This window comes from Orcinus orca, chromosome 20 (assembly GCF_937001465.1).
Source record: "Orcinus orca chromosome 20, mOrcOrc1.1, whole genome shotgun sequence".
NCBI classification, from domain to species: domain Eukaryota; kingdom Metazoa; phylum Chordata; class Mammalia; order Artiodactyla; family Delphinidae; genus Orcinus; species Orcinus orca.
The window spans coordinates 31,720,029-31,864,207 of NC_064578.1; the positions used below are offsets into that span (position 1 = coordinate 31,720,029).

General features: G+C 40.4%; 1 protein-coding gene across 2 annotated transcripts; it reads left to right on the forward strand.

Moving 5' to 3' along the window:
- The first annotated feature begins 8,544 nt into the window (after positions 1–8,544).
- TOX3 (TOX high mobility group box family member 3) lies at positions 8,545–115,679 on the forward strand. Of its 2 annotated transcripts, none has more exons than XM_033418937.2 (7): positions 8,545–8,977; positions 83,484–83,549; positions 87,839–88,093; positions 103,314–103,583; positions 107,666–107,893; positions 109,517–109,597; positions 113,714–115,679. In XM_033418937.2, exons 1-7 carry the CDS (start codon positions 8,891–8,893, stop codon positions 114,440–114,442), a joined length of 1,716 nt encoding a protein of 571 aa, XP_033274828.2. In that variant the 5' UTR covers positions 8,545–8,890; the 3' UTR covers positions 114,443–115,679. The 2 variants fall into 2 exon arrangements, with proteins under 2 accessions (XP_033274828.2, XP_049559306.1); XM_049703349.1 differs by having other exon boundaries at positions 87,842–88,093.
- The last annotated feature ends 28,500 nt before the right edge of the window (positions 115,680–144,179 follow it).

Genomic DNA, 144,179 nt, shown 5'->3' on the forward strand with positions numbered 1-144,179 from the left:
CCTACAACTTCCCAGCGTCTTATCTTACCAAGTTCTTCAATATTCACTCACTGCTCTGGCTAAACAATCTTAACTTGCTGCCTGAGACATTTGATAAGTCTCTTTAAAACTCTTCCCTTGTCACTGATTGCATTTTCTCAAAATATTGGGGGCCCCTCCGTATCAGACTATTCCCTATGGGAGTACCGTACTTTCTGTCTCGTTGACATCAGGCTTGGCCATCTGACTATCTGACTTGCTTTGACCAGTAAAAAGTGACTGGAAGTGATGTGAGCAGGAGCTTCGACAGGCGTAGCATGCTTCCACTACCTCTTTTTTCTCTGCCACAAGACCAGATACAAGCTTCTGTGTCAGCTTTGGCCCTGAAGTGAAAATGTGGCTGCTGGTAGACAAAAATGTGGGTGAGAAACAGTCTTTTGTAGTGGTTATCCACTAAGATATTAGGGGTTATTTGTTACTGGAGCATCATCTATCCAAGAGATGGCTGACACAACCCCATGTCCCCACCACACACATGAGCTCTTCTTTTTAATGACTGTGTGTTCAAAAGCTCCCTCCCCAGGACACTTTTTCCTCCCTCTTGCCTCCCCCCAAAGCTTCCTGCTTTCAAATGTTTTCTCCATGAAGCTTCCCCTGATGATCCTGATCTCAAACAATCTCTCCCTTCTCTAAGCAACACCCCAACATGTTATCTGCAATCATATCTGTGAATAAACGTTTGTTGGCTACATTAGGGAGGGAATGCTTCTCCTCTGACCCTGATGACAATATTTGATCACTGGGACTTCCCTGGCAGTCCAGTGGTTAAGACTCCACGCTTCCACTGCAAGGGGCACAGATTTGATCCCTGGTCGGGGAATTAAGATCCCACATGCCATTGCACAGCATGGCCAAAAAAAAGTAAGAAAAAAATTTTTTCATCATTATAATACTTTCCCTGTGTCTTATAATCTTCACTGTGTGAACAGGGATCACACTTGTTTCCATTTCTGGAAATTTAGCACCAGGTATGTAGAAAGGCATAGTAAAAATCTGAACAATAAATGATGTGAGTTTCAGTTCTGGGTAAGATGGAGTAATAACGTTCTAGCCTATCTCTCCCACTAAGCGCAGCTACTTGGTACTTCAAGCTCACGGTGGGAAATCATTTGGTGATGTTCCTAGATTAAGAGAGTCTTTCAGTTAAACAAGAGCTGACATGTGGCTCTGGACAGCGGAATGGGTTTCTTTAGACCAGTTAAATGCAAAAACTTCCTGAAGCTCTTTTCCCTGGGACTGAGCATTGGCTAGTCCCACAGATGTTAGCCAGAAAGTTGGACCATTTATGGCTATAATTTTTTTGTTGCTTTGTGGGTATGTGAGAAAACAAAAAGGGGTTGTAGGGCTCTCTCTGGATATATGAAGGTAGCATCCCCAGTGAAAGGTGCTGAACCACCCCTTGGGGTCAAAAAAGAAAAAAGGGGGAGGAAGGATGGCCTATAATACTTGGGGTAGTGTCTGCATGGTGATCTGTATAGCTTGTGAAACTGGCTTCATTTTATAGTGAAAAAGATATTTGAGGAACAGTAGAGAATCCTTAAAAAAATGAGTTATTTGCTCCTGGGGAAAAATAAAACAGTTAAAGGCATAGTAGCACTGGACAGATAGAGCAATAAATAAGCAATATGAGGTGAAAAATTAAATTTGGATTTTATGATTTAAGGTCTAGAAGAATCCAAGACACTCATGGGATGTGTTGTAGGTGAACGAGGGAAGGAACTAAAAGCAGGAAGGAAGGCAGTAGGTGGTGGCAGAGGCCAGCCTTAGGACTAGCTACCCAAGGTAGGAGGGTGTCATTTTTACTAGAGATTCTGCTTCAAGACGTTTCAAGCAGGCATCAGTTCTGAAGAGGCTTCATTTCCTGCCTGCCCTGGGTTTCTGGGGTGTGGGCTGAGGTAAGTGGAAGAAGGGAAAGGCGGTGCTATTTCACTGAACAACTCTAGGGGACACCATCCACACTGCATTTATGTAACAGAAGGAAGTTGCACTCTCCTTTCCCACTGAGAGTCGTAAAAGGAGGAAACATGATGTTTTCCCTGAACCACTTGCCAAGCCCATCTTTCTATTTGATTTCTATTATATACGTAACCGTTTTTCAGTTCTCAGAGTCCTGGTTCGAAACTTTTAATATTTTCCTTTTCTTCAACATGCTGTTGACACAGGACACACTGAGTAGATGAAACAAAACGATTTCACCTGCTCACCTTAAACAGAAAAGCTCTTTTGCTAACTAGCTTCGCTTCTTTAAACATGTTTTATTTTTAAAACAAAACAAAAGGCAAATCCTGTAATCTAACTTGTAAAACATTTAATATTTTGGATATATGGCTTTCATGACCATCCAAAAGTCAGCCTAGCTGGACAATGGGAGCTGCCGGACTATTGTTCATTGGCCACAAAGCCATGAGGTGGCTCTTTCTCCCAGGTCAAGAGGTCAAGCTCCAGGGCATTAATTTTGCTGAGTTTCTTTGTTATAAATAACAAACAAGGTCATTTATTTTCATTTTCTTGTTTCTAACTCCATGCATCTACTCCCCAGGATGAACTCCATAAACAGGTGGCTGGAATGCTGAGGAGAAAGCTTGAAACAGTTCCAGAAAAGAGGGCATGTCCCACTCTGGTGAAACGGTTTGATGAGTTAGAGATTTCGTTACTGCAGGATACGCACCTGCACTATTACTTGAAAAGCAAACACTCGTCTGTTTGGCACGCACAGATCTATGTAAATTAGGGGAGGTTATTTTGCTGCTAGTCCTTGGCTGTTCTGTGATCAAAATGCAATGGTTTCCCAATTCGTAAGAAACAGAATCTTTATTAGACTCAGTTCTTTTCTCGGTTTTTTTTTTTTTACCATTTTATTGCTCTATGGTTATTAAAAATAACATGTCCTATAAATTAAACCTAGAAACATGGGTGCTCATCAAAGAAAGGATGTCATCAGAGGCTCCAACTATGGGAGCTATTTATGTACAATGGTATATAGATCTGTCATGGAAGGAGTTAATTAATATCTGTCTGATGATTTTTCTCTCCTTAAGGCCCCAATAGCTGTCCTTTGGTGAAGAATTAAAAAATGTACTGACCCCCACCCATCGCTACGAGAGTTCTGGGTCCTCAGCTTTCATTGTTCAGCCAGTGGGCTTTGTGGGCAACACTGCAGGGCCCCTCTTGCTGGAAATCCTCTGAGCTTCCTGATTTCCACTCCTGCATAAACCTCCTCCCCCATCACTGCCTTTGTCTCTTTGGGGAAAAGAAACCTTTTTCACTGGAGCAAAATAAAAACTACCCAGTATTTGTTTCTGGAGTGTAATTATAAACTTCATTGTACATTCTTCCTGGCTTTGATGCTTATCTTGAAGAGTTCAGTGAAAATAAATTGTTTTTATGAAAGCAGAGAAACCATTCGATAAACACGCTGTCTCTGAAAATTGTTCCTGCAAAAGAGGTCATTCTTTCACTTTAGAAGAAATAGAATACATTTCAGAAAACAGGCAGGACAACAGTTTAGGATTTCTGTGAACACAGGATATATTTTTTTAAGGCAGGGTGTAAACACACTGAAAATTGCACACCTCCTGATTGTGTGGAGTGTATTGGTTTTTAAAATAGCTTTATTGAAGAGCTACTTAGGTCGCAAGCAAATACTTGCTACATTTCCGGGAATGAGTTCTCAGCTCAGTACTTTTTTTGCTACTAAGGTTTTGGGGGTTACCATTCTATAATTACTATATATCTGTCAGAACCTATGGGTGTATCTATTCTTAGTTAAAGTCATACTCAGCTGGGAAAATGATTTGTTTTCTAGAGCTCTTCTTGTGCCTGGTAGCACAGAAACCAATATGGCCAAACTTGGTTGTAATACGAGAAACAACCTCATATACATAACAATATATTTATTACCATGAATGAAAAGTTTGCTTATTTTTTTCCCCATTTGCTCATGTGTCTGTATTTCTTGACCTAAGTAAAACTATAAAAATAATTCACATTTCCAGACCAGAAAAGTTTGGATTCACTGAAAACTGAAACTAACAATGACAGTGCTTGGGGATTATTTTCACACTATAATTCCTGTGTGAAACTCTCTCCTGGTGATTAGTTTTCAAGCCTGCGCTGGAGACGTGTAATGAGGGCCCCAAGGTCAGAATGCTTCCTCTATACCATGTGTACATTCACTATTGTGAGAGCCTTGGTAGGTCCTGACTTGATTTTATCTGCATGTGATTTAGACTATGAACGTGAAGAGTTGATTCTCGGCATGAAACTCTCTTAAATTTCATGGAGATGAGTTAATACAGACACTAAGAACCCATGCTAGATAGAAATGCTATGCTTTATGACATGAAGCCCAATTCAGATATAAAACCAAGTATAAGACATTTTATGAATATAATACATTAGCTGTTATTATGGGAAAAGAAAAGAAACTTGAGTAGCTCTGGCCCTGCTCATTTCCACTTGGAGCTGCTGTTAATTTGGCTGCATTACATATTGCAAACAAGGATTATAATATTTGGGTAGAACGTTTCATGACCAAAACTCAAGAAAATTAAACTGTATGTAATGTTTAATACAATCCTCATCTCAACTGAGGAAGCAGAACACAGGTTAAATTACTGTTCATAGATCCCTAAAAGTGGGAGTCTCAGATCTTTAGTTATAAAACGCAGCAAGTTTAAATGCAGTCCTCATGGGGACTTTCTTGCTTAATTTTGGAGCCAGATAAAGTAGAGAAATAAAGTTTTTGAGTTCTGTCAAGATGTAAAAATGGTGTTCCTATTATGTAAAGTTTGTGTATTTCCGCCCCCCCCCCCCATTTTTTAGAGATTCTTGGACGACACCAACTATCCAGTTACAAACATCAAGCTAATAAGACAGACGTTTTGGACCCAAATCATATAAAAACCTTACAGGAATTTTCTTATGCCCAGAAGTTGTATTTTGGGTTCAGAACTGATTCTTGTACTGCCCTCTTCTAAATCAATGACCGTTAGCACCGTGCAGCATAAATTCAAAGCATATTTAAGATATGTTCTTGGAGGTTTCTTCAAATTCAAGGCTAAAATAGTACAAAGGAAGCCTTTGTCTGTGGCATTTCAGAAACAAAACGCTGACAGCCTGAAAAAGGTGACACTCTTACGATGACAAATAGCATGACAGTTACAACTGCATTAAATTTTTAAAAGCATCATTCTAAGTTTTTAATGGATGGGCTTCAAATCCACTGGCACCCTTAAAATTGGGGGGCATTCTGAATGCAATGGTTAATTAGAACAGCTCTAAATGAAACAACATATAATTCTAGTTTTAATGTATACAAAAGATCTAAAACAGCAGGGTGCAAAAGGCTCTCTTCTCCCAACCCTCAGGTAGTTTGTTCTTCTCCAAATCAGAAGTGTTGGGCTCACTCTTTTCAAATCTTACCTTGACCCGGTTCCCTGGGAGGGATATTCCACTACAAAAACATCCGTCTTTCTTCCCTCCCTCTCTCTCCCTCCCCCCCACCCCTGTTCTTCCTTCTCACTTTCCTTTCTTAAATGAATATTTATTTATTGCAAACCACCTAAGTACCAAGCGTGGTCCAAGGTTCTTGGGATACAGCAGTGATCCTGCTTGGGCTCTTGAGCAGAGTGTCTGGCCCCCTTCCTGGAGCTTTCTTTTACAAATACCATGATGCAAATTTGCTTGTCAGATTGTTTCTCCCCATAGCAGCAGTAGCCATGTCATGACGGGATCTCCAGGTACCTGGATGGGACAGGGCATGTGTACCTGCATGCGGGTGACTATGTATGTGTGTGTGTGTGTGTGTGTGTGTGTGTGTGTGTGTGTAGGAGTGTGATGGGTCCAATTCTCCTTTGAGGGCTTCCATGTGTGTCACTTTGGGCTCCTCTTTATCATTCACAAGTGCCTAAAACAGTGTCCAGCACAGAGGAAGCATGCAAAAAGTATCTGTTGAGTGCACGGAGACCGACTGTGGGCAAAATCACGTGGTCAGTATGCAGCCTTCCCAAATGACTGTTTCTGTTCTAGTGATTTTTTTCATTCAAAGTGCCTCAACATATGTATCTTCAGACTCATCAGTTTCTTTTTTCCTCTCTCCTTAATCAAGATCTACACTCAGAACTTTCGCTTACATTACTTCCTAAATCATCATCATCTTAAAATATTGACTGACCGAATATTGTTTCCTTCCCCAAGACATTTGCATTGTGACAGGGAGGGGGGTTTTAAGAGCAAGCCTTTCCCACAACAATGGCCGGGAGGTGGTATCCCTAGCAGCGGGCATTTCAGCCTCCTGGGAGCCTCCTGGGAGAAGGCTGTCCCCTCAGTTTCTAGTCTCCACAGCTCAACGTTCAGTGCCACGCAGGCGCCCACATGCAATTCCCCATCTCGCAGCTAGTGGGGTTTCCAGTGCGAATATTTGTATTCCTGATCCTCGAGGTCTGATTACAACTTCAGGTTCAGTCTCTATGTAACTTTGATTATACTTTGCTTCATCCTCTGTAATCAAGCTCAGATTGCTCCAGATGCACGACAGAATGAGCAGAAGGTGAGGAATGTGAGTGTGCAAAGAAAAACTCCGCTTCCCAGCCTTTTGGGGGCTCCTTTTAACAACTATCTGGAAAAAAAATATAATTTCTTTTTTGGTACCTCAGATCAGCAGGCTGCTCCTCGCCTGTGGCCAGATGCTGCACTCCACGCCATTGTTAAATACTAATAGTGAAACTTAAAAGATGTACTCTTGCGAGACAACAGGTGGCCACTGCAACCTCCAGCTCTGATTGGTGGAAAGGCCACAGGCGCCCAGTGGCCCGGAGAAAGGGCCTCCACTTCTGCGTTTCAAGAACCTGCTCAATGGGGTGTTGTCCTGATAATATCTCAGCTCACTGCCAATTTGTGCAACCCGCTGGGCCATTAGGGAGCGCCGCTGGGTTGTCAACGTTAAATGGAGACTCGGGAGAGGAGACCAAAGCTTTTTCAGGAGGGGGGGATTGGAGTCAACCCAGCGACAACGTAAGCAGTTGTTCCTTTCCTGAATACACACCGCTCTCTCACGCAGTCTCCAAACACCCGACTCTGCTAAGAGAAGAGCAAATACACAAACTTTCGCCTAATTGAAGTTTATTTTTCCTGCTTGGTTCCAGAACGATAATATTGGGCAAAGGTACATACACAAGGTGTCACCAAGCCAGGGTGCCTATTTTGGAGAACAGACGAAATGAAGAGAAAGTCCTGTGATGCTTGTCTGAAAAACTTCAGGCCGTGGGCCAGCAAAGTGTGATCAGGGACGAAAGTGTGAGTGAGTGTCAGCTAAAATATTTGTAAATTTCTCCCTTCCTGTTAAAGTAGTTACCAGACAACCATATTGGGGAGGGGGGCAAATCTCACAGCCTCTCCTTAACGTTCTCATCTGGTAGCAAATCCCTTCCCTTCGCCAAGGCTGAGGGCCAAACTGTCAGATGAACCCAAAGCAAGGGGGGGGGGGAGATGTAGCTTAAAGAAAGAGAAAGAAATCAAGAGGGGGGTGGGTGAGTGCACTGTGAAGAAGTTAATCACCCAGAACCTTTTAGGAAAATAGGGACATTTTCTCTCAGAGAGCGGTGAGTGATCCGCCTAGATCCAGTTACTCAAATGCCTTTCGAATACAAACAAGAGCAAAGAAAATACGAAGAGAAGCGACTTGAGGCTTAACCCGGGGAGCTTCAAGTCTGCCTACCTGTGAAAGGTCAGGCCCCCATACCCCTCCTGGAAAACACCACAGGTGTACACGGGGCTCCCAGCTCCCGGCTCTTCGGAGGCAATCGTGCAGATTACCTGCTGGGTTAGGTGCCTCCAAGAAGGGGACACTCGTGGGGGAAGGCGGAGTGGGGTAGAGGGATCGGAGGACCCACGAGGAAGGAATGGGGACGAGGAGTGGAAACCGAGGGAAAGAGGAGTGGTGGGAAGGGAGCGGACGGCGCGTGGATGCTGCTGGCAGGAGCCGGGGGCCCAGGGCAGCGGTGGTCCGAAAGGGGGCGGGGGTCCACACCGGGCACGGGACTGGCCGAAGCGGCCGAGGGAAGGAGGGGAGCGAGGAGCGCTCCGAGGCAGCGGGGACAAAGAGGACCGGAGAGGGAAGGGGGGCGCGGTGGGAAGAAGAGGGGCCCCGGAGAGGGGGAGGCCGCGGCGCGGGCGACGGGGCGGTCGAGGGCTGCGCGAGGCGCGGGGTGAGCCGCGAGGGGCCCCGCGGGGCAGGGGCCGGCGGGGCGGGGTCCGCGCGCCCGGAGGCGGTCCGGGCCGAGAGCGCACCGGCGGGGCGGGCGGCGCGCCAGCTGCCCGCGGTGGGAGGGGCGGAGCGGCGGCGGCGCGGGGAGGGGACCGGCGGCGGAGGGAGGCAGGAGGGGGAGAAGGAGGGGAGGGGCTGGGCCCCTTGTCTCCGCGGCTCCTCTCCTCAGTCCGCCCGGGGAGGAGGAGGAGGAGCGGGGCCAGCCGCCGCCGCCGCCGCCGTCGTCGTCCCAGCCTCGCCCCGCGCACCTGAACTCGCCGCGCCGCCCCGGGCCCCCGCGCCGCGCCCCGCGCCCCGGGCGCCCGGCCGGTGCGCAGCGCTGCCTTGGTGCCCCGGCGGGGCGCGTCCCCCGGGCCGCCTCCCGCTCTCTCGCGGCTCGCGTGGCCGCGCCTTTGTGTGCGGCGGCCGCGGCTCCCGGGCTCCTCTGGCTCCCGGTCGCGGCGCCCCTCCGGCCCAAGTCCCGCGCGCCGCCCCCGGACAACCCCGGCTGGGCGCCCCCGACGGTGGATCTAGCGGCTTCGAGGAGGCGGGCACCGGTCCCGGCGAGCCCCAGTCCCGGCCCCCGGCCCCGGGCCCGGCTCCGGCATGGATGTGAGATTCTACCCCGCGGCGGCCGGGGACCCCGCCGGCCTGGACTTCGCGCAGTGCCTGGGGTACTACGGCTACAGCAAGGTGACCGGGCCGGGCCAGGGCCGGGGGGCGGCGGGTCGGGGGCCACCTCCCCATCCCGGGCGCGCCCCGCGGTCCAGATCTCCGCCTGCTTCACTTTTCTCTCCCCTCTCCGCTCCTTTCCCTTTGCGCCTTCGTTTCTGTCCAACTCTCCCGCTCTACTCTTTCTGCCCCCTTCCCACCCCCCTTTTTGTCCCTCAGCCGGCGCTCCCCTCTCTCCTCCGCCTCTCCTCCCACTGTCTCCCCCCCCCCCAACCTGGCCGACGCTCTTTGGCTGCCCCAAAGAAGAGCAGCCCAAGAACTGCAAGGGGGGACTCGCGTGTGATTCTTTGTTGTTGTTATTAGTAAACACGATCGCAGTTCCCCTGAGTTTGCGGGGGGAAGGGGGCAACGCAGGAGTCCCCCATCTCGTGGTCTGATGACTTCGCCGCCCCCCTCCCAGCCCATGTCACCTCCCCCACGCCCCCGAGAGCTGGGCCCAGGGCCGCTTAGCGAAGGAAAGGAACTAACTTTTGAGCGTGCCCTGGATGGGGTCTTCGAAGAGGGGAGCCGCGAAGTGGTGGGACTCCCGCAGGTGGCCTTTCCTGCCCTCTCGCTAGGGCGCTCTGGACCATGCAATGGAGGTGCCCGCCCCTCCCTGGTTAGCACTAGTGGCTTCTTATCTTTCATTTTTGGGGGAGGGGTAAGTTTGGCATTTCGGGGAGATCAGGGTTAGAGACCTCCACACCACGCCCTGGGTCACCCCACCTCCTTCACCTCCCCCTGTTCCAACTTCGAGGACCCAGCGTTTCAGGTGGCCAAAGGTGGATCTCAGAAGGGCAGCTGGCCGCAGCTCGGAGCGGCGAGTCGGTGCGAGAACCGCGGCCCTTGGGCCAGCGCAGCGCGTACTCCGGTTCTCAATCCTTTCCTGAAGCCCCCAAGGCCAAGCTTTAGAGGAAACATCACCCCGAGGGCGATATTCAGAGAAAGAGCTGTGCTCTGGCTGGCCTGTGCCTTTTGAATGTGGTTTTTCTTTCTCCTTCCCCCCTGCCCCTCCCTCCTCCCCTCCTTTTTCTTTCAAATCGCAGTTTGTTTATGATTGCTTGGATAACAGAGGAGGAAATAAGGAGCCTGCAGAAAGAAAGGTGCTATACAAAACTAATGAATACATAGCAGGAAGAGGAGGATTTGTATCTAAGAGTGAGGAACAGTTTGCTGTGCCCCGTGGCTGATGGAGGCTCGTGTTCCTTTCTGTTTGTTTATACTCCGTTCCCAACTCCAGTGCTGAAGTTTGTGAAACACCATTAGGGTCTCTCTTCCTCACCCCTCTGCCCTGTGTCATCATCACCCAGCTCTGCGCCTGGCACGGAGGGGCCTCCCAACAAGTATAGAAGGAAGGGACATCATTCAGTGTGTTTTAACCCTTTGGTGATGGTGGGCGTTCATGCTCTCAAAATTCCTAGAGTGATAACATTAAGCATTGAAAGAGAAGCAAGAAAAGGCCTATCCCTGTAGCCAGAGTTCAGGTTTAGTTTCAGGCCTCTGATTTTGGATTTACTCAAGTTATTAAATGCTTTCAAAAGTCTCCCATGTATGCTCAGTTAGGGACTTAGGCGGCCTAATTAAGTATGTAGTGTTTCTGAGAATCCACCTAATTGTTCCAGTGGGGTATTATTTATCTCCTTACAACTTAGCCTTGTGTATTCAAGCCTTGTATAGCTGGGCATGCTCTTATTTTTGGAAGCCATTACCTTGCCTAATGTAACTACTTCTTTCTCTGATTTAAGATCAGCAACACTCGAATGACACCAAAATAGAAACCTTTTGTACTAATCCAGTCACTGCAATGCGTGGCAAATCTCTCTGTTCACTAGGATCCCAAGGGTACTTCAAGGGACCAGAGGAAATTGTGGGTGTTTTGTGTGTGTCTCTTTTTATTTTTTGAGAAAGGCTGTTTCGAGTCAATTTAAACTCAGAACATTTACTTCTGGGAGCGCCTAGAAAGCTTGCAAACAGACAATATTTATTGAGATGCTTGTTCAGTTTCAGGAGTGAGGATGCAAGATGGATTGCTGTCATATTTTCCTAATGCAGCGATTCGCCTGAAATGACTCGGTTTCTTAGTTATTCAGCAATCTGTCGTCTTAAGTGCTCTGTGTACCCAACTTATGAAAGTCAGTGCTTAATATTGGTAGAAATCAGATTGTACTTATTTTAAAGGATGTTTGCATTTCATTCCTTGCAGATAAAAATACAATAATCTTTAAATTGAGCCACGATACTGTATTTTCCTACTCTTAATGTCAGAAGTGAAAAACCCAACTTTACTCCCCGTAATTTTTCCTTATGGGGAGAATGCAGTAGAAGAAGAAGTATTAACTTCATGGGTATAAAACAGCAAGTGCTAGTTAAAGGTTTATAGCATTTCATTTCATAGCTAACTTGTGTGTCTGAAGTGACGTTATTCAATAGATTTATACTGAAAATGTAAAAACCAGCGTACAAAGACATGCATGTATCTTATTTGAAAACACCTGTAATCATTAATCTTTTAAGACTTAACTTTTGATCATGTGCGTTATCTTTCCGGATGGGAAGTGATGGCTTTCAAAGAAAGTCTGTTTCTGCCCTTTCTTGTTTTAACGACCATCTGGGAAACTTTAGAAGAAATACAGAACCCTCCGCTCCAGGCTTAACAAGGGAAAAGTTAGCGCTTATCGTTAAATTTATTTACAAACCGTGAATAATAGGGTTTCATTCATTTCTCTCTTTAACAAATGACCCGAGTCCTTTGTATAACTTATATGCATGTGTATTATCTTCACATTCTGTGAGTATATGGATCCTTTTTAAATGTCAGCGCTCATGAAAGTGTGTACTCTGTCTATGGAGAATGGATGAAAGAGTTTTGAGGGTTCAAAAGTCATTGCAAGTAGGAGAATAACTTCAAATAAAATATAGCCAGGATCATTAAAATCAGTTAATAATTCATGAACCAGCCACTGATGTATAAACTCAAAGTCATCTCTATTTCCTCAGGGCTAATTTCCATTTTAATTTCAAGTGGAAAATCTACTGTTTGAACATTTCTTTTTCTGATGCAGCTAACAAATTAAACTAACACCTATATCTTTTTTTTTAAAAAAAGCTTTATGTTATTCAAGTGAATTAGTGACCCATTGTCTATATATCTGGAACTTTTCTTTCCCTGGGTTCAATTTGTCTTCACCAGTAAGAAGCTAATATGCAACGTATCAATCGGCATGTAGTGGTCAGAAGCCTGCTCTCCTCACCCACCCGCCCCCAAATACACTGTTACGTTTAATGTGGGTGTAAGCCAGGTACAATCACGCATTGGGTTAATAATGAATTTGGACTAAACTCTAGTTACTAGCTTTTCTGCATATTCTTAGGGCTTCCCCACCCCCTTTCAAAATACGGCTATTGACGTCTTACCCTATGTAGAATAGTCCTATGCTGTTGTAACTCCATCTGGCCCAAACATTGCTTCCTAATTATTATATGTGTTATTGATCACTCTGCTTAATTAAGATGTTCTGATGTGAGCACTTTCCCTCCACCTCATGGGCCTCTACCTTGGCTAGCCTGAAGAATAAGAGGACCTGAAGGGTGGTTTGTCATTGGTCTACCTTATTGGAGCCCATGGTTCAAGTTGAGAACATATTGAGAGGGAAGGGGGATTTGATTGAAACTCTCCTTAAGTTGATATCTTGCACTAGCATGAGAACTCATGGTTTTATTTCTAGGGTCTGGAGTATGGGGGTGTTGACTTTTGAGAGCAGATTGAGAGATTTCCATGTCAGGTGTTTAACCAAGATGTGGAAACCACATTGTGAAAGAAATGAAAGGTTCTTCTAGGGACCTTAGAGCAAGGGTCATAAACTCTGTCTGTAGGGACAGCCAGTTAACCTTCGTGAAGCTAGAGGTTGTGGTCAAGTGGAGAACATGCCCCATTTAAAGGGGGAGCCTTGCTCAGCATTAGTAGATTGTTGCCATGCCAACATTTGACCCAGTATCTCCACATTCTGCAATTCTTTTTTTTCAAGAAAATGATAATCTGGGTTTTTATGGGAAGTATCCTGAATTTTAAGTATTGGCTGCAAATTAACAAATACGTGAAATCATTATGTGGGACCCTCAAAGCATGCCTGTGTACTGCTCCTTTGCAACTTTTGTCTTAACAAACTCATATGCAGATGAGGATTCGAAAATCATTTTTAAATACATCATTTCTAGTTTACGTTCGACTCTGGGCAGTTCTACTACCGTGTTCGACTATGTGGATAATTCAGTTGAGTGAGTGGAGGAGGTATAATTTAACCACTTTCAGTGTAGTTCTAATCTAATAATTTGGATTCTATCATTCGTTAGTTTTATGGTCTCAAACCAATGGAATAGTCATTCTAGGTCAGAAGCTGGCAGACTGCAGCCCACAGGTCATGGTCTGCAAGTTAAGGTTGGTTTTTGCGTTTTTCAACTGTTGAAAGAATTCAAAAGAAGAAGAATATTTCGTGACTGCGAAAACTACATGAAATTGACTTTTGTGTCCATAAATAAACTTTGATTGGAACACAGCCCCACTCATTTGTTTACATCTTGTTGGGGCTGCTTTCATGCCACAGTGGCGGAGTTGAGTCATTGTGACAGAGACTGCATGGCTTGCAAAGCCTAAAACATTTATTATTTATAGAAAAAGGTTGCCAACCCCTGTTCTAGATGATCAGTCCACTGATGGTACCGTGATCTTCCTTTGTTCCAAGCCAAGACAGTAGAAAGAAAATCAAGATGGCCTAACTGGAAAGATGACTCTCTCAGAGAATGTTTCTGGAAATGCTTCTAGAACGGTGGGGTCTCAGCCCTGGCTTCAGCCATGGTCGGGTAGGAGGAGGCTTGTAGAAGATACTCAAGCTCAGCCTTACCCCAGACTCGTTCAGTAAGAATCTCTGGGGATGGGATCCAGGCAGCAGTGTGTTTAAAAGCTCCCCAGGTGATTCCAACACGCAGCTCTGGTTGGAAACTTTGTTTTAGGCTGAGGATCCTGAAGTGAGCAATGTCCAGGGGCAGTAAAACTGGGTACGAAGTTTGTGATTGCTATAAAGAAGACAAGACCTAGGACAGAATGGTTGGTTCCTGGTCGGCACTCAGGGCCTTTTGAGGCCCTTGGCAGTTCCTAAGCCCTATTGATTTGGGCTCCCCTCCACATCCTGCATTTAATACAATATGACATGATACCATATCTGAGTTGATGTTGATTAGGTGGCTTATGTTTGTATTTTGTAGGCATTTAATTGAGCATCTATTAGTTTTAATTTTGTAGCGTGTGTGTGTGCGTGCACGCACGCTTACTTCCGTGCTGTGTGGCCAATTACTTTTTTCTACATTTTAAACATTTCTGTAGGCTCCTGAGAAGCTTATAGTTCTAGGTGTCCAGTCTATGGTGACTACTGGATAAAGCAGTCCTGCTGACACAAGCTTGAGGTCCAGAAACTCCCCATTTTTCCACGTCAACCAGTGGAATATTGATGAGAACCATGTGCTCAGTGAAGCCTAATATACAGTTAGCCAAAGAATGTTAAATTTAGTCATTTCAGGTGAAGTCAATGGTTGTACGTGGCCACAGCCTTCAAAGTACGTGTGGTTATTTCAAGAACTGTCTACTCCAGGTCACAAACTGTCAGGGAGACACTGAATCCACTTGAGGACTTGTTTTGTTTACTTTGCACCAGTATTTAAAAAAATAAATTAGTTGTCTGTTTCTAAAAATCTTTGCATATAAATCTGGATTTCCAGTTTTTCTTTCATCGTAAATACTGGACCTGTACCCTGGCGTGGCATCGTCTGCTAGTTGCCCTGATTCAGATGGCTGTGTACTCCACAGTTCACCGTGGTCCTCTCCACTCCCTCCACCTCACACTTCGCCTTCTGTATACCTCTCAGGTAGGTCCCAGGAGGCTTCGAGTTTGAAAACTTTGATTAGAAAGAGATGAAATTAAGCGAGCATCAAATGATGCTCAGACCTAGTGAAATGAGGTCACTGTCATCAGAGAAATACAGACCCAGTGTTCCTTGCGGTATGTAGGATAGTAGATGAAATGGAAAAGAGTAATTTGTGATCATATTATAGAGCCGTGCTCCTCAAACTTGAGCATACACGAGTAATACCCAGAGTGCTTTCTGTAACACAGACCATTGGACTTTACCTCTAGAGTTTTTGCATCATAGGTCTGGGGTGGGGCTCTCAGGTGATGATGTCATACTGTGAGTAGCATGGCACAGAGGGCCTTCAGTGGTAAGGGAAGTAGTTTGTTCTTTGTAAGTTTATCAGCTAGAATGCGTTGGGCTGCAGGTAACAGAATAAACAACAAACAGTGCATAAACCCTAAAGACATTTGTTTACTAGTAAGTCTTTAGGTGGGCCATTTCAGGCTGTTTTGGATGGTTCAATCATGTCTTCAAGGACCCCCTTTACTTTTCTCTTTATTCCGCCATCCTTGGAATTTCAACATTCTCCTCATGGTCACAGGTTGGCTGCTGTAGCTCTAGGCGTCACATCCTCACACGATAGTGTGCGAAATGAGAAGCAGGGCAGTGGTGTGGGTGGCAGTGGTAGTAAAGGAGCGCTTTCTCTTTCTACACATCTCTTATTAAGAAAGAATAGCTTTCTTGGAAACAGTTCCACTAGACTCTTTCATCTTACTGTTCAGAAACGGATCACATGCCCACCCTAGGACAGTCATTGGCAAAGAAGAAGGGGACTGCTGTGATCAGCACAGACCAATCCCATGTCATCCCCTGGGGCTGGACACTTGTCACATGAGCATAATTGATGTTACGCTCTGTTAGCAAGGAAGGAGGCTGTTGGAAGGACACCCGTGTCTGCTGCTGAGCACGTTTGAAGAATTTTGAGTGGGCTAGCGTGTGGTAGGGGTTGAATTTTGTGAAGATGAATCTGACTTTTTGACTAGATTAGCGTGGGGCCCGACAGGAGGTGGCGGTCAGCGGGGACCAGGGAGGACGCCACTAGCCAGTCGAGATAAAGGTGTGAGAAAGATTTGAACTAAGGAGATGTGAATATGGACGTGAAGGAGAGGAGGGCACCGAACAGAGCACCTCTGTAGCTTAGGAAGGAGAAAGAGGAAGCGGAGACGACTCAGGGTGTTTGAACTGGGGACCTGAATGAATGTTAAGACTTCGAACAGAAGCAGAGAGGCCAGAGGAGAAGCTGGGGTTGAAGGAAAGATAACACTGATATGGGATATTTGGGTGGAACATTCCCACAGAGATGTCAAGTAGGTGCCCTGGAACCTACCCGTGCCTTGGAACTCGGAGAGCTCAGGGTTGGAGAACCAAAGTCGGGGGCTTCCTGTAAGTGATAAAGCGCTGGAAACAGAAGTCACTTCTCTAAGAGTAAGGAGACGGGGTGGCAAGGACGCATCCTTGGTCTTGAGGGTAGGCTGGTGCGGTGTTTGGTAATCCAACTTCCCAGTTAGGGAGGCAGTATTTTAGGACGTAACACGTGAAACTCCGAAAATTTGGAAATCTTACTGTACCATGACAAGGATGGTATAAAAAAGGAGTGTGTGTGTGTGTGTGTGTGTGTGTGTGTGTGTGTGTGTGATGATATATCTTTTCTAGCTTAACAGTTATTTGGAAAGAAACAGTCTTAAATGGCTATCATCAAGTGGGAATAATGCAAAATTTGCAATACCATACTTTACAACCACGTCAGCCGTTTATGAATTAAAACATTTCATGTGTTTTTCTTTGTGTAAGAGATGCAACTTCAAACTGGATTTTGTGACATGTTCATGATGTCATAAGTATCTTGGGGAATCTGTTTTGAGTGTGGTTAATAAGGAAGGACAGGATTTCTGCTAAGTATGCTTATAAATTCAGTGTATTTTAAAGGTGGATTCAGCACTCTTTTTAAAAAACCCTATTAAAATAAAAGGAGTAGAAGCTTTTATTCAAGGTCTGCATGAGATTCTGACAGGTTTTATCTTCTCTCTTTGTAGTAGGTCATTTTATTTTCTTTGTTTCCTAGGTTTGTATCCTAATCCCTTCCTTTGGGAGGCCATGTTCTTTTAGATATGTTCCACTCTTGTATAAAACACATTAGCCATTGGAAAATGTCCCTTCTTGTATGACTAACATTCTATCTTTAATCTTAATTTAATTTTACTTTGTTTATAAAAGAATACTTGTCATGTCTTGATAATCCATAAATTAAAGAAATTGGCCAACATCAAGAAGTGTTTGGATTTCACTCTAAATACATATTTGAATGATATAGATTCGTTCTTTTGGAGGAGATAGATTTTAAGGTGGGCCCTTCTATTCCATATCTTGCGAGTTTAATGTGACCTTTTCTACACTGACTATAAATTGTATATATAGAAGAATTATATTAAATATTGTAATGGAAGTGAGTTTTCAAAATATTTTAAATTGATGTAGTGTAACTGTACTATAATGTGAGATTTTTCCAGCAATTTCTACAGCTAATTTATAATGAGCAAGGGATTTTGGTGTGCTGCAGAATAACAAAATTTTTCCACTTTCTTTTAAAAAATCTTCTAGATATAGGAAGGAGAAGTCTCAAATGCTGACCTGACTAGAACACTTTTGTGAAATATGTATGTTTGGTTGGAAGTTGGTTTTTCTCGGAAAAAGGATGAGTTAAATTTAGAACTATTGAGTACTCATAAAGCGTACTAGTAGACTGTTTTGCTACTCCTTTATGCCTGTCTCCAGGGAGAAACTCAACTCATTATTTGGCTTACTCAAAAAATTCTAACAACAATGTTTAATGGAGAAGTGGTTAAACTGTTGTATAAGTAAAAATTCTTTGGACTCCAAGTGGGGAAAAGTCCTCAAAATGAGTTAAATAGAAAAGGGGTTGTAAGTTTTGCTTCAGGCATAGCTGGATCCAGGTGTTACAAAGGGATGCTGTCAAGACTCCTTTATATTAGTTCTGTTTTCATCTGTTCAGCTTCTCTCTCAGTCAGGTTATACTTGGGGGGTGGGAAGATGTTCAGTAGCAGCTCCAGGTCACACCTGCACAGCTCAGCTTCCCCAAGAAGGGGAGATTCTCTTCCCTGCTTGTTTCTGTACCTCCTCTGCACTGAGTCTCATTGGACAGACTTGGGTCACGTGCCCAGGCCCAACATCACATACCCATCTCAGGATCAGGGGTGCATACTGGCAGCCCCATGGAAACCACATAGGCCAAGAGTCGGGAGCAATGGATCCTCAGAGAGAGAGCAAAACGCTGATGTCACAGCAAAGGGAAGTGGGCATGAGGTAGTTAAAAAAAAAAAAAAGTCCATTTAAACTGCTAAATGAAGTGAGACTTGACAATTTTTGAGGATTTGAGTTGTCCATGTTTCTTATTCTTTGTGGAAACCAGAAATAGCCTGTGCTTATTTAATGCAAATGTCATCATTGTTATTTGCCAAGCATTTATTAGGAATGCACTTCTTGTGAGGGGCTGACATTAGATGTGGTCTGCCTTCAAGAGACCTCTAGTTTGGTAGGAGAGCAGGTGTGCATATGTGAGTGTTCATGAAATTCGTGTGTGTGTGTGTGTGTGTGAATATGTGTACATAGGGAGGTGTTCTAGGCAGAAGCCAATGGTTGGTTTGGTGAAAGTGTTCCAGAAATGGTCAAGGAAGGGGAAACTTCAATGTAGGCAAAGAAGGGCCTGTTAGTTAGGGTTCACCTGCAAGTAACAGAAAAAAAAACTTGAGGGAATTCCCTGGTGGTCCAGTGGTTAGGGCTCCGCACTCTCCCTGCCGAGGGCCCGGGTTCCATCCCTGCTTGGGGAACTGAAATCCCACAAGCTGTGCAGTGCGGCCAAATAAAAACAAAACAAAACAAAAAAACCCCCAAACAAACAGTAACACCCCCCAAACCACTTGAGAAGCAGTGGCTTAAATGAGATAGATTTTCTCTTGTCCCTAATGAAGACCAGAGGTAAGTAGTTCTGGGCTGTTAGGCGGGCTTCATAGACATCTGGGACCCAAGCTGTCTCTAACTTTCATGTGGCCCTTGTCCTTACGGTCCGAGGTAGCACGCCAGTCATCATGGTGGTCCAGCCGGCAGGAAGGAAATGTGGTCGAGGGAGGTCTCCAGAGGCTGCCCCGGGACACCTGCTTCTTTTTCACTGGCCAGAACTGAGACACGTGGCCACACCTGTGGCTGCCAGGTTGCGGCTGGCCACGTGCCCAGGGGACACTCAGTTACTGCAGAAACAGGGGTGAGTGCCTATGAGTGAGTGATGGGTGAGGTCCAAGGAACCCTTCTGGGTATCTCCAAGTTGGAGATTTTGTGAACAAACCGTAATATTGTATTTTGCTAAACTTCGTTCAATATTTTCGGTTTTATTTGCTCCTGGAGGGTCCTCTTTTGGTGAAAGAGATACACTGTGCTATCTTTTCAATCCTTTCTTCAGCTTTGGGGTTTTGTTTTGGGCATGCTTAAAATACCCGATGATTGATCTGTGTCTTTGTAGGAACTGCAAATCCGATGTCCGAATATTAATTCATTACCTATATTTTAGGCCCAAATTTTTCTTCTTTTCAAAATACCTCTTGAATTTTTACACTGCCATTTCTCAGGTCCTAACTCTGGGTAATAGAGTTTTGCGCACAAGTCAGTCTTCAGTTGCGTTTCTTTAAAACTAGATTGTTTTTCAACTGATGGGTTTCCTTTTTGATCAAACCCAGCTTACCTGTGACTCATCGTATCCACACATTCACCAAATCTTCTTCCCCAGAAACCTGCAGTTCTTTACGCCCTTTCTCCTCACTTAACCCTCTGGCCCCCTTCTTTTACCCTTGACCATGCAACCTCGACGGCAAAGACACGGCAGCTTCCTCAGCCCCCTCTCCTTTTGCTGTGTAGGCTGTGTCAGCCCTTGGTCAGCCTCATTTCTCAACTTTAGGGTAACTGAACACTGTGTCCGTTTTCCTTTCTAAAAACGAAAGCTCTCTGAGTGTGCTTGGGTCCTTCTGTTTATCTCTTTATTCTCTTGGACATTCTCCAAATGGAGAGTCCAAGTCGCCTCCACTCTTTTTAAGTCACAGTCAGACCAGCTCTCCCCTCACTCTTAGGAGGGAACTCACATCTTTCGCTTCATGAGGAACGTTGATATTATCTGCTAGGAATTGCTCATGTGTCATCCTCACTCGTGTAGGAACCGCTTCTCTCTTTTATCCAGACCCAGAGGAGAGCAGTTTCTACTCTTTGGGAGAAATTCCCCCAACAGCGTCATTCCCTTTCTGATTGTTGAATACTGGTTCTGCGGACAGCTCCCATCTTTCCCGTCTTAGTCCTTTTTCTACTTTCAGATGTGCCCAGATGTCCTCTGACCTCCACTACAGATTTTCCAATCTACAGTTTGTTGAGGGCCACCTCACTTGTCACAGCTTTGGCTGTCTCCTCATTCTATCCACATTATAGTACATGTCATGGTTTTGTTTAAGTCACTTTTTTCCCTTACATAAATTAATGTGAAATGAAGACCATCTCAAATGGAAAACCCTATCACTCCCCAGACATAGAAGAAAATCCTAAAGATAAATACCAGGGGAGTAAACAGTATTCTGGAGAGCTCACTGGAGACCTTGCTGGCCTCAGGCTCTGCTCTCTGTTTGTTGAAAAGGGGGATTTGCAAGTGTTAGGGAGGTGTGGAAGATGTGTTAGCACCAGACTGAGACTCTGGCTTTGATTTTATCTGGAGGCTTGAAAGGAGTTCAAAACAGAATGACTTTCTCAAGATGTAATTAAACATTCTTTCTTCCTTGTCTCTGGACCTCGCAGAGCAGTGCTTCTATGAGGGATATGCATGCGGGTCAGCTGGGGGTCAGGATAAAATGCGGATCAGCGGGTCTGGGTGGGCCGGAAGGTTGGCATCGCTAACCCATTCCCAGGTGATGCTGTTGCTGTTGGTCCTGGCTATGCTGGTAGTTGTGAGTCCTAGAGAAAGGACCATCCACATCGACTCTTCTGTCTGACTCTGTGGACCCCCTTTTTAACATCTCTCTGAGCAATGGCGCAAGCAAGAAGTCTCTCCCTGGGCTTCCATGTCTTTCCCACTCAGGCCCACCTCAACACCCCGCAGTCTGCTTCTGTTCCTCCTTGCATTACTGACACTACCTTTTTCCTCTTCTCCTGTGAGCTCTGCCTTGCCGGATCAAACTTCATTCATTCCTGCAAGAATGTGAAGTGCCTACTTAAACTAGATCCTGCTCTGAGCCCTGGGGCTATGCTTTTCTGATGACTATCCTTCTGTGTCCTGTGATCTCCCATGTCTCTGGTTCCCAAATATTGTATTGACATATTTGGGTACTCCTGCTCTGTTGTCTTGTCTGCAGCTTTCCCTCCTCTTCCCAGGCGATGGGAATGTCCTCCCAAAGCTTGGCTTCTTGCTCTTTTGCCCCTGTATTATTTTCACTTTGTATGTGGATCTTGCTTTCTGCCTTTAGCTGTTCCCTCTCTGATGTTGTTTGTATCGGCTATCTATTGCTGCGTAACAAAGTAAACCTTGTGGCTTAAAACAGAAAACATGTTTTACTTGTGATTCTGCAAGTCAGTAATTTAGTCTGGGCCCAGTGGGGCAGTTATTCTCATCTTGGCTGGATTCTCTAATGTGTTTGTGGGCAGTGGCAGGTTGGCTGTGAGGCTCTGTTTCTGGAGATTGGCTGACTGTCCACTGGGGCCCCTTGCTTCTCCTGCACATACGTGTAGTCTCTCCCCTCCAGCACGCCAAGATGTACACAAGTGCCTGCATGGTAGTAGCATTCTGATAAGTGCAGAGGGCCCTTGAGCTCAGGCTCAGAAATTCTGTTCCTTCTACCACGTTCTACTGCCCAAAGCCAGATTCAAGGGGAGGGGAGGTAGATTCCATTTCTTGAAAGGAGCTGCTGCAAAATCACATGACAAAGGGCCGTGGATACAGAGAGGTGGAAGAACTGGGGCCTTTTTCGCAGTCTTCCCCAAGGCCTCAAAGCTTCATCTCTGGCTTGATCTACATTTCTCATCCCCTATATGGCAGCTCTCTATAGGATATCACCACTTCCCTGCCTGCCATCAGTTTAAATCAAACATAAGCCATATGGCAACCTGCATCCCTCTGCCCCAGAGCTCCCCTTCAAGTTTTTACCACTTCTCTCAATGCCCTCGTCATTTTCGGATACAAAATATTAACTGTGATTACTTGGCCCCTTTCATTCTCTTAAGGCAATAGCTCTTCATGCCGTCTTCATTTTTCTTCTCATGACCTCTTTTGCGTCTGTCTTCTTTCTTTCCACTGCCAGTGTCCTAGCCAAGGCCTCAGCCATAGCCACAAGCTCCTCCCTGACTCTCTGTGTTTTCTAAATTTCTCCCGCCTGCAATCAAATCTGCGCTCCACTTCAGTTTGATCCCTCAAAAGGGTATTAGTCTAAGCATCATTCTCCCTCTAAAAGCACTTCCAGTGGCTCGTCTTTGTTTATACCAGTGCTTTCGCAGATTTGCCACCTCCTTTTGGCCGTATCTACTTACCACCAGTATTATTTATTAAAAATGTTTTTACATTGACTCACTTTTTAACTTATATCACTGTTGCGTAAGGGAACCTTGTATTGCTGGCAACATGTAAAAATTACCCATACAATAAATGCAAAACTATTAAAATTTAAAAAATGTATGTATATATCAACTAAATTAATCCAGTATGCATAATAGATATGGGATAATAGATAGGCATAATAGATATGGCCTACAAGATAAATTGCTTTGTCCTCAACTTGACATTGAAGACCCTCCATATCTAGTATCAAAGTTAACCACATTAAGCAAAAACAAAATGCCTTAGAAAAAGATTGTTGAATTTTATTAAACACTAGAGTTCTGCTCAGGGTCATTTCAGTGGTTATAGATCAGCACCACAAAGTAGGATTGCCTGTCTTAATATTTTCGTGCATTGCTTAGACATATCAGTTGTTTTGAAAATATTAATTTGAAATAGCTCTTTTTGCTGGCCCTCAAAGCCCAGTTGTTCACAGTAGATAACTTTCTTGGTAGCATAATAGCCTTGCTCTGTCTGAATTAATAATGTTTCAAATACTGTTTCCAATTCTGGCTTTGGTTTAACAGGTTTTTAACTGCCAGTGGGCTAAATTTCATACTACACATTCCCTTTTTTTATGGCTTGTCTTAATCCTAGATTCCTAGGAAACACTGTAGTTGTGATATATACCATTTTGATCATCTGAATATCTCTTCATGGTTAGACACTTTGAAAACACTGGCACTCGAGCAGGTGCAAGATGGCAGGTTGTAGTTGGCATCCATCCCGCTTCCCTACGATTCTTGAGCCTGTGTGTTTATTAAGGTGAAACTTGTGGAAGTTCAGGGCAGAAACCAAGTGAAGGAAAACCAAGTCAGGCTAAAGAATTCTGATAGACTAATACGAAAAGTAAGAAGAGTGACAAAAGAAGACAAGAAGGGTGACAATAGTTGAGAGTGATCGAGAAGATTCTTATCTAGAAAGAGAGACAAAAAACAGTGTCCAGATGTGGAGAGGAAAAAGAAAAGGGTATTTTTTTTTTTAAAGAGGCCAGTTCAACCCTAAGTTAACAGATAACTTTTGGACAATAGACAATACCTCATTGCTTGACTACTAAAATTTCCCAGCGTAGCATAACCCATATATGAGAATTTAACTTTCTGGGAAATTTTTTTCTGATGATGTTGTTTGGCCATCATACTTGATGGTTGATGCAGAATTCTTGTCCTTTAGTTTCTTATCAGAAATGATGGTCCTTTCTTTAAAAAAAATTATTTATTTATTTTTGGCTGTGTTGGGTCTTTGTTGCTGTGCACAGGCTTTTCTCTAGTTGCGTCGAGCAGGGGCTACTCTTCGTTGTGGTGCGCAAGCTTCTCATTCCGGTGGCTTCTCTTGTTGGGGAGCATGGGCTCTGGTCACGCAGGCTTCAGTAGTTATGGTGCGCAGGCTCAGTAGTTGTGGCTCCCAGTCTCTAGAGCTCAGGCTCAGTAGTTGTGGCGCATGGGCTTAGTTGCTACACGGACTGTGGGATCCTCCCGGACCAGGGATTGAACCCGTGTCCCCTGCATTGGCAGGCAGATTCTTAACCACTGTGCCACCAGGGAAGTCCCTTAAATCTGGTGCTCAGTCCCTATTAAAAACTGTTTTAAGAAATAATATATTTATGGAGAATGGCCTGAAGAAGATGCAGTGCATCCATTCATCCAGATAACCTAACTTAAAGTGAGGCTTCTGCCAGCCTGAGAGCTGAATGCTTAGGACGACACACTGTTGTAGACCCCAGTCCACATTTGCCTTCACTGGGTATCTCTCAGGTGTCGATTACACACTCCTAGGACTTCGCATTGAGCGGAATTATGAATAATAGTTTCATGAACATCCTTTTTTTGGGGTTCTGTTTAATTATAGTCCATTACATATTCATAGTGTCTTTTTTTTTTTAGGATGACTTACCAGAGGATCTTTTTAGGTTACTGTATCAGGAAGAGCTGGAAAAAACATCACTTGGTTTTATCTAATGGGTATTATTAATCTTGTTATTCTCATTTCTTTGCATTGGCTGTCAGGAAGCTTGGAGTCCAGCATGAAACTTATGTAGTAATTATCCAGAAGAATAGGATGTGCATTCCTGAGTGCTAGTCGCCTTGGCTTTATTATTTTAATTTTTTTTTGCCTTGATTCTTAGAAATATTACCTCTCTCTTTAGAATCAATTGTACTTTTAAAAGTCACCCAGGGGCTTCCCTGGTGGCACAGTGGTTGAGAGTCCGCCTGCCGATACAGGGGACACGGGTTCGTGCTCCGGTCTGGGAGGATCCCACGTGCCGCGGAGCGGCTGGGCCCGTGAGCCATAGCCTCTGAGCCTGCGCATCCGGAGCCTGTGCTCCGCAACGCGAGAGGCCACAACAGTGAGAGGCCCGAGTACCGCAAAAAAAAACCAAAAAACAAATAAAAGTCACCCAATTCTTTTGTGGAGAAAAGCAACTTATGAATAAATACTTAAAATACTTCTAAGTACAATGAGCATGTTTGCATAGTGTCAAGAATACTTTGAGTATCTTTCTACAAGAGAAATTTCCACTTAGGAAATTAAAGTCTACTGGTTGTGTCAATATTGTAAAAATAAAAAACAAACGTATCCCTTCCCCTTTTGGTCTTTTTACAAGGACGAGTATAACTCTCAATTTATAGCGCTTGCCAGAGTTCCTCTCCTTTAGGATATTTCCCCCAGAGTTAGGGAATCTATTGAAATGATGAAAACAGGGAAATTGGGATAGCCCCTGAGCCTTCAAATCAGTGTTTGAGCTCTCTTATCATTCAAAAAGTACTAATTCCTAAATGTTCACATCCTGCCATCATTAGCATCTATCTTAATTGAGTAGATGTAGTTTTAATTTTACCTGAAGACTGTTAAGATTACCCCAGCATTGGGGGTCCGTTGGACCAGTTGTCAAGTGGAGACTGGTCCACACGTGCATCCTAGGATCCGCGAATTGGCTCCCTAGGGGTTGGAAAGCATTTCTGCGCACACCCAGGGCATTTGATCTTTGAGAAAGCCCTGCTGTCTTGGCTCAGGGAAGCCTTCCTGATGCCACGTGAGCCCTGCCCAAATTAAGAGAAGCAGTTAACCTCTCATAAAACCAGCCACCCGCTTAGATTGCTTTAAAGTGACTCATGGCAATGCAGATGTACTTTACCATTGTCTTGGTGCCACTGTTTTGTTTAATCAGCTTCCTGAAAAGTGGGAAACTTTATTTTGGTAACTTTGGAAAGCAGCCTGACTCATTCCTCCTTAGGTTGTTTATCTAAGGTTGGCCCAAGAGGTCTAATGGATTTTAATGACTCCAAATATCGAGCAGTTGGCAGGCTGGCAGGGTGTGTGGGCAGAGGCCAGGTTTGAGCCACTTTCCACCACGTATGGGCTCTGTGATCTCCAGCTCGCTCCTGAGCCTTTCAGTGTCCGCATCTCTAAAATGGGGATTCTACTCTGCTGGGTGGTGGATAGACACTGGTGAACGAAACAGAGAAAATCCTGCCCCGTAGCACTAACATTTTAGAGGCTTATAAACCCAGCTGCTCTGTGGGTCAGTGTGTGCAATAAATAAGCTTACTTTGTAGAGAATAATGGTAGACCATCTATAACATAGGGTTGTTGTAAATACTGACTAACTGTCTATATACTAAGCACTTCATTAATATTACATATTATCATCGTTATTATTCTAGGATATTATTTTTAGCCGAACATCAGGTAAATTTCTTAAGATACGGATAGATTGTGGAACATAGACGGTGGGGAAAGACTCTTGCCCCAGAATATCCCGACATATGAACAGAACTATTTGGAGGACTTTACACCTTAAACATTTATATGTGGACCCTCTGTTCTTCGCTTAATATATAACTAGGTCAGGGTTTCTCAACCTCAGCACTATTGATGTTTGGGGTCAGATAATTCTTTGTTTTGGGGCTTTTTGTGCATTTTTGGATGTTTAGCAGCAAACCTGGCCTCTACCCACTAGATGCCTGTAGCACCTCCAGTAAAACAACCAAAACCATCTCATTGCCGAATATCCTTTGGGGGGCAAAATCGCCCCTGGTTGGGAACCACTGAGCTAGAGGAATATTTTGGAAAACTCTGTGGCTTTGTCATTTAGAAAGTGCTAACTGGGATGAATCATTCCTTCGTTACAAAGGGCATTTATCTAAATATAGGGCAGTTATTTCTCTAGGGCCTGATGGAGCTAAAAGGATGCTCCCTCACTGTGTGTGCCTCGGAATAGCTAAGAAGGCCAGTGTCCATCTGGGGGGGAGTCACCAGGGAAGGAAGTCCCTGGACCAGGTAAAAGAATCAACACTTGTCTTGACATCTGGCAACTGTTTTCTTTCTTTTTCCTTCTCTCTCTTTTGTTTGGGGCTCTCTCTGGGTTACTAGAAATAACTTTTGAATTTGCAAAGCTGTGTGATATAGCAGATTGAGAAGAGAAGGTCTGTGTTCACTAGAGGGAATAATTGGAATAAGTGTTCATGAACTTGGGACTTGGCTCAATTAGGGTTCACCTGTGTCTCTAGATACTTGAAGTAAGTCAGTCACAAAGCTATTTGGAGTGAATTGTTAAAACACCACCAATGACTGGTTCTGTGCAGTGATTGCATGAAATAACAGATAGGATCTGGGTGTCAGGGTTATTTCTCTTTCTCGTCCCATTTCTTCTAACTTGGGGGGCACACTCCAGTTGATTATTTCATATATTTGGTCATTTCCAGTCTACCTGCTAGTTGTTATTATTATTTTTTAGTCTTGAGCCACGTGAACCCCAAGCTCAGAAGTCTTTTCTTCATTCTTCCCTCAGATATTTTGCAGTGGCTACTCTGTACGGTATGGCGCGCATAGACGCTTAAGAAATAGCGTCGGCCTTCTAAACTGTGAGCTCCTGAGAGCAGTGACCATGTCTGTCTTATTGGATGCTCTGTCCTCAGAACCCAGCACTGTGTCTGGTGTACAGAAAAATCTCCAGTCATAACTAGTTGGGAGGTTTTTTTGCTAATAGTCGGTGGCCATTTGCTTAAAGTTTTTATAGGCTGATTACTTTACACATTCCTTAAACTGACAGGATGTCTTAAGGAACCCGTAGCAATGTGTTTAAAAGAACGAATGTTTTGTGGTGGTCCAGCGTTTCGCAAGCAATAAATCGCAAAGCCTACCTGGCTGATCCTTCCCAGAGCAGTTGTCACCATGACCCTCCCCTCTCCACCATGCTTGGAATTCCCAAAGGAAAGGGGGAGCGCTGCAGACAACAATGTCCCCTCTCTTGCCCTGATCAGGAGGGTTTTATTGTCAGGAAATCCCCCTTTTCAGGGACTTCATTGTCTGCATCCTCGAACCAGCCCTCCCTCAACCGCAGCTCCACCCCCATCCCCTACCAGCCAACGAGTTCAAGGCTTTATGGAAATGAAAAGTTGCTCTTCTTCACAAAAAAAGATCGGGGGAGATAAAGTGATTAACACTTATTTTGTTCGGGAATCCATCCGAGCTACCATCCTTGAACACTCGTTTGGCTTGTTGGAAGGGTAATCTCTTTCAGAAACATTGGACAGAATTGACCAATTCATTATGTATGTAAGTCTGCTTAAGAATGTTTAATTCAGTGAGTCCTCATCGCTTGGCTTTGTAATCTCCTGCCTTGGCTATTCTGTTCTCTTTGAGTTTCTGCAACTCATTTCTCCCCTGATTATTGAATCTTTCCCTGGACATTCCAGGCTTGGTGGAATCTCAATGAATAGATTTATGGGGGAAGAAAAACTCCACACTCTTTCAGTTAGCTGTCGATGACTGGATTGTTCTGGGGTAATTAAACTTGGGCAGCTACAAATTTGAGAAAAGTACGAGAATACTTAAGCCAATGGGAATGTGGGAGAATGTCTTAGAGGCAGCAGTAGCTTATAAAAAGTAGCTACTTTGGCCAATATGGGCCGTTCCTGGAGAGCCAATCCTGGAAGAGCTAAATGAAAACAAATGAACATTTAGTTCTTTATGGGCAGACCAAAATTTTTGCGATTTAAAGAGAGGCACAAATAATTCAGTTGTGGGTATCTCTCAATGGGATGTATCGTACATTTTTTCATTTTCTTTTCCTTTTGGATTTACCTGGCAGGTTTGTGTTATAAATTAATATAGTATTAATACTTATAACAGGGAAGGGAGGGAGTGGGGAAAATACAAAAATATTGGGAAATGTTGGAAGGGCGTGTGTGTGTCTGTGTGCGCGCGCACGCATGTGTACTACACTCCATGGGACTCGGATGGACTTCCCAGTGGTGGAAAGCAGCAGAGGCGTGAGAAGAGGCCCTCCCTTTGGTTACTGCCTTTGTAACCTACCAGTCCACTGTCACCGATCACAAAGAAGCAATAAAATACATTCATACATGCTTGACAATAGCCACTGATTTGAAATTAATGTTTGCCCCTCTAGGTGTAGGTGGTGAAGTTGCTGATGGCAGGCTGCATGCTTCTTAGCAAGCGGCCAGATGCCTGGAGTAGAATTTGATTTATTATTTTATTTTGTATGTGCTCTACTGTCTTAGTAATTTAGGTAGGTGCTCTGGACTCCAGATAAGTTTTTTTTTTTTCCCATTTCCTTTCCAGTAGGAGGGCTTCAGGGAAAAGGGCAGAAGTAAAAGAGAAAACAACCCCACAAACTTCTTCAAGTGGATCGTTACACTTTAACAAATACATGGATAGCCCTCCTCCTCCAGTCATCAACCTTTGGGTTCATCAGAAAGATTCCCCAGTCATTTTATTTACTGTAGCTGTTTAGGTGCAGTGAGTTCAGCACATACAGTGGCAGTCAGGTCCTGCATATTTCTTTTTCAAAAGCCACCCCCCACCCCAGACCTTGTTTTTTTTCTCAAATATAATGCCTTTTAGACTTTTGAAACCAGAATAGAACAAAGTAAAATTTTTCTTTTATAATGATCATTCCAGGTAAGGAAACTGTTTTGGGAATTTTACCTTAACAGAACTTCAGGGTGGGTATCCGGGGGGAGGAGGCAGCATCACGCAAAGTCATGGAGCCTTGACGAGGCAGAGGACGGGGGTTCTTGTGGACACCCGTAGGGGAAGACAGAGGCTGGATTTCGAAAGGTCTCTCCCTGCATGCTTCAGAGTTTGAGCTTTATCTTTCAGGCGCTTTGCTTCAGGGGTTGTGCTTAGATTTCTGTTTTGGGGGGTGGGTGGACCTGGCATGAGGGGTGGCCTGGGGGGAGGAGAGGGTAACAGGGCAGCGTGTGTGTGTGTGTGTGTGTGTGTGTGTGTGTGTGTGTGTGTGTGTGTCTGTGTTCCTGTCACGAGACTTGGGTCCCTTTTAGCCTCTGTTGGAAGAGGTGGACCTGGGGGTGTTCATTTCCTTTATGTCTTGTTCAGAAATGCTGAAGTCTTCTGAAATCTCATTAAGAGACTTTGTCATCGTGAACACGTACCGGTGGTGATCTGACATCATTTGCATTTTACTGCCCCATACGTGTAAATTATAGTCATTTTAGGAAGAAGGAATCACAAACATCTAAAAAATTCATTATAATTCATTTCTCAAATTCCACCTCTAATATATCCTTTTCTTTCAGGTGACCAAATGTCATATCATAATGATTTTTAAAAACTGAAATAGACTACTTTTAGGGCCTATTGGATTCAGCAAGTTATTAAATTTCACATCTTCCAGGGTGTATTTTTTCTGATGCCATAGTTCAAGATAATGTTTTTTTAATACTACATGCAGAATTCCAGAGATTCATAACTTATGACATCTTAATGTCCACAGTGACATTCCACTGGTCATATCCAACTGTGATAAACAGCTCTGTACTCTGTAAAGACGACAGTCACTAAGTAAAATGCAGGAAGATGCAAACACTCCCTTGGTCTTATGAATAATGTTACAGATCCTGAATGTTAATTTTGAAGAAAACACATGCTTAAATTTAAAGTTTATGCCTTCAATTCGTAGTCCTTTTATTCTTCCAGGGGGAAAAAAACCAAGCAGCTATACTTTAAATGAATTTAATGAACTGCAAAGACTGACATTTTCACTATAAAAGTCACACTTCATTTAATGAGTAGTTAAATATTGATGCTATATTAAAATACAGGCAGAATAAAAATGGCACAATGGATTTCAAAATAGGAATTCTGGGTTCTTTTATGTTGAAAATTTCATGAACGGGAAAAAAAAGTATCATTCATCAGAATGTCTTCATAAACACAAATATTCCTGTGCAAAAGCATATTAGCCTGCAGTCCATAAATCCCAGTAGATGAACTGAGGTAAGTCTTTCTTTTCACTGTCTGGTTCTACATCAATCTTTGTTGCCCAAGGACCCCATGATGTTAAACGGGGTTCGTGTCTTTAACAGGAAAGACGCTGAAATTACAGGAGTTTCCTTGAACTGACTTACTTGGATATGAAGAAAAAACAACTGTTATATTGATGGCTATTCTAGAAAAATAATTGAGCTAGATCCTATTACTCCTATTACTCCCCTGCTCAGGGCTCCCCAGTGGCCCTCTGACTCACTCAGACTAAAAGCCAAGGTCCACATAAAGGCCTAAACAGTCTTAGCTGGGTAGCCGCCATGATCTCCTTTGACCTCATCTCCTAGGTGAGGCTCGCTCTGCTCCCGCCACAGTCGGAAACTCCAGACACACACCCATCTCAGGGCCTTTCACCCGGCCCCAAACCCCTTTTCGACAGATATTTTCATGTCTCCCTCATCTTCTTAAGGTCTTTTCTCAAATGTCCTTTACTCAGGGAACCCTTTTATGAACCCCCTTCCCTTTCCATGATATTCCCCATCCCCCTTCCCCTCTTCATTTTTCTCCACGCATCTGGTCTTATAACATACACCACGTTTCTTTTACTGATTGCCCGTCTCCCCTGTGCTAGGACATAACCTTGTAAGGGCAGAGATTTCTACCTCTTCATTGCTTTATCCCCATTGCCCAGAGCTGTGCCTGCTATAGAGGGAACGTTCAAGAAGTATTTGTGGAATGCACAAATGAATGAAGAAAGTGTTTTTTCAGGTAAAAGTGGAGTTTACAGGGGAAATATTTTCCATGGTAGTGGGGAATGGGGACCAGAATATCAGGAAAGACTCCTGGCATGTGGATTTGGGAGTGATCAGCACGGATAGGGTGACCAACTCGTTGTGGGTTTCCTGGGACTCTCCCAGTTTTAGACCCATGTCCTGGGAACCCCCTCAGTCTCAAGTAGATTGGGACGGTTGGTTACTCTGTGCATAGAGAACATACTAGAAGCTTTTGGAGTTTGCAGGAGGACAGGGCTCACAAACCCACCTGTCATAGACACCAGGAAGATGATACGTGACTGCAGCTGACTTGCCTGTGTGTGGCTGGGGACCGTATGAGCAGAACACGGGCCCCTCTAAAGGGCATGGTTGCAACTCCACTCTGGCCAACCATAGCTCTAGGGAGTTAGAGGCCAGTGTTGTCTGAGCTCCAAAGTTTTCAAGGGGATCCAGAAATTTTGATTCTGTGATATTTTTCAATTTTTAAATGTTGGCAACTAATTTGAAACCGTCTAAGGACTATGTATGGCCTGTGGGCCGTCATTTCGCCACCTCTGCTGAAGTAGACTTGAGCTCCCAATTCTTTAGGACACAAGGCCTGTGAACCTTAATTTTAAGCACGAAATGAAAACATAGTTATTAAATGTCTTTATTGTTTGGAGAAAGGCAATATCATTGTTAGTTGTAAGTAAAGGTTTTATGTGGAGATTTGGAATATGAATATTTGTGGAATATTTCCAGAACCTATTCTGAGCACTTTACATCTATTAATAAATTTAATCCTCAACTCCTAAGGTAAGTACTATTAAGGTCCCAATTTACAGATGAGGAAATAGAGCATGGCTAGATTAAATAACTTATTCAAGGTCACAGGCTAGGAGCGGGTGGATCTGGGATTCAAACTCAGCAGGCTGGTTCAGAGCCTGTGCTCCTTTCCCCCATGCTTCTCAAATTTTAATGAACATCACAATCACCTAGAGGGCTTGTTAGAATCCAGATTGCTGGGTCTCACATCCAGAGTCCATGATTCAGTTGGTCTGGGCTGGGGCCAAAGAATTTGCCTGTCTAACAAGTTCCCAGGTGATGCTCATGCTACTGTCACAGGATCTCAGTCTGAGCAACCACTGCTCTGATCCATCCCGAGGCCTCTGAAGGGACCAGGGACCATCGAGGAGAATATACTCGCAGCCATCGGAGTTGTGTACACACAGTTGATCTCTCCAGTCATGCTTGCCTACTCTGGTAATTACAGTGTCTTCCACACAGGCAGCCATAGACAAAGGCAGAACACATCTAACAGGTATAAGGTGGGTTTCAGGTAAAATGAAGCGCTTCGTGGACCCTTGTGGTCTTACACAACTTAAGTTTCGTTGCAGCTGCGTACTGAAGACCTCCATGTGTTTCCAAACATCTGACAAGATGAAGGTAGGGCTGGCGGGGGACGGGAACAAACACTGGGATGAGTTTGTGTAAGACTAAAGCGAGGTAGTTGGTGGTGAGCTTCTACCGTTGGTGGGACGTGATATGATTCTCAGCTAAGAGGATATGTCATTAAACCACACTGAATTACATAGGAAGGGTTTCTTTTCCATTTCCCTTTCAGTCTTCCTTATTCCATCAATGAGAAAAGTCTCAGTGTGGTACCACTATGTTTTTAACACCTAATACTTGCTACTCTCTCTCTCTTTTTTTTTTTTTTTAACAGAGAGATTGAAAGAGGGAGAGGTGAAAGCAGAGGGAGGGAGGGAGAGAAGGAGGGATAAAGGAGAGAGAGAGAGGCAGAGAGAAAGGAGGCAGGGAGGAAACACAGGACTTGGTCACAAACCTTCTGTAGCTAATGGCTTGCTAGAATGAAATTCATCACTGTTCTTTTATTGTATTACTTTTGGTGGTTATGTTCTATTTATGGCAAATACTGGTTTTCCACTTATGATATAAATTTTCCTTTTGTTCACAAAAAAGCACAATTGTTCTTATTCAGATGGCTGAGTTAAAGAGAAATAAAGGCTCACAATGCTGTATCCATAATTCCCAAATTCTGAAAGCTCTGAAAAACAAAGTGTTTTTAAAAAAATTTATGGCAACACATTTGCAACAAAATCTGAACCGAACTTAGGCGAGGCTGTTTTTATTCTCTATTCATCTCCCTTTGTGTGAATATTCAGACATTTTGCTGCAGAAATATTTGTCTATTTGATTATGGGATGGTGCCCCAGACCACTAGAGGTATTATGTCGTAGATGGAATATGCATTGTATTACTTTTCTAAATCTTAAAAACATTCAACTGTAAAACCCCTCTGGCCCCAAGATTTTGGAGAAGGAAGAATGTGGACCTGCTTTAAAGGGAAAAGTTCATAAAGGTGGTATACAAATAATTGAAATTTGACAGACACTGATCTAGGGTGAAGAACTGTGATTTGAGGTGAGTGTATTAGCACCAGCAGAACAAACATAAGACTTAATGGAGTTTCTCAGCTTTGGCTTGTTATTAACAGTTGGTAGTGGTTGCATCTCTATTTGTTGTAACTGTATTTTGCGTAAGATAAGGTGCTAGTTCAGCTGCTAATAAGCCTGATCTTTTAGAATAAAAGCTCTTCAGGAAAGTTGTAATAAATGACATCACTTTCATTGGCAAACTGAAGACATTCAACCAAGAGCCAGTTTTTTAATGGATTTAGAGATACTATTTCAGGAGTTTTTTAATGTGCTAATTACTCCTATGGATTTGCTTTTTATGTTTGGAACTTATATACCAGTGCTTCATAAAACTGGGCGTATCTGTCATGCGATATCTAGACCCTTATTCCAGTTTCCATTGGCCATTAGGCTATGGTATTCGTAGGTCATTTTACCACTTCTTGTAAGAAGTGATATCTGGTGTTTAAGCTTGTCTTCTCAGTGTGAAAAATGGCTGATTGCCCAACCATCACATCCTTTTATTTTGCTCAGCTAGGATTAACTTCTTTCATGCAGCCCAATCCAGCAGAGAAGAGACAACAGTGGTAGAGAGGGAAGACTCAGGGGCTCACAGAGGATACAGTGAGAAGCGATTGGGGGCAGCCTGGCTCGGGAGCAGGCCACATTGCCTTGGTTACCTGATAACCACCTGTCCCATTGAGAGACCTGATCTTCTGGTACGGTTGGCTAATGGATCTTGGTGGCCTAATCGACAGTGTATTTTCTCACTTTGCGTGATGAGTGAACTGATCCTTGCATTTCTAGTTTAAATAAGATGAAAGTGTTTGGGAATAAGGAAGTGTAGATTTCAATATAACATGTGTGAGCTGATGTAGATTTCATGGGCTTTAAACAATTTGTAGCCTCCAAACTGTTTGTAGATGACTCAAGACAGTTTAGTCCATCCATCTGCCGAGGACATTTAATGCTAGAAAAGGTTGGTTTTACGTGCCTTGAGTGATACTGCTTCTCTTTGATCTTCTTGGCAATAGTTGTCTCTTAATCGTCCTCACTGCGAGGAAGGATTTCCTGATAACTGACATTTAGCCCTTCTCTGACTTCTTCCAGGTTCTAAATCCAGGCTCATTAGTCATTGTCCTTGGTGTTTACACTCAAGTGTAAATTCTGGTAGAACAAAGAATTGAAGTGATTTACTTAACCGCAGAATATTAATGATCATTGAAATATGATTCAGATCAGAAACATCCCATCCTACCATAGAAGAGAATGTTTGGAAAAGCAGTGCACTGTTCGTCACGCTTGAAATCTGTGAGAAATATATCAAGTAACGCAGTTGTTCTTTTTATTTATATTCTTCAGATGGACATTAAATCCCCCGATTCTAAGTGACTGTAAGGCACTTTCCATCTCTGTGCCACACAGTATTGTGTTTTATGAAAGTAAATGTAGATATTTAAGAAATATGTTGCTGGCAATTCTTGTAAATATTAGAGTTCTGTACGGGAATATTGATATTAAAGCTGTATTAGGACTGATACCATTAGCAGCAATATAGAGAAGATGTTTTATTAAATACTAATTTCATATGTTATTTAACAAGTAGCCGGCTTTAAGCACATTAATCTCTCTTTTTAATTCAAGGTTGATGGTCTGGGTCTTACATATTGTATCCCTGAATAGGCCATTCAATAACTATGCAAAATATCTATTTCTCCCATGGGTATTTGTGCTTTGATATATTCTGATCCTTATTAAATTTAAACAGGATCAAATTTATACAGCTCTGGCAGAGATTTATTAAAATACACTGAATGGACAGCTTGTGGGAGCGTAGGGTACTGTAATAACATATGCCTTTTACCAGAGAATAGTAATTATTGAGAATCAAATAAATCTGTAGGAGGTTAAATATATATGGAAAAGATATCAATTGCAGTTCTTCAAAATGAGACTGAAATATTATTTGAAGATGCGTTACCGTGCAAAATAACGAACTTCATCCTTTTAGACTCTAAATATTTGGTAATATTCGACATGCAGGTTTTTAGGGATGTTTTAAATTCCAAAGGGAGGGTGGGATTCCGCATTATCAGAGGTGTTACATGTGTTTAGCATACTCCATCTGCAGAGGCACCTGTTTTTTACTTTGCCCTACTTTTAATTAAATAAAATTGAAAGCATAGGTATTATATGGTTTGCAAGAAATCATTTTTTGGAAGCAGAAATCTGCGTCTCCTTTGCTTAGGGGTTTGGGAGAAGGATCACAGGTGGAATAAATAGAAACTTTTTTCATACTCTTCATAGTTTATATTTTTAAATATCATTTTTGTTCTTAATTGTATGTTTTCCTATATATTTCCAAAGCGGTCTTGGTGTGTTTAATCTGATGGAAAAGATTGGGTGGTTCCCAAATTTTTTTTTTTTTTTTTTTTTGGTGTGACAGCAGAGGACAGTCAGAACTTAAATACTGAACTTGCAGATAAGATACATGTAGCCTATCTGTTCCTTCACAGCTCCCGTGGCTCCAATATTTTATCCTTCATAAATTATTTAATTATGTAACATTCATCATTATTAGTGCTTTTCTCTTCTCCTGCATATTTATAGACACTCTCGGGGGCTGGCTAGGGCACCGCCAAGGTGAAGGGAGCTCTCAGCGTGACAAGAGGAGAAGATTTTGCCACAGCAGACTACCCTAGCTTGCCACTACATCCTTCTGCAGGATTTGAGTCTCTTTCTCTAATTCTTTCAGTGTAGGGGCAGAGGCATAGCTGGAGGTGGGCCACTCTTCTTTCCTGGTCAAAATAATGATGACTGTCAATGAGACTAGACTGAAGTGTCCAAGGGAAGCTTTGAGTGGTGGTGTCTAGAGGAAGTGAGTTAAGACACTCCTGGAAGTTCCCCCAGCTCTATCCTAAATTAGACTGAGCACTGGTAAGGAATAGTTAGGGCAGGGGGTAGGAAATCCATTTTCTGTTCTGTGTTAACAGTGTCTAACCTAATTTTTGTACTTACTATTCCTTAACATATAATCTGTGTGTGTGTATTTAATAGGAGAATCACTATTTACTTAATGCATTCTTGGTATTATGTTGGGTCATAATTAATATTTGTACATGGCAGGTACTCAATAGAAATTATTCTTTAGGCATCATGGTACATTTAGGGTTTGGGGTCTTATTTTGTCAGATTTATTGAGATATAATTTACATACAATAAAATATGCTAATTTTAAGTGCACAGTTTAAATTTTGACGAATATATGCAGTTGTGAACAACCATCACCGTGATTATAGAACATTGACATCACCACAAAGGTTTCTTTGTGCCCTTTAGCACAACGTACCCCCAACCACTGGTCCACTCTCTGTCCGCATGTTGTTTATGATACGCATTTATGTTTAAGAGAACTAGGTTAAATCAATAAGTATGTAAATGTTTAGATATATCCATGTTGGCAAACCTTTATGGTTAGCATAAATGTCCTGTTTTTTCAGTCTTTTGCTACATTTTGGTAATGTTGAGTCATTACCAGAAAGAGGAAATGTCAGAATTTGAGTAAAAATTTTATATCAATTATAGGAAAAAGGATTTTGAAAAGCCCCAAATTATATGTTACTTAGAAAATAATATAATTGACTCTGTTGCCAACTTTTCTGCTTCATTCTTGCTGATGAATGAGACAGATTTTTCTAAAAACATGTAAGTGATGCATCCAGGTCCCTTTCTCCAGCAATTAAATTTTTTCACCTGTGTGTCTATTTCTACATGGGAAAAATATCGTAATTTTTCTTTGATAATGTTAGTTAGATCCACAGGGCTATATAGACCTCCTTCCTGAAATTTGAGAATTAATTAAAAATATTAAATGAGGTGATTTTTAAATCTAAGTACATTGATGTTCATCTTTGGTTGATTTTCTTAGGTATCATATCCATGACCGTGTTGGATATCTGTGTGGAATTTGAAAGTTATTTGAGGTCATCTGCAGTACCAAGGCTTTAATCAGATGAGCTCAAATGACTTTTCAGTTCTGAAATATATAACTCTTTGAGTTTTTTTTTTACATATATATGTGTGCATGTTTGATTTATGTGTGTGTGTATAGGTGTATCTGTATAAGTGTGTGTATACAGATTCACACACATGGATTATAAATGGAAAGAAAAGAGAAAAACCAAAGTGATTGAGCTGTAGCTATTTTAGAGCTATCATGTTCAGAAGATTGTAAAGATCATTAAAATAAACATTCTATATGTTGACTATACCAATGAGAACAGTGATGAAGTAAAGCTGAGTAACTTTTTTTTTAATTGGAGTATAGTTGATTTACAAGAGTAACATTTTGCTATAGGTACCCTTACTATCAAGAAAAAGGAAGTTAAAAGGGCAAAAAGAAAAAAAAATCAGCTTATTCTGTTCTTCTGTTTCACCTCCTTCAAATTTAGAGCAACATGATCACTAGCTTCATAAATGCCAAGCTCTCAAATCCTTTGCAGTAACAAGGGCATGTTTTAGTGTTGTCAGAACTTTTGTTTGCACCTGGTGTTACACTTGATCACTGAATAATTGAGTGATAATGACTGTTATTTTTAAACTAAAGTATAACATCAGGGGAGGATGAGAAACACATAACGCTTAACTTCCCAGTGGGAGTAGGGAAAATATAAGTGTCAAACATGGTAGAACTGTCGAAAGTACACGCAGTCAGCTATGCCAACTCCGAACAGAAGTCATGAAATGATTTGTTCTGCAGCTCAAAAAACAGACTCTTTCTAAAATTTAATAAAGTTGAGAATTCAAACAAAGAAACATGAGTAGAATTTGGACACCAGTGAAGTGGGTTCAGGATACCGTCATACCTAGCCAAACACAGTTATTCAGCACCAAGGACAGGGACACAGGCATGCCTCTTCCCTCTTGAAACTTTTTTTTTTGGTAAACTCTTCATAGCTGTGCTTTTAAGTTATCCATTTGCTTCGTTTACTCATTCAGCAGTTACCTATTGAGTATCTACTATGTGACGAAACAAGACAGAGCAGAGCCCCAGTCTCATGGAACTTGTATTCTCTTGGGTCCTTTTATAAAGTTAGCTCTTCTATTAAAGTTATATGCCCCTTTTCTTCTGGGGCTTAGCTCGTCCTCCAAGGTAATTCCTATCTTCCATATAAATATCCCCTCTTAGATTCTCAACTCACGGGTCTTCGTCCACTATACTCACCCTCCCCTAGTTTTCGCAAGCCTTCTGTTTCGGGCGTAATCGAACTTGTGAGTACTGTTCTTAATCTCAGCTTTTACAACCATTTTGAGAAAACAGTACCTATTTTCCTTGTTTTTAAATGGTTCTTCTAAAGATGAATGAAGGGTGCTCTGAGTAGTTTAGTGGTTAAGTACCAGTTGGGATCTTACTCAAAACCAGTCATGTGGAGTTAAATTTGTAAGCATTGGCTCTTGAATTATGGCTGAAATGATACGCAGAAACAGAAGAGAAGACGTACAATGTTTAATTAAAAAGGTATCTATTTAGGCCTCAGTAATTTGGAATTTGCTAAACTTGTATTATATTTGAGAAACAGTCTGATATAGTGGAAAAACATAGATTTGGGGCCTAATAGCCCTCGGTTTGACTCCCATGATTACCATTTATTAGCTTGGTTCCTTTGTTTATATTATTTATTATCTCTGAACCATGATTTCTTCAGAAATAAGGGGATAGTAATACCTACCTCAGGACCATTGTAAGTCTTAATGAATGTAAAGCGTGTAGAAGAATATATGTAAATTCCCTGCCCTCCTTTTAAGTATTTTATGAGTAGTGAACATAGTAAAAGTTCTATGTTTTAGATTTTTCAATTTTAGATTGGCCTTTCCATCCCAATTCTAGGTCACTCTGCTTTTACTCAGTAGAATTTTAGTTTTAGAACTAGAATAGAAGCAACACAGAAAAATCATGTCACTTTTATTTTGGAGAGGAAACCAACATTTACTGAGCCCTTATAGGACCCTAGGTACTCTGCTAGGACCTTGGCATTTCTTATACCATTTTAATGATGAAAGAAATAGTTTTCAGTATGTTTCCAATTTCTCTCTCATCTAGGCTTCTGTAATTTTAACTCATGCCTTTACCCTTGTAACAGTTCTAATTATGTGAATGTTTGTGAAGTGTGGGCCTGGTCCTAGCTATTTCTGTACATTGAATATGCAAAGAGGAAATGGTTATTTATCATCTCTTTGTGATAAATATATCATACATCACCAGGTGTCATAACACAAAATGTTTCTGGAACACAGGTAACATTGTATTTCCAGTTGTTTGGAAGATGGTGCTACCGGTAGTGATGGCTCTCAGTGGGCAGGAATGAAAATGGAGATCCAGTTGCCTTTTCTACAGCATACAGCCTTAATATTGTGCTTTGGGAAAAGCTGTGATTTACTCAGCCTTTCGTGTTGGTACGTCCACTTCATTTTTCTTAAGCTCCCCAAAGAATCAGTTGCTGTCTGTTTGCATTATAGCTGTTCTTTCCTTGTGATCCACTGCTATGGTGCACAATATGGCGTTATGTACGTATATAGTTTTCGGAATTGCAGAAAGAGAATTGATCTACTATTGAATGTTATGAGGGGTACTATTTATTCTTTTTGCTTACCTCGCTCACACCATTTTCTATAGTCCTTTCCATCCTGTCCAAGCTCATGTCATAATCCTCCCTAGCATTCCCTTTGCTTAAGGCATCTTACCTTTTTTTTCTTATCTCTTTTTTCTCTTTCTTTTCTTCCTTTTTCTCTTCTCTTCTCTCCTTCCTTCCAGCCTCATGCCAGGCACATTCCTAATTCAAGGCTTTTCTGCTTGTTCTTTCTTCTGCAAGGGATCTTTTTCCAGCTCTTGGTAAGGCTGGCTCCTTCTCATTGTTGATGTCTTAGCCCCAAATGTCACCTCCTCCCAGAAGCCTTTCCTCTTCCCCCGCTCAAAAGTATCCTTCCCACAAGGTCTTTTTAGTAACATAATCTTATTTTATTTTCTTCCTGAAATTCTTACTTATTGTCACCTATCTTTGTCTGTCGCCCCTCATCAGGGGCAGGGACCTTGGTCTCTTTCACTGCTAGCTGCATCTTAAGCACATAGCATAGTGATAATCAATATGGCATTTGACGCATAAATAGATGTACTGAGCAGTAACTATGCTCTGGGTAAATAGGAAACAGAGGCTCATGTTGGGTGGAATATCCCTGGAGTAAAGTTCTGGGTTATAGAGCATTGGGGGTTGGGATCGTTTTTGAGAGGGTTGAACACAATCCATCAGCTTTTGTAGTTTTTCCTTCAAAAACCTTCATGGTGTTTTGGCAACTATTTCTGAGGCAAATTTTTATTCCCTTGACTCAGTTGAAGGAAAATCAGTTGGAGCCCGTATTTCTGTGTCTTTTCCAGAATGTGTCCTGATTTCTGGGGTAGAGTAATAAAAAATATCTTACTCTTTTCATAGTCAAACTGTCTTAAAGATGAACCACCAAATACAGATGGTTCTGTATATATGAACAAACAAATACAAGATACAGGGATGGTCACTTTGCATATATTATCTTACATTTGATCCTCATGTTTACCCTGGAGGGAGGTCTGGCAGGTATTAACATTTGAAAACAATGGAAAATAGGCGAAGTGGTACTTGAACTTGGACTCTCCGATTCCAAGTTCACTTCTCTGTGTGTTCTGCTGCCTTCCTCAGGAGTCCTGAATGTATCCAGTTAAGCCTTAACTATCTTGCTTGGTTTTAAGCATTCTTTGAAATTATACAGTCAAACACAGTTTTACACTGAAGAGGTTTTTTTTTCAAGTACACTCAATTTTTGAGTCTTTGGAGTATGGGCTAATAGTTCTCAAACTTCCTCTTTTTTTTTTTTTTTTTTTTTTTGGTGGGGGGGGGGTGCTTCCCTGGTGGCGCAGTGGTTGAGAGTCCGCCTGCCGATGCAGGGGACACAGGTTTGTGCCCCAGTCCGGGAAGATCCCACATGCCGCGGAGCGGCTAGGCCCGTGAGCCATGGCCGCTGAGCCTGCGCGTCCGGAGCCTGTGCTCCGCAACGGGAGAGGCCACAACAGTGAGAGGTCCGCGTACCGCAAAAAAAAAAAAAAAAAAAGTCTCGAACTTCTTCAGACCTTAAGACTCACTCTCCCAGCTGTTGCTGGGATTCTTCATGTTTCCTTGGAATAGTTCGTACTTTTCTAGGACTATTTGGGTTACTCAGAGTTCCCGTATTCATTCTTTCCTACAAACTCACATAATGAAAAATGCAGACCCGTACTTTATACGGAAGCACATGCCTAATAGGAGAAACAGAACATCCAAATCTGCGAACACTTCACCACCTATTACAATTGATTTTAAGATATCTTCACATACTCTTCTTTTGTATTACAAATATCTTTCTTTTGGGTATACTTTACATTAACTTTTCTATTCTAGCATCCTGAACTCAGAGCTTTTTATAGGCTGTACTTGTTCTAATTAATTATGATTCGTATTCTCAGGTTGATGCTCAGATGGTCGCAGCATGAACTGTGGGAGTCTTCTTAAGCTTCCTTCTTGGTCCTGTCAGCATCACCCCAGGCATTCCTGAAAGCACTTTTATTTTCTGAGAGCCACGAGTTCCAGTTGACCTTGATTTTTTTTCCTATCCCAACACATGGAATCAGCTATTCTCCAAGGAGCTCTGAATCCTTTTAGTCGAGAATAGTATTAGAGTCTAAAATTTGTATGCTGTGCCATTCAAGTGCCTCTGGAAAGAAGAAATGACTCCTCTGTTAGGTCATTTTAGGGTGAGTGCTGAAAAGGTCAAGGTCAGGAGTTCAAATAGCTATTTCCAGTTTAAATCCAGCATTACTAAATCCATCTTTATTTTGTTCTACTATACAATTTTTGTATATATTTCTGCTCAACAGACCTAGTCTAGATTTTTAAGGCCCTTGTCCTCTAAGTATTATGTAATTTTATTCCTTTCTCTTCTTTAATCTTTAATGTCTTGCCATCACTTTATTGTAATCAGTTTATTGACACAAATATTTTGAGATTATCCATGCTTGTCATAAGAGAAAAGGGAAAGACACGTGAAAAAGAGCCTCGCATTTTATCTTGTAAGTGGCATCATTTTTACCAAGGCTTATGTCTTTGTTGTTTCTCTTGGAAACGCAACAGATATTTTTTTGAGTATAAGGGGGGGATGGATTTCGAGGGATCGGAGGAATATAGCTGACTTTGTACTTAGATGCTCCCTCCTCACCATTATCAGCAGGAAATAGCTCTGGTTTCTGGGGGTGGAGGTGGGACTGGGGATCCTTTTAGATGCATCTCGCAAATATCATGACTGGGCTGTTATAGCACCAGCTTGAGAACTACTGCTGTGGATCATAGACTTTGAACTTGCCAATTCCTGTTTAAAAGTTAATTATCTTAGTAGATCTGCTAACATCAACCATTATGTTCAATATATAATACGGTGATAGGCTAAAATCTGTTTTAACCAATACCTAGCAGTTAATGTGTTTATACGTATTTAAGCATTGTGTGTTTGTGTGTGCACATACATACACGTTAGGCCACATTGCATCATCTAGAGGAATTGTGAGTGGGTGTGTGTGATTGGCAAGTGTGAAATTGAATTTAATATGAGATTCTCTGTCTTAAGTAAAATATTTGAAAGAACGTTGATAGCGAAAAGCTGTCTGGCTTCGGAAAAAATGGCTTATGTGTTTTGGGAGTAAGAAGTCGGAATGGTAAAATTTCATTTAAATGGCAAAACACTTTTAGAACTACACTGAAGAATTTGGCTTTAGTGGGAAATCTTTAATTTGCCTATAACGTGAGGTACAAGTTATTCATTGTACCAAAGATAACATACTAATTAAAAGGTTCGTGTATAGTTGTCAGAGGTTAACAGTGCACACTGACAGACTTGGAATAGAAACTAATTATGTTATGTTCTCTAAAAGGAGTATTTTTACCCACGAATGTACGATACCTTATTATAGTACTGTTTTTTTCTTAGCTTGGAAAGAAGTCTATTAGATGTTCTTTGTAATAAAACTGCAGTGATAAGCATTCAGACCAATGATGAGGCTATATAAATAGCTTTACTTGCAACATTAACTTCAAGCATAGTTATAGAGATAATTCCAAGTAAACATTTATTCATATTTTCAGCTTATAAGAAAGATACACAAAGTGGAACTTTCCTAAACTTTATTATCTTGGGTTGAAAGAACATCACAAGAACCAGTATTTCTGGAAATACTCTAAGGCTTCCTTTTGAATTACTTCCTCAATAACAATCATCTTTTGATTGTCAGTGTGCAAGAGATTTGGGCTTATTCACTCTTTTAGTGCATTGTAAGCCTCTTAATTGTTATATATGATATATGTGTGTATATATGACTATATGTGTGAATTTCAGTAAATATATTTCACATACAAGAGTATAATTATGAGTATGTTTCAAGAATAATAATAAAGCCATCACCTATCTGCCCAACACCCAACTTAATGGGAAGTTATCAATAACATTGAAGCCTCTTCCATGTCATTCTCAATTGCAACTCCCTCCATCCCCACCCCCAGAGACAGTCACTTTCCTGAGTTTTACATTTATCATTCCCTTGTTTTTTCTTTATAGTTTTACCACACATCTAGTTATCTCTCAACAACACATTGTTTAATTTTGCATATTTCTAAATCAATGGAATTATACTGTGCATCATCTAAGTTGATGCATGTGGCTGTACTTTTTTGGTATTCACTGCTGTACACTATTCCATTGTATGGATATACCATTTCTGTCAGTGGACACTTGACTTTATTACCAACATTTTGCTATTATGAACAGTATCCCTGCACACATCTTGTATCTGTACCGAAGTGCAGCATACAAGAGTTTCTCCCATGTGTTTGCTTAGAAGTGGAACTCATGGGTTTTAGGGTAGGGTTTGTGCTTGACTAGATGATGTTGAACTGTTTTCCGGAGTGATTGTACTAATTTACACTCCCACCCAAGATGTTAGACGTCTCCTCCAAAACAGCCTTTGTATTAATGTTATCAGATACTTGTATGATTAATTAACTATCTAATTAAATCAAAGGGAAACTTTTCCTATATAATGGAAACGTACAGGAGTTCTGCTGTGTTAGCATAATTCTTTGATTATAGTGCTTAGTCAAAAGTGCTCAGTAGTTTTGATCAAATATTAAATATGTTCAGAAACAAGCCTGAAACTCATTCATAATATTGTTATAGTTATGCAAACTCCATAGCTTAGTTGTGATAGAGTTGAGTCCTCTGATTTACTTTCACTCCTTCCTGGGCTTTCTTCTACCACCTAACATGATTGAAAGTCACTATTTTCAAGTAATATAATCTAGATACCAAAAAGAAAGGAAAAAAGATAGTATTAGCCCTAGTAAAATGTAATTAAGGTCTTAGATAAACTGTAAAAATGATCTAATGTATAAATCAAATCCTCAGTATGTAACTTCTGGACTTTAGTACCAGTTCTGGATGAACTGATACTTTGGGTCACCTATGGCATTTCTTTGCTCTATTAATATGGAAATAATTGTATACATCATTTTCTATTTTTGACATAATGTTTTCCTAAATAGTTCTTTTCTTATTTGTGGCTTCTTTTGCTTACTGAATTGTGTGGAAACAATTAAGCATAAATGTTGAAATGAAGACTTCATGACTCCTATAAGGTTCACCTTCCTAACACTTTATCACAGAAGCCCCCCGATGGCAAAGAAGGCAGAGAACTCACATTCTTCAAGGTCACTTTGCTGCCAGCAATTCTTTAAAGTCTCTTGTTTTATTTTTAACACAGTTTTTGCAATTTTTTAACGTAGTTTCTCCACGTTTGCTGTAATACAAAAGTCATGACTCCCCCCTCCACCACAGTCTTTGAGTAAAATTGGTTATCTGGAAAGCTGCCAACTTCATTCTGTAACTCTGAAAACATTATTATGTGTATCCTACATGTCTGCTGTGTACCCCAGTTAAATAGTGGGGTGCCACACATTTTAGCATTAAATATGAACTATGTGAATCTCATCATCTTGAGAGCCAATGACCACTTTGTTGGAAGCCTTTGAACAGTGTGAGGAAAATTCAGATCTCTGTGGAGGACTCTAATCACAGGTTCCAACCACTTAAATCCATTAGTCTCCATGATGACCTCTTTGAGAACTTGACACAAACAATTCTACATTATAAATGGTAGCACTTCTTAGATGAAGTAGATTTAGAAGGACATCCTAAGGGAAGTCAGAGTTCTAAGGAGGAGAATGTTAACATGTGATTTAATCATGTTTTTGAATCTTTTAAATGATTATAAGTGGTATCTCATCATTGGAGGCCTCCACAATAATTCCATCCCCCTTACCCCCCATGAAAGTTCTCTTACCTGCACCTTGCCTTCAGTCTCTGATTATGTTTGTGGTAAACAACTTATGGTAGGGGGCTGGCTACCATGACCCTGTGAGCTTCAAAAGAAAGGCCAAGAATCCACGAGACCCTTGAGTCATGCACTGTAGCCCTTTCATAATGCCTCTAATCTGTCTACCATTCAATCTGATGCATCCCTTGGTGAGTTGGGTTGAGATGAAGTCTCTGATGACTATGTGTTTTGAATTCTTACTTACGGGAGGTTGTTTACCTTCTTGTTCTTTCCTCTCTTCTCGCCTTGGACCTGGCTTCTAGCAGTTGGAGAAAATGCTCCTCTTTATCTGTTGTATTTGTTCATGTCTTTCGGTAGTTAGACCTTTGGGCACATGGGTAATGAAGCTTGAGCAGTTTGTGTGTTTCAGGCATGTGCCTGCTAAGACTTGAAACCAAGAGGCACTTGGTGCATTGTTTTTAGCGTGAGAAGAGTTTTAATTGCATCGCTCCCATAATTCTTGGATGTAGATAAAATAGACTTGGAATTTAATATTGAGACCCTTCTCCTCTGGTGATTGTAATTCTGACTGGGAGTGTCAATTCAGGGCTAAGTTAATAAAATTCATCATTGAGGTCTCAAATAGATTTAGATAAAAATTGAGATTCTCCTAGAGATTCTTAATTCTTCTTGTGATATAAAATTATTAGCTAGTTGATTGTGATTCTGACTGTTTTGCATTCTCCAGAAGGAACTTGGGGCTTATCCATGAGGCCGTTCTCTGGACGCCAAAGCAGTTGGTGATTTTTGTGGCAAAATCCAGTCATCAGCTTTATGAAAACTCAATTTAGTTACATTGTCTAGCATAATCTGTAATTATTCCTGTGCTTCCAAATTGTCAATCAGTTTGTTTAATGTTTAGTTTGGAGACCCTGGCATTCAGAATTTATTATAGCTAAAGAAACAAGCAAACAAGTAATCCCTCTGAAAAAACTGGATTAGCCAGTTGTTGTCATTTGAATGAGAAGTTAATAAATCAGAACTATTGGTGGCATAAATTAATCATTACATCTTAACTGCATTGATGACTAAAATGAGAGTAGCGAAAAGGTAAGGTTCAAGGAGGACTAGCCAGGCTTTTTCTTTCCCATGTATTGGTCTCCTTACCTGATCTTCATTATCCTGCTTCTTTAAAAGTTTCTCTCCTTTTAATATATCACTGCTGTTCTGTCGGACTTCTTTCATCTCCACTGTCCATTTCCCTAGATCGAGTCCCTTGCTTTGCCTTTCTGTCTCTCATGCTTGATCCTCTACTTGTCCATCCCAATAGGTCTTTAAGAGACTCCTTTATCCCAACAGTGTAACAAACAACATCCCTTCCATCCTTTGAATCTCACCTGTGCTTTGCAGTGTTGTCATGTGAGCAGGAAAGAATGTAGCCATGACTGTGCCTTCCAACCAGTGTGTGTGTGTGTGTGTGTGTGTGTGCGTGTGCGTGTGTGTGTGTAGCCCTGTGTACACACAGACATTTCTCATTCTCTTCATTTTAGAACATGAGCATCTTAAGGGAATACGCCGGGCCTTTTTGTCCTTTCCCAACCACAAAAATTGTTGCACAACTAGGAATCGTTGGCATATGCTGCCCTGATGTTCAATTTTGCTTAAAAAAACTACTTAATCCCTGGACTTTCAAGACCTATTATTTATTAAATATCTCATCTCACGCTGTAGTGAATATGAAAGTAGTGATTCTGTAGTAGAGAACAAATACCAGAATATGACTACTTGATTTCAAGAACAACAATAAATCAGGCTTTGGAGTGATGTGCAATCACTTATCTCACACTTTTGTCCTTGGAGTATTGTTTTGTAGTGTTGAAACTGGTTAATTTACAATATGTGTGTTGTTCCCATAAATGCATCCCTTGGTTCAAGTAATGTTGTAAAATAACAGCTCTTTTCATTTACTTTTTGCTTCTTATTCTTTGAAAGTTGGAGAGAAACAAATTATATAGAATTTGCTCTGGAAAATCTATCAATACAGTTGAAATATTAACTATTATTTTCTGTTGCCTTTCTCGCTTGTAAAACATTAGAAGATTCAGGTTATACTTTGATTGGAAACTAAGGTAGCATTTTGCCCTCTCCTTCCCTTTCATTTGTTTCATTTGCTCGTGCATTCAATATGAGTAACTAGGTATGTTGGCATTGTGCTGGGTTTTTAATATCATTAGAGATAAGCTGGAAGAAAGTTGATAGCAACAGTTGTGATAGGGTGGGTAGAAGGAATATGCTTTACATATATTCATTTTCTGGTCCTCACAAGGAATGACAGTATGAGGTCAGGACCGTCATCATCTCCATTTTACAGGTGACGAAACTGACACCTTGTTATGGTAGGTCACTTGCCCAGAGTCATACAGCTGTCCTGGAACCCAACCCTGTTTGACGTCATAGCCCAAGGCTCTTTCTTCATTCTGCATTTTTATACTTTCTAAATTTCTTTAATGAGCTAACATAATTTTTATGGTGGAATGATCCCAATAAACATCAAGCTTAAAAAAATTAAATAGATACAAGTAATAATTTAAAACCAGAGGTAAGCAAACTGTGGCCTGTGGGCTGGTCACCTGCTTTTGTAAATAAAGTTTTATTGGAACACAGCCACACTCATTCATTTATGTTAAGTCTGTCTTCTGTGGCTGCTTTCATGCTCCATCAGGCAGAGCTGAGTAGTTGCAATACAGACCAGATAGCTCATAGAGCCTAAAATATTTACTATCTGGTCCTTTAAGAAAAAGTTTGCTGATCTCTGTAACATGTAAAAATGCATTGTTATTGTTATTATTCATATTAATATTATACCAGCAAGCCGATGTTATACTTAAAGCAAGAAGCAGTACTGTTTGATAATATTTTGAAATTCCCAGAAACTGAGTTACCAAGGTTCAGTCTTCATTAGGATATTATGGAATTCTTATCTTAGTCTCTCCAGAAAATTTTGTCATAATTGTGAAACACTTCCTCTGCTTTTAGTTTTGTTAAGAGTAATATTTAAGATCTCATTCTGGAATTCTTCATTTTGACTACAGCATAATCAATTTATGTGGTTGAACTTCACTACTAAAGATTACCCTTAAAAACCTTAGTGTGTTCGTTAGACGTGGCAGCCAGGATCAATAGTAATTTTCCTTCTTTGCTACTGAAATAGTTTCTCAATCTGTCCTTTTTGTTGAGAATAGGCTTCTACATTTTAACTGAAAATTATTTTCTTTTCTTGAAGACCCATTCTTGTAGGTTTGATCTGCATAATATTTACTACTGCTTATCCTGTGGGAAACTGGCCTGGCCAATATACAAGAGAAGACATTTTAGAAGTAAGAGTTAAACTTGAAGCATGAAAGAGTGTAGCTTTTTCTAGACATGTTAGATTTTCTTCCTGTTTTTTATGGCTGCAGCTTGTGTGTGTGTGTTCCTGGTACTGCACACGGGCTGGCAAACAGTAGGCGCTCAGGAAATGCTTGACTGTTTGTCTTATTGTTGGGTTAGAAGGAACTTTCAGGAAAAAGTGGAGTTGCAGTGTCCCAGAAAACCATGCATTGATAAGCCACCTGGGAAGATGTGGCCACTTTACTGACAGGACTCACTGACATACCCACGTTTTGTTTGGTGGGTATTCAAATTACAGGAAACTGATATCTTCCTTCCCTTTTCTGTTGCTTCCTTCCCTCAAGTAATTGCAGGATGGTGAGACAAGTCCGTGCCACCCCAGGAAGGAAGGCAGAGGGAGCCTTAGTTGGTGGTGTGGTTGTCTCTTATAGATCATTCTAGATAAGGAAGGTTGTCAAAAGGAATTTTTTGCAGGAGTTTCCCCAGTATGGTCTCACGTAGCTCAGGGAGTGACTTTAGGATTGGAGAAGAAAATATTAGTAATTCTGTGTTTCTCATCCTTTTTAATTACAATTTTTGATATGTTTTTAAACATGCATAATATGTCAGAATGGTGGTAATTAGGTGTATACATTATAACTAAATAAACCTGCTTATGTTGCCAGTGGATGCCAGTGGTTTTAGGGAGACAGTTCAGTGACTCAAGAGTGTGGAGCCCGCTTTCTGCACCACCAGGTTGCCTTGGTCAAGGTCCTCAGTTCGTAGGATGGGTATAGTCATGGTACCTTTCTCAGAGGTTGTTGTGAGGAAGTAATGAATTAACATATGGAAAGGGCTTTGAACTGTGCCTGGTAACTTGGTAAGTAAATGAAAGGGTTAGTTATTATTGTTTATGAGAATATTTTTAGTAGAGGTGTGTAATAAAAAATAATTGGAGACTACTTAATTAGAATTTAAGGTTTCAGAATCAGACTGTTCTTAGTTTGAGTCCAGGTTTTCTTGCTGTGCAATTGTGGACAAGTTACTTAACCTCTCTGAGCTTTGCCTCCTTAGCTATAAATGGGGATAGTAATAATAAAAATACCATATTTCATTGACTGAGGCACACATTTATTCACATTTTAACATGTCTGTAGTTGGATTGTATTTTACAATCAGTGGTGTCCTAGATTTTATAAAATATGATTGTTTTTTTACCTCGTAAAGATGTTGTGAAGGATGAATTAGATAATTAATGGGAAGTGATTAGCAGAATGCCTAACATACAGAAGGTGCTCAATAAATATTAACTGTTGTTATTAAGACACATTGGCATATGGATTCTTCTAAAAGGGAGGTGAGAAAGCAAAATGCAATGACAGTCGTTGGAAGGTTTTTAGAGATCAGCTCTTGATACCTAGTGGGAGTATAGATTTCAGCCTTCACACACTTGGAAATGCTTCTGTGGTACCCAGCTTGAGAAATGTGGCAGCATTTTAATGTTCTCCAGAAATCTTTGTGAAACATCCTGTGTGATACTATTGGTTCATGTGATCAAATGCTGATGAGGTAGTACCAGTACTGGTCAGTTAGCTGGGTATTTGTTGAATATAAGGCTGTGTCAGGAGTTACGGCCTATGCTGAGGAGCTGATATGCACGGGATGTACACGTTTTATTTACATACTCTTTGGTGTTTGTTCGTGTCATATTGCCACCTCCTCCAATAACTGAGATGTTTAAACACAAGAAGGACACGTGCAGATACAGGGTACAATTTGACACAATGTGACTTTCTAGGCCAACTAGTGAGTTACTTATTTTAAATCTCTTAAATATAGCATACTCTCTTTTATTTGGAGAGGAAAACCATGGTCTGCAAACCCTTTTCCAGTTCTAGAATGCCCTGTCTTTGCAAAGATGGAAAACTTCTGGCCTACATTATAGTATCTATTCTTACATGGAGCCAGAGCAGAAATTCATAGTTAGCACTTTGAAGCCAGTGACTTTTATGGTTAAACCAAAGATTGATGCCTCCCATGGTTTTCTGTTTGTCTCAGACATCTTATACACTCTTAGAAACTGACAGAGAACTGACTTGGAAAAAGCTTTTGTGAAGGGCCATGCATCCTTACCTCGTACCTAGGGTGATGCTAGAGTTGCTGTTCAGTGCTTCTCTGCTCACCCTCTACCTGTCTGGGCAGGTATATATTTGAGACCATAGGGAAAGCACATTTTCAGCTCGCTAGAACCACCAGTCCAGGTGTGCGCCCTGCCATACACCAAGAGTATCCTGAGGTGGGTCTTAGATCCTTCCAGACTGCTAGAGAGGAGATTGGTTTAGAAATAAATAATCCAGCGAAGTTTACATCCTTTTAATTTGGGCTGGGGGACAGGGAGAAAAGAGGGCCTTTGCCCAAAAGCCTTCAGGCAGTTTTACTTCATCATTTTGTTTATCATGGATTTTTAGAATCACCCTGGTCTTAAAAAATTTGATTCCAGAAGTGATGGATTCTTCATCCTTTGTTTAGAATCCTCTCGTTTATGGTTTTTAATTTTTTTTTAATTTTAAAAATTTTTATTGAAGTATAGTCAATTTGCCATATCGTGTTAGTTAGTTACAGCACGGTGATTCAGTTATACATATATACATCTATTCTTTTTCAGCTTCTTTTCCCTTATAGGTTATTACAAAATATTGAGTATAGTTCTTGTGCTGTACAGTAGGTCCCTTGTTGGTTATCTTATGGTTCTTGGGTTTCTTTTTTTCTTGAATCAGAAACTTTACATCAATAGTATAGGCGAACACAGCTTTAGTTAATATCATGAGTATTTGGAACACACACCATGAAGAAAAACGAAGGAATACCTTTCAAATAATTCACAAGGATGGGGTGTTGCGTGTCGTTCCCACGTAAATGCCGCCTGGCTTCCTTTGAGCAGCTCTCTGCATCGCTAAGACTGGTGTGGGAGCACCTAATTCCCTTCTTGCCTACTGGCTTTCTAATTTTTCCCCTGTGATCATAGTTATAAAACCTAATTTCCAGGGGGTCTTGTGAATCATATTAGTAGCTTTGTGTTATAATAGCAATTTTATATTGCATTGGTATTCATTTTCACTATTACGGAATAATCAAATCAGCACCTCTCTTGTTATGCTGTTGAAATAGAAAATAATGGACTGTAATGTAAAACCGCTAATGTGATGAAACTCGCTCATTGTGTTAGGGTAAGAATGTCCTCCTTTCTTGTTCCAGCTCACTTGAAACTGTGATTGAGGAAGGAAATGGAAAGCATTTCTACATCTGTGATAAGGTCCCACATATATTCTTCATTTGAATACATAATTGTCTTTTTATGGCTCAGGGAGTGCTGGTCTGCACACTCGGAGGCCTTCCTGCCACCAGGGTGATGCTCCGGCTGGCGAGCCAGAGGCTGCATGACCAGTTTTATACCGCGGCTTCCCTTTTAATCATGAGTGACATTTGATGTCTCTTTGCTTCCAGAGGAATTGTTTGCGCCCTCTTTCATGCTCATCCAGGCCTTCCTCTGGCTTAAAAAAAAAAAAGCCAACTTGAAGAACACTTTTAGGCTACATTGTTAGAAAGTACAACAAGCCCCCCAAAGGTTCTGATTTGACAGGGATGTTGGGAGGCAGGTCAAGTGACTGCCTAATGAAGATGAATGAAGAAAATTGCCAGTACCAGGATCACGCGGGGGATCCCAGCCCAGGTTGTTGAAAGTGTGATGGAATCTCATCGCTTCATTTATCAGTGTCATATTTGGGCTAAAAGTGAGCAGTATTGTTCTCATTTCTCCCAGATGGATAGGTCAACGTTAATATTTATTGCTCTTGTAGAACATTTGTTTGATGTATTTCCATTAGCTAGGCAATAATAGAAAAGCAGTGGAGAGAAACATAAAACAGTTCCCTTCCTATTCAGTTGAGATACAGCGTACACTAATGTATAACTACGGCTTAAAGTGCCATTGATTTCCCCCCTTTTGGTTGATGACATGATTGTATATATTAGAGATTCCCATGAAAATAATGGGGAAGCGGCATGACTATAATATATATTGAGAGCAGCTGGCGGGGTATAAATTGTGTTGTCTTTTGATTTTCCTGATTTGGTCATATAATTGGTGAATTTCTCTTGGCTATATATTAAATTCTTAGCCCAATATCATATTTTAGAATTGGGAATAATGTGCAATAGATCGCATCATCTTCTGGGTTCTACGGCAAATCTCAATAAAGCTAGAATTTTCGTCACATTATAGAGCAAATTGTTTTCAGTCACTGAATAATGTTGATTTTTTCCTTTCTATCTTTGTGGGAGAAAAATACCTTGTTACACAAATTATTTTCTCATATGTTTTGAATATATTAAAGATAAAACCCTAAACATTCGAAGAGATTGGCTCTGCAAGGACATCCCGATTTATTAGCTGATACATTTTGCAGGAATCTGAGCATTGGGGTATTATTTTATACTGTGGAAGAAACCTAGCTCTTTGTGAGGTTGGTGTTGTCTTAAGTGCAAAGCAAACATCCTAGCCATATGTTTCTATAATTTAAATTAATTTGGTACAGTCGTACTGTTAATCTTTAGTGACTTGTTGATTGGCATTTTGCAGACATATTTCTGGAAGGCTCCCAATACCATTTTCTGCAGCCTTTCTGGCAGTAGCAAAGAGCAACATTTCCACAAATTGGAATCTTGTACAGCACTGGGAAGCGAGCCAAGATTTAAATTAGACAATAACCTCTGCTCTGTATATAGCTTCTATTCTTCAGCTGTAGGCAGAGTGATTTGTTTAAAACAGTCAGCCCTGTAGCATATAATAGACTGATATATGAGTCACTCCTTGGCAATGTGTGTTTCTTAAATTTATATAGATTGAACAACTGGTTGGTAATGTACTTAGTTACAGTTGTACAAACAATAACTATTAGCAGGGCTGAAACAGGCCTGGAAAAGCTACTCTGGGCTGGTGTTTGTGAGGATCCTGAAGTATTGCCGAATTTTAGAATAATTCCCCTTTGGAGGCTGAGGGAGACTCTATTTCATAAACATGAGTGTGCTTTTTTAGCAAAGTAGCAATAAAAGTTTTATGTTATAGTTTTCTGTTTCTCATTTTCTATTTGTTTAAAATTGAATTGGGGAACCTAATTTGTTTCAAAAATTAAACTTAACATCAGTCTACATTTGGGGCAGGATCATTTGGTTGCAGGGTTTTTGTGTGCGTGTTTTTAAACGTTTGCTGTTTCTTTTAAAAGAACAGGGGTATAAATACGTGTTTTCCTTTTTTTTTCCCAGGTTAGACTGTCACTGGCATTAACCGTTCATAGGTTGAAAGAGATCTTTCTGGACAACAAAGATCTTTTCTTAAGAGAAAAGCTTGTGCTCCAAGTTCAGTTCATGTTTATTTAAAAGATTAAAATCATTAGACCAGATCTCACTTTTTTTTTGTCCAAAAGAAAATTGATTTTGCTTCCCATAAAAGTGGGATCTGAAAGAGGATATTCAGGAATACGCAAATAGAGGCGATAGAGAAATCTGTTTGTGCAGCTGAACAAAGCAATTCTGTTTTTACTGCTGAACATTTACTTAGCCTTGGTGTGAAAATTTCTGAACAGAATTGTCACCTGTCTTTAGAAAGTACTTCTTTTGAAAGGCGAAGGGGATCGTTTTGATCTGAAATGTTTTAATGCCTTTTTTTTTTTTTTTTGCTTATGCCAACTCGAGCATTTATAAAATAACGCACCCTGTAAATATTGAACAATACAAAGACATCTCTCATAACAGTTTATAGTATGTTGCGTGTGCTCCGTGGAAGCCAAGCAGTAGTTAGTGGCAAATGATATGCCAATCAAAAATTATTATTGCGAGTATATAACCTGGTATAATGCAGTATCTTATCTGGAATTGTCAACTTGATATAAGCCAAGCCTTTGTCTTTTAAAGTTAAGCTCTTGTTTGCCCTCAGTTAATTCTGTCTCCCAAAGGCTCATTTGAATTGCATAAAGGATAATCTACTTGACAGTTTTATACATTTAAACAATCTTGATTATATGGTATTTTACAGGTTTTTTTTTTTTTTTAAAAGCTCCCAGTTACTATTTTGTGCAGGCTTTTTAGTCTTTAGTTAGAAAAGAATGCAAGAATCTCACGAGTAGAATTCCATACTCTTCTGTGAACAGCATTCAGTAAAACTGGATATAGCACCTCTTTCTACGGCCTGCGGTTCGTGGTGACAAGGTTTGATTGTTGTGGTGGAGGTCGTTTTCAAAGTTTCTCAGACCAAACTTCTAGTGAGAATAACTGGAAGAAAATGTAATACTCAGGTATCACTCTACTCAAATAGACGTTTACAGATCCTCTTTTACCCTCCCTCCATGGTCAGTTCGAGCATTTCTAGATGAATTTGGGGTGGGGGATTTCAGGATCAAATGCCTTGCTGCAAGAATTTGGAGATTATCAACGGGCCAGCGTGTAGTGGAAGGACAGGGGTGTGCATAAGCACTGTGGTGGTCGCTGAGAGCACGCCATCTGGCAGGATCCAGCCTGGCTTCAAATCGTGTGTCCACCACACGTGCACGCACCGTGTGACTTTTGAACAAGATGCTTAACTCCTCTGAGCATCAGCTTCTGCATCTGCAAGCAGAGGAGACAACAGTACTTCCCTCATTTAGGGTTGTGATCCACGTGAAATGTACGGCAATGCCAAGAAATGTTACTGTTAGTGTGGTCTATCTGTGAGATGTTTTAGAACTAGTGAGATTTGGGAAAGCGGGTCCAGAGTGGTTAGTACTTACTTTCATTTCACCAGCCAAGTATTTCATAATTATTTGATCATTATTAGGAAGGTCACATGGCGATTCTTCATATCTTCTGAAGAAGTGTGTTTGGAAGACAAAAATTAGGTATCAGGGAATTGCATTTTGAGGAGATAGGAAGATCTCTGTTTCCAAAAGTACTTTCTGAACTCCTGACTTCTTTGAAGGTAATGTAAAGGTAAAGGTGTCTTAAAGGAAAATAGATAACTAATAACCTGCTGTATAGCACAGGGAACTCTACTCAATACTTCTGTAATGGCCTCTATGGGAAAAGAATCTTAAAAAAAAAAAAAAGTGGATATATGTATAACTGATTCACTTCACTGTACACCTGAAACTAACACAACATTGTAAAACAACTCTATACTCCAATAAAAATTTTTAAAAATCACAATATATATTAAAGTCTTAAAGGTAAAAGGGGTTTCTTCACATCTCTTATCAGCAGATGGTCGACAGTCCTGCAAGGTCTGGGTCAGTGTTATCTCTGTCCTCTGGATGAGGAAACAGGAGCTTAGAGGATTTAAGGAACTTATAAGGAGCTTATATCACCCCAGCTGGTGGGTCGGATTTGAATCCAGGTGCTGCGGGCTACAAACCCGTGCCGTCTTCAGCTACAGCAGGCAGTCATCCTATTGTTAGGAGAAAAACTTCTTTGTGGGAGATCTATTAACCAGCCCTCCCTACATGGTGCTGAGGAGGGTGTTGTCATCAATGAGCTAATGACACCCTGTTGGCCATTTGACATAAACTCTTGAACCCGCTGGTGTATCACACAGGTAAACGGTTTGTCACAGGAAAGCAAGCAAACTAAAAAAAACTTCCTCTCTCCTCCAGTATGATATCATCAGGTTGACAAATAACTTTGCATCTGATGTAAGAGTACTAAATAAATATTTATTGATGGAGGGACTGAAAGAGTCATTTGACCAGATGCGAGTGAGTGTAATACAAACAATATACAAGTGTTGAGAGGGTGGTCTTTGGTGGAACTTTTTATTAGACAGATGGATTTGATCAGAGCTTTGCAGGTCAAGATGGACACTGAATGAGTCATGGAGGACCATCGAGATGGCCTCAGAAGTTACGAGATCAGAAATGAGCAAATAGGAGATGGTGATACAGTCAGAATAGCCTAACAGCTCTAACAAATAGCCCCAAATATGTAACAAGGTACACTTCATAGAGGTGTAGTTCTTGTTCACCCATGCAGTTCAAGTTTGGTCCCGTTGGCAGGGAAGCTAGGCTGGTGGAGATTCTGTCATCTTCTTTTGAGTGCCAGCAACCAGCTGGGATAGAAAGGAAAGTAGGTGGAGAAGCCACACACTTACTTCTCAACTGTTTTCTTCCAGAAGTGACACACATTCATTCCTTCTGCAGCGGTGAGAGCATCGGTGAGAGCTAGTTGCACGGCCCGGCCAAAAGGGGTTTAGAAACAGCCAGTAATTCTATACCATGGAGAGAGGAGCCTGACTTTTAGAAAATAATTAGCTGGAGCTGCCACACATGACAAGCAGATTTGTTTGCTAGTATTAGAGGATTCTTTGGGGAGTTGGAAGAAGAGATTATAAAATTATTCTTAAAATTGTGGGTGGAAGGGTTGTAGGGGAGTTTTGGATTATCAGTCAGAAAATAAATATCTGTTCTCCTAAGGTATAAAATTCAAGCCTTTCAATATTGGTGAAGATAAATGTTTAAAGAACATTTAAACACAGGGAGAGTTATAAACACTGAAAAAGCATCTGAAGTATTGACATTGAAGATAGGAAGTGTGGCAATGACAGAAGAGCTGTCTGGATGATTGTGGGCTTAAATGGCTAGGACTTTGGGAAATAATTACCATCTTTCTTCCATACGAAGGGGGACACTTTGTAGGAAAGGTGGGGTTTCAAGAGATAGAAGCAAAGGTGCTGAGTATTTGGATGAAAAGGCATCTTCTCTAAACAAGACACAGTTTTTAAGAAGATTCTGAAATGGACTGGGGTGAAAATAAAGAAATTGAGGAAGTTTTCTCGTGAGAAAAAGAGAGGTTGGGAAGGGCAAAAGAGACTCTTCAGGGGGGTCAAATATTTATAACCGATTGCCTCTCTTCTTGCCAGTAAGTAATTCTCTTGAGATGATATTTGGTATAAAATGGGCTTTATGGCTTCTCATCACCGTGTAGTTTATTTGTGCATTTATTTTTTAACCTCTCCTGAGAACTCACCGTTACTACTTTTATGTTATGGTCCCATTTATGAATATGCGTAACTTGAATAAAGACTGTAGCTCTCACTTTTCCAGAGAGCTAGTTACTGAGAAAAAGAGGGTGGATGTGCATGTGGGCGTATAAGTGTGTGTTTTTTATTTGGGGGGGGGCGCAGTGGGAGGGGACTGTGTGTCCAAGTTTAAATATTTCTTAACATTACCTCACATTTATTTCTCCCCTGTACATTATTCTTCACATGTTGTCTGCAATACTGCACTGAGATCCTGTTTCCTTTGCTCCAGTTTTAAGTCACTAGTTTCACATGCCTCTGCCTTTTGCAGGAAAGGAGTCCTTTGCAGGTGTGAGTATTAACGAAGCAGAGGGAAGCTTGCTTCTGTCCACTTGTTCTGTGTTCAGTGAAAGTACAAAGTACATGTTTGTTTCACTTGTAAGTATAAAGGGGAAAAATCCACCTGTTTTGCCTTTAGAAAAATTCTTTTCATCTGACTGTTCTCAGAAAGAAAGCTGGGGTGAACTTTTTTTTTTAGTTGGGTTGTCTGATCTACCTTGTGCCTCTCATGAAAACAAAATTGGGAGTTGAAAGAGTCGACTCCTGAGGAAAAAAATAAAGACGCTTTTCATCATTCTGCAAATCAGAAGCAAAGATATGGCCTTTCATTTTTCTCGTCATATCCGATAACACCTGGTAACGTTTGGAGCCCTGACTCAATAGGGAAGAGGAAGAGTGACTTTATTTTGATTGGCCATCTGTCTTAGGTCCCAGATACAGTGTGTGAAAATTCGGTTGCTCATGAATGTTCTACATAAAGGAAAATTAAGGAATTTTTGTGTAGCTTTAAAAGTGACTGACAACAGCAGCGCCATTAAAAAGTTTTAAAAATATTGCCAAAGTAATTTGATACCAAGATTCATTATACAGATCCATTTTGAGAAAGAGATGTAATTTATAAAGCCTGGAACAACTGAGGGAATAATATTTCAAAGTCAGCCTTTGTCGTGTCAAGGGGGCCCCGCAGAACTGGTCAGATTGGAGCCCTTCAAAAGCCAAATTTCCTCTTGCACCCAGCAACGTGGCATGTAGCCCTGAAAGCAGCTTGGCGCATGGCTGAAAGTGCCTTCTTTCACAAGAAACAAGAAACCTTCCGAAAAATTATTATGGGACACTCAAGCATACTGATGTGTCATCTTCTGATTTTTTATATGAAACCTCAATTAAAGTGTCTGTACTTCAGTTTCCACTCTCTAAGGATGGCGATCACACTGTCAGTGACCTCATGGAGTCATTTATTCATTTTTTCAGGAAATATTTAGCAGCTGTCTAGTCCCACACAGTGTATCCAGGACTCAAAACAAAATAGCAAAAAGGGATGCAGTTCCTTTGTGACATTTACAGTCAATGGGCGGGTGAAGCACGTCCATCAAATAATTATCCAAATACATATACAATTGCAACTCTGAAGCTCAAACAACAGCTGACATGGCACATACTTAGCATTCAGTAAATTGAGCTCTTATTATAAATACTACATACTAAGTCCTACACTGGTGACAGACCCCCATGAAAAGCCTTTGTCCCCACGTGTTTAACACAAACTCGAGGGGCTGCTGTTAAGTCTTTAGCTGTGCGATAAGATGATATGTCTTCTAGAGGGCTTTAAAGCCTAATTAGGGAGAAGGTTGAAGGAAGCAGTCATACTTAGTGTGAAAGACAGCCCGGGCATGGATGGGATAGTTGGATGGTAAGTGGAAAGGGCACTTCTAGGAGAGAGACTGGCAGAACCAAAGAAGTGAAAGATCATAGAAATAAAGAGGGTGAGGTAGCCAGCAGAGAAGAGAAGCAGAAGGGAATGAGGCTGTATAGATAAGGTGGTGTGGACTTGTGAATGGCCTCTTTTCCCTACTGATGAAAGTTTGTAATCGGTAAGCTGTGGGCAGCCTTGAAGGATTTTAAGTCCCACAGGGGCATGCGCGATCAGAGTTCCATTCCGGAAGGCTAACCCCACTGAGAATGGGTGACGTAAATGATGCTGAAGCCATGACTTGGCGTCCAGCGTGGCTGTGAAGAATCCCCTCCTAGATGGTAACAGTGAGGAAAACGGTTGTGGAATATCTTTAAGTTTAAAAAGTGTATTAAATATACACCTTGATCCTGATCTTGTTTTAAAGATTATGTATATCGTGGAAAGGAAAACCAGAAAAGATTGGGAAAGTATTACACCAAAAGATTGAATGATCATGTTGTTATGAGAAAGGCTTTTTCTGTTTGTCATGCTTTTCAGTATCTTCCATTTTTTTAAAAATAATGTAATAAAAATGCTGTTTAGAAGATAAATTGAGGGGCTTCCCTGGTGGCGCAGTGGTTGAGAGTCCGCCTGCCGATGCAGGGGACACGGGTTCGCGCCCCGGTCCGGGAAGATCCCACATGCCGCGGAGCGGCTGGGCCCGTGAGCCGTGGCCGCTGAGCCTGCGCATCCGGAGCCCGTGCTCCGCAACGGGAGAGGCCACAGCAGTGAGAGGCCCGCGTACCACAAAAAAAAAGAAAGAAGAAGATACATTGAGAGAAAGGTAACTCTAGATGTCATGTGGAGGATGGATTAGAAAGAGAGAAACTGGAGTCTGAGGGTTGGTGAGGATTAGCAGTGCCATTAGAAGCAGCGATGTGAAAGATGTTGGCAGAGCTGCAGACCTTATGTGGAAGATGAGAGAGAAGAGCAAAGGTGTTGTTTGGGATGGTTACTTGAGAGAAATATGGCTGAGATTGGTCAAGATTAGTTCTGCACTGCATGTGTTGAATATGAGTTGATAAGACATCTATTGCAATATTCAGTAGGAATTGGAAAACTGCAACTCAGTACAATGATAGATATTTAGCTTGGAGAGTGTTGGTGGTGGCTGATGCATTGGACATGATGAATTATCAGAGCATGTGTTAAGAAACTGAGAAATCTTCAGGGGGATAAGAAAACTGGCGGAGAGTCACAGTTTCCAAATGAAAAATACTCTTTCATAAAGGGAATGGTTGAAAGTGTCAGAAGAGGGAAAGTGATTATTTGAGACAGAGATACTACAGGGAAGTGGCCAGGAGTCCATGGTAGTAGACTCAACAACAGCAGTTCATTAAATAAAAGAAGACAGATTGAAGCCTTAGGAGTGAATGAAAGATCAAAGTGTGGAGGTGGAATCTGGGTTGGTGGGGATGGCGGGGAGGGGAGGAGATTAATTTGAGAGGGGCTCAGTGGTCTCAGTGGTCTTTGGTTCCCCTTCCCCCCAAGGATTTGAATATTTTTATAAGTCTAGGGAGGAAGCAGTGAAGTGGGAAAAGTTAAGAATCAAACGAGAGGTAAATTGATAGAGTCAGTCTAGATGGGAATGGGACGTAGAGTAGACGCAGAAGAACACGTTCTCCTTGGCAAAGGAAGGAAAAGGATGATTTGAGGTGCTGGTTTGGCGTAGACAGTTGAAGAATTCAGTTGAGGACCTCTGCTTTCTTTGGTAAGGGACAAAGTTCTCTAGTGGAGGAGTAGGTGAGGACTGGCTGAGAGCTGGAGGGGAGGGGAGAGGTTCAGCAGAAATGCTCTGGGAAATGGATCAGCAGTTACAAGGGATTGCTGAGTGTTTGCAGGGGCTCTGCTGAGATCAGAAACCTAATAATATAGAGATCATACCTATTGGGAGATACATATTTTTGGTGCTTGTGTTCCCATAGTCCTTTGTGTGTGTGTATTCTGTAATGAAGCCTCTGTACATATTTGTTGAATAAATGAGTCAGTCTTTGTAGATCTGCAGACAATTTGGGGGAGTCTATTTCTTGGGACCCAAGTAACATGTCAAGATTTGAATCCCTTTTCCTTGTTATGCTTTACTTTTATGACCCTGGTTTTCTTTCTCTTCAGTTGATATTTTCTCTTCCACTAAAAAAAAAAAAAAAAAGTTCATGTCAGAGTGAAAAAGTAAATCCAAATACTTATTGTGTCTCTTCTATGGATAACGCATTGTAGGTAGCTTGTCTTGCAAAAGAGTCAGATGGTCCTTGCCCTTAAGGACCTTCCAGTGTGGTAGGAGATGTGGGTGGTGGGATAAAGCATAGGAAGAATTCGTCATTATCAGCACATGCTGAGCATCATAAAAGAGATGGGAAGGAAGGGCTTTGAAGATTCCAAAGAAAGAGACAGCAACTCTGGTAGCCTGAGCTGGGAAGAATCCTGCAGGAGAGGAGGTGTTTGCACTGCATCTTGATGAAAGCATGGAATTTCAATGGGAGGCCATTAGCTGGGGGCAGGGTTATGTTAGGATGGGGGTGGAGAGAAGCAGCGTTTCAGATGGAGGAGGTGGCCTGAAGCTGGGAAAGAGTGGGATGTATTCAAGAAAGAAAATATATACCAGGAGGCTACAGATGCAGAAAGTACAGTTAGTTACTCATTTTCAAGTTCGGGGACCTGGAAGTTTATCTTTTGCTTGCTTAATAGAGCTCACAGGACCTCAGATGAAGGGCGGAAGATTCAAGGTGGATGAATTTCATTCTTTTTCTTTTTAATTATTGGAGTATAGTGTTAGTTTCAGGTGTATAGCAAAGTGATTCAGTTACACACATACATGTATATATCTACATTTTTTTTCGATTCTTTTCCATTATAGTTTATTACAAGATAGTGAATATAGTTCCCTGTGCTTTATCGTAAACCCTTATCGTTTATCTGTTTTATATATGGTAGTGTGCATCTGTTAATCCCATACTCCCAATTTATCCCTCCCCCACTCCTTCCCCTTTGGTGACCATAAGTTTGTTTTCTATGTCTGTGAGGGTGTTTCTGTTTCGTAAATAGTTCATTTGTACTATTTTTTAGATTCCACATATAGTGATATCCTATAATATTTGTCTTCCTCTGTCTGACTTACTTCACTTGATATGATCATCTCTAGGTCCATCCATGTTGCTGCAAATGGCATTCTTTCTGAATTTCGCTATACATATCAGAATCTGGAGGAAATTTTACTTTTCTCTATTAGTCGCTAAGTTTTTGATTCCAAAAATTACAGACTTGTAAGAATTCATATTGATGGCTTCATAGACAAACTGTGAGTTGTAAAGGGCCCCAACATCCACATTTATCGCAACCAAATTGCTTTGTGAGAAGTGGTTTCAAATTTATTAGAAATTTCCTCCAATTTCCAGTTAATATTTCATTCCTTAACTTTAACTACAAAATCTGGTCTGATTCTCTTGTTTTTAAAACAATATTGAGAAGATAATGTGACAGTGGCAGTTTCAGGCTTCCAAACTTGTTGTCCTAGAGATAGAAGCAATCCCTTTAACCCTGTGTCTTCTAGATGTCCTTTCCTTCTGAACACATCTGGATAATTCCTCATCTTTAAAGGGTGTGGGTGAATAAAATTGGAGAGAGGAAGTATTTCTTGCTCCATTACATGTATGTTTAATTTTGAGCTACCCCTATTTTAGAATTAAGTACTGCGGTGAAATCAATCTACACTACCTTTTAACATATGACATTTCGTAGCTGTGAAAGGGTATTGGGAAAGCTCATTTTTCTCCCTTTTGCCACCACTCGTGATGAAGCGGATGTCTTCCTTTTTCCTTTTCTTTCATCTATGACTCAGCTGCTCCGGTGGGGAGGGATGTGAGGTGGAGAGGTAAGGCATGGCACTGCCGTGTGCTTATCATGGCCCGAAACCAACAGTTTCTGGGCCATACAGCTCTTCCAGATCATTGGCAAACAAGGCTTTTTCACTAATCCCAGAAAATACATCTTCTGCTTTATTATAAGAAAATCTTTTTTGTCCCTTTGTTCTAAGGGTTTTTCCTTTAAAGATGTTTTTGGACTCTGTTTATCTATTGAGGGATAATTTATATGCTAAGAGCATAATGCTTATTATTTTTTCTCCCATAATAAATCAAGATTGCAGGGTAGGCATTCGTCACATTTATTTACTTATTTGTTCATTTGTTTATTACAACATTGATTTAAAACATTAAATAAGTTTCATCATATTTTCTTTATATCAGTAAAATCCTCTGTAGCCACAACCTTCCCTCTTGCTTCTCCACTTTTCTCTTCTCCCACCAAAACTGGAGTTGAGTATTAGAGTTTCTTTTGGACGTGGTTCCATGTCATTGCCTGCGTGTCTATATTGTCTTCACAACCCCTTGAGGGCAGCTGGTACTACCCCTTCCTTATCTTTCTGCTAAGTGCCTTTTGTGAACAGCAAAGTGTCTTGGTGTCACTAAATCCAACAGACGTTGAAATTAAGTTTTCGCAGTATTTAAAAGGGCCAGTTCCTCTCTTCTTACTGTAGTTTCTCTTGACGTTGGGAATGCCACTCTCTCTAGGCTGCACTTCTACAACCCTCGCCACGCTTTCACAGGCTCCTTTGCTGAGTCAACATCCTGGACTTTAAATATTGGAGTTGCTCAAGGTTCTGTTCTAGGCCTCTTCTCTTCCCAGTGCTATTCATGTTCATGGCTTCACTGAACATCTGCACCTGTGAGTCTTACAAAGATTCTCACAAAAAATTCTCTCTATTCCAGACCTTTCCCATAAACTACAGATGTTTCTTGGTCCCTCAATCCCAGTTGTTACCAAACACAAGTTCGTGTGCCCGATGCACAGTGAGGCCAAACAATACCTAAACATCGGAGTTTAGAGCAGGAAAAGGTTTATTGCAGGGCCATGCAAGGAGACAGGTGGCTTGTGCCCAAAAAACCTTGCACTCCTCTAAGGGTTTCAGCAAAGCACTTTTAAAGGCAAGGTGAGGGAGAGGTGTGATTAGTTGTTGCAGACTTCTTGGTTTTGGAATCCTTTGTTCTTGTAGCTGTCAATACAGGTCAGGTCACATGTTCCTGTAAACCTCCAACCGACCAAATGCTCTTCTCTGTTCTGCAACTTTTTGTCTCTATATGAATGGACTCTTAAAGGTCAGAGCCCTGAGACTAGGCTATCCTGTATATTGTAGGCTGTAGGCAACTTTTTTTTTTTTACAAAAGGTGCAGAGCCAGCATGACTAAGCACAGGCAGTAGAACAGATCTAATATGGAGTCGCTTGTTCTTGCCTATTATAAAACTACAGATGTTTCTGGGTCCCTCGATCTCAACACATTTAAAATGCACCCATGATTCAGCCCACCCCCCATCCCCAAGTCTGATTCTGTTCCGCTTCCTCTGTTTGGATGAATGGCACTGCCACCCTCCAGTTACACGAGCCCCAAACCTAGCCATCTTCCTTGATAGCAGCCCCTTCTCCCTCACCCCTCTCAACTCATTATGGAGTCCAGGGGAAATCCCTGGATTCCATCCACTCCTCAACTTTCCCCATCTTCACTTCCCTACCCCCACCATTCCCACCTTAGTTAATGCTACTATCACCTCTCATCTCGTCTGTTGCAATATCTTCCTTCTGGTCTACCAGCATCTATTGTAATCCATTCTGTACCCTCTGTCCTTCTGCAAGGCATACTTCCCAGGTGAAGTCTCACCAAATATTTCTGTAATCATTTAATTGCTATCTTATCTCTCTTCTCCAGACTATATGTTCCACGGAGTCAGGAACCATCATTTTTGGCTCATGTCATATTCTCAGTATTTAAGCAAACTCCCTGGCACATAGATGTTCTCAGAATATATTTGTTGCAAGAATGAGTAAATGAATGAACAGTAAAAATTGATTATTGCTGTTTCTGTTTTTCAATATTTTTATTTATTATGTGCTCTGTGCTGATAGAGATTAAAGAAATCCTTCTTGGGAGCAGTTCCATTGAAAATACATAGTTTCTCTGATTACAGAACTAGTAGGTGCTAACTTTAGAAAGCACAAAAAAAAGAAAAAATTCTTTCACACTGTATATGGTTTTGAAGCATGGTTTTCTATTAAACCAGGACCGTTATCCTACGACATTAAAACCACTTTAGAATTGTTTAAAATAAAATCCACGACATACAGCCTTTCTAGAATGTTTATATTTGATGCAGTATCATTCTTGGGAAGACCTTGTTTAGCTAATGGAGTTATGAACTGTTGGAGTTCGTAAGGTTTAATGACTGTTAGGCTCCATTTAAAATATGTGACGTTGTGCTTATTGTCAAAGATCTGTTTTCTACTTCAGTACAACTGCTACTTTGTAAAACTCCATGTTGTTATCTGGACCTTCCATCATTCAGATTTCTCAAGACCAGGGTGAGCATTCCGTGGTTAATATATGTCCCAAATCAACACTTGATATAGTTCCAGATGGCCATCTACAGCATCCACTTCAGGTTCTGCCATTAGAAATTAAATCTTGTCTCTTTGGTAAAGTTACTTTCCTTGTATTAAAAAGTGCCCTGACTAGTAGGGGAAGCAACTTTAAAAGCTTTTGCCCAACAGTGGAGAGAAAGCAGGTGAGGGTTTCCTTGTAGCTCTTGTTTTCGAAAGGCACGTGCAGGGAGTTGATAGTTGTTCAATGCCAGAATGAGATGAACACTTGGTGTTTTGTCAGCCCTTCTTTTCTGGTCAGTGCAAGGGTCAAGAACTTTGACTTAATAGAATACGTTTCCTGTTATCTCTGGAGGGTTTATTTTCCCATGTAGAAGCATCATCTTTTATGTTGAGAGTTTCCCTTTTATATGTACCTTTCCCCCCTAGTTGTTCATTAGGATATTCAGCTTCACCTCTTTATAATCTGATGAAAGTCGTTAAAACATGATGAAAGTGAAACAGTTTGGGCGGTAGGTGTAGTTTTGGGGGGCATGGTCTTTCTGTGAGCACTTATTTTGTGTATGGAGTGTTTAGACAGCACAGTGAAGGGAACAGCTCGTGGCCAGTGCCAGATGGACATCCCTCACGGAATCTGTTCCTTATCCCAGGGGCCCTATTATACAGGGTTTATTTTCAACATTAACCTTTTTTTTTCTTTTTTTTTTTGCGGTACGCGGGCCTCTCACTGTTGTGGCCTCTCCCGTTGCGGAACACAGGCTCTGGACGCGCAGGCTCAGCGGCCATGGCTCACGGGCCTAGCCACTCCACGGCATGTGGGATCCTCCCGGACCGGGGCACGAACCCGTGTCCCCTGCATCGGCAGGCAGACTCTCAACCACTGCGCCACCAGGGAAGCCCCCTAGCTTGTCTTTTTTAAGAAGTTTCTGAGCAAAAATTTCCTCCCCTAATAGGTTGCATTTTAACTGTGGCTAGCAGGAGAATGAGTACATTTTTAGATAGGATGCACATACTGTTTTTAGTTTAACATGCAGCCTAGCTAATAGCCCTTTGTGATTGTTTTAAGATTTTTACATGTCTTACCTCCCTTGGGGTAACTTTTGCCTTTACAACTTGATATAATTTGCCTTCATATAGTTGAGTCACTCTTCTGGAATAGAATTTGGATTTTGCTGAAGTGAGTAAAATTTGATATATGATTTAAGAATAGCTGCTTATAAATTGCTGTATAATCACATCTTTTTAAATTCATGCAAAGAAATGTTAAGGTAATCTTGAATGTACTGGTGTACAACGACTGTTTGGGATTCCAAGAATAAAATGCTTCCCTTATTTAGGGATACTTAAATTCATGGTTATTTTATGTAAAATGCTAAAATAAGTTTGAGTTATACACCAGATTAACACTGACATCTTGACTGAATTCCATTATTTGTCTTCAAGATGAAAGCCAACAGTTCCTACTTTGAAGGGATTTTATTTTATGATTATGTTTAAAAATCCATTAGCCTCATACTCAAACGAATTGAAACATAGGCCTAGAAGTGGGGGGGAACCTCCTTTAAAAATAAATATAAGGTATAAAATCTTAAGTTACGGATTTCGGGATAGCTGTTTGGGAGGAATGTAATTTCCCTCCCTCCTGCCCCAAGACCTTATCAGAAGTGGGATTTAGAGTCTCGTGTGAGCCCTTTCCTAGTAAAAGGTTTTAGATAAATAAGCAAACATAACTGGTAAGATACAGAGAACTAATGAAAGCTATACGATCGCCCATCTGGTAAAAAGTTGTCCCTGCAGAATTCAGGCAATCATAAAATCACAGAAAAATGTATGTAATCAAGATATTCTTGCAGTGTGAGCGAAAACTCCCAACCCTACACTGTAAAGCACTAGCCTTGACATGCTTCCGTAGCCAGAACAGAAACAGGGTTCTCGTACACTCTTATAATTTCTTATCAAGTATCTGAGACTTGTTCTTAAGCTTTTGGAAATGATAGATGTGAATTAATAGACATTTATAGACATCATATGTAATCCTGTTTGATTTAAATGATTATGTATTATGTGTGCTGGCCAACTCTTATCATTGATGATTTTTGAGTTAAGCGGGCTTCCAGTATTTGGTGTAACAAATATGACTGAGACTGGAAAATAAACACATTAAGTCACTTATCATTCTTCGAGAAGAATTTGTAGGTTTATTGCTCTTTTTAAAATGTTAGCCTTAGAATAACGTCTTAAACTATTTCTACTTCTTGACTTATTCAAAACAGGGAAGAAACACGCAACTGAGTATTTATATAAATGGAAAGCTTCAGAGTTGACAACCAACTAGTTGATACATATTTGAAACACATTTAAGATAATCCTTAATTGCAGTCAATAATCTTATAAGTAGATATATCCAAAATCAGCATAATGCCCACTTGAAGAAGGAACACTGATTGTGTTTGGAGAGTGTAGAAGCAATAATCCTGTAATACGTATTTTAAAATACTTTAAATAGCTTTTGTTTATGCTTAACGTATGAACTGATCTATATCAGGATTTCTCAGTCTTGGCACTATTAGCGTTTTGGATGGGATAATTTTTTGATGCAGGAGCTGCTCAGTGCATTGCAGGATGTTTAGCAACATCCCTGGCTTTTACCCACTAGATGCCAGAACACTCTGGTCATGACAATAAAAACTCTCTCCAGTCAGGATCACATATCCCCTGGGGGGCAAAATTGCCCCTGGTTGGGAACCACTGGTCCGTATATCTGTGTATTTGTATCTGTATATCTATAGCTTTATCTGCATCTCTATATGAGTATATTTGTTTTAGGCACCCAGACATGATATGACACAGTTTAGGAGCATTAAATTTTATACTTTAGCGATCAAAGAGTGGAAGACAATGTAGAAAATCATTGATGTTTTGACGGAATTCGTACTAACTCATAATTAGAGGGATTGATTGAAATTAGAGAACACGTTGTTTTACCTTTGGTTGGTAGAGTTTGGTTACTGAACTAGAGAAATGCTGTAATTAGTTGAAATGTTTTCATTTAAAAATACTGAGGAACATTTTGCTTAATGTGTGGTTCCGTTTTTACATTTGAAATTTCATAGGGTTGTGTGAGAAGCAAGGCCCGGGAGACTGATTGAAGGTATTCAGTATAAATATGTCATGTCATTAGAGACCTGAAAGTTTGCTTTCAGTGGAAAGTCTCTGAGGTCCTTAGTCTTTTGATTGCAGCGTGAACTACAAAGTCTGGCAGTACAAGGAAAATAACTCAGATTTTATCTTAGATGACTTTCCATTTCTATTTTGTTTTAAGACTTGGCAGTGCTTTGACAAACCCTCACAGTGGTTCACCTGAATTTGAAGTGGACTGAGTCATGTGCCCAAAAATATAATGGCTTAGCTACACACCGAAGCTGCCAATTGCAAGGACCCCTGAGTTGATACTGAGGCCATATCAGTTGAGTATTTCCTGTGGGCCAGGCCATGGTGCTGCAATGGCCAGTGGGTCACATACAGCCCCTGCCCTCGAGGGAGATATGAAAATGGATCATTTTAGCACAGTGATGTACAGGTTGCCTCAGAGCTTGGAAGAAGAGAATCCAGTGCAGCCAGGGGTGGGCAAGGTGGTGCCAAGGAAGGCTTTTCCAAGGTGTTGTTTTCTTTTTTTTTCTTTCGGTTTTATTGAGATATAATTGACGTACAGCATGGTATAAGTTTAAGGTGTGCAGTATAATGATTTGACTTACATTATGAAATGATTACCACAATAAGTTTCGGGAACATTCATCATCTCATTCAGATACAAAATTAAAGAAATAGAAAACAAATTTTTTCCAAGCGATGAGAACTCTTAGGATTTATTCTCTTAATGAGTTTCATATATAACAGGCAGCAGTGTTAATTATCATGTTGTATGCTACATCCCTAGTACTTATTTATCTTATACTGGAATCTCGTACCTTTTGACCACCTTTATTCAATTCCTTCTCCCCCTCCCTCCCGCCCCCGCAACCACAAATCTGATCTCTTTCTCCATGAATTTGTTTGTATTTGAAGTATAACTGACCTACAGCACTATGTTATTTCCTGTTACACAGCATAGCGATTCGACATTTCTATGCATTTCAAAATGATCACTACGATATGTCACCATACAAAGATGCTACCTAGTTATTGACTATATTCCCCACACTGTACATTTCGTATCTGTGACTCATTTGCTTTGTTTTGCAACTGGAAGTTTGTACCTTTTACTCCCAGAAACCTATTTCTATCCTCCCCCCACCACCTCCCCTCTAGCAGCCTTCTGTTCTCTGTATCTGTGAGTCTGTTTTGTTATGTTTGTTCTTTTTTGTTGTTTGTTTTTTAGATTCACATATAAATGAAATCATATGGTATTTGTCTTTCCCTGTTTGACTTACTACACTTATCACAATACCCTCTAGGTCCACCCATGTTGTTGCAAAAGGCAAGATTTCTTTCTTTTTTATGGCTGAGTAGTATTCCATTGTATACTACTACATACGCATCTTCTTTATCCATTTACCTGTTGATGGACATTTAGCTTGTTTCCATATCTTGGCTATTGTGAATAATGCTGCAATGAACATCAGGGTGCATATATGTTTTCAAATTAGTGTTTTTGTTTTCTTCAGATAAATATCCAGGAGTGGAATTACTGGATCTTATGGTAGTTCTATTTTTAATTTTTTGAGGAATCTCCATACTGTTTTCCATAGTGGCTGCACCAACTTACATTCCCATCAACAGTGCAGAAGGGTTCCCTTCCTTTTCTCCGCATTCCAAGGTGGTGTTTCCTGAGCATCCTTGTAGATGATACCTACTGTGTGCATCAGTGGATCTACTTATTATAAACGAATCCACACTAAAGTGCCCATGACAGATGAGAACTAAGTTGTTCTTCCTCCCAGGGATATTAGAATTTATTACGAGACACAGCCCTTTCTAAACCCAGCCGATGCACTACCGGTAACGGAAATTTGCATGTGAATGTCAGATCTTTTGGGGACAGGGCAGGGATCTTTCTGGTTCTTACAGTGACATCAAAGAAAGTAGCCACTTTTTCTCTCCGGATTAATGGCTATTCTTAGCTCTCATTTCAGTACTTTTCAAGAAACCAAAACAGACCAAGCACGTCTAATTTACAAGTTGCTATCATGATATAAAAGATGCCCACAGTTTGTCAAATACAATGGAAGACACACAGAAAAAACATTATTCTTACCTTCTGCAAGTTACACTCTGAAACTTTTCTTCTGCTTATTGTCGGCTGATATTCCTTCTCCTCTGTCTTCAGTCTTTCCTCTACTTGCAAACATCTGCAAGTGGCCTTTTATCCATACAGCATGTCTGAGCTAAACCTCTCCAGAGAGCAGTCTGTACTTACTGGTTCCCATATCTACTCTCCCTCTGTCCTCTCTGCCAAGAATGCATGCATCCCCGTTTCTTTGTCTGCCAGGCCAACTTTATGACAAGTAGTTTTCTCTACCAGAATGCTCTTGTCTCATAGGCAAGTGCCTACACATCCTTCATGACCCCCATTTAAATGGCTCCTCTTATTTGAAAACTTCTGCTGACTTTCCAGGGGGGGAGTGCTTTGCTTATATCTCTAGAGCAGCACCTGTCATGTGGCGTCCTACCTATCTTTTCCATTAAAGCTCTTCTTGGGTAGAAACTGAGTCTTATTCACATATTTTTTACCCAATATCTACTGTCTTTTATATTGTAGGCACTTAATAAATATTGCGTGAAATGTTTCAATGATCCATTTATTTTTCCCACATTACCAAATTCCTACCTTTCTAGGCTCTTCACTCTCAACTTCTTTGTGTGTTTTTTTTTTAAATCATGTGTCTCTTCCATATAAGACCCTTTGCTGGGGGCTTTGTCTTACGTTACTTCTCCTTACGTAGCCCAGTCCCACAAAGTTCTATCCTTTCCTCCTTAGAAATGAGGAAACGGGGCTTCCCTGGTGGCGCAGTGGTTGAGAGTCCACCTGCCGATGCAGGGGACACGGGTTCGTGCCCCGGTCCGGGAAGATCCCACATGCCGCGGAGCGGCTGGGCCCGTGAGCCATGGCCGCTGAGCCTGCACGTCCAGAGCCTGTGCTCCGCAACGGGAGAGGCCACAACAGTGAGAGGCCCGCGTACTGCAAAAAAAAAAAAAAATGAGGAAGCAGAAGCTCAGAGAGGTAACATGAAGCAATATACCTGATGATACCCAGCATGTAAGTGGTAAAGCTGGGACTTGAACTTGGATCTTTCTGGCTCATTCATTGACTCATGCATTCCACTGATAATACTGATACTTACTGGGGGCAGCCATACTTACACTGGGACCAGAGGAAACCACGTGGAACCAGACGAATTCCTTGTCACCACGGACTCCGTTCTAGTAAGATGAGAGACGGACAACCAAATGGGGTGAAGTCAGGCAGTGACAAGTCCTGTGAAGGGACATAAAGCCAGGGAATAGACAAAAGACCGAGGCTGGGGGTGTATGTGCCATTGTAGCTAAACTGACCTGGGGAGGGACATTAAGCAGGAACCTACATAAATAATGACAGAGGGGAGAGCAGTCCAGGCAGGAAGGGCAGCAGGGCGCTGGCCTGGAGAAGGGAGCGAGGAACAGCTGGGGCAGAGCGCCTGGAGCTGAGCGGGCGAGAGTGACCCTCTTAGGTGGGAGTTTGGAGAAGGAACCAGCAGCCAGATCATGTGGGAACTTGTAGCCCATGGACAGGAGGAGTAAGGATTTTACTCTGAATATCACTGTGAAGCCATTGGAGTTCTTTAGGTAGTAACACCCTCCTGTGCTGTCATATAAGCCACAGCAGTTTGTAAAACAGCTATGCTTGGTCTGTTTTGGTTTCTGCAAGACTCTTTGAAATGTCACCTTAGCCATGAGTACAGATAGAAAAGGGGGCTTTTTGTGCTTTAACCCATTTAGTTCTCAAAACCCCCCGGATGAGGCAAATGGTATTCTTATCCCAGCAGTAGAGATGGAAAAACTGAAGGCCACAGAGGCTAACTAGCTTGTGCACAATTACATGGCTAGCAAGTAGCCCAGCTGGGGTTTGAACTTGTCCTTAAGATGAGCTCGGTAACTTGCCTACCATCCCATAACTAGCTCGGCAGGATTGGAGTACAAAGCCGGTTAGTCTGACTCGTGATCTCAAAGTGCTGTCTGTATTTCATTCTTCCTCCTATTGCCTCTGCCCAGTCTTGGCATCTGCAACTTTGCGCCAGGCTTGCCGTGTTAACTGGTCTCCCAGCTTCTGTCTTTCCAATCTTGCACACCTCCCACTAGCTATGTGCTCAGGGGCGGGCTTTACATCTCTCTCGCTACCTCTTCCCTCCAACAAAATCCTTCCTGGGCCTTCCTGTTCAGTGCATTTCAACATACTTAGACTGTCCAGGGCCCTCCAGAGCCTGGCTGCAGACCGTCTCTCCTAGCTCACCCCACCTTCCCTCCATACCTACCCCTCCCCTGCAGCCAGAAAGGTCTCTGTTTGTTCCTGGAAAGAAGCCAGTACACACTGAGGTCTGCAGCTTCGCTCACCCCATCCTCTCTGCCTGGGACACCCCCTCCTAATGCCTTCTTCCTTGGTTCAAGACGTGTTCCTCGGAAAGGCCATTCCCTTTTGATTCCGTCTCCTAAACTTGCAGACCATTTGTCCGTGTCACTCACTGACCTGGCCCTTCGGTTGATAACTATTTTTGTCGTATCACCCTAACTGAATTGTCATTGCTTAAAAACAACAAACATGCCTTCTACTTCTACTTCTTGATGTCTTCAGAAAGGTAGATATAGCCCCAACCATATCCTTTTAGTTAGCATCTAATAGGTACTCACTGAAGTGTTGGTAAGGCTTTTGGGAGGAAGTGAGATAAACTATAATTACACAAAAGGCACGGTTACTCCACAGCATATTTGGCCCCTTTTGGTGTGTATTTAAGGAAAATCAGCCCTTTTCCTATTTTCTGAACGTTGGTGATGCTCGGTTGCTGGGCCAGTCCCAAAGATTGCTCCATATTTGCTAAAAAGAAAACTTGATTTGAGAAGCTTAATACCCTCTCCCCTACTTATATTTGTTTTTCTGATATTAAACAAGTGCAGTTGGGTTTCAGAAGTTGTTGGGACTTTTTTTTCTTTCTTTTTTTTTTCTTGCTACTTCTAATTAGTCCAGATGGCTATGCAATTCACAGACTCAAATGGGTCCAGATCATGAAAATCCAAAGGCCTCCCTGTTTGGGTAGAGTCCATATGTTTAGGCATTGTTGTTTCTTGTGTGGGTCCACAGAACGTGTTGAAAAATCTAACAGTGGAACTTGCATTTCCTACTTGGTCCAAGTTAGGATGTTTCAGTCCTTCTGGTCATGAGGGGAGGGGAGGGGGGGTCACCTCACAAGTGATTACTTTTTCCTCTAAGCAAGAAAGGTAATAAGAGATTGTAAATAATTGAACGAAGCCTTTATTACTCTAAACACTACAGCCTGTGCTATATGAGCATTTCGGGAAGATCAACATCCAGTATATGGAAAGGGTTTTTAAAAAAGAAATTTCTACCCATTAGCCTAAAATTAATCAGGCTCATCGTTTTCAAGTATGAGTGTATTTTAGAGTTCCTGAGAAGCCCGTAAAAAAAAAATACAGATTTTTAAGTTCCTGCTGCCTAGAGATTCTGATATAGTAAATCCACGGTGGGGATCAGGTCATCTGCACCGCTACCAGGCATCTGGTTATTCCGTGGTCCCTAGCACCACACTTTGAGAAACTCTGACCTAGACTACAAAGCAAAAATTTCAAAAACCAGGATTTTTTTCAATGAGAAAAAAATCAACTATCAAATTTAATGCTCAGATTCTTGCCCCAGTGATGTTAGATTGTTGGCTTTCTCTTTTCTTTTTGCCCCTTTTTTCACTGCAGCTTGTTTTTGGCCACTGAAGGCATCCATCCTTACCACTCCAAGGCCTCTTTATCTTTTCTAGAAAAGGGTAAGTGCATTTGCTAGAATAAAGCATTTTTTTCAAGCTAAGTATCTCTAGTGTTTCAAATATTCATTTTATTAGAATGTATAATTCTTCCTATTACCACTTTTTCCCCATAAGCGTGGGTTTTGGAGGCACCTGTGGTAACAGATGCTTGGTTTATCCTCTTTATTTGAATTTCAAGTGCTTATTCTGTGCCCTGCTTGGCTTGGAGGACAATTCTACATACCATCATTTCACATCTAGAAATTAATTCATCTGTTTGTTCATTCAATTGAGATTTATTGAACACCTACTATTTATCAAACACTTTTCTTGGCACTGGGACATCAGTGTAAACAACAGATAACACATTCTTATTAAGTTTACAGTCTAGTGGGGGAGAAAGACAAGAAATATGTTGAAAAGTGTTATGGAAAAAATCAAGTAGGGAAAGAAGGGTAGAGTTCTAGAGGTGGAGGAGGGCTGCAAAGAAATTTTATACGTGGTCAGAGAGAAGGTGACATTTGAGAAAAGACTCAAAAGGAGGGAAGTGAGCAAGCCATGGGGACACTTGGAAGGACAACAGTCTGGGCACAGGAAACAGCCAGTGCAAAGGCCCTGGGACAGGAATGTGTCCGGGTCTTGAAGCAACAGCAAGGAGGCCGGCAGGGCTAGGGTAGGATAATCAAGGGGGGAGAACACTGGCAAAGGTCAGAGAAGAAATGGGACCATTGTACTGACTTGGGCTTCTTCCCTTGGGTGAATGAGCAGCCATTGCAGAGTTTTGAGCAGAGGAGCGATGTGATCTGCCTTGGATTTTCAAAGGATTTCTTTGGCTCTGTGCTGAGAATAGACTGTGGTGGGAGCACGGCAGAGCCAGCGGGACCTGCCAGGAGGCTGCAGCAGGGATGCAGGAGGGAACGGACGGCTGGGGCCTGCCTGAATCCTGTGGAGGGGTGGCAAGCGGTCAGCTTTGGATATAATTGGAAAGATGAGCCAACAGAGTCCTTTGATGACTTGATGAGGGAAGGGAGAGAGAAAGACTAGATTCAAGGATGATTTTTGGCCTGAATCACCGGAACTGAGTCACTTCCCCATCAAAGGAGATGAGGAGAGGCTGCGGGTGGAGTGGTTGGGGGAGAGGATGAGGAATTCAGTTTTGCTCACATGATTGAGATGCCTATTGACAACCAAGGGGAAGTGCTGTGGGCAATTGTATATATGAGTCCGGTGCTTGGGAGATAATTATCTAGGAGTTTTTAGTGTATGCAAAGGTAAATAATATTTTTGAAAGTTTATTTCTTTAAAAAAAATCTTGCTTTGTACTTGAACCTGTTAACATATGTGTGCATATGTATATATGTAAGTGTGTATAATTGTATATATGTGTGTGCATAATTCTCTCAATATATAATTGTATAATTAGCAGAATTATGTGTGTATATGTATGTCTGTTCTTCTGCTAATTATACCTCATAGTCCATTGTTTGCAGTTTTTTGTTTCTAGCCTATTGTTGACCCCCTAACCTTTGGTACAGACTGACTTTATTGACCGAGTCATTCTCCGTTTCCTGGTATGGCCCTCCACATTTACCTCTGATCATCATCAGTAGTATTATCATTCACCATATTGGGCTTGTGTTCACTCTTCTGGGCTTTCTATCTTGAAACAGATTACCACTGCTGAAAATGGTTAAAACTTGGTTACGTCTGGTAAGTTCTTTTCCGCGGGGCAGTTAACAGAGGCTTCGAGAGTGTGTGAGCTTAGCAGTGCAGCCTTCTCTATCATGTGACCATGCTTGGCACACTTGATCCATGATGGCACAGTTCATTCGTGTAAGCAACTTGACAGATGTCCTTACTGAGGCATCAAATTGGATGGTGTCTGCTAACAAATCTAATGGGAAAAAAGAAAAGAGAATTCAAAGGATTATCTTTTTTTTTTTTTTTTTAGGATTAAATTTGTGCCGTTTAGCTGTTTGATACCCTGTAGTTAATGCTGCTTTATTAGAAGCCCATACAATTCTTCACATGGGTGTCAAAATAATTTCAGTGAAAATGATGTTGTGTGGACTCATCAGGCTGAAGTCTTCGTCTTGTGATTACAGATGGGTTATTGTCTGCTGTTTCACTGTCTTCCAAGCCTTTTGCTGGACGAGCTAGACTTAACAATCTCCATTAATTTACTTTGGCATTTCACATGGCTCGTCAGGCCACAAACACGATGGTCTTTAATAATTTTTTTTTTAATCCTGCAATGCTCCTTTTTAATTGATGTACTTCATAAATTGTATTTGCCAAAGCTATAATTACTCATCAAGCAGTGAAAGCAAACCTACCTCCAAGTACAATGAAGATGTTCTTTTGTGAAATTATTAAGATACAGAAGTTCGACACGCAGAGTAATTGTTTTAGCACTGCTTTATAATTATATCTTTTGGGAATGTATCTTTGGGGATCACACCTATTAGAGCCTATCAAATTGGAAAGGACCGATCATCACCAGAGCACCTCATAAATGCCCCTGCCTCACAGTGACCATTTCCCAATATATATGAGGTCTTTAAAACACTTGGAATTGGCCTATTTCTTTCATAATGTTTTTAAATGCTCTTTAGAGTGGTTAACTCTCTGTTTCACCTGAGTTTCATTTAATTTATTTGAAATATTTTGTTCTGACTCTTGAAATCGCATAGAAGAACCTTATATCATTGGGTAGGGGATCCTGCAAGGAACATCAGTGGAGAGTTACCATCGAAAAAGTTTGGAAATAGGCTAAATTAAGGTGACTTAGAATCGCGTAGAAGAACCTTATATCATTGGGTAGGGGGTCCTGGAAGGAACATCAGTGGAGAGCTACCATTGAAAAAGTTTGGAAATAGGCCAAATTTAGGTGACTTAGAATCACATAATGTTGAAATTCGCATTTAGTTGATTCGCAAAATGCGTAAATTTTACCATGGTGCAAAACTACGATATTAGCTTTTATAAGAAGGATCCAGGGAGAGTAAGAAAGTACTGTCAATAAAGGATTTGGAACAAGGTTTCCCAGAGTGTGTTCCCACAAGGTGTCGTGGGGGAAACGAAAAGGAAGCGCTCCACAGCGAACCTGGGAGGGAAGTTTACCGTCTCCCACTTAAAGAAGAGTCAGGTGTGTCCAAGTAGGAACGTTGCTGTCTTTTGTGTCATTTTGTCTCCAGTGTCTTGCATGTTGTAGGCATAGAAATATTTGCTGAAGAGTGAACTGCAGGACTTCTCAGAGCCTTTAACTTTACAGCGAGCACTGTGACCCATCCAAGAGAGGGCGGTGATCCGCAGCCTTTCCCAGACGTATTGACTTTGGAACGCTTTTCTTGAGGAACGTTTTACTAGACTTAGTAAATGAGATACCCTCTGGGAAATTCAAGATTTGAGGAAGATCGTTAAAAATAAAGTTTTGAAATTGATCACTGAGTGAAATATTCAAGTTTTTTGCTGTGATTGGAACCTAAATGATACAGATTATGCAGCAGGAGGGATGTCAGACTTCATTGCTTGTATCTGTGATTTTGGGCAAGTTGCCTGACCCCGAAAAGCCTCAGTGTGTTCATCTGTAAAATAGGGATAGTAATTACGTTTTTCTAACTGGTTCTTGGGAAAATAAATTACATTTGGTCCCACTCTGGAAAGTTAAATGAAACTATGTAGAGGACTTCACTGGGTAAACCCTTATTATCATTATCATCATACAAAACTAAGGGATAGGCCTTCCCTGGTGGCACAGTGGTTGAGAGTCCGCCTGCCGATGCAGGGGACATGGGTTCATGCCCCAGTCCGGGAAAATCCCACATGCCGCGGAGTGGCTGGGCCTGTGAGCCGTGGCCGCTGGGCCTGCGCATCCAGAGCCTGTGCTCCGCAACGGGAGAGGCCACAACAGTGAGAGGCCCGCGTACCGCAAAAAAAAAAAAGTAAGGGATAAAATTGCTCCATTTAGTTGGTTATGATAGTTAGTTGGTTATGATACATTGAAGTTAAAATGCGATCGACCTTTCTCCCTCTCTCCCTTCCTTCAACAAATAGTGGAGGGCTTCTCACATGCCAGGCGTTGTTGTTAGTTCTGAGGGAGACAGCAGTGAACGCAATTAAGGCCCCTTCCCTCGTGGACCTAGGGTTTTTGTAATATAATGTGTTTACCGATGTCATGGTCTCTTAGAACATAAATTTAATTGTACACAATTCAGTTAAAGTTAACTGTTCTGAGGTCATTACATTAGAGATCTGCCCCAAAGGATCACTTTTTCTCTCAGAATTGGACCTGTTCTTACATGAAACAAGCAACACAAGATTCAGAGGTCATGTTTTAAAAGAAAATAAATAAAATTAAGCTAGCATTACTCGATAAGGTAAAGCCAGGGAAACGTGGGATCCCTTTCTTCCCGATCAGGTCCACCATGGCAGTCGGGTGGCCAGATTTAGCAAATAAAAACATACAACATGCAGTTATATTTGAATCCCCCATAAATAAAGAATAATTTTTTTTCTATAAGTAAATCCCAAATACTGCAAGGGACATACTTATACTAAAATAAAAAGTGGTATATTTAAAAATGAAATTTAACTGGGCATCCTGTATTTTTTTTTTTTCTGACCACCCTTCCTCTCTAAACCAGGGGCCCAGCCCACTGCGCAGAAGAAAGATGATTGCAACAAGTCAACGTTTGAATCCATCCGTGCAGAGGAGATATTTTACCCCAAACAGAATAGGAACTTTTGCTTCCATTTGAAATGATTTATAGCTGTTCCCGCCTGATCGCCGAGTGTTTCCAAATTAAAAGCCATTAATTAAGGCCTTATATAGATACAAAAGATATTCGAGGAGTGCTTTGTAATTCCAGCTCAGTACTTCAGGTGAGAGCTTTTCAAATTACGTGGACCACTGGAGCCACCTGCTTGAGGACCCACGGTGGGAGCCGTCTCGTGGCTCATCAGTGCGCCACCGTGCCAGCGTTGTTACTGATTTTTCTCATTTCTCCAGGGCAAATACTAATTAATGGATACAATTCACAGCTGATTAGCTGTGGTTTCTTCAGTAATTACATTCGCATACTAACTGTTCAGAAGAGGATTTCTAACCCAGTTCTTATTTCACTCGAAGCTTAATTTGTTTTTTGAATTGTTTAGGCCCTTCGTTAAATAGCCATTTTATTTTTCTTTGTTGTTTTAGGTGCTATTAGATAATAAGTGAGTTTAATCTTTAAAAAAATGCTCGCTGATAATGAGCTGTTTGCCTTAAATGGATTTCTAATTCCCCAACAAAACCTACATTTAAATAACAGTAAAGTTGTGATACAGGCTTTCCCGAGGTTTGAGTCAGGAATTGGTATGCGGAATATACATCGTGGCCCAAGTTCTCATAAATCTCCAAAAAGAACATTCTAAATGGAGGCCCGAGATCGTAATTCTAAAATCATTCATTCATCAAAAATTCCAAGATCAGGCTTCCCTGGTGGCGCAGTGGTTGAGAGTCCGCCTGCCGATGCAGAGGACACGGGTTCGTGCCCCTGTCCGGGAAGATCCCACGTGCCGCCGAGCGGCTGGGCCCATGAGCCATGGCCGCTGAGCCTGCGCTTCCGGAGCCTGTGCTCTGCAACGGAAGAGGCCACAGCAGTGAGAGGCCCGCGTACCGCAAAAAAAAAAAAAAAAAAAAAAATGGGGGAAAACTCTGTGTGTGTGTTCATGCTCCTGCTCACGTGTTTCTTTTTACTTTTAAAATGATTTTTAAAACACTTTATTGAGGTATCATGGACCTACAAAAAAACTGTACATATTTCATGTATACAACTTGATGAGTTTGGAGATAAGTATACATTTGTGAAGCCATCGCCATGTGTTTTGGATATCACGTGCCTTCAGAGAAACTAGATAAAGGGCTTTCTTACGCGCCACAAATACATCTTTCATAAATCCTTATAAAGATACTTATCCAAATGAATCTGAGGGCTCACTGTGTGAGGATGTATTTAGGTGGGATTTTACAGGGTGGGATTTGGCTTCTGTAGACCCTAACAGCGTTCTGGAACCCTTAGAGCCTTCCGTATAAATCCTGCTTGGTTCTTGGATCCCTGATATGAGAAAGTGCAGCGTGTCAGTCCCGCTTCTGTGAACGAATGCTACAGGTTCAGAGTCAGAGGATGAGAGCCTCCCAGAAATAAGTGCTTGTGGGTTTATTGGGAGGAGGATTATGTGGGTCTTTCATATCTATGTGTCTGTATCTATATTTATTCTCTGTACTTATCTGTGTGTTTGTATCTATCTGTGTACCTATCTCTTTGGGAAAATTGTGCCTTTTACTTTAAATAATTACTAGCTCTATTTATAATAGAAAATGGATATACATTTCACCCTGTGGAGACCAAACCTATGTGTTATTTGATGCATGAAAGGAAGGAAATAATACACTTTATAAAAAGAAGGGCATTCTTTTACCATTTAAAAATCATGAAAATAATATAGCTCCGGATAATTATGCTCACAGAGCCTTTCCACATTGCCAGACTGATAAGAGAATGTTTAAAGCAACAAAACGTTCCTACTTAGACCATCTGAATCTGAAAATACGTTTCTGCCAAAATCCAAGTTTTATATTTTGATAACAGGTCTCTAGAAGGAAAGAGCTTATGTCTGAAATGCTGATACAGTCTTATTTGTGATGGCCTGAATGGGCTATTGTGTTAGGGAATTAAATAAAAATTGCTGTGTTCATAGGATCCCGCTTATATGTTAAACCTCTTTGCACTTAATGTTACATTGAGAGATTAAATACCACTGTTTTCAACAGCTCTGATGGATATAGATATCGTTTTAAACTCTGGAGATTTAAAAAATACTCTTTAGTCTTATTATTTATTTATATTCATGCCACACCCCATTCACGGGAAAATAGAATTTGAGTCCTGGGAATTGAATTCTATTCACTTTAATTCACATTTTAACCTACCCACACTTGTGACATCTGTTCTTGAAAAGTAAGCTATGAAATCCCAACATGCTTTAAAAATGTGTCAGGGTGATTTTCTTAGAAACTCTTTTCCTGCTAACCTCTGACAAATGCCAGTTCGATAAACAACACCCACTAGTGACCAGTTGGCCAAATGTTTACAATTGTCTCCCTTTGCTATTAGTCTCGTTGAGAAACAACACTATTTTCTAGAATTATCGCGTTAGCTTAACTCGGTGCTTTATTTTCTGCGGGAACCAGCCGACAGCATATAGCATAGTGCTCTGAAATCTGTCACAGTTCACATTGGGTCCGAGTGAAACCACCCTTTTATCTCACAACACCAACGTTCTTTCCAAATCCCATCTAAGCAGTAAGTAAACCCCCAGAATTCTTTATGATGCTGCATATTAACATAAAACGATCTGTTTTCTTTCAGTTTGGAAATAACAATAACTACATGAATATGGCTGAAGCGAACAACGCTTTCTTTGCAGCCAGCGAGGTAGGTGTCTGCCTTAATGTATCTGTTCATGTTTTGTGTGTTATTTAGATCATTTAACAGGCTTGAAGGAAAAAGCCAAGTATTGAACTTATCTTGTTATTACGTGGCACAAGGAAACGACTTTGGAGGAAAAACGAGAAAAACCTATTGGAAAAGAAAATAACCTGACAAGTCTTTATCACTCGTCCATAGGCTGTTAGGAACGTTAGTAATTCACATACACATCTCTTGATGAAAAGAGTATAGATGCAAGCAAAAGTAAGTATATAAGAAAGGATAGAATATCTATCCAAACTATATTTGGAAACTAGGATGGAAGGGACTCCTAATAGAAAATATTTAAACTTCACACAGCTCTAGGGATAATTTCATTAAGTTGACATGGTTTGGGAACAGTGTGGCAGAACAGTATTACAATTTCTGGGGTCTTCAGTGAGAGTGGTGTAAAATGAGTGTTTTTGTTAGATTCCCACACCCGAGTACAGTGCCTGGCACATAGTAGTTGCTCAATAAATATGTATTGAATGAATGAATGAATGAATGGGCATGCTCCAAGACTCGGCTATAGCTAGGAAAATCAGTCGATGGATTTGAAATGCAACACCATGGTGGCTCTGAGTTTGTCTGCAGTTTACCAGTGCCCATGGAACAAACATATTTTTGTTGCTGTTTTCACTGCCCTTCCCTACTTAGTGACTTAAGGCTGCTGTCTTGGTCTCATTGGCCTGCCCTCCAGAACAGCCTCCATCTTGATTAGATCAAGAAAGAGCGGACATATGTATATGTATAACTGCCTCACTTTGCTGTGTAGCAGAAAGTAACACAACATTGTGAATCAGCTATACTCCAATACAAATTTTAAAAAAAAGAAATGGTTTCTTAAAAATGGTAGACTGTGAGATTTAAGATTTTAAAACAAGCACAAGCAGAAGTGAAATTTGTCCAAATGGAACATTTCCTCTTGTGATTCCTGTAATAAAAAGTCTTCATTTTCCAAATACATTCAACTATAGGAAACTGGACCAGCTTGACCCCAGAGAATGAAAATCATAATGGCTTCGTAAATGATCTCAGTTACAGGGAAGCAAGTGGTATGGAAGAAATTAACTTGGAGAAATTAGTAGAAAAAGTTGGGGAATCGAGGACTAAGGGTATCCGTAGATGAATCACTTTTGCAGTGACCATCATCTCTCTAACCAAGGATGCTGCCTGGATAAGGGAATATTGTTTGGCACTGGCTGCTGTGTTGTTTGTGATAATGAGCACAAACCCCATCTGTAAGGACAACATGATGTTTCATTCTGTAGGATTTTTTTTCCCTCCATTTGAATCAAACATTGATGAAAGCTCTACTGCCAGCAGCTGTTCAGAGACAATTTAATTCCAGCTGTGATAATTCACCGTGTCAGACATTGGCTGTTATATGTTGATACAACAGTTCTCCAGATTTGCATTTTTATCAAAAGGAACAAATGTTTTGAACATTTCGGTACAGATGGTATTTAATCATGTACATACTACTTTAACATGTACAAGGTAAACACTGGAAAGTCAATATCTGCAAAAAGTAATCATATAAACTCTAACTGATTAATCTGATATTGGTCATATGGCCTAGTTGCAAAAGTCAATGTCTTTTTCTTTGGTTGCTGCCATACTTGGTTATTTTTATTATCTCAGATAACCAATGTTGCGATGACTCTTTTCTCTAAGGAATGTTTAACTTTATATTTAATGGATTACCCCTCTTTAAAAGTCATTTAAAATTTTAGCATTTTCTTAGTTATATAATGTAATATTATGGTATTATTTTATTAGGTTATGAAATAGTAATATATTAAATTCTAGCTCAGAATTAATTTGTCTTTTAAAAAATATACTGGAGGAACACATAATATGTAAGATCTCTCTTTATTCCTTAACAGAAATAAAAATGACAACCTCCTTAATTTTAACTGCCTCACTTAAGACATGTTAGAATTTAAGAAGTAATCTTATATAATTATTTCACTGTACATCTTTTCTTGAACAAAAAATAAAGCCCAAGTAAATGTTAATGCACTATGTTATAGTATGTGCCTAATTTCCCAATCACTGCATTAAAAGTAAATTTATTTGTTTTTTTTAACATTTTAACGAGTACAGACTAATTCAGGAAGACTTTAGGTTTGATGCTGTAAAGTCGAAATTGTGCCTGAAACCGATCCCCTTCCCATAGGTATCGCCCTGTAGATAACACTACGGGGACCAGGATGCTCTGAGTTTGAAATTCACACATTTGCTTTATGTTTTCTGTCTGTGTCATGATTACTCTGACCATTTTTAAAGTACTTTAAATATTTATTGAAATAATATTTCAAGTGTTAATTACAGTGGTAATGAAAACAGCCAAATGCCACATATCAAGAATGAGTGTTTATCCGTATTGTTAATGTGATATGTTAGATTTCATTAAGCAGTAATGGGGTAGCAAATGAGTCACAAATTACAGTTGCATCTGTTACTAGACCACATTAGTGCCAAAATAACGGCAAATGCAGCCATAGGGTTACATTCATTAGCCAACCTCGCTTGTGGCCAATTCATCCCTTTGTGTTTGAGAACTCGGGGTACCACAGTCAGAAATTGACATCCTTGGGGGGGTCATTATTGGAATAAATATGTCAGAAAATCTAATATTTCATTCTAGCTTTCAAATGTGTTATTATGCTCTAATGTTTTGCATCTGTTGAATCTGCTAAGAACCTCAAGATGTTCAATTGTCTGCCATAGACTCCCATAGCTTGTGACCTCTTTATTTCTGGTGAGATACAAATAGTAGTTGACAGGTTCTATAGGCAAGAAATGTTTTTTTTTTTCCCCTTGCGTTTGTTTCTATTTTCTCTCAGATGGTTCTTAGGTTACATCATCATTGATAGCTTGAAGAAGGATGATTTTCAGCTCTTAATTAGTTCTTTTAACCAGTTACAACAGATTCAAATTATGTGGTACCAATTCATTCTTCAAAAAATGCTATTAGTAATAAATGAACTATAATGTTGACCCTCTGAGCTAGGAATAAAAAGTATCTGAGCTGTCCCTGAAGCCCTTCACCCTACAAAAAAAATATTTTAGACCTTGACCCTTCTCCCTACAAAATCCAAGTTCTATTTCAAGAAAGACAATTCATGGGGTTCAGCAAGGCAGCCCTGATTTGCATCCCAAGGCCCTATGTGAAGACACTATCTTTGAGACTCTAAGTAGCCGTGAAGAAAACAATGCATTATTTACTTAGGTCTTGAGAAGTAACACATGTCTAGGTAATTGAGCAACATCCATGGAATTAGAACATTTCTATCAATATATCTCTATGCTCGTTCTATGGTCTTTAAAAGCTGAAGACTGGGGCTTCCCTGGTGGCTCAGTGGTTGGGAATCCGCCTGCCGATGCTGGGGACACGGGTTTGTGCCCCGGTCCGGGAAGATCCCACATGCCGCGGAGCGGCTGGGCCCGTGAGCCATGGCCGCTGAGCCTGCGCGTCCGGAGCCTGTGCTCTGCAACGGGAGAGGCCACAACGGTGAGAGGCCCGCGTACCGCAAAAAAAAAAAAAAAAGCTGAAGACTGGAAGAAAAGTGTTCTGATAAATACATAGAAAAATCTTCCTATAAAAGAAAACAACTCTCCTTACAATTTAAATAAAAGCCGTGGATATATGTACTCTGATAATCCTTATATGAAATGCTTTATTACAAACAGTAACAATTTCCGTGGAAGCATCCATTGCACTTGAGGATATACCAATAAGGAAATTTAAAAAGCAAACCATACATTCAATATCACTTGTTTTATATGTTGTGGCAGAAAGTAAATATGTGTAATGTTCACTTCTGGATTAATGTCGAATGTGTGCTCCACAAAATCGTCAGCATTTGATGAAGCATGTGGATAATGTAAGCGTTTGAGCCGTTTCACTAACATATCAATAAAGTGGTAATTTGTTATATAGCCAAATCTAGTGTCGCTGGTGCTCCAACTAACAACAAAGACAGATGTTGCTAATTAAGTACGCATTAAAAAACTGTTAATACTGATACTCCATTAAAATCATATGATAATGAGACTCAAATCTTTAATCAGAATGATCAGCAAAACTTTATATATGGAAATCTGTGTTTAAGGTATTTTCATTTGAGAAATCAATATTTGGCCTAGCTCTGTAGTATTTTCATGCGAAATCTTTCGTTTTCCCTCCAAGGAGAAATGAGATATAGGAAGAGAATATGAAGATATCTGTATTTTGTTTCCTTTAGCAGACGTTCCATACACCAAGCCTCGGAGATGAGGAGTTTGAAATACCCCCGATCACGCCACCTCCAGAGTCGGACCCCGCTCTGGGCATGCCTGATGTACTTCTACCTTTTCAAGGCCTCAGCGATCCGTTGCCTTCCCAGGGAAGTGAATTCACGCCCCAGTTCCCCCCTCAAAGCCTGGATCTTCCTTCCATTACAATCTCAAGAAATCTCGTGGAACAAGATGGCGTGCTTCATAGCAGTGGGTTGCATATGGTAGGCAGCAAATTTACTGCTTGAAAGTGTTTTAGTTATTGTTTGTCCTTCTCAGGGTAAAGACCTGAGAGCCCATGTGCTATAACATGCTCGTGCCTATCCACCGGAGGACGTGTGGATTGTTCCTCCCAATGCCGTTTAAATGCAGGTAGTGGATTAATCCCTGGTGTGGGACAAGAGCGCGCTGGGTTGGTTGACTTGAAAGAGGAGGACCCAACAAGATCCTTCTGGTTTGAAATGAGTTTCTGAGAAGTCTGATTCATTGGTTTGAAAGCAGCCCATCTCCCCTTGCCTTTGGTTTGACAAAGAGGTGTACTTGAGTTGAAAGTTTGCCCAGGAGAGTTTTTAGAAATGGAAGCCCTTATCAAGCGCCCGGGTCTTTTGCATTTGTTGGATCAAAGCATCACGTTTATGATACATGATTTGCTCCTATCTGAGATGAAATATCAAACTGTGGTACAGAGAAAGGGAGAAAGAATAATTGCTTATAACCAGCAGAGAAAAATATAGAGCAGGTTATTGTGTGAAGTATACCTAATTGTGGTATTTATTGTCGTAAACATCAAGTAAGGCCCTCCAGAGAGCCAAGGTTACTAATGCAATAATTTCGGTTCTGTTTTTCTTAGTGTGCAATTATAGTTAGCAATCACCAGAGTAAATCTGCTTAAGTATTTTAAGCTCATCTGCTGGGATTGTTTTTTTTTTTCTCTACCATAGTATGTAATGCATTTGTGTCTATCTAGGTGAGGTACTAGGCAGACATTTTAAAACAAGATTAATAGTTTATAGGGCTTTTTTTTTAACCCTGATAAAATGAAACAGATGTGTTGGTATAACAAAAAACAATTCCTATTGCTTGTTTACATATTTCTGTGCACATTATGACCATGCCAGCGATGTTTATTGGTTTCATTGTTAATTCCCCAGATAACAACAGATGATTGCCAAATATGTAGTGGATTAGCAGTGCAAAGATTCAGTGTGCTCTCTGAAATATAAGATTACTTTCCCAAATAGGATTGCGGCAACATAATTTTCTTTGCCTGTGATCTTTTGTGTCTGAGCTGAACATCAGGGTTTTTATTTTTACTTTTTTGTCAGAAAAGAATGCAGGGAACAGTCGGGAAATGGTCATTAAGTATTCATAAACGTTCTTCGCCATCACAAATAATTGTTTCCTGTGAACTTTCTTACATTTTTGTCCCTTTGACACTGGAAGGGAGGGTTCTGTCCTCTGTTCCTCTATAATGAGGCTTGCAATGTTGTGCCTGGAAAATAATAAAAATAAAAAGGGTGTTTAGTCACCAAGAGAGTTTGCCCAGGGTTCACCATTATTCATAGATGCTCAGCGAGGCTCATTTGAGTTAAGGAAATAGGTAAAAGACCATATAATGCATGCTAAAATGTGTGCTTTATTAAATTGGTAAATATTTATTAATAATATAAGAATCTGCCTTTAAATTAAACATCTGATGAATTACCTTGCCTTAAAGCTATAAAACTGTTATTGCTGCTATAAAAAAAGTGTAAAGGAGGCATTTTGACTATGAAATTTCATTTCATGGTCAATTGAATTTACTATATTGGAAAGAACTAAAGATGGAATCATAAAATAATTATGATATTCACATACACTTAAAGAACAGTGCTTTCACGGGCTGGCATTGGAAGAGAGGACTCAATTTTTAATGCTTCTTTTGTAATGTATTGCTAATCACTCAAGCCGTTGAATTATTTCATTGATTTTTAAAAGTATGAGTACTTTAGCCAAGTGCAAATTGTTGTCATGGTATTTACATGGACCTCATCACATTTATTGGAGCCTTTCTGAAGTTTTGCTGAACCCAAATGATATTTATTTTGGCTGGAAACAAACTAATCTTGTTGAAAATTCTAGTAGAATTTCACCTTGAAGAAATGTCATGGGATTTTAAATCACAAATGTTGGAAAAAATAAAATGTACCAGGACAGAATTATGATGAATACAATGTGTCGTTGGCTTTGTTCTATGTACTACCTGACATGTTCACCTATAAACTTGAATTCAGAATCGCCAAAGGCATGGTTAAAAATAGGTTATGTCAAGGTTCTTCTATATTTCCCTCCGGGTACCGAGGTGGCTGGCGACATCATAATGCTCCACAGCAGCTCCTCGGAGATTTCCCTTAGGAAGGTCACCAGAAAAATAATAAATAATACTTTATACATCATGCACTCGGCTTCCCAGTGTGCACCGGCTATCATACCTTATGCAAGTAAGAAGTTTTATTATCCAAATGAATATGGCTGTCTGTTAAGGATTGCTATGGTGAATTAAGACTTTCATATAAGAAGAAAAGCCAGCTTGTTTATGGGGTATTGAACCAGCTTTTCTTCAGAGCTTCACTGGTTTTCCTTTAGAAAGAGTGACAGTTTGTCACATTACTGATTAGCTGCATTTTTGTTGGCAACCAGCACAACATGTTTATCTTCCTTAAGTTTCTGCCATTATATTTAAAAAACAGAAAGCAGGAACAAAAAAGAAAAGGGGGGATTAAAAAGAGTCTAATGATTAGCATTCCCATTTCAAAATATGCAAATAATGCCCTGGTATTCAAAAGCGAATTGTTGAAAAAATTGAAAGTCGATGCGTTTGTGACTTCAAAGAACAACCTTGATTTGCTTGTTGTGGATATGTGTATTTTCACACAGGGTGTCGCTGGCAAGTTGAAATCAACAGTCATAGTTTGGTTACCTCTAAGCATTATTGTCAGTTTAGATGATCATCTGGAAATTATTTTAATCTACAAAAGATTGCAATCCTAAAAATCTACAACGTGCGCTCCAAAAGGTTTCTTTCTTTTTTTTTTTTTTTAACACCTCTCTATAATCTGCCCAGCCTGCTGAGTAGCATTGACATCAGTAGTACATCAATTTCAGAAAGTGGATTATTTTTACTAGACAGCTATTGTGACATATTGGGTCAGTCATAAATGAAAGATATTCATGCAAGCATGCAATACTTGTAATGAAGTCTCACTCTGACCTTCTGTATGATTGATTCTGTAATTTAGTTTTCTCAGGCAGTGCCTGAAATGAAATGAAATCATGTTGAACAAGTTTTGAATACCCACAGTGCACCAGGAGAAGAAAAATCTGCAGCCCTAGAGGCTTGAGAGAGCAGCTGAACGATTTATCTCTATGCTATTATAGCCTTTGCCAGCATTCAACATTTCTTTTTTTTTTTTTCTTATTTGGCTTAAGTACTTAATTCTGCAGGTAGCAGTAAATGGGAAAATAAAATGCTGTTCAGATTTAAAATGACAGGACAGGAGTATGTGCAGGGGACTGATAAAATATCTTGAATAGAACTGACCTTTCATGTAGCTGAAAGTTACTGGGGGATTCATCCTCATAATTACCATATAGATTATTTTTATTTCTTTCCTGCAATGAAACATTTCAGAGAGCAGTAGTGCTGATTGAATGAAAATTGAACGTGTTAACATTCTTTTCAGCTTAGCCTGTTGTACATAACAGAAGGTTAGCTTTGATGAATTTCAAAATTCTCTTTGATATCCAAGAAACAGACAGTAACATAATTGTCTCTAGTCTGATATTTTGTATGCCCCCCAAAAGAGAATTTATAAAACACACTGATAATTCCCATATTTTTTCTTCGTGCATTATGTTTTGTGTTTGGAAGAGCGACGTTTTCTGTTTGATGTTGCTTTGGACTTAATTGCGATAGCACATGTTTATAGAGAACACTACTGGTGCTCTGATAATATCAAACATAGTACTAGAAAATTGACAAAGATGGAAGTAAGGGAGCTAAATTTGGGTATGGCAGTCTCTGTACCCGTTAAGGAAAGAGAATGAGAGAGAAAAAAGTCCTACAGAAGGTATGCACACAGAGAAGAAAAGTACCAGCTTTTAAAATATTCACAAAGCTCTTATGTCATAATCCAGACAGACATCATTTTTGATCAGAAAAATAAGAATGTATCAAAATAATACTCCTAAAATTACCAGGCTTATTTTAGAAGTTTTGATTTTTTCGTACAGTCATTTAGTAGGGGTCTAATTCTGAATTATTTTTATTTTCACAAAATAACTTTCATGCCATTTTTGTACTATCCAAAATCTTACGTTAAGAGAAATCGCAGACTGTTCAATTAATACATCGTTTTAGCAATGTAGCTTAATGTGTTACAGATAAAACAGTTATTTCATGGGTCATTAATGTGTTTAATGCATGGAACGTTCTATTAAAACAAGCCCTTATTGTTATGGACAGGTTCATTGCCATTGTCAATAGAGGCGGCAGAGCTAAATTCCACAGGACGATTACCATTTAGCCATTGGGGGGACCAACAAGTTCTCATACAAATTGAATGATTAACTCAGTAATGTTTATTTTTGGTCAGGTCATGGTCGAAACGTATTCTTATTGTAAATTAACAATAGAAAAGGCACATCTTACATAAGCAAAATAACTCACTTTGAGTGGAACGGAACCTATCTGTGCCAAGCCCAAAGTATATAATTAAAACCATATTAATTCTAGAAGACATTTGCTGAGCACTTACTAGGTGCTATATATTGTTCTTAATCATTAGAGACCGATCATTTATCAAACTGAGTTCTCGATCAGCAGTGTCTCTTCCATGTAATACAAAACTTCGGAGTCTGATGACTGCTTCAAAGAGGCATGCTGTCCAAAGTCCACTTTAATTAACTGTTGCTACACCTGGACAATCGTCTACCCAAAATACCCAAGCCACAGACATTTTACGAGCTGCCTTTTTTGGTAGAGCAAATAACCTTGTACCATACACGGCTTAAAAGAAATATTCTTTATTCTCTGCCTAGAGAGGCCTACTGACCCCAAACGTATGAGTGTTGTCTTTAAGGTTGAGTTAACTTTAGGATCATGTATTAAAGGAGGGGCGTGTTCCAAACTTCTACAAAACCCAATTAGCTCTTGTGAAGGGCAACATGTGATTACTTGGTTGATTTATCCCATTCAAGGAAACATGTTATTAAAAAGTTAGGCTATGGTTTATTTCCCTGTATCTTGTTTTTAACATATATACTCTACAGTTATAATCTTCTATAGCATTGGCAGTATTTCCCTGTGGGTTAGGGACAGAAGACACACCATTCTACATCACTCAGATTCCCAAATAAAACTGGCTTGATGGGTCAAACAGTTTTTAGAGGGATGAGAGTTACTCCCGTACTGTGGCCTCACTTGTCACCCTTAGAAACAGTCTCCTTTGCTCGTTTACGGCCTGTCCTGTCCCCTCATCTGTCTCGTTTGCTACTGTCATCCTCAGGCCTGGAACAGTGTCTGGGCTGGAATACACGAGGCTCTCAATAAATATTATATTTGTGGAATATATGAATGAATGAAAGGATAATGAAAGAATATTTATTTGTTATTAAGAACGTACCTTAATACTAAATAAAAATGGAGGTGGGGAGGAGGTTTAAAGTATCAACAGCTGTAAAAATGGAATTCCTCTTTAAAATTTTAATTTAGGATTGAATAAAATCAACACAGAGCTGACTCCTTGGTAAAACAAAGGAGTTAGAGGGTACATAAGAAAATACCATTGTTTTATGATAAACTTGAAATTTTTATTTTGCTAAGAAACTATTAACTTTGGGGAAGACTGGTTTTCACAAAACTTTCATGTGTAGGTATGTTTGATTATAACCCTGAGAGTAGTTATTAAGTAAAAAGTATCTATTTCGGTGCAGATATTTTGATAAATATAACCTTTAGGGTATGTAGGTCTGTAATTATCATTGGTGTATTTGGCACGACTGTGTTTGTTTCAGTTTCTATTTGGGTTAGGAATGCACTCGCTATGCGTAAATGTTGATTGATTGTTTATTTGGAAATAAAATTTTAACCTCGCTATAGGACATAACTAAATAATTGAGCATAAAATTACTGGATTTCCTATTTGTAGTTCTCTGATATTTATTAATACAAAGCAGTTTTTATTACTGATAATTAATTACTCCATTTCTCAAGAAATATTGATTAAAAAACCGCATAGTGAAAATGTATTTAGTCGCACTTTCTAATATATTTGGGTTATTTGCTTCTTAATTAGATGTTACCCTTTATTATAAAAATCTGATATTACATTGTTACAGAGAATATTTACTTGTAAATGTAGATGGAAGGTGTATTAAATACATTTGCATGTTAGATTTTTAAAAATCCTTTGTGATAAAATCGACTCAGATGGAAGTGAGCATCATTGAACTGAGTAAAAATATCAATAGATAAAATAGAATAAGGGGTGGTACTTAAAATTTAAAAATCTATTCTAAAGCTTATATCTTACATTTGTAAAAGAAACAAAAACGCAAAACAGGAGGATGTGTGATTAGGTGTCACCAAGTATGCATCACAAAGATAAATTCCAGGCATGGGAAGGAAAGGGAAATTCATTCTGAGAGGACTTCGTGGAGGGACAGGCCCGAAAGTAGGAGTGAAAAAGATTTGAATATGTAGAGGAGGGAGAGTTTTCTTGGCTAAAGAAACAAGAGCAAACCATTCCCATCCCCCCAAACCCCACATATTTTATATGAAGTATGGACATGGTAATATAACACGGTGATTTACACAGTAGGGACGTTTTTACCCTTTCCGTTCTCTTTCAATCTTAAGTGAAGAAGGAAGTCTCAGTCTGGGGCTAATGAGTCTTTCACGTCTCTCTCTCATCCTTTTTAAAAAAGAGAGCAGAACTCTGGCTCAGAACCTTAGGCAGGCCTGCATATTTAGATGGACTGTAATGGAATTTTCAGTATTTCCTTTACTTAGTATTTATCTGGCATTCCGTTGATTATGGTGATTCCAGTTTTTAATTTATGCTAGTGATGTAAAGTTTCCTTTTGAATATAAAATTATTCAGATATTTAACCGTTCACTCAAATGATTAACGTTCAATAATAGACTGGATTTCAGGCAATTTAAGAAAACGGGGGACCTCTACCCCAAATTTCCCGTTCCTTGGTTTCCTGTTTTAAAAAAACAAAAGACAAAGAGGCTCTTTCATCAGGTAGAGAGAGAAGCAAGCCTCAGCTGAGCACTCCCCCAACCAAGACACGGACAAACCATCAAGGCATTGTTGCGCAAAGGCTTCGTTAAGTTGTACTTATAGATAGAAGGCAATGTGCTCTCTGTTAGAAGTCCATGGCCTGCCCATTCTGAATGACCTTTCTGACCGCAAAAACTAATCCTTGAGTACTCTCCAAAACATAAGTTGAGGTGTTAGGCTATATATTTATACTATTTATAATTAAATCCAAGTTGTCCACAATTGATGGATGCCCATGAAGTATGATCAGTTAATACTTTCTTTTTTGAATTTTATTTTATTTATTTTTTACACAGCAGGTTCTTATTAGTTATCTATTTTATACATATTAGTGTATACATGTCGATCCCAATCGCCCAATTCATCACACCACAACCCCCAGCCCCTGCCACTTTCCCCCCTTGGTGTCTATACGTTTGTTCTCTACATCTGTGTCTCTATTTCTGCCCTGCAAACTGGTTCATCTGTTCCATTTTTCTAGGTTCCACATATATGCGTTAATATACGATATCCGTTTTTCTCTTTCTGACATACTTCATTCTGTATGACAGTCTCTAGGTCCATCCACGTCTCTACAAATGACCCAATTTCGTTCCTTTTTATGGCTGAGAAATATTCCATTGTATATATGTACCACATCTTCTTTATCCATTCATCTGTCGATGGGCATTTACGTTGCTTCCATGACCTGGCTATTGTAAATAGTGCTGCAGTGAACATTGGGGTGCGTGTGTCTTTTTGAATTATGGTTTCCCCTGGGTATATGCCCAGTAGTGGGATTGCTGCATCATATGGTAATTCTATTTTTAGTTTTTTAAGGAACCTCCATACTGTTCTCCATAGTGGCTGTATCAATTTACATTCCCACCAACAGTGCAAGAGGGTTGCCTTTTCTCCACACCCTCTCCAGCATTTGTTGTTTGTAGATTTTCTGATGATGCCCATTCTAACTGGTGTGAGGTGATACCTCACTGTAGTTTTGATTTGCATTTCTCTAATAATTAGTGATGTTGAGCAGCTTTTCATGTGCTTCTTGGCCACCTGCATGTCTTCTTTGGAGAAATGTCTGTTTAGGTCTTCTGCCCATTTTTGGATTGGGTTGTTTGTTTTTTTAATATTCAGCTGAATGAGCTGTTTATATATTTTGGAGATTAATCCTTTGTCCGTTGATAGTATTTTTTTTTAAGATTTTTTTTTTTTGATGTGGACCATTTTTAAAGTTTTAATTGAATTTGTTACAATATTGCTTCTGTTTTATGTTTTGGTGTTTTGGCTGCAAAGCATCTGGGATCTTAGCTCCCCGACCAGGGATGGAACCCGCACCCCCTGCACTGGAAGGCAGAGTCGTAACCACTGGACCACCAGGGAAGTCCCCTGATCAGTTAATACTTATTGGAATGAGTAACATCACTGGATAGGTACCAAGCCTTTAAACTTTGAGTGGCATCCTTCTACATTGTGAACAAAATCTAGGATGGATTACAAGGCCTGTTACTTTTGGCCATTACTTGCCTCTCCAGCTTCACAGCGAGCCTCGCTTTCCCTGGCCAGTAACGCTGACCTCTCCCTTACTTATCCGTGATGCGCTTCCTTATGCTATGTGACTTTGTACAAGTTCTTCTTCTCTGCATACGATGCTCTTCTCTCTTTTCTAGCTCAGTTAGCTTCTTCTCTTCCTTTACACCTCACCCCAGTGGGTCACCTCTGCAGGGAAGCATCCCCTGATTTCCCCACCTTGCATGATCTGGCCCATTCCCATCTCTCCGATCCCATTGCATTTCGCTGTTTATCTTGCCTACCCGGCTCCCACCTCTGCGGGTCTCCTTTCCATTTCTTAAGAGTGCCAAGCCCTCTCCCACCTCAGACTTTGCATATGCTCTTCCCTCTGCCGGGAACATACTTTCTCCTCATTTCCTGATTAGCTTCTCCTCATTCTTTAGGTATCAGCTCAAAAGTCATCTTGGAGAGGCCTTTCTTGCTGACTTAATCAAATGTAGCTACCCTCCCCAGAATAATTTTTTTTTTGTCTAGCTTATTTTTTTCACAGTATCACAGTTTGAATCTTGTTTATGCACATGTGTTCTGTTTTCACAGACAGAACCTAATCTTTGGACACTCCCTCCTCCTCCCCCTCAAGAAGATGATTTCCATTATATTTGTCTAATAAAGTCATTCTCAAACAGGAAAGGGGGGGATTTTGCCCATCAGGGGACATTTGCCAATGTCTGGAGACATATGGTTGTCACAACCTGTGGGGCAGGGGAGGCTACTGGCACCTAGTGGGTAGAGACCAGAGATGCTGTTAAGCATTTACAATGCTCAAGGTGCATTGTAAACCAAGAATATGATGCGTTCTCCCAACAAAGAATTACCCAGACCAAAATGTCAATATTGCAGAGGTTGAGAAGCTCTTATCTAATATTATCAATTAGAGGACAGAGTGAGATAAGAAGAGAGAATGAGTTGTTTCCAAATGATGAACAGTTTAGGAAGCGATACAAGTAAACTCTCCACATGAAACATAATTGTGAAAGGAGTTGAAGAAGCTACCAGCATTCAGTCCTTATTGTTGGATGCGCTAATAGCAATCTCTTATAACCCACTAGTTGCTTTGCCTTTCAGTGATCATTGGTAAATATTTCAAGGCTTAATTTTAATAAGTGAAACGTAATGATTTACAAAAATGCATTAAATTTCTTTTTTTTTAATGTACAGTGTGGGGAAATACAGTCTATATCTGTGTAATATCTTTTTTTAAAATTTATTTATTTATTTTTGGCTGCGTTGGGTCTTGTTGCCGCGCGGGCTTTCTCTAGTTGCAGCGAGCGGGGGCTATTCTTCGTTGGGGTGCACGGGCTTCTCATTGCGGTGGCTTCTCCTGTTGTGGAGCACGGACTCTAGGCACACGGGCTTCAGTGGTTGTGGCACGTGGGCTCAGTAGTTGTGGCTCGCGGGCTCTAGAGTGCAGGCTCTGTAGTTGTGGCACATGGGCTTGCTTAGTTGCTCTGCAGCATGTGGGATCTTCCCAGACCAGGGCTTGAACCCGTGTCCCCTGCATTGGTAGGCGGATTCTTAACCCCTGCGCCACCAGGGAAGTCTCAAAAATGCATTAAATTTCTTAGAGCTATATCCATGGTTATACATTTTCTTCTCATGTCAGTACTACTAGGAAAAATGGTGAGCTATTTTGGAGGAGTATATATGAATTATTCTTGCTTATACTTTGTTATAGTAAATTCATCAGTCCCTTCTAAATTAGAGTCATGTTTAAAAGAATCATATGGTAGTTTTCAAAGATATCTGGCCTGGCACATAGTAAGTGCTCAATAAACACTTTTCAACTGAGCTGACATCTTTCTCTTTTTAGGTAGAAATCCTAAGATGCAAGGAAGTGTCTTTTAAAGGTTACCTATTTTTTAAAATAGAAAATGATTGGAGATTTTCAGGATCGTCAGCTTCCCCAAGGAAGTTGTTAATAATTGGTGGCCCTAAAGGAACTTGACTCTCTAAAGAGATAACTTTCACCATTAATCTTATACTGTAATCCTTACATATAGGAAGTTATTATTGGAGAGCTGTGTACCGTGGTAAATGCTAGCACAATTTGATGCACTGATTATGTGGTTCAGAGGTTACTTGACAATATTTTAACGGTCCTTGGTGTATGGTCCTGTGGGAGATTAGAAAAGGTGCGCCAGCATTTTTTGGATCTGAAGACCATGTAGATGGCTCTAAGTTTTGGCAAGACCTTAGCCCCACCACCAGTATGGTTCAGGAGTGGTTTTCACACTGTCCCTGCTTCAGGAAAACCCATTTTTTCTTGGTGAAATGTTGTGAGGAATCTCAATTTATAAAGCAAACGAAAACTGAGTTGCTTTTGTTAAACGGGGATGGATGGTGGCAGTGCAGAACTCAGAGCCCCATTCTTCTCTCTTTCCGTCAGTACGTGCTTCCACTGTGGTGGCACCGTGGCTCCCTAGAGCACAGTTTCTCCATCAAGCAGTCACCAGCTAACTCAGTAGCCTAGGGAATCACTCTTAGCCAAGAATAGGTATAATAGTATCTAATTCAGAAAGTTAGAGGATTGAATTGGAAAATGCATATTAAGCTTAGCACAAATCCTGGCCCCGAGTAAACATACAGTCAATGTTCCTTGTTTGTGAACCTTGGCTCTTTGTCAACAGGAACTCTCAGGCAACCAGGTCCATCATAAAGGCATAAATTGCAGGTGGAATTCAGGAAGAGCTGATAAAGCCAAGAAAACTAACTCCTTGGCCTTCTGTGTGACCATGAGATTCCTCTGAAATACTGTAGGTCTGGGATGCATCAGTCAAGTACCTATACGTGCTGATGTTCATGGGCATAGAAGTAAAGAACACAAAGTGACTCCTCAGTTAATGAGAAAACTGTGTAAGTCATATCCTCATATGTCATGGCCATGCCAGTTAACTAATTTATTATTATTCAGTCAGAATTAAAATACTCTAGAGTGGCCTGTAGATATTTTAAAATACTTAGATTTAAAGAAGTCTGAAAGGACTTTTAAAAAGCCTTCTGAAAGATGTATTTGGAGACTAAAATTAAGAATAAGATAGCTTAAGCTCATGCAGCTCAATATCAAAAATAACCCAAAAACCCAATCCAAAGATGGGCAGAAGACCTAAATAGACATTTCTCCAAAGAAGATATACAGACTGCCAACAAACACATGAAAGGATGCTCAACATCACTAATCAGTACAGAAATGCAAATCAAAACTATAGTGAGGTATCACCTTACACCAGTCAGAATGGCCATCATCAAAAAAATCTACAAACAATAAATGCTGGAGAGGGTGTGGAGAAAAGGGATCCCTCTTGCACTGTTGGTGGGAATGTAAATTGATATAGCCACTTTGGAGAACAGTATGGAGGTTCCTTAAAAAACTAAAAATAGAACTACCATATGACCCAGCAATCCCACTACTGGGCATATACCCTGAGAAAACCATAATTCAAAAAAGAGTCATGTACCAAAATGTTCATTGCAGCTCTGTTTACAATAGGCAGGACATGGAAGCAACCTAAGTGTCCATCAACAGATGAATGGATAAAGAAGATATGGCACATATATACAATGGATAAAGAAGATGTGGCACATATATACAATGGATAAAGATGTGGCACATATATACAATGGAATATTACTCAGCCATAAAAAGAAACAAAACTGAGTTATTTGTAGTGAGGTGGATGGACCTAGAGTCTGTCATACAGAGTGAAGTAAGTCAGAAAGAGAAAAACAAATACCATATGCTAACACATATACATGGAATCTAAAAAAAGAAAAAAAAATGGTTCTGAAGAACCTAGGGACAGGTCAGGAATAAAGACGCAGACGTAGAGAATAGACTTGAGGATACGGGGAGGGGGAAGGGTAAGCTGGGACGAAGTGAGAGAGTGGCATGGACATATATACACTACCAAACGTAAAATAGATAGCTAGTGGGAAGCAGCCGCATAGCACAGGGAGATCAGCTCGGTGCTTTGTGACCACCTAGAGGGGTGGGATAGGGAGGGTGGGAGGGACATGCAAGAGGGAGGGGATATGGGGATATAGGTATACATATAGCTGATTCACTTTGTTATACAGCAGTAACTAACACACCCTCGTAAAGCAATTATAATCCAATAAAGATGTTAAAAAACAATAAAAAGAAAAGAATAAGTTAGCTTAAATCCCAGGAGTCGGGGGCTGGAAGTGACGTAAGCAAGAAATGGTGGAACTTTAAGAGAATGCGGAAGAGTGGACAGTCAGCTCAGATTTTTGAAGAGAAATAGCTAAATGTGTGAAGAATGCTAATAAAAAGAAATTAGGACAAACTGATAGCGTAAAATCCACTTTTGCCATACAAGTCTGCAGAAGGATGCCTGCCCGGAGAAGGTAATATTTTAGGAGTAGTGGAAGAGGATATTGTCAGTGAGACAAAGAAGAGTTGGGGTTCTTCTGATATGAGTGACACATTTCTCCAGGATTCCACAGGAATTTGATAACTCAGAAATCATTAAGAAGTGGAAAATTTATATGTTTAATATTAAACCCTAGCAATTAGCTACAGACTATTTTAACTACTTGTGTCTCCTCTTTTTAGTTTTTCCTAACTAGAGTGTTTTAGTTTTTGCTTCTTTTGTTTTGTTAAATGGAAAAAGTTACGATGCTTCCCTCCTTGCCCCTCCAATCCAATCCAATATAATGTAACCATTGTTTATACACTTTTTTTTTAAACAAAAAGGGTCTGTGCTCTGTTTTGCAACTTGCTTTTTCACTTGCTATATCTTGCATATCACTCTAGATTAGTGGTTTTCTAGAACTGGGAGCAGTTTTGCCCTCCAGGGGGCAATGTCTGGAGACATTTTTGATTGTCATGACTGGTGAGGGGAGGGAGGTTGCTACTGGCATCTAGTAGGTGGAGGCCAAGTTTACTGTTGACATCCTGCAATGCAAAGGACAGCTCCCACAGCAAAGAATTATCTGGTCCAAAATGTCATTAGATCCAAAATTGAGAATCATTTCTCTAGGTCAATACACATAAATCTAATTCATTATTTTAAAAAGCTTCATAATACTTTGTAGTATGGTCGATCATGATTGATTCAACTAGTTTCCTACTGATAGCTCTGGCTTCTTATTTAGTGGCATTATAATATTTAATATCAAGAGATCAAACGCTCCAAGTTACAATTCATTTGTTTCTTTAAAGAGCAAAATAAGCCTTATCAGAAAGATTCAAAAGAGGAATTTATAGGCTTGTGTATAAAATTAGATTCTGGGTCACTGTGAGTCAGGAGAATTTGGTTTCAAGAAAATCACAGACTCACTCTAAATGACAAGTCTTAAAGTAAGTCATTTGAAAAGCATGTCTTCATTTTTTGATTCTTTGGAATTAAAAGAAGAAGAAGAAGCAACTCTAAAGCCTTTTACATGACTGCCCAATACAGAGAAGTCTACATTTGAAGTGACAGCAGTAACTTTCAGAGAAGCTAATTCTGATTGTCTTTACCTCCTCCTTATACATATTTTTTAAAATTCATTAGTACATTAAATCAGATGGGTTGAACAGAAGAAAACAAAGCAGGTTTAAGATGAAAAAAGTGATATCCAATCCTGAGGACATGGACTGACTTCCAAATGTCGTTGACAATGTAATTCAGAATTGGAATGACCCTCTGGTTAACCACACAGGGTTTTACAGAGAGGGTGCCCTGAAGCAAACAGATGCTTGCTCTGTGCTTCTCTAGCCCATCCTCTCTATATGGCATATGCATGCCTGGGAGGATAAAATAGAGAACTGATTCTCCCCTTTTGCAGAGCTGGGGAAAGGGTAGTAGAACCAGAACTGTGCAGGAGAAGGATGGCAAACCAAATGGTGAGCCTGAAAGAGTTAGACCTCTGTTTCCACCCTTTCCTTGTCATCAGTTTCCTCAGGACGAAGCAAGAGGTGGCTGTTTCTCTTCCCTTTGCTGGTAGTGTTTTGTTATCACTTAGTTAAGTCATCCAGTGATAGTTCTCTGGTGCAGCAGACTAGGCTGGATGATTTGGGCTTTGTGCTTTTGACCTTTCAGCTTTCTGGCATGAGTCCTTCTAATTAATAAATTAATAACTAGACAATTAATAGCTATCCTGAGATAAGTCAGATCTATCAAAATTACAAGTCAAACCTATCTAAGGAACTGCTGACATTATAAGTTCATTGTTTTTTTTAATTGAGGTATAATTGACATCTAATATTACATTAGTTTCAGGTGTACAGTGTAATGATCGGATATTTGTATATATTGTGAAATTACCACCACAGTAAGTCTAGTTAACATTTGTCATCATACAGTTACAAAAAAGGTGTTTTTTTTTTATTGTGAAGAGGACTTTTATGATCTATTCTCTTAGCAGCTTTCCAATATGCAATACAGTCCTGTGACCTACAGCCACCATGCTGTGTATTACATCCTTATGATGTACTTATTTTGTAACTGACAGTTGGTACCTTTTGATCCCCTTTCCCCATTTCGTTCCCAACCCCTGTAAGCTCACTGATGTTTGGGAAAACTAAGAATTCCCCCCCTTGCTGTTGCCCCTTTAGGATCAGAGCCACACCCAAGTTTCACAATACCGTCAGGATCCCTCCCTGATCATGAGGTCCATCATCCACATGACGGATGCTGCTCGCTCTGGGATCATGCCTCCTGCCCAGCTCACCACCATCAACCAGTCTCAGCTCAGCGCCCAGTTGGGGTTGAATTTGGGAGGTGCCAGTGTGCCCCACACGTCTCCTTCACCTCCAGCGAGCAAATCGGCGACTCCCTCCCCTTCTAGCTCCATCAATGAAGAGGATGCTGATGAATCCAACAGAGTGAGTTAATTGCCTTTAGTATATAACCTACCAGAGAATTGGGAATCACCCCATGCGCATGTCTTTGAATTTCATTCACAGTAGTACCTTCTTTTGCTTCATGGATTTGGAGTAGCATTTGAATTTATGGTGGTTTAATTTTTTTTCTTCACTCTTTTATGTTTACTTATTTTCTGTGGAAAGTGTATTCAACTGAAAATTGGAAGATCTGGCTTCTCCTATTAGTTGTAAGGCATTGAGTAAGTCACTTAACTCTTGTAGGCTTAATTTTCCTAAATCAGCAAAAGGGAAGGCTTGCACTAGACTTTCCAGAAATTCTGAACTGCTCTGGTTCTAAGTTAATGTCCAGGTAGGCAAGTTTCATCTGGTTAGTTGGCTGAACTGCTGCCCCATTGGACAGTCTTGCACCTTTGATGAGGTTTATCACGTAGTGAGTTCCAATCGTTTTACATCTTTGCTTTTGTCAGGGAAATGACACGTGATTCAAATATGCACAGTGTGAAGTAAAAACTTAGTTGCAGGTATGACTTTTCTGAATGCCTAGAAAAGTATTCTGTTTCACTGAACTTACTTGTAGGTACACAATTACTCGTTCCTCATTTATTAATTATGTGTGGTACACTTACTCTGTGCTTGGCGTTTTACTGTGTTTTGGTGATACAAAGATTTCTAAGAGAGTTATTGCCTCTGGGACTTCGCACTGGGAACAAATAGCAATGTTTAAAACTAGCTCCAGATGTGATTAGAGGTATAATTGATGTATTTGGTGTGCTGAGATGGTCATCGATTCTGCTTAGGAGATTGATATGAGGAAGCCTTTATTGAGAAGGTGATGTTTGAATTAGGTCTAAGAGGATACATAAAAGTTTGTGAGGCAGAAGACAGAGGCCAGCATTCTGGTAGAAAGAGCAATGAAATTACATGTCCATTTATGGGTATCATGAGCAGTGTGACATGGGGGAAGAAAGAAATGAGTTGAAGAAAGAAATGGCTGAAATGTGGTAGCCTTTCCCCTGTTGGTAGTTGAGAGCTGATTAATTATTTGCATAGAGGAATGGCATAAGCAAATTTATGCTTTAGAAAGATAACTTGGGCTGTATATAGAATGTGTTATAAAGAGAGGGACCAGAGAGAAGGAACTCAATTGAAACGTCCTTTTGTTATGAAGTGTTTGCTTTTATTTTAGCAAAGGAACGCATGGACAGGAGGTACCAGTTTAGTGAGACATTCAAGAGAAAGAATCATCTATTAAGGTTTGGTGATCCCCTGGAATTTGAAGGAATAAAAGGTACACGGGGTTTTAGTTTGAGAGCCAGCGTAGCTATCAGTAAATGGAGAGGCTCAACCTAGGAAGAGAGGAGTGTTATTTTTTTTTCCCCACGGGGAAGATGAGAGTTTGACATGGTAGGGGTTGAATTTGAGTTGCTTCCGTGTGAGTCTAGAACTCAGTCTGTTGGAGATGGAGCTATAGGTTTGGGGACCATCTGCACGTAGATGTGAGCACATAGAAGTAATCAGGATTTCTCAGAGTGCGCAAGGAGCGAGACAAGGCCAGAATACTGAGCATCACTTATTTTTACCTTGAGCGTCATTTATGTTTAAATAGAAATGGAAGAAGAGGAGCTAGAAAAGATTGTGGGTGATGAAAAGAGGAGGGAGTTTACCTGAAAAGAGGAGAAATGTTGCAGGGATTTTAAGAAAGAGGACTTGGTCTATCCCATTATGTTAACTCCCCACTGGACACAAGGTGGGGAAATGCACTTAGCAGTCTGTGTTCACACTCACAAGGACTTCAGCGGGATGAAGTGGAAAGTAATAAAGAAACTCGAGGGATGTGTATAAGATACAGCTGAGTTATAACTGGCTATTACACAATTCAAATGGAGTCCTTTCATTTGTCTCACATTTCTACTGACCTTAATAATTACCTCTGTATCAATCTGAAATTGTCACCTCTAAGGAGAACCTTTTATGTGACTCTTAGCTTGTTCCATTTTAAGCCAGGGTCTAGGTTTTGTGTAAAGACAAGGAATCCAGTATATCTCTTAAGCAACTTAGCTGAAAAAGGAAGATTAACGTTATTGTTGATGATGTCTTTTGGGCAAAGCTATTTCTCCATTTTTTCACAGCCCTTTGAGTCAACTATGCAGAAGTTTCTTTAGGAGAATTAATTCTGAGCTTTTATTTACACTGTGAGGTTCTTCATTTTGGGTTTATTCTTAAAAGCTAATGATTAAGGCAAGTCATGGTTGTCCAAGAAAGACGTCAAAGGTTGTCAACACTTGAATGTTGTTTCACAAAGAATGAAATAGAACTCTTCTTATTTAGAAAAAGCTTTACTGGAAATAACTTTCATCTTGCCATTGGTCAGGGTATTGTTGGCGGAAACGGTGCCAAATTCTCTTCCAAGGAAAGAATAGAGTTGTTTGACTCAGAAAAATCTGTGTATATATTTTTTTCATGTGGCTTACGTAATATTTTTTCATTGAAGGAAAACTTGGCTCCAATTGAAGCTCTAACTGAACAGACATCTGACTCCCTTGCAAGTTCAGATTCATTAACTAGATTAAACAAGTTGCACTTATTCTGAGGATTTAGAAAAAAGACTATGAGGTCTACAGAATTTTATTGAATTAATCGTGTGAGTTATGAAAGATGGCATTTTGGAGGAGAGATGAGATCTAGCTTAACACCTACTGAAGTGCATAAACTACTGGTATAAAGTATGGGTGTGGTTATCACTCAGTACAAACAACAGGCCCACCAACAAGTAGGCTCTTGGTTTCCTAACACCTTGAGGGTTCAGAGCTCTCAAAGAAAAGTTACTTATCCGTTTCCTCCCTAAGAATGCTAGTAATTGGATTAAGTTCCCAATGACCCTCTTTCAGAAAGTAATGATACTCTTGGAAAATTTGAATTAAGATTCAAGACTCAAGGCCATTAAAAGCCAATCTGTTACTACTTGAATCTATCTCTGTTGATCTTGCCCAAGGCTGGCTTTTAAAACAGATTCTGTCAAACACTTCAGCATTCTTGATGAAGTTAACGGCAAAATTATCTCCAATATAGTCATATCATAATCTAGGGGGAGATAAAACAAGGTTGATAAATCATTTCCCCTGCTTCTCTGATGAGTATGTTATATGACTGTTGAAATTAGATGATGGTAGCAGGTGAGTACTGGAGCTCAGTGGTATATAAATGTGGGGAACTGTACCCATATCATCTCTATGGTTTCAGTTTCAGAGTTCATTGTGAATATGTGGGAGCGTCTCTAGGCCAGTATTCTTGTGGGCAGGGTTACTTACTATATGTAATAATAAACATCGCCTTATTAGTCTTCTTTTTAGCCTTGGTGATTTTAAGTATCTACTGTTGCTGCTCTTTCACAGGTTTTTAATTTTATGAAGAGTATCCATTTCCTTTCTAGCTCTACTTAGAGTTTTGACATTTTTACATTTCTTGTTATCCTATTCTTTAGGAAGTTTTTATTGTTTTAGAAAATAAAAGTGACCTTTCCCTTATTGTGCGAGCTTAGGGATTAGAGCTAATTTCCATTTGAGTTTCCGGAGACCATTAGCAAAGTAATATTCTGGTAAAATAAAAGACCAAGCCTCAAAAAAATCAATTCAGACCGATCATACGTATGGTATGCCTCAATGGCTAAGGGACCTTATATAAAATATCTGAATATGATCAACATCCTGAATAGTATTTAGGTTTACTTCTAAAACCTTTGAAAATGTAAAATATTTTGTTTATGGGTACATGTGTAGCCCATATATATATATGGCATTACTCGGTACAGAGCGTTCTGTTTTTCATTATTCATAATTGCTATTTAGAGCATATGTTGCGAATGTATTGAAGATACTTCTGGGTCTCATTAATCAATGTTCTAAATGCTAATCTCTGCTGTCCAGTTAACTCTAAGCACACTCACCCCTCCCCCACACTTCGTCGTGATTCATCTGTTGATGATGTTTAACAAAACTTTAAAAGAACGATTGGGGACCTGAGTAAGTCTTTCTGCATTCTCTGCAAGTACATTCTAGGCAGTGAATTTTCTTCCTGCTTTGCAGGCCATTGGAGAGAAAAGAGCTGCTCCAGATTCTGGCAAGAAGCCCAAGACTCCAAAGAAAAAGAAAAAGAAAGACCCCAATGAGCCACAGAAGCCAGTGTCAGCATATGCCCTGTTTTTCAGAGACACACAGGCTGCAATTAAAGGTCAAAACCCTAATGCAACCTTTGGAGAGGTCTCAAAAATCGTAGCATCTATGTGGGACAGCCTTGGAGAAGAACAAAAGCAGGTGAGGCAAAGAGCCATCGTGGTCATTGCAAGATTATTCTTTACACCTTTTCTGAGTGAATACATCCACTTAATATGATCGCTTCTCATGAAAGCCTTTCTAAGCTATGGAATTAAAAAACACACACACATAAATCCAAACCACTCTGCAGTTATATGGATTTCTCAGTTCCCTTAAGGGTGTGTGTTCAGAACCCATTCAGAAGAGAGTTGGAGGAGATCCAGGCAGTATCCTGCAAGCATAAACTTTTGATGATCATCTTTTCATTTTAAATAATGTGGAATTTTTCCCCCCTTTGTTAAAAAAAAGGCACTACAAAGGGATTAGGCCCATCCTGCTTGCCTTTTTTTTGATCATCTTTCTGAACTCTTGTGCTCTCCTGGGGGGTTTGCAAACTTTGAAGATGACTCTGCGTGTCTCATTATTGTCATCGGGCATTTGAAATTTTATTCCAAGTTCATTTGAAAGCGTGGCTGTATGAGAGGCATTGAGAGATTAGCCATGCTGGTGGGAGACACTTCCTTAAGGTCCCGCTTCCCATCTTCCCCCGTGCAAGTCCTCCACACAAATGGAGAGAAGAATGGTTTCCTTGGGGCTCAGTCCTCCCCTGGCTCCTTGCATGAGCTCCAGTGACTATTCATGGGCGTTGATTTTCCATATCCTCACAAGAATAGACCCCTATTAGTAATAAACCAGAATAATTGTTTCAGGAATAAGGAGTGGAAAACCCTTGATTTTCTTTCTTTCTTTCTTCCTTCCTTCCTCCCTCTCTCCCTCTCTCTTTCTTTCATTCTTTCTTTCTTCCTTCCTCCTCATTCCTACCAACTGGTTACCTTGGGATGGTGCAGCTGTAGAATCTGCCTGTTTGTTGGCACTGAGCTTCATGCTCTATGCGGCAGACTGATTTTCTACCCTAGAAATGTAATCCTAAGGGGGCTGGCAAACTGCTGCATCTAACTTTTAAATTCTGGAGAAAAGGAGAGTTGCACTTTGGTATAACAGCCAACCATCAGACACCACAGTTTAAGAAAAGGAAGCCCAAATGAGGTTTAATATACTGGAATATATTTATGTAACTCACTGGTCTCACTAATGGAAATCTTTCATCTTTCACTATCTCTGATTTTTCTTGTTTTTTCTCCAAAAGAAAACCCAGGTTGAAAGACCTCCATCTTATCTCTTCTGTCTTCACACACTTTCCCTATTATTGTTGGGTTTTCATCCTCTGGTTTGTTTCAGCTTAGAAATGGGTGTGAGGGAAAGAAGACATGGATGGAGAAGTTCCTTAACTTTCTATAATTTAAACCATTTGCTGCAAATTTCATCCTTGTTACCTTATTTACTGCCCGAACAGAAGGCCCTTAGCTGTCACTCTCATGAATTCTATGCTGCAACCGGAAATCTTTTTCTGTTTGCCATAGTAAACGTCAGAGTTGTGCCCCAGTGGGGGTGGCAGGGTTTCATTTTGTTTTAATATCTGTGTGTGTGTTTCTACATTTAAAAATCAAAGCCAGGGAGACCAACTTTTTATGTGAGTTCTGTTGCGATGTAATTTGCCCAGCAGTTATTTTATGGCTGAGAATGTGTGTGCTAAAGGTGGTGCTAATTGTGGTCTTTTAATAGGTCTATAAAAGGAAAACGGAAGCCGCCAAAAAAGAATACCTGAAGGCCCTGGCTGCGTATAGGGCCAGCCTCGTTTCTAAGGTAAACCCAGACAGGGGCGGCCAGTCTCTGAGAGAGTTAGGAGACCTGGAGCATTGAAATCATAAATGCAACTCCTCTTCGAGTTGATTAAAAAAAAAAAAAAGCATCTCGAACAACTCATAAACTTATTTGTTCCCATTAGAGATCACCCCAAGCTTGGCATGGAAAATAAGTGTTCATTCAAGCTGACGAATCCAAATTGTTTCCAGGAGTCACTGATCTCTATATATGTATGTTGAAGCTATTTAGACAGATTTCAAACAGCCCCTTTCTTCCCATCGGGGACTGAGATCTGTGTTGATGTCCTCTATTTAAACTGAGAAGTATGTTAGGCATTTTTGGACATCAGATCATAAATTCTTCAATGGTTGCATTGTAGAGGATATAATATAATAGAGGATGTTGCGTTTTTGACCAAACTGTTCCACATCATATAAATAAATAAGCCTCATGCTTATTTAAAATAAAATTATGCTCCAAGTACTTTAAAAAAGACATGTATACATGTATTATACATAGAATATACACTGGGCCCTGATGTATTATAAAATGCAACAGTAGTCTAAAGCAAATGTCACTCTGGATTACTATTACCTTGATCCAAAAGGAGCATGAGCTGTTACCTTATATGTTTAACATTTAATTAACTTTGTCCTTAGCCTTTCTAGAATTTAGAGAGGCTTTGGGGAGGATAATGTGAACTAATGTTTTTGCTGGTGATGTATTTCCCCTGGCAAGCAGAGATTCCATTTCATTGTCATTGTTGTTGCCTCAGAGTACCCCATAGGGCCTCAGGGCATGGTCAGTGTTGCCGGCAGAGCCATTGAAAAAGGGTTTAGCCCTCTTTTCTCGTCTTCACTGGAATTGTAAGATCCACCGCTGACAGCTGCTCAGAACCAGATCAAGAGAGGTACTCCTGTACCTCGTAGGTATAGCTCTTAGGACTCTTCCCACCTCATTAGAAAGAGAAAACATTCATCAGGTTTTTTCTGAGACTCTGGAAGGTGCCCATTGAGAGATATACCTATTCTGGATGGGGATTTGCACATTGGTAGAATGTGTGGGCCACAGATGTTAAGAATTGAGGTGTACTTGGTGGCTAATTAGATGGAGTGACATGAATAGAGTAACAATGTGCATGTACTTCTTGCGTGGATCGTTTATTCATTCATTTACCTAGAAGCAGGTGCAGGTGATCTTTGTGCATTAGAGCATGAATAATTGATCATACATGGATTTAAGCCAAGAGCCAGTAACTCAAAAGGCGTTCTGGAAATAGCCACCATGATTGGGCTGATCAGGGCTGTGACCGACTTAGAAGGGATAACTTAAACGTTTTACATTGGATACTAAAATCCGATTCGGAAATGTTTCCAAATGGATTGATTGATTACATTGATTCTAAAAAACTATTCAATAGGATGGAATTTGAAAAGAATAAATCCAAATTGTTTGGGGGAGGGGTGTTTTTGTTTTGTTTTTTTCATTAGGTCAGTGCAGTTGAGAGCACCCTAAATTTATAGTCAGAGACATGACAGGCAACTAAAATAGTCCTTGAGGTCTAAATTTAGAATAATTTCAACCTGAACCCAAAGTGTGAAATAGCTGCTAATATGGTGATCTCACAGGAAGCAGCATCTGACTGTACAACTTGCTGATTAGATCACGTCTAAAGAATTGGTTCCCAGTGGTTGACCAATTGAAGGCCCTCCAGCAGGTTGCCTCCATGATGGTAAGGACTGAAAATCCAATAATACTTAAATAATTGAAAGAATCATGGAAGCAAAGATTTGGAGCAGTATGATTTTGGTCCTCAAATATAAGAGCCATCATGGAAGGGAAGCCTAAGCTTGATCTCTGTGCCCTGGATGGAAGAACTCATCCAAGGAGTGAGGTTACAAGTGAGCGAGATTTCAGCCTCAACGTTAGAAATAATAAACATCACATGTGCATTTAACTTAAGTCTCTACAATCAGAGCCCGCGACTTTCCCTTAAGATGTGACTCTACTCTCACTTTTTTTTTTTTTTGCGGTACGTGGGCCTCTCACTGTTGTGGCCTCTCCCGTTGCGGAGCACAGGCTCCGGACGCACAGGCTCAGTGGCCATGGCTCACGGGCCCAGCCGCTCCGCGGCATGTGGGATCTTCCCGGACTGGGGCACGAACCCGTGTCCCCTGCATCGGCAGGCGGACTCCCAACCACTGCGCCACCAGGGAAGCCCTACTCTCACTTTTAATCTTCACAACAACCAACAAAATTAATAGAAGCTTAATTTTCAACCATGAGGGAGTAGACCCGGCAGACGAGCAGGAGCTCTTCACAGCCATCCACCCTTTTCCATTCTGCACTAGGGGAGCATCTCATAGGCATAATGGTGTGATTGCCCAGGTGTTTAAATATAGACTCTTCTTGTAGTTTTTCCTTAAGACTGGCTTGGCAATTTTTTAATATTAGAGTATATAAAAATAATGTTCATGTTTATATGTAGAAGACTGTGTGTATTCTACTTTGTGGGTGATTTAATGGTTGTTTTTAAAGATAATTATGAGTATTTGCAGGTTTCTTCTTACCCAAAGGCTTCAGAACACGACCCTCCAGTAATATGCAGCGCCCCCTGAGCTTTTGTACAAAACCAGAGAACTGTCCACCGATGGACGGAGCTTTACGCTGATCAGGTGTTCAAACAGAAGCCATCGGCCATGGCTTTTCCTACCTTGAGTGATTCTCCATGTAAGGTCACTCCTCAGGTCTCTTCTAATAGTAGATTTTATAAATGTGAGTAGTAAAAATCTAGAAATAAATATTCAGAATCATTGAAGAGAGTGGATGGCAGCTTGATGCCGCCAAGGTCCCCCCCATACACAACCCCCTACAAAAAAACCAAATTTTATGAAGAATAAGAGGAAAAAATAGTCTTTAAGAGGAATTATTCCAATCCCAGTTGCATTTAAAATAATTTATTTTTGTGGAGGTAATTATGTGTTTTTAGTACAAAATATATTAGGCAGTTTCTCTCCATGTTGAGCCCCAGGTCATTTGTTTATCTTATAACAGGTTACGCAGTCACATGAGTGCTGAACTTTCTCCCTTTGTGTATGACTCCTTTGCTAAATTTTGGAAATCTTTGAAAATATTTGGTAGACTAAAAATATTTCTAAAGTTGTAAAGTACTTCAATTTAGTGTCTCTAAAGAATTCAGTTCTGTTTTTCTTATACTCACGTGAGCACTGTTATAAATAATCATGGCTTTGATTATTATATACAGGACTTTGAAGTTTTCTGGTAACAGTTGTTTTCTGGTAGTAATAATTGTTAATTAATGAAAATAGCTAACATTTACGAGGTGCTTTTTGTAGGCCGGGCACTGTTCTAAATGCTTAATAAATATGAGTTAGTTTAATTCTCACAACCTCTATACAAGGTGAATACCATATAACACTATTTTATAGATGAAGAAACTGAGGAACAGATGAGTGAATTAACTTGCCCCAAGCCACAGAGTTGTTGAGTAGTAGAGCTAGATTTGAACTCAGGCAGTCTATACTCTGTTGTCTTTCAAAATGGTTCTTGCTGGTGACATTAGTTTGTTACTCTTAAATATATGTATCAGTCATCTTTTACTACAATAGTGCTGTGTAACAACCAGCCCCAAGCCCAATGACTTAAAAAGATAAGCATTTATCCCAGAAAGTGCCAGTTAACTAGCTGGGTCTTTAAATCTCAACCAAGACTCGGCAGGATCAGCTAGTCCTGCTCGTCTGTGTGCAGTCAGCCTCAGGGGGTTGGTGCTGGACTCATACACCTATGTGGCAGTTGGCTGGCAGTGAGCTGGCTCTTGAGTGGGTAACTGGGCCACATGGCTGTCATCACGAGGTGGTAGGTTCTGACAGACACAGACAGAATTTGAAGCCTCACTTCCATCACATTCTGTTGACCAGAGCAAAGGTGCCAGGCCAGCCCAGATTCAAAGGGTGGGGGGTGTCACTCCACCTCTGGAAGGAGCTTTAAAGTCACATGACAAAGTGCTTGGGTTAAGGGAAGCATGAATAATGGTAGCCATTTTTGACATCAATTTACAATACTAAAAATACCCCAACCTTCTCCCCCAAAATGCAGGCTGCTGCCGAATCAGCAGAAGCCCAGACCATTCGTTCTGTTCAGCAGACCCTGGCGTCCACCAATTTGACCTCCTCCCTCCTTCTCAGCCCTCCGCTGTCTCAGCACGGAACAGTGTCGGCCTCCCCTCAGACTCTCCAACAATCACTCCCTAGGTCAATCGCTCCCAAACCCTTAACCATGAGACTCCCCATGAACCAGATCGTCACTTCGGTCACCATCGCAGCCAACATGCCATCGAACATTGGGGCTCCACTGATCAGCTCCATGGTGGGCTCGGCGTCCTCCACCCAAGTGAGCCCTTCAGTGCAGACCCAGCAGCATCAGATGCAGCTGCAGCAGCAGCAGCAGCAGCAACAACAACAGATGCAACAGATGCAGCAGCAGCAGCTCCAGCAGCACCAGATGCATCAGCAGATCCAGCAGCAGATGCAGCAGCAGCATTTTCAGCACCACATGCAGCAGCACCTGCAGCAGCAGCAGCACCTCCAGCAGCAAATCAACCAACAGCAGCTGCAGCAGCAGCTGCAGCAGCATCTCCAGCTGCAGCAGCTGCAGCACATGCAGCATCAGTCCCAGCCTTCTCCTCGGCAGCACTCCCCTGTCACCTCCCAGATTACATCCCCCATCCCCGCCATCGGGAGCCCCCAGCCAGCCTCTCAGCAGCACCAGTCACAGATACAGTCTCAGACACAGACTCAAGTATTATCGCAGGTCAGTATTTTCTGAAAACGCACGTGGCAGGCGGATTTGCGCATCTGGAGGAGAGTGGCGTCCGAGAGTAAACCATGTGTGGCTGCAACTCGTGAGTCGGTGTTGGTTATGCAGAAATGTGTAAAAGATCACGCGGTCCTCTCAAGTGTCTATTAGATAGGCAATAAGAACTACAGTGTAGCTGAAAATCATCTTCTAGCTGACTCTAAACCACTTTGTTTTTAAACAAGAAAAGCTGTGCTCTTTTATGTGATGCCTTTTTTTATTTATTCAGGCTCTACCTACAATATGTGAATCAAACCGTTTAATGAATCCTGGGACATACTGATGATTATAATAAACTGGCCTCTCTGAGTCATAGCAAATGGCCTTATTTCTCCCGAAGTGAAGAAACCACACTTCAAGGCGATTGGAACTTCCGAAGCCCTAAAAATAAAAAGCACAGTCGTAACTACCTGAAATACGAAAATCCAGTTTCATACAAACATTTGTATGACGTCAATCGTTGATGGCATTTTTTTGTCATGAAAAACATAATGTAAATCACAGACTTTTGCCAAAGCTCTTATTTTTTTTCCTTAAATCTCTCCAGAAAAAAAAAAAAATGCAAGTGATTAATTTCAATTATTGACTCCTTTTCACTTTTTACCCATGACTTCTCCAAATCAAACCACAGTATATGTTGTAACAATATCTATGACCACTGTTAGCCCATTATATTCATTCCAATTAGAAGAAAAGAATGTGAATATTATATTCTGTGTTTTGAGTGACAAGTTTCGAAAATGAAAAACACTGTATTTTTAAAAGGGAAATGCACTTAAATGGAGACAGTTATTACAAAAGTTAAGATTTAAAAAAAAAAAAGAGCAAGAGTTTTTATTATGATGTAATACCGGTAGAATATTTAAAAGGCGCACCGCATCTGAATAATCAATGTAAATATTTTCTTTCAAAGTTGTAAGTTTTCATATCATGTGTTGTAAAGTTTTCATAAACAAGGCTTTAACGTAAACACTGGTGACATAAACCATTCATTGCTACGTTGCTTATTGTGTTTTTATGCTGTTTTATACTTTTTTATGAGTTATGATAGCAGCAATTAAGTTGTTTGTATTTTGCTTAACTAAAACAAAAATGCTTTTATCTTGCTATAGAATAAACACATTTCAGTAAAAACTGCAGACTGTATTTTGATGCAACAACCAGGCAACTACTGTTCACTTTTCAAAATAAAATATGTCAAATTTCACTTTGGGTTCCTTGAATATGTAGAAGATGGGGGGAATAGGTCCCATACCAACCTGTGTTTGAGCCCAAGCACCTTCTTCCGTTTTCAACTGGAAATAAGAGACTCATAGCCAAGAATGTGGATTGCATGGCCCCAAACCAGAGCCTGTAAAAAAACAAATAAACCGTTAGAAATGGAACCATTAGTGGAATTCCCTGGCGGCCCAGTGGTTAGGACGCCTCGCTTTCACTGCCGAGGGTGCAGGTTCGATCCCTTGTCGGGGAACTAAGATCCCGCAAGCTTCACAGTGCGGCCAAAAAAGGGAAAAAAAGGAAAAGAAATAGAACCATTAGAAGTTTTTTATGATTATCATTTTGCTAAGATGCAAGGGCAAGGTAAGTATAGAGGAAGAAGCACTTGTCTTCTATTTGGGGCTTGGACTAGCTGGCACTGTGTTTTTATTGCTGTTAAAATAGATGGTGAATGCTAATTCTTAAGCCAAAATAATTATTTCAGTGCCCATTTCTTCCCCCCTTTTCCTGCTCTGTAGTGACTCCTCTTTGAGAACAGTGTGACCACTATCCCCAGTTGTCCTGCATGATTAATTACAGCATCTGTCCTGTCAGAAGCTATAATGAAGAGGTCTTGATAAAAATTGCAAATTACCACTGGCAACAGTCTTCAACTGCTTATGATAAAATGAAAATTAAAAACAGCAAGTGTTAACCCTGACCAGAATCCTAATCTGGAAAAAATTAGGGTGTGAGTAGTGGTATCCATGGCTACTGTGTGCAAGACATTCAAAAAATAATGGAATATGGATTCCTCAAAGTTGTTGTATTTCAAAGAATATTTACTGTATGTTGTGGGCTATGAATAATGAATTCAGCTTTCAATATTTCATAATCTTCTCATCCCCTGCATTATGTACAAATATTGAACAGCAAGAGATTCTAATTATAAATTTATAGATTTCTGGCTGTAGGAAAATTTATGTCTAAATTGAAGCTTTTCATAAGATGTATTAGTTGACAGGTATCAGTGTTCAAACAGTCTAAGAATGATGCCTAATCGCATCTACAAGGGAGCAATTGTATTCCACAAAGAAATGAGCTGCTTGCATCAAACCCATCAGAAGCAGAGCTGATGGTAAAAGATTTTCTGTGAATTGAAACTAACATTACATAACAATAAGAATCATTTTATATTCTGTTGTGAAACCTTTAGACAAATGTCTTCAAAATTAATTGCTAAACTACATGTGACAGTAACTGTGTATTAGTTCTGTAATTGTCATTTTGAAAACCCATGAAGTATTGCTCGGAAAAAAAATGTCACTAGTGATAAGACTGAATTGCAAATGAAGTCTGTTTTCAACTGTTTGCAGTTAGAAGCAGGTGTTGTATCATCTATTAAATGATTTTTATAAATCTTGGGTTTTATCACATCTGATTAAATACTGCTAAGCCATTGATGGTCAATTTCAAGGGAAAAAAAACAGCTTAATTACTACAGTTTAAAGCATTAATCACCAGGCAAAACTATGTCTTGAAAATGTCAAAAAGCTTGAATCGTGAAAAGAATTCCCCAACCTTGTTACCATATTATTCTCAGGATCCGATAAAGCGCATTATGAGTCAACTTGTATTTCACTTTGTACACAGGATTGGTTCCTATTTCTGAGACATAAGTAAGTACGTGGTGTACTTTTACAGGTCAGAAATGAATCAGGGTAATGAAAAATAGGCATGAGCAATGTGGTATCTGATTAGCGGGACACCTAAACGGCCTAACTGCTTTCCCTCTTAAGTGGTCCACAGACATTAACGAGGCTCCCCCCCTCACCCTGTCCTCCACCACACACCTTTTCTCTCCCCTGCCATGTGCACACTATTTTATTACTCTGGCTAAACAGACTCTCTTTTTTGCATTAACCTGTCCTGCCTTATGATGAAAGAAGATAAGGAGTTTTCGTTTTTAGCTGACACGGGGTCATTAGCTCCCGACTCAAAGAACAGAAGCTTAAATGCCTTCGTGCAGCATAATTTCTGCAATATATTACCACCCGACGGAGGGTTGAAAGCGTTCTAGACAGATGGATTAATATCTCAAGTTTAAGTAGCAGTCCTCTGCTGTGTCCATTCAGACATCTGAATGGTTTCTTTCCCATTTCTCACTTCATGGAGCATTTTTCAGCACTGGACTTCCATCTAACCTTTCCTTCGCCCCCGTCCCCACCCCCTTTGTCTGGCTTTTGTTTTGCAACAGCTGTTATTATCGTTCTTGGTCAGCTGTGATTGCTAAAGGCAAAATAGGACCAGATGGTGTTTTGCTATGCATGAATGCGCGGTACAGGACTCGGGATTGAATAGGCCAAGCTTGAGTGGTGTCCCCGCACCACCTGCCTGCCTGAGCTGTGGCACACACATCGCAGGAGCATGATCCGCCCAGATCTACTCTCATCGGATGGGAAAGTGGGGAGCTGGGTCCGCACCACCTGCCTGCCTGAGCTGTGGCACACACGTCACAGGAGCATGACCGCCTCAGACCTACTCACATCGGATGGGAAAGTGGGGGAGCAGGGCTGGAGTTTCCCCGTATTTATTGATCTTCCATGCACTCACAGAAGAGCAAAGTGTACAGTCAGTTTGAGTTAACTGGAGATGACACAGCATGGGCATGTAAGCTATCACTCTAGAATTCTGGTTTGCTTGAAGGATTTCATTGCTCCCCCAAACACACACACACATGCACAGTAATAGCAAAACAATGGCACAAAATTTCTTTAAAAGTCTGTCTCAAATAGTAGAATTAAGGGTCTGAGGTGAGGGTTTGGAAGAGGGAGACTTCTTCAAAATGATATTTTGTGTCAGTTAATAATGCAAGGTAAAGAAAGGCTAAGACTCTGATATGTGGAGAGAGCCCTAACACTTGTAGGTTATCGGTCAAATATTTCACATTTACAAGAAATCTGCCTCACCTGGAAAGTCACACAGATACACAACCAGATTAGAATTCTCTTAGAAAATGTTCTTAATATTAATGAGTTTTTCTCCTCATCCTCTCAGACACAGTTCGCTTTGCTGACTCTCTGACGTAACCCTGAGAATAAGCACTTTCCCTGAATTTTGAAAGTTGGTGAATGGGTTTAACCCATGTTGACTGTGATCCTACAGGTGTGTGGGTTGTATGTGCTGGTGTGTGGAAAGGAAAAGCTTAACCATCCAGCAAACATGGAGTCAGATATGCAGACAGACAGCTCTATTTGCCTAAGGCCCTAATTACTTAAATTTACTTCTGCTACATGCAAAACACTATGATAGGTCCCAAAGGAGATGCAAAAATAAACAGGGCCTTCTGTTGACTTTGTATATGTTTGAAATTTTTCATAATACACGTAAAAAAAAATAAAATAAAAGCCATCCTTAACTTTAGGAGCTTTTATTTTTTCAGTGTTGTGAGGGAAAGCACCCAGTAGTCAATGATCAGTGTGCCAACATAGAACGCATGTGGGTTGTAGTGTGTGCGTGTGGTGGTGGGTTTTTTTTGTTTTTTGTTTTTTGGTTTTGGTAATCTGAGAAAAATCACAATTTATTTAGAAAGGGAAGAGATTGCAATTGGTTAGGGGTATTAGGAAAAGCTGCGTGGGATTCCTGGCATTTAAGATGTGCCTTAAAAGGTTAGGTAGAATTTCACCAGGCCGAGATGGAAGTCCTACCCTGGTAGAAGAAGGAGGCATCTCCAGACAAGGGGGAACAGGAGAAGAGCCACCTGGGTTGAAAGCACAGGTGCCATTAAAACAGCAGTAGAGAATATAGCAAATAGGGACTTCCCTGGCGGTCCAGTGGTTAGGACTCTGCGCTTCCACTGCAGGGGCTCGTTGGGAAATTAAGGTCCTGCAAGCCACACGGTGAGGCCAAAAAAACAAAAGAGAGAGAGAATATAGCAACTTGGACACACAGTGGTTTGGGGGTAGGTGAGCAGGAGAAAGTGCTAGAAAGGAGGTTTGGGATTAGATTTGTAGAAGTTCTTGTACGCCCAGCCGGAGACTTGTGCTTAATTCAAAAAGCACTGAAAGTGTCTGAGTAAGGAACAGCAGGATCCGAGTTGATTGAATACATGAAGGATTTTATCTTAACTCACTTTTGAGAGGGATGTATCCGGTTGGCACTAAAAGCCAAATGAAAAATGGAACAAGGTTCCCACTTGAAAACGTATCTCAATATTTTAATTATTCACATAAATAAATAAAGTGATGGCTTCACGCGCTCTCTCACACCACTCCCAACTTCCTGGTGGCGGAACACACCATCGACAGATCCGAATCGAGGCATCTTTGGTGACAACTGCAGAATAAGCCTCATCCTTACATGAGCATCCAGAGGGAGATCCTTTTCTGTGTTTCTGCTGTGAAAAGAAAGCTATTTTCACCACTTTTAAAAAGTACCTCTCGGTGCTTGAACTCAAATGCGATGAATGATAAAAAGAAGGCCTTGCTTTTTCGCTTGAGTAAAACCTCAGGCAGCACTGGGAGGGATGTTGGTTACGGTCTCAATTTAATTTCAAAGAAGAACGTTCACAGATAGAAAATGTGAATGTGGATGTACACTTCTTAGCAGAGGAATAATGCTCTTTTGTAAAACATCTCATTATATCCCCGGCATTTATATAGTACTGTGTACTTTTCAAAGCAGTTTTCTGTGTATTCTCTCATTTAGTTCCCTCTCTAGATAGGACAGGCGTGAACCCCATGTCACAAAAGGAAACTGAGGCACAGAGAGGGTTGTGACTTGTTCCAGTATCTCTTTGCTTATAAGCGACACAGTCAGAACTGGAATGGAAATCTTCTCCTTCTAGACCTGTTATTTCATTTACCTTCTAATATTTGTATAGGTATGGCATATATATTTGACATGTATTTATAACTGTTGTATATTTGTATGTAGGATGTGTAAATAAATATGTGTGTGTGAATAGACGGGTGATAGATAAATATAAATAGATAATAAATAGATAGATAGATGGCAGAAATCCATCACAGTACCAAAGAGAATAATTAATCCATGTTTTCCTCATGGCTAGTCAGGCAGTAAACCAAAGTGAATGCCCCCTAGCCCGTGTTCTCAATGGGGCATAATGCCACATGGCACTTTTTTCAGTGTGAATACCTTCCAGTCTGATTGTTTTCCCTACCAAGATCTCTCTGTAATTATTTTGTATTCGGGCAAACAGCTTTGACTCGTGGGCTTCGAACGTTGGGGCTGGAGGTGCCACAAAAGTGCCAAAGCATAATATTTCTCTGTGTGTTTATAAAGGGAGAAAAAGCAGGTTTCAGGGACATTGAGATGGGTAAACACCAGGTAGGTGTGCATCGTTACACATTATTTAAGGAATCTGGTGAATCAATATTGAACACGGGAAATCAATGACAGGATAGGGAACGCGTCTTCCTAGGGATTATGGGTAGTGACCCTGCGCCCTACTACATAAGTTACTTCTTCATTTCCAAGGCCCCTTGCTAAGTAGGGTGTGTTTTACTACAGGCCGCCACTTGTCAAAGGAAATATAGGAGTAAGGACCTCCAATCCTATGTCCCCTGTCCACAAGATTTTATTACTGTCTTAACTTTAGATGAACAGAGTTCTGAAGATACCTGGAAAACAATCACTTGCTAAGGTTAAATAAAATTGAATGACGTTCTAACATATTCATCCATAATACCAGGCACCAGCATTCTGGTGAACGAATATTTTGAGGCTTTTCATTCACAAGGTGTTTGAGTGACTTATACAGAGTCAACAGGATCATGGTTATTTTGAGATCCAGGTCTCATGTTTATTTTCAGATTTTTGGCCTACTTTTTCTTTCTGGTCAGTCTGCCTTGCCTCCAAGGATCTATTGTTACCAAGTAAGAGTCTTTTGATAACATTCCTTGTTTGTTTGGTTGTTTTTTAACATCTTTATTGGAGTATAATTGCTTTACAATGGTGTGTTAGTTTCTGCTTTATAACAAAGTGAATCAGTTATACATATGTTCCCATATCTCTTCCCTCTTGCGTCTCCCTCCCTCCCACCCTCCCTATCCCACCCCTCTAGGTGGTCACAAACCACCTAGCTGATCTCCCTGTGTTAAGCAGCGACATTCCTTGTTAAATGTCATCCCTCTGACATGCAGAGGGATCCTTAATTTCCAGTTTGTCACAATGAGCGAAAATGATGCCATGCTGTAAACCTGTCTTCATTGGTAATTTGCAAATCTGATACAAGATCTTTGCCCAAATCATTCAGTCCTGCTGTTCCACCCTCACCCTTTCTGCCCACTTTTAATCCTCTCCTCTGTAATTCATATTGAGTGTGTGGAATCCTGGGGGACAAATAACAGTGTCTGAGGAAATTACCTACACACAGTCTGACCTCTTGTGTGCTTTTTTGGATGCCAAATTAAGATATCCATCTTTGGCCGTTTGGACAGTTACCTGGAAGGACTTGCACCATTTTCATAAATTGTGTCCGAAGACTGGCATACCTAGCATGGAACTTTTTAATGATATTCAGAATATTTTGGCTAAGAAATGTGAGTACAACTACAGTTCTTTCCAAAGCAGAACCTAATTCCATGGGGGAAATGCACTATCCTTTTGCATGTAGAGAATAAAATCATCATTGTTTATGCTAATTGGAGAAAACTTCTTACCAAAAAATTATTACATTTTCTTGCAGCACAAATTCTAAAATCTTAGCAAGAAGATCAGGACTTTCTATCAGGGAAAATTTGCAAGACGTTAATATGTTAAAAAGGTGGCAATAATATTTGCTTCTAGATCTTCAAGAGCCCAGAAATGTGTATCTGGGGTTCATTTAACTGTTGGACACAAGTTACCAGTCAAAGCAGAATGACTTTTCAGAGTGGGAACAAATGATCCTTTTGGGATTGGGCTTAATTACTGTGAAAAATTTTCTGTTTATTTGTTGGTCATGTCTGAAGTTTGTTTATTGACAAATAACAACTTATTTGTCCTTCGGGGACAAAATATGTACATTGTTCATATTTTGGACAAAATATGAAGGTCAGATTCTTGAGGTGGCTAGGTAATTGTCTATAGAGGTTTAAATTCTTTTTTTCTTTAATTTTTTTATTGAAGTATACTTGATTTACAAGAGGTTTAAAACTTTTTAATTTTTATTTTATACTGGAGTATAGTTGATTTACAATGTTGTGTTAGTTTCAGGCATACAGCAAAGTGATTCAGTTATACATATACATATATCCATTATTTTTCAGGTTCTTTTCCCATATAGGTTATCACAGAATATTGACTAGCACTCCCTGTGCTATACAGTAGGTCCTTGTTGATTATCTATTTTATATATAGTAGTGTATATATGTTAATCCCAAACTCCTAATTTATCCCTCCCTCTACCCCACATTTCCCCTTTGGTAACCATAAGTTTGTTTCTGAAGTCTGTGAGTCTGTTTCTGTTTTGCAAATAGGTTTATTTGTATCATTTTTTTTTTAGATTCCACATATAAGTGATGTCATATGATATTTGTCTTTCTCTGTCTGACTTAGTTCACTTAGTATGATAATCTCTAGGTGGATCCATGTTGCTGCAAATGACATTATTTCATTCTTTTTTACAGCTGAGTAATATTCCATTGTATATATATACAACTTCTTTATCCATTCCTCTGTCAATGGACATTTAGGTTGCTTCCATGTCTTGGCTATTGTAAACATTGCTGCAATGAACATTGGGGTGCACATTATCTTTTCTCTTTTTTTTAATCTAGTATTTTATTTTATTTATTTTTAAAAATTGGAATATAGTTGATTTACAATGTTGTGTTAGTTTCAGGTATACAGCAAAGTGAATCAGTTATACTTATATCCACTTTCTTTTTTAGTTTCTTTTCCCATAGAGGTCATTACAGAGTATTGAGTAGAGTTCCCTGTGCTATACAATAGTTCCTTATTAGCTATCTATTTTATATATAGCAGTGTGTATATGTCAGTCCCAATCTCCCAATTTATCCCTCCCCCTCCTTCCACCTCTGGCAACCATAGGTTTGTTTTCTACATCTGTGACTCTATTTCTGTTTTGTAAATAAGTTCATTTGTACCATTTTTTTAGATTCCACATATAAGTGATATGATATTTGTCTTTCTCTGTCTGACTTACTTCACTCAGTATGACACTCTCTAGGTCCATCTGTGCTGCTGCAAATGGCATTATTTCATTCTTTTTTATGGCTGAGTAATATTCCATTGTATATATATACTGCATCTTGTTTATCCATTCATCTGTCGATGGACATTTAGGTAGTTTCCGTGTCTTGGCTATTGTAAACAGTGCTGCAATGAACACTGGGGTACATGTATCTTTTTGAATTATAATTTTCTCCAGATATATGCCCACGAGTGGGATTGCTGGATCTTACGGTTTAAATTCTTGAACCAAAAACTGTTCAGAGCCTAGAGTCATGTTTTTCCAAGTTGCTCTTCCCTTTCATTGTTAAAAACTTTTCACATAGTGGGGAGCATCTTCAGGGGAAAGCTTCATTTGAAGATTTCCGGAGGAACAGTCTGGCACCCAAAGACCTCCATACCACTTGACCAAGAGAAATTCAGGAAGCACTGCTCTTGACCAACTTCAAGTGCTTAAATCACCACCTCATATATAGAAAATGAACAGAACTCTGCAGAGCAAAGTAAGCACATTCAATGATAAGCAAAACCTCTGCGGAAGCGGGTCAGTGGTCTGGGCATGTGGGCCACGATTCCCACAAGGATCCTGAGCGCATAGGTAACTAAGCTCTGAGTGAAAAAAACAGAACGGAGCCCGAGAAGGAGGAGATCATTGGATTCATGGGGTTTGTGGGCGCCCGGGCGATAGCCATGTAACTACTTGGCTCCAGAACTAATAAGCTACGTTTTGTAAGCCTGTGTTCTTAGAACAACTAAGAGTTTTATGTTTGATACAGATGGTGTTTATATAGAGTATACGAGCTCAGCATGAGAAGTAGTCATAAAACAGACTGGGGTTTGGTATAATTATTCACAATTACTATTGTATAATTGGATGCCATAACTATTATATAAAAAATATTTTAAGAAGTAGACTCTGCTCCTACTTTCACAATAGTTCTTAACAATAAGAGACATATGCTGTAAACATTGTAACATATTTTATGATGTTTACAAACTTATACAAGGTTTGGCAAAATTGCAAATATAAAAGGCCAGGTTCTCTTTTTTGCATCCTTGGGAGACCCACTTACCCTAACTCACCTCCAGCAGTAAGTTCACTTTCTAGTCACCCACGGGGCTTCAGGAGCTTACTGCATTAGGCCACCCAGATGAATGGCTGAACGCAAATAGCTAGTTTAGCAGGTAAAAGAAGAGAAAAAAAAAAAAAAAATGGGTCTATTCTGTAGAAAGTACTAATTTCTTCAGCTTTCTCCAAAGCAGCAAAAGAAAGTTCTGTTGGGCCAAGTTGTGGCCATTGCACATCAGCCCAATGCTTATTTTAATGTTTCTGGATGGAATTAGTGAATCTACAGACATCCCATCATTATATACATAAATACCCATGTCTTCTAAAACGAAAAAAAAATGATGAGCCTAGGTCCCTATCACCCCTAAGCAAAGCAACCAAAAAGAAAATTCATTAGGGTTTTAAGAGAAACTTCATTTCCTCTTAACTGCATTTACAAAGCAGGCCTGCATTTACGAAGAACTCGGCGGCTCTTCTTGCACGGAACAGTAGAACATGGAAAGTAAATTACAGAACAAAAGACTTTGGTGAGAGACTTGTTTTCCAACACACATGTATTGGGCATGAAAATGAATACAGCTCTCCTGTATTGCCCCTCTCTCTGACTCATGGGTGGGCAGCCACTGCTGAATTTTTGCCTGAGACTCTCAAAGGTAACTGCTACGCTTTGATGACTGGAGTCTTTATTACAGTAGGATCACAGGTTTCCAAGGTGCACCGTGTTATCATTGAGAAGTGAGAAGCATCTTTCCTGTCTGGACACCTCTCTAGTTTCCATGATTCCTAAGGCAGAGGAGTGGGTGCCAGGCGGGAGACCATTATTCGTGCACATCCACCACCTGTTGCCCTAATGATGGTGCCCTTGAATATTTATCCACCAGGTACCAACAAGCATGACGTCTGTGCCTTAGCAGCCAGGGAGAGTACGGGTTACCTCTCTTGTTATATCGACAGCCAATACTTAATGTTCTAAGTCTGGATTGCAACGACCTGTTTTAAGTATGGTTTCCAAAGGGACTGCTTCCAATCGTCCTCCTTGGCCCTAGAAGAGGAAGGTAGTGAAGTATGGCTTTAGTACTGTATTATGCCTGTGTGCAGCCCCAGCCTTTCAGAAATTCTCAACCATCTTGCTGTTTTCTACACCTGGCAGATGGCCAGGAATGCTCCTGATTCCATGAGAGCAGCAGCCGGTACAATGAGCCCTGAGATCAGGTTCTCCTGAAAAAGAGAATATGAATGCTTAGTGAGCAAGGATGCTGGGGTTTTGCCTACTTGGACCTGGTCTCACACATTCCATTATTTCTATGTAGAACGTATAACAACACGTGCATATGTACTGCTAAGCTTGATCAATATATCGCAACTGTTTTTTGTGGTTTTTTTTTTTTTTGGCTGCACAGCATGCGGGATCTGGGTTCCCCGACCAGGGATCCAACTCGTGATCCCTGCAGTGGAAGCGTGGAGTCTTAACCACTGGACAGCCAGGGAAGTCCCAACTGTTTCTTTATGATTGTCTTGTGTGGTGTCCCTTTTTACCAACCTGGCTAAATTCTCTGGTACAAGCAGCCCAAGGGACTGTTAATAAAAGAGAACAGCTGTCCTTTCTGATGTTAACCTCAGAGCTTAGGATTTTATTTCCAACACCCTACCTTCCAGTAATAGCTCTCTGTGAATGCGTTAACTATTAATCAGTCTTACCTTTTCATGTTTACAAATTGTATGGGTTTTCTCTAATCTTTATGAAATAGAGTATTTATTTTACTTCTTACATTTTATCCCACCATCTCATTGGTTCACAGGTAGGCATAATATTACCCAATTGAGTCATTCACTCGTGCATTTGTTCAGCAAATACTTACATGGTGACTTCTCTCATGGAATTATATTGTGTTGGGGATATGGTTTTATTAGTTCGATAAGAATTTGGGTATCAAATGCAGTGGATGAAGAGAAGCAGGGAAGGGGGATAGGGAGGGCATCAAGGGATGAGCAGAGGATGAACTGCAGTCATGAATAGAGTAGTCAAAGAAAGCCTCAGAGAGAGTGATGATGGGCAAGGGGAAAAAATGGATGTCCATCTGGGGGAAAAGCATCCAGGCAGGGAGAATGGCAAGTGCAAGGGCTCTAGATAGTTGGTGTCTTTCGGATGCTGCAAGGCGGCCAGTTTGGCTGCAGGGGAGTGAGTGTGGAAGAAAGCAGATGAACTCCAAGTGGGAAGCAGGGAGTCAGGCCATGTAGGGTGGTGGTTCTCAGTCCTTACAGTGGATCACAATGGCTGTTAATTTCTTTCCGGATCACACAATATCAGGTGTGATCATGATATCGTGCTTATGTTGGAAAAAAATGAGTCCTTGGCTTTCCATGCTACTTACTGAAATATTTATAGATAGAATGAGATGATGTCTGTGATTTGCTCCATAATAATGCAAGATGGGGGAAATGGATGGGGATGGGGAAAGAACACATTTGGCCATGGGTTGAGAGATGTGGGAGCTGAGTTGTGGATGTCAGTATACTTTCTTTCTAATTTTGTGTATGTTCAAAATTCACTGTAATAATAAAAAAATAAACCACCTGGGGAACCTTTAAAAACAAATAACAGCTCCAGTGATTGGTGTAAGTGGTTTGGGGTACAGCTTAGATGTTGTTTTTGTTTGTTTATTTTAAGCCTCCCTAGGTTTTCTTAATTTCCTATTCCCCTGAGAATAACTGGTCTAGGATCTTCTAGGCCATTATTAGGACTTGGGTTTTTCCTCTGAGTGAAGAAGGGAGTGAGAATTTTGAGCAGTAGAATGACACAATCTGACTTATGTTTGAAACAGATCATTCTGGGTTGGGAATAAACTATAGGGCAGCAAGGGCAGAAGCAAGGAGATCTAGGCAATTATAGATGAAAGTAATTATAAAACAGTTTGGTGAGGGCTGTAATAGAATGTTGCACACATAGAAAGGTAAGCTGAACACACATATTCTCACTCTACCCAACCACTCCTGGACAATGGGGGACATTCCAAAATATGCTAGGATGATTTACTGTGAAAGGGTAATGGTAATCCAGGCATTGACTAGAATACAGTACGCGAGTGTAAGATGACCCAGGGAAATTCCCACAGCGGGAGAAAGTCACTTGTCCTTTAAGACTTCTGACCTCCTTTACCTGAGACAATTATGTCCCAGTTACTTTTCCAATCTTTGCCCTATTTCTGACCTTTAATGAGAAGGGCACAGTTCAAGGTTAGAAAGAAGAAATGCTTTTGGAGTCCAATATGGAGAAACTTAGCATCTCATAAACCATCTTTCACTCACTTGTGAATGTACAGAATGGTCTGGAGTTCGGCCAAGCCGATCAGTCTTTCAGTGACAGTCTAGCATATTTTCCCATAGGACGGAATCTCACAAATAGAAGTGGAGCATTTCCCATCGTCCTGGCTTGTATCTTCCAAATAGTACTCTCAGCAAACCTTCAATAAACCTTGTTCAATCCACATCCATCCACTGAGTGTGCCTTCTGTAAGGCCATGAATTGTACTTAGTGGGAATAAGTTGCCTAAGATGCGAACCCTCTCTTTAGGGAGCTTACATTTTGACCTCCCACTCCTTGAACCAACCTCTGCTCTTTCGTAATACCAAATAAGCACCTAAAGATTCTTTTAATTTGTTGTGTGGGTCACCAGTGATTTTATGTTGCAGGGAATACACGGGTCATGTCTTACACATGACCATTTGTATTCCCTCACCACCAAGGAAAGTGCGAGGTCCACAAAAAATGCTTAAAGATGTTGGTTGACTGATTTCTAGATAATTTCATGAGAAATCAATAGAAAGACATTTAAGAATAGTCCATTCCCTAACAGTTATTGCAGAGGGATGACAAGATGACTTTGGCTGATCTGAACTAACCTCTGGAGCATTGGAAGAGTTCTCCAAATCCAGCTCACCAAAGAGCACCTGAGAAGGGGAAGCTGAATTCGTTAGATTTCTCAGTGGCACCAAAGAGGATTACAGAGTTGAGCAAAACACTTAATGCTGTGTCAAACTTAGGCCCTTTCCGCCAGGTCCATAAGGGGGAAGAAACCCAGCTTATCTCACTTCCAAGAAAACCTCCTTTTACCTTCCATGTTGATCCTTCTCTTTGTAGGACCTCAACCCCTTGGTATATCATTTGATATACTGACCCTCTTCATTGCTTTAAGTAGAAGTGACCCCATACCTTGTGCATGCATGAACATTGCCTTTTCCTTCAGGGACGAAGCAAATTTTGGTGGAAGGACGATGCCTTCTACTTCTTTAGAAGACCAGAACAGGTGCTCAATAGATAGTTTTTTGGTTCTTTTTCCTTCAATAGATAGTTTTTAAAGAAACAGGATTGACAAAGTGCATTATTCTCTTCATTCCTGTTTTAATTAGGACTCTCAGTTGCAAGAGATAAAAACCCAAAATCAAATTGGCCAAGGGAAAATAAGGGAATTTATTTGCTTGAGTAAATGAAAAGTCCAGGGACAGGACTGACTTCAGGCTCAGCTGGTGCCAAGAGCACAAACAAGTCATAGACTAGTCAGGGCTCATTTTCTCTGTGCCTTTGCTCTGCTGTCTACTGTGCCATCTGCATCCTCAGGTTCCACTCACTGACTCTTGGAAGTACCGGCTCACGATATCCTTACTGCTGGCATTCTCAGCGGAACAAAGGATGTACTCTCTCACCATCCCAGGAAAATCTCACTGCATTAATTTGGTTCTGATTGGGTCTTGTGCCCGAGCATAAACCAATCACTGTGGACTACCGCAATGTCCTGCTCTGAATGGTTAAGCTCAAGTCACCTGTTCATCCCTGGAGAGGATAGATTCAACTCCCCTAGAAGTATCAATACATGGACTGAGAACAGGGAGAGGTAGTTCCCCTATGAAAATCAGAGTACTGTTGCCAGAAGGAGAGAGTGCACACTGGATGGCATGAACAGTGCACGTAAAATACTTTCTGCAAAGGAAATTCTTCTCAGAGAGTTGGCTGATACAATGCATCTAGCAGGAGTCCAGGGAAAGGGTACACTTGCTTTTGCTGTGTGCCAAAATTAGTTTTCTGGCTTTGGGAATGTGCCCTCAGCCTGCCTTTTAAGTGAGGACTTTGCCTAGAGTCTATTCCAGTAGTCTGTCCCTCAAAGTGAGGCCATGTAACCTGCTGATTGTTCAGAGTCCCTGTCCTTGGTTTTACATATAAAATAAGGAGAGAAATTCTTCCCTGCAACATCCACTGAAACATCCAGGCCTCACTTGCCTCCTCCCGTTAGGTTCCCTGTTTGGCTGTCGAATAAATGATTGAACATGGGACAGCACTTAATCTTCCAAACAATGGCTCTCCAAACACCCAACATCGTCAGATGCTTTTCTGGCATTTGAAATTACGCCTGCAGCAAAGCCATCTATTGAATGTTCGCTGTGACTAAGACCTTGTGGACAAAGAAGACTGTAAAGCTGCTATTACTGGCAAAATCAGTCTTTGTGGGGCCTCCTGGGGGAAGAGCAGAAGACATGGAAGGTAACATCCCTAAAGCCAGCTAAGAGTGGGGTGTGGGTCTGTCCCAAGCTTGTCCACTGACTTGATGCTTTCCATACAGCGCAATAGGGAAGCATTCCTATTTGGGAACACTTCAGGGTGTGGGCCTGGGGATTGGGGAGAGGGGTTGGACCTACATAACATAAATGATGTCCCCGATGTTGCACTTTTCACTGAAAGGCTCTATGTTTTGATTTCTTTCCACTTGCTCTATCCAAACTCCAATTCCAGATTGGATTTGCAAATGGGACATTTCCTCCAACTTTCCAGCACAGTTATGTTTCATGATTTTTAAAAATTGCTGATATGGCATTTCAGAACTCTGGATGCATTGTAAAGACCTGATAATGAATTTCTACACACTTTGGCTTATTTTATTGGTGGTGGAATGACTTAGTGGTGGTTTCCCTGCTGTTCATGATTTCTCCTTCTTTGGAACTGCTTCTTGATGCATAGGACAGAGTCCTCTGACACAGCCCTTCTGGTTATAGCTGATGGATCAGGGACACCTGTCCCCAGGTGAGCCAATCAGATTATCCCTTCCTGGAACTGCCAATTGGAACAGAGCCAGAAGGCCAGTGGAGTGGAATTCATATTACCACTTTTCAGTGTTTCTTAGTCTTTTCTGTGAAGTATGCAGATTTCAGGCTACTCCCTGAAAAATTCTGATATAGTAGGTCCAGATTGGACCAAGAATCATAGTTTTAACAAGGAATCTTAGGTGATTCCTATCATCACGTTGATTTAGAAAACACTTGTTAAGAGAAGGTCTTGGAACTTCCTCTGTGGGATCTCCATAGTAGGCTTGGTTCTTGCTTCCCAAATTCTTGTGAACGTTCAACACTTCATCCATAAATAAGCCTAATGCATTCTCCTTTGTCTTTTAATTGATCAAAGTTAGTTTTTACTACTTACAATGAAAGGCTGCTAATATGGAAATATACAGTGTCTTGAGGGACCAGCCAAAAGGTATTACATGCTGAAGTTAGAGGAGAAAAGACGTTACCGATGAATATGAAGTAGATGGGCTAATGGAATAAACCCACTAGCTGGTTAAAGAAGATTCCGTTCTATAGTACGCCCTCCATTCATTTGCCCTAGAAAGGAGAAAAACATAATAAATGGGGGACTTTGACCCTTTAAGCAAATGAACAAACTGTAACTATTGTTTTGCAGACCTATGTGAACTATTATTATGCGTCTGCTGCCTTATTTTGCTTCCTATTATTTTATTTTCAGAAAGTTGCCAATGCCCCAGGCCCTCTTGGTCAATATCTCCTTTGTGTGAGAATGAACGTTCATCTTTGGATGTAACACTGATGTATGAGATAAACGTGTGGCTGAAAAAAAGCACCATGATCCCCTGTGTGACAGCTGGGTCAAGAAAGGCCAGCAGGCCAAATGCCTTGACGTGAGCACATAGTCAGTGGTTTGTTCTGTTTTCACTCAAAGTTTCTTAATTCCCAGGCACTGGGAGGTAGCTTATGCCTACTTAAGTGAGGTGAGTCTACTAAGTGCACATGGATGTTCTTGCCAAAGGGCAAACTCTAGTGGTCATGTTACATGGCTAGTATTTTTTACTTAACCAGAAATCTCTAGCTAAACTTCAGTCTTAAACACTAGAAGATTTGCAACTCAGTGATCTTCAAATTAATAGCAATGCAACAAGCAGAGGTTTCCCAAATGGACATTATTTTTGTAAGAAGGAATCGCTTTATACCAGGAATGTAACGTATGCATATTTTAGGATCCCAGAGTACAGAATATCTGCAAAAAGATATGTTTCTTGAATTGAGTTCGACAGCACTGGTATACTTTCTCTTTCCTCTGTTCCTGAAAGCCAAACTTTAAAGTAGCTTTCATCGCCCCCTCTCCAATATTTGGTATGTGGATGGGATTCTAAGTCACTCTAGATTTCTCTAAAAATACTAGCTTGGACTTGCCTGACAGTGTGACTCTTGGCAAACCAAGATAGTTTGATATAAAGTAGCACTGTCCAGTGTAATGTATCAACCTTTCTTCTTATTCCTCAACCCTGAACTGCCTTTTTGTCCCCTCTCACAATGACAGCCTGCTATCAATTCCAGCCAGGAGAGCACAGCCTGGCTATGTGGCAGGTAATTAGTTGGCTCTATATCAGCAAGAGTTGGTCATTTTATTAAGCGTGTTCACATCTCGTTAGCAGATCCTCACCAGGGCCTATCAGCATTGTGGCATCTTTAGTTTGTTAATCTAATATTGAGGCTCCTGGGTAATGAGGAATTGGGGCAATATTTGCTGTCCTTATTTTTGTATTGCCCCTGAATATCTAATATCAGCTTTATGAACCCACTGTCAGGAAGCAGCATCACCTTGTCCTACTTTTAGTCCCTATCATCCTCCCCATAAAAGTGTCATCAGTCAAAGTTGCTCAAAAAAACACCAGAGTGGAATTAACCCCATGACTTCTGAAAAGCTTCAAATCTCGATGTCTCTTCTGCTGTCGTGAAACTCTCTTTAATCTACGTTTATGGATTCCCCCACCTCCCACCCCCAGTTTTGTTGATAGTTTGAGAAAGTTGATGTGTGCCTTAGAGTGAATTATGACTTTTCTATTTTTCACGTGTTAAATCATGATTTCACGTATGGACAAGACTCGCCTTAATTTTGGAGTCATTGGTCTCAATATCAAATTTAGCATCATTTCATCTATTCTTTCCTATATTTGTAGTGAAGTACAATCTGTAAGGTTTTTTGCTTGCTTAGTAGCTATTCCTCTTCTTTTGGTAACTGAATCCTGGTTCTCCCTTTTCTGTGTGGTATGGGTGTTAATGACTCCATTCTTGCCCCAAAGATGGACATGTGAAGCAGGCCTGGCCAAACAGAGCATCACATGCTACTGGTCACAGGGTTAGATTTCGAGATGGGCATGTGACTCAGTCACAGTCTAGTTCTCTAGGGTTGGAAAAATCTCTTTGTTAACTCAGGTTGCTCAGGAACATACATAAGTTTATTGCAGCTAACTCTAGGAGAGACACTCCAGGGGTGAAAATGATGTCCAGCCAAGGAAAGTAAAGCCAAGAGATGGGAGAGTCAACCTGAGTCTGGTGACACGATGTAGGTCTCTGGATCCAGGTGCCTGCATCATAGATTGGACTTCTCAAGTCTTCATGCCAATAAATTCCCTTTTCTCCTGAAGCCACTGAGTTGGGTTTTGTCATTTGTAGCCTAAGAGTCCTGACGAATGCTTATACGTCTTTCCATCCTGTTTCATACGTCAGCTTTTCCCAATCCATTGTATGCATCTCTGTCAAAACCTGCTCATCCTCTATTACTGAATTCACATATCCCTGCTTCCAAGAAGCATGTTTTCCTGATATTTCCTCTAGTCAAGATGAATTGCTCACTCCTCTATTTCTCCACCAGAAATTCTCTATGGCATTTTTCACATTCACCTTTCACATTTCCATCTCCATTTATTGTTAAGCTTTCTGTATCCTGAACATTTTAGATATTCAATAATGTATTAAATTGAAATTAATACCTTTGGAGGCTGTGAGCACTTTTACCTTCTTAGGAAACATTAATTAGATTAGGGATGAGTCCCCAAAGCAGCATTTCTGAAACTGAATTGTGGAATACTGTGCACTTTAAGGTACTTAAGTAACAAGTATTCAGCTATTAAAAAGGTCTCATGGTCAAATAAACCTGGGAAAGCTATTAATAGTTAAACAAAATTGAGCTGGTACTTTCTGGAGCCTTTATTACACCAGTGAACAATATGACACTGCAGGCAGGATGGGGGATGTGGCTATGAATGAGGTGGGTATTAGTCGGGGTGCAGTCAGGAGACAGAAGCCATAGAGTAATTTGAACTGGGAAGGTTTAATGTAAATAATTATTAACTAGTTCCAGGGGATAAAGAGAACTCTATCCACTGTCAATAAACATTCTTATATATTAATTAAGGGCAACAATATGGTATATGTGTGTTATTAGTTCCTTAATACTTCTGTGAAAATAAGAAAAGACAGATGATGGGACTCAGTGTGGGGTATAGTGGGCAGTGTTTGACTCTGGAACTAGATGGATTGAAGTTTGAATATGAATCTTGCCTTCATTACTTACAAGCTCTGTGATCTTACCCAGAGCTTATTTCCTTATCTTTAAAAGGCAATGATAACCCTTTCTTTGCAAGGAGGTAATACAATAATGGAAGTGTAGTGTTATCTGGCACAATGCCTTGCACATAAATGTCCAATGGTTTATAGATATTATTTTAATAAGATTGAGTCTTCCTTCCACTTTATTAAAAACTCACATAGCCTAACACCCCAAATCCTTATAATGACCTAAAAGGCTTTATATAATCTGAACCCTGACCGCCTCTCCATCCTGAGTTACTACCATTCTCTTCTTACTCACTAAAGGAGCCATGCTGGCTTCCTTTCTAGTCTTCCGAAGTACTTAGCTTGTCTGTGCCTCAGGGCCTTTGCACTTGCTACTCCCTCTGCATAATATGCTCTTTGAAAAACCTGGCTCCTATTCAGCCAAAATCCCACATCACTTTCTGTTAAATCACTCTATTTTCTTTATGCAACTTAGCACTCTGAAATGATCTCATTTATTTATTTGTTTACTTGGATATTGCCTGTCTCTTTCCACCAAAATGTGAACTCCCAAAGAACTAAAACTGTATCCTTCTCAGTGACTCCTGAATCCCTAGTATATAGAATAGTCGCAGGAAATATTTGTTGAGTGGATGAATTTTTATTAGCCATTATCTTTCCTTCCTATTTCAACAAACATATCTAAATCAGCCACAGTATCTCACTGAGATCTGAGTTGTAATATGGGTCATTTGGCAATGCGCAAATGATGAAATTGAAAATTAAAGAGGTAGAGATGCTAAGAAAGAGGAAAAGTCGTGAAGAAAATCCCCAAACTTTTTTCCCCCAAAGTAGTGTAACTGATTTTCAATGTTTACTTCAGGGTTCCTTTTCAGCATTTGTTTTTTTCCTCTATCATCAATCACTGTCAATTTGAAAAAGTACAATACTTAGGGTCATTTATCTAGACCTATTGGAGTCTAAAATTATGCAGCTTCAGTTAAATATATGTGAATAAAGACTGTCATTTCTGATTAATGACATGGGACTTGGATGTCTCACAAAATCATGTGTGCCATCCAAGCTTTACAGAAAGGTTTTTATGTAAGGTCTTCCCCTGATGTTTCTGCTTTTCCCTCTAAGAATCCTAGAGGATCTGATTTTTCCATAGGAAAAAAAGTGAATGTTTAATGATGTCAGTTGTAACTGTTACTCAGGTCCTTGGTTTGCTGGACCAAGAGTGCTTTTCAAGTTGAAATTCTCTTCCACTGGATGGTTAGGCAAGCTTATGATGTTGCTGTTTTGCAATTTTTGTTGCCAACATAGCCTTCCCTATTATTGAAAAAATAATCCATGTAAGACACTAATCTTATTCAGCTGATGCAGAAAAAAGAAGAGTGAAAAACATGCCAATTCTTTGTCAATTACACTTTCCATGATTCATCAAGTCTCTTCTTGAAGCATAAAATTCCACTTCAGCATAGTCCCAAAAACATGGAAAAGAAAGATTTAGAAAGCAAACCCTGAAGGAGAAAAAGCCAGGAAATAATGAAAGAGGAGAACTTTTTCATATGAAGTGACACTGTGTCTACTTCTCCTCATTGGTATCACCTGGTCTCTTAGACTAGTTCCACAAAATCACTTGGAGAACCTTTTTCACCCACTAAGAATATAAGAGGAGGCATTAGCAACCATCAGTCACGTGCCCCTAAGGTTTGAGCAAAGTAAGTGGCTAGGAGCACATTTGGGGGCTGGGAATGCTTCTTCCCTTCCCTTGATGTTTCCTTCAAGGTGGAGGGAACGCTTCAGATGTGGTACCTCTGGTTTTCTCCTCTCCATCCCTTCCTTGGGGAGGGGGAGTGACATATTTGATTGTAAATATGAAGGGAATAACTGGCTATGGTAGGCTCAAATCTGACTTTCTTCCTCTTGGGGGTGAGCTGTCCGCAGGGAGCATGATTTCTCTGCTTCTCCTTTCACTCCAAGGGAAGCTCCTCTGGCCCAGTGCTGCCAAGACTAGATAGTTAACTCTTTCTGATATGGGCTTTAGGATTAGTAAACTCATGGGACTGTCATTCCTGATGGCTCATCTTCCACCTTGGTCTCCATTAATTTCATAAGAGGGATGTTTTGGCCTTCATCTTTTTTCTTTGTTTCTTCAACTTACGTAGATGCCAGCTGTGGTTGGGGGCTCTATTTTCAAGGACCTCCCTCTGAGATTGAAACAGGTGTGTCCTCTTGGGTCATAGCAGGAAACTCACATTATATTTGAAAAGTCCAATAACATCTTGGTCCCTTCTCAAGTACCCTATGCATAGTAAGCATCTTTAGCTTATTAAAAAAAAATGTCATACAGTAAATCAGGGAGTCTCTGCTATGTGCTAAGCTCTATTTCAAGTCTTGATATGAATACAAAAGCTCAGTGAAACATGGCTTTTGCCTGCAATATTTTACTTAGGGTTAAAACTCATTTTTTAATAAAAGACACAATAGGCCATAAGTAGCTGAAACTGTTTCTGGGTTGGGTGCTATGCGTTCAGAAGAGAGAAAAGTGAAGCTTAGAATGGATGGAGGAGAATTCTTGGAGGAGATGGCACTGTACTTGAACTAAAGCTTTAAGGATGAACAGAATTAGAATGATGAAGAAGGGGCCATATTAGCCATGGTTGTCTTGTTTGCAAGTGATGGAATCAAATTCAAACTGGGGTAAGTGAAGAAGGGAATGCTTTGATTCACAGCTGAAAGCCCAGAGGTGTTAGGTGTGTTAGGCATAGCTGGATCCTGGATGTTCAGTGCTATTCTTTTATTTTTTTGGCCCTGCCACGCAGCATGCAGGATCTTCATTCCCCAACCAGGGATCAAACCCATGGCCCCCTGCAGTGGAAAACACAGAGTCTTAAGCACTGGACTGCCAGGGAAGTCCCTCATCTTCTCCATCTCTTGATTTACATCTGCTTTGCCTTCATTCCCAGACAGGCTGTCTCTTTGGTAACAAGATATCTGTCGGGATTTCCAGATTTAAATCACATAAGCAATCCCAACAAAAAGCAAATTCTCTCTTCTAAACAGTTCTAAAATCTCTGGGATTCAGCCCAATGGACTCTGATTGGGTCATGTGTCCCTCTTTAAAGTGGTCTTTGGGGCTGCCTGGTCCTTATTCTCTGTTGAGCAGAGATTAGAGTCGCATGGATTGACCATTGGGTAGGGGTATTTCTCCATGGCAATTTAGAGTACTATCAGCAAGACACACGGGAGAGTAGATATGGGACAGAAAAACGTAAGACATGGCCATAGGAGGTAAATCAACAAATGTACAGGACGGGGGCATTGCTGCTTAACTAAGAGGTGCTCTATAAATATGAGTAAGTATAAACGGTTGGTTATGGAGTGGCAGTTGAAGTAAAACTTGATTAGGACATCATTGGGGAAGAAAATGCTGTGTTCACAGAACAAGGGAGCATAAACATGGATTAGAACGTAAAAATATCTTGGAAATGGTGAGTAAATAAAGCTACAGAAACAGAGTGGACCAAAGCAGAGAGGGACTCAAAGTTATCTAGAGGCTAGTTAAATTTTATGCCCTTTGCAAAAGCAATTAGCCATTGAGAGGTTAAATATCTCCTTTAAACATTGCACCACACTATTTGCTATGTCAACATGCTAAAAAGACCTCCCTACCTGTTTTCCTTTTTTTGAAGGGAATAGCAGTTGATTCACCAGAATACATTCTGCCCAAGAAGCTTGGCGTGAGCCAATCAGGGTATGCCCTTTTCCTTGACCAGGGAGTGACTGAGTCAAAAGTGGGCATGAAATCCAACTCCATTTCATGAGAAGTGAGAAGTCTATTGGAGGAATTTCTGCAGAAAGTTTTCTTTTTCCTAAGAAAGGTCTAAAGGGAGAGATTGTTTTCTTCTTCCATGGAAAGCTGGCCTTGATACCTAGAACTGTTGAACCTTTTTACTACAAGTCTGAGGATGGAACCCATGCTTGGAAGACATAAGAACCTGGATACTTGATGTCAAAGTCCTGCAGTCTGCTCTCCTTTGGGCTTTCTGTTATGTGACCTGATAAACGTCTTTATTGTTTTAGCCAATTTGAGATAGGTTTTCTGTTATTTGTAGCCCAAAGCAAAGCTAAGAGATATACTTTATATACAGAAAATGTAGACATAGAAACCCTTATTATAAAGTCATTTATTTATTCTTTTATTATTCACACAATATAATCCTCATTAAAATAGAAAAGAAAAAGTTACACTATCATGCACAGAGTTATATGTATATTAGTACTACAATCTCATGGAGAAAAAAAAGACTAGAAGGAAATTGACCAAAATCTTAATAGTCCCTTTTAGGGACATCTGTACTTATATAGATGATGTGATACTTTTCTTCTTTCTGTTTTTTTCCAAGTTCTATATTGAAAAACTTGTAGCTTTTATAAAAATTAGCAAACATAAGTTTTTTCTTCAAGACCAGCACAAATTCAATTAATCTGAATTTGGAGAAATTTGACTGTTGTTGATATTTTAATTTTTGGGGTAATCCAGAACCCTTTTGATTTCAAATGTTGTGATTAGAAATTGTTCTGAAATATGTGAGTCACTTTTCTACTTTAGTAATTTGTGTAGTAACCAGAATGGAATTTTTCTTTACTGATGGCAAACGTCTCAGGCTTTAGGTCACCTTTCTAAAGGTCAAGGCCTGGAGATACAGGCTGAGCTGGTGTTGGAAATTAGGCTTAATCTCTACTGATGGAGTACAGCCCTGGAAATTGCCTGCCCTCCCTGTCCTATAAGTGAGTTCTTGAGAGTCATTCGTACTTTATTATTTAAATGATTTACTTAGTATTTCTTTTTAAATTCGTTTACTCTCCTTTCAGAAAAAATAATTGAAAGGGAAATTTATATCACAATAAAAACTGGGATCATTTGAGGTAAATAGAAAGCAACCTATACAGATAACCCACATAAAATATAATGATATTAATCATATTCTCTCTTGATACTATTGAATGCTAAACGTTCTGAGCCTGAGTCCTGGTACGTCTTTATTTAAAAGAGAGATTATCAAGTGTTAGAGAGATATTAGAGAGCCTATTAGTACTAAACTGAGTCTTCTTGAGTAGTGAGAAGGCTTGAAAGGATTAACTTTTTGCTAAGAGATTCAATATTATTTAAAATTGCATTCCAGTGTCATTTAAAATCACATATTCCAGACCACCCAAGGCGTCTTATCTTTAATATTTGTGTGTCACCAGTGGTACCTGCTGCATTCCACATGTTAGGAACCAGTGAACTACATCAGTGGCTGCATATTAAAAGCACTTGAAGGGTTAAAACACACACACACAGAGTCCTCAAACAATAGGGTGCATCAAAATCACTGGCAGCGGGACTTCCCTGGTGGCACAGTGGTTGAGAATCCACCTGCCAGTGCAGGGGACACGGGTTCAATCCCTGGTCCGGGAAGATCCCACATGCCACGGAGCAACTAAGCCAGTATGCCGCAACTACTGAAGCCTGCGTGCCTAAAGCCCGTGCTCTGCAACAAGAGATCCACCGCAATGAGAAGCCCGCGCACCGTAACAACAACAGTTCGCTGCAACTAGAGAGAGCCCGGGCACAAAAAATGAAGACCCAACGCAGCCATAAAGAAATAATAAAGAAATAAATAAATAAAAATTAATAAAAAAAAAAAATCACCGGGAGTGCCTGTGGAATTAGAGTTTCTGACTCAATAGGTTTGGCATAAGGCCTCAAAATTTGCATTTCTGACAAGATCCCAGGTAACACTAACGCTGCCTCTGAAGTCACCTCTTTGAGAACCACTGCACACAATAATAGAAGAACCAGAGGAAGACTAAGTTCAAAACAATTTTGTGTGCTCAGTTTCATTGAAGCCAATCCATGATGGTCTACAAGGTAAGCAGAAGACTAGAGCAGAGTTGAAATCCAGATGAATTAAGATGCACATATTTCTTAACCTTTACTCCAGCTAGGAGTACATCAGTTCCTACAAGTGGAGCTGCAGCACAAAGTAAATAGATCTGCTCTGAGAAAAGGTCAGTACACATGTCCTGCTACAATCTAATTTCAGTCTATTGCCCTGTGCCCTATTACTCGCTCTGGTACAAGAGACACAATGGTGAAAAGCTTGAATTTAATTGTCTCTTCTGTACTAAAAGCTTCTTGGTGCACAGAATATTCATGAAACTAAAGAGAAGGGCTAAGGAAGGCAGGCTTGTCCAGCCACAGTATCACACACATCACTTCAGCTCTATCTCTGCTTTTCTGGTTTCCATCAGTGTCTGGGAGAAGCCTCCTTTTAAATCTTCAAGCAGTCCTCAACTCTATGTTTTCCTGCCTCTTCATTCACTGCATGTCATTGTCGAGAACCAGATACTAGGAGTTATTGCAGAAAGAGGCCTTGAACACTTCTTACTCTGGCGTGCTAGCTATTTGCCAGCCCTGCTGCCGATTGTGGAATTGCATTTAGTTTCTATGACTTAATAATTACTTTAATTTCACTTCACACTGTTCTGAAGAACTCTTTTTGAATGAAGGGCACTTACCACTCCTAGTGCTCGCCTGGAACCGACACAGCTAATCAGAATGTGTAGAATTAAATAAAAGAGTAATTATGGAAGGCTGTGATGTGTTATAACAGATGTACCAAACAAGGCTGGATCAACTCATTGCTCGGAAGAGATATAATTTATTAAGGCAGTTCCAGCACAGATCTTACAAGCACAAGTGGAAGCATTTAACAGGGTAGAGGAGGAGAAAAAAATGGAAGTTTTTGAAGCATTGAATTTAATAAAAAGAGTCCAATTATTTTATTTATTCTGTGCACCATTCAGGTGCATCTTCCCATAGCCCCTGGTGCGCAAATCTGTTTGAATTTGCTGTCCATGGGAAATAGGTCCCTTTTTGATTCAAATGACCATGAAGGAGAGGTGTCTAAGGGTAGGGTGGGGACCACCGAGATTAAACATATCTCCCCACCCCAAGGGTCTAGAGTATGCCTCTCGTCAACCAAGCTACTCATCTCTCCCTTTCTTTTAAGGTAATCTACGGTATGCTAGGTGGAAAATTCAAGGTGAGACCAAATGAGAGTCAGGCTACTGGAAGTACCTGAATTGATGGTGTTGCTTCCCATTGAGCTCTGAGCTCTGCCAGACTCTCAGAGAATGTTTTCCCTGAACACTGCATGGTTAAAGCAGCCATGTACTTTTAGCTTTTGCTGTGGATACAGACTCTTTCTGGGCATGGTGAGGAGGGAAGAAAAAGGTAGAAAACAAGGTTTAGGTCTTCTCGAGGCTTATGACTAACTAATAAAGACAAGCCCGTGCACTTCCAAATTTGAGAACAATTTCAGTTCATCATTAACTCATTGCTTAAAATATAATGTCTAATTGTTCATAAACAGCCTAAAGGATAGGGTTTGCGATACTTTTAGGAGGACCCAAGTCTTGAGCTGGTCTTGGGGGAAACCCTGAACTTCAAGCAATTTACTGTCATTTAACAGGTTTGATTTGCCAAGAAGGGTCTTTAAAGGGTGAATGTTTTAGATACCATTTTTTCTTTGAACCCGTTTTTCATTTGTCCTCTGTACAGTTTGTGTAGAAATTTTATTGTGAGTTGTGTAGGGCCATCTTTTCACTTATTTTTTCTCAAACTTTTTTACCTGTCCGTATCTATCTATCTATCCATTTATCTATCATCTATCTAAATTTTTATAAAATTTACAAAAACATATATAAAGGTTTCTCAAGTTTGTCTTGTGTCCACAACGAGGCATCAGGCTTTTTGAGGATAAGTAATATTTCTTATTCATCTGTGTATCCTACCAGAGTGTTTAGGACAGTGTTTTGGTTTTTTTTCCATAAAAACAATAAATTGCTGATTGATTAAAATGAAATATAATGATGACCTTGGCTGTCTACGTCTGAAGTAGCACAAATCCCAAGTGTGGAAAATGAGAAAGTGTTTCTTTCATTTATTCCTTCTTTTTAATATTGTACTGGTGACGAATGAGGCCAGAGGGTATATGAGTGGTGTTACAAGGCACAGCAGACTACACCAGAACAAACATGGTTTTCAGTCAGGAGAACTGGGCTCCAAACAGCGCATGCCTGGCACCAAGTTGAGTTCTGGAAACCCTTCATCACTTAGGTTGCCAGTGTCCCTCTTGGTCAAGCAGGCCTGACAATGATACTTACCCACACATGGATTTGGTGCAGATCAAATGAAATAATATGTGAAAAACATAAAGAGAAGTTCTGGTCCTATGTAAATAAATAGAAATTGTTGTTTATGATAATAAAATGGAGAGAATGGAGCACACACTGAAACCAGCATAAACCAGTTTGATCAAGTCCAGACAGTTTGGCAGTTTCAATAAATCTCATGGCTTTATGAAGTTTCTACTGTTTACTTGAAAAATCATAACATTTTCCAAAAAAACAAATACAGGCCTCTTTAATTGGGGCTGCCTTGTGGACAGATGGTTACCAAATGGGCTGGTGGATTACTGGGAGGCAGCTGGATTAATCATCCTTTTCATCAGGTTGGGCGATCTTGGCTGGAGAAAAACAGGATTGTTGTGTCGTTGCCCCGTACCTGCTTGTGCCTGTTGAATGAACTTCAGGCTCTAAACCGAACCCTAATGAAAACTTGGAAAGGGTGAAGCATAATTGTCGGTGCTTACAGAGCCATCTGCTGATTTTTGCCTTCATGCTTTCCTTTACCAGTCAGGGCACCTTATTTACCTTGAGAAACCACCCTTCTCTCAGCCCCAGGAAAGGTCATGTGACCCAAACCTGGCCAATCAGAATACTGTATTGTCCTGGTTCTTATGGGCACCTGACCCAAGCCAGGCCATCCAGGGCCAAAGAGACTCAATTCTAGAACTTGAGTTTAAACTAGGAGAAAAAGGAAGCCTTCTTTCTCTTTTTTCTTTTCCTTTCCTTTTTTTTAAATTGAAGTATAGTTGAGTTACAATACTGTGTTAATGCTAATTTCAGGTGTACAGCATAGTGATTCTTGCTTGTTTGTTTGTTTGTTTTGTTTTTTTGCAGATTATACTTCATTATAGAAATTCCAATACAAGATATTGGGTATAATTCCCTGTGCTCTACAGTAAATCCTTGTTGCTTCTCTATTTTATGTATAGCAGTTTGTATATGTTACTCCCATACTCCTCATTTGTCCTTCCCTAACTCCGTCTCCCCTTTGGTAACCATAAGTTTGTTTTCTATATCTGTGAGTCTCTTTCTGTTTTGTATATAGATTAATTTGTATTATTTTTTAGATTCCACATATAAATGATGTCATATAGTATTTGCCTTTCTCGGTCTGACATTTCACTAAGCATAATATTCTCTAGGCCCATCCAGGTTGCTGCAAATAGCAATATTTCATTCTTTTTTATAGCTGAGCAATATTCCATTATATATACCACATTATATATATGTATATATACCATATATATATATCACATTATGTATATGTGTGTGTGTGTATATATATATATCTATCTATCTCACATCTTAAACCAATCTTCTGTTGATGGGCACTTGGGTTGCTTTGAAGTCTTCTTTGAT

Bases quoted from the DNA above. Each gene is read 5' to 3' on its own strand.
- TOX3 (XM_033418937.2), top strand. From the start codon at position 8,891: ATGGATGTGAGATTCTACCCCGCGGCGGCCGGGGACCCCGCCGGCCTG. The intron at 88,094-103,313 runs GTAGGCAGCAAA...TTGCCCCTTTAG, and splicing joins ATAGCAGTGGGTTGCATATG to GATCAGAGCCACACCCAAGT. The intron at 103,584-107,665 runs GTGAGTTAATTG...CCTGCTTTGCAG, and splicing joins ATGCTGATGAATCCAACAGA to GCCATTGGAGAGAAAAGAGC.